Source organism: Taurulus bubalis (genome assembly GCF_910589615.1).
Source record: "Taurulus bubalis genome assembly, chromosome: 9".
Lineage (NCBI taxonomy): Eukaryota > Metazoa > Chordata > Actinopteri > Perciformes > Cottidae > Taurulus > Taurulus bubalis.
This window is the reverse complement of record NC_136597.1, coordinates 26,931,229-27,043,728: the sequence shown is the minus strand read 5'-3', so window position 1 is coordinate 27,043,728 and position 112,500 is coordinate 26,931,229. Positions and strand designations below refer to the sequence as shown.

At 42.6% G+C, this 112,500-nt stretch overlaps 2 protein-coding genes across 2 annotated transcripts in view; both read left to right on the top strand.

The window, feature by feature from the left end:
- Nucleotides 1-21,360: 21,360 nt before the first annotated feature.
- Nucleotides 21,361-66,875, top strand: LOC306741177 (solute carrier family 23 member 2; the record flags this gene model as incomplete). Its single annotated transcript, XM_079223430.1, has 12 exons — nucleotides 21,361-21,432; nucleotides 33,092-33,244; nucleotides 40,190-40,347; nucleotides 42,163-42,346; nucleotides 43,052-43,233; nucleotides 46,670-46,787; nucleotides 49,164-49,320; nucleotides 54,139-54,392; nucleotides 58,321-58,485; nucleotides 60,794-60,902; nucleotides 65,961-66,056; nucleotides 66,694-66,875. The coding sequence occupies 12 exons, from the start codon at nucleotides 21,361-21,363 to the stop codon at nucleotides 66,873-66,875; spliced, it is 1,830 nt and encodes a 609-aa protein (XP_079079556.1).
- Nucleotides 66,876-98,122: 31,247 nt separating this feature from the next.
- kitlga (kit ligand a) overlaps nucleotides 98,123-112,500 on the top strand; it is a 24,752-nt gene continuing 10,374 nt past the window's right edge. The window contains exon 1 of the mRNA XM_079223637.1: nucleotides 98,123-98,188. Within this exon, the coding sequence (XP_079079763.1) occupies nucleotides 98,174-98,188 (15 nt within the window). The 5' untranslated portion in view covers nucleotides 98,123-98,173. The remainder of the gene's footprint in view (nucleotides 98,189-112,500) is intronic.

The window sequence follows — 112,500 nt, the reverse complement described above, 5'->3', positions numbered from 1 at the left end:
AAGACATGTAAATATGACGTGTAAATATGACGTGTAAATATGACATGTAAATAAGACATGTAAATATGACGTGTAAATATGACGTGTAAATATTACGTGTAAATATGACGTGTAAATATTACGTGTAAATATGACATGTAAATAAGACATGTAAATATGACATGTAAATATGACGTGTAAATATGACATGTAAATAAGACATGTAAATAAGACATGTAAATATGACATGTAAATATGACGTGTAAATATGACATGTAAATAAGACATGTAAATATGACATGTAAATATGACGTGTAAATATGACGTGTAAATATGACGTGTAAATATTACGTGTAAATATGACATGTAAATATGACATGTAAATATGACGTGTAAATAAGACATGTAAATATGACATGTAAATATGACGTGTAAATATGACATGTAAATAAGACATGTAAATAAGACATGTAAATATGACATGTAAATATTACGTGTAAATATGACGTGTAAATATGACGTGTAAATATGACGTGTAAATATGACATGTAAATATGACATGTAAATATGACGTGTAAATATTACGTGTAAATATGACATGTAAATAAGACATGTAAATATGACGTGTAAATATGACGTGTAAATATTACGTGTAAATATGACGTGTAAATAAGACATGTAAATATGACATGTAAATATGACGTGTAAATATGACATGTAAATAAGACATGTAAATATGACGTGTAAATGTGACGTGTAAATATGACGTGTAAATATGACATGTAAATATTACGTGTAAATATGACATGTAAATATGACGTGTAAATATTACGTGTAAATATGACATGTAAATAAGACATGTAAATATGACATGTAAATATGACATGTAAATATTACGTGTAAATATGACGTGTAAATAAGACATGTAAATATGACATGTAAATATGACATGTAAATAAGACATGTAAATATGACGTGTAAATATTACGTGTAAATATGACATGTAAATAAGACATGTAAATATGACATGTAAATAAGACATGTAAATATGACATGTAAATATTACGTGTAAATATGACATGTAAATAAGACATGTAAATATGACGTGTAAATATGACGAGTAAATATGACGTGTAAATATTACGTGTAAATAAGACATGTAAATATGACGTGTAAATATTACGTGTAAATATGACATGTAAATATGACGTGTAAATATTACGTGTAAATATGACGTGTAAATATTACGTGTAAATATGACATGTAAATATGACGAGTAAATATGACGTGTAAATATTACGTGTAAATATGACATGTAAATATGACGTGTAAATATTACGTGTAAATATGACGTGTAAATATTACGTGTAAATAAGACATGTAAATATGACATGTAAATATTACGTGTAAATATGACATGTAAATATGACGTGTAAATAATACGTGTAAATATGACGTGTAAATATTACGTGTAAATAAGACATGTAAATATGACATGTATATATGACGTGTAAATATGACGTGTAAATATGACGTCCCGGGTGCCAAAACATTTTCGTAACTGGGTCGTCTGTCCAGTCCGAGAGCTTGGATTGAGTTCCGGGTCACGAGTCGGCGGAAAACTGACAAAAGGAGAAGGAAGTGGAGCCTCTCATTCTGCATTTCCTTTGCTGCTCGACCTCTGACAGCGGCAGCGTGAGGCGGCCGATGAGCTGAGAGCTCTGCATGTGACACCGTCAGTACATGGAGCCGGAGGTTTGATCCCTGCCTTCACACACATGGTGTGCTCTACTCATCTGAACCTGTGGTGACCCGGTGGAGCCTGTTTACTACGAAGAGGCCAGTGACCAGACAGGGGAGAGGACGTTATGACATTATGACATTAGGACATCATAACGTCTCACATTGTAATGCAAAGCCAGGCCTTCTTGACACCTGAAGTAAATGTGTTGTATCACAGGGTTCATACAGTCTGACCAGTGGATGTCATGACTTTTCCATGACTTTTCCATGACTTTAAACCAAATTTCCATGACTTTTAACCCAATTTCCATGACTTTTAACCAAATTTCCATGACTTTAAACCAAATTTGCATGACTTTTCTATGACTTTTAACCCAATTTCCATGACTTTAAACCAAATGTCCATGACTTTTAATCAAAGTTCCATGACTTTTAACCCAATTTCCATGACTTTAAACCAAATTTCCATGACTTTTAACCAAATTTCCATGACTTTTAACCCAATTTCCATGACTTTAAACCAAATTTGCATGACTTTTCTATGACTTTTAACCCAATTTCCATGACTTTAAACCAAATTTCCATGACTTTTAACCAAATGTCCATGACTTTTAATCAAAGTTCCATGACTTTTAACCAAATTTCCATGACTTTAAACCAAATGTCCATGACAAACATTTAGTGAAGTCTGGGTGTAAACAGTAAAAAGTGAGTAAATGTAGTATTTAAACTAACAATGAGAACACAAAGCATACAGTAAACCTTAAATGACACAAATGAATGAGACAATAGTTTGATTAAAAGAATAAACATGTATATAGATGCCTGTATGTATGCCTGCTTATATTTTGAGTCTTTCTTTTAAAAGCATATTCATTATTTCAAACTCAGTGTAAATGAATGTCATGAACACATGAATATAATACATTTAAATGACTTTTACTAAACTTTTGGGATTTTATTTTTTTCAAGGACTTTCTCCATGACCGTAAGAGCCCTGATATCAAACACAGTTTTGAGTTGATTTTAAGGTTTAAAGTTTGTGTTTTCATTTGATTACAAATCGAGTAATTAATGCAAAAAAAAGAATTCATACTCTTAGTAATTGTATGTGAAACTCAGCCGATAAAGAGTTTATTCTAAAAACTATATTTCAAAAACACTTCTTTAATGGACTGTATTAAAGAAGATAAATAAAAATACAACCACAAGAAAATAATATGAATAGATATTATTGATGTTATCTCTTTCCCCACAGACAATATTAATACAAGCCCAAAAAGACAAACAGAGAGGTCACCAGCGAACGCCTCATAATAACATAAAAGCCCGTAAAGCCGACGTTCTTCCTCTTCAGCTTTATTTACTTGACCTCTGAGCCGGCGGGTCGCATGCCGGGCCCCTTCTTTTAGGGCCGAGCGGCTCTCATTTGAAGTGGGCCACTTGTGGAATTCCCAGCAGGCCTTTCATGTTGTAAAAATTCCAGCGCATCCTGGTCAACAAACGAGGAGCGTGACCTCGTCCGAACAGGAAGTTGAAAAGGTCGGCGTGGATTGCGGGCGGCGGCGGGGGGGGGGGGCTTCTGACACACACCTGATAAGCAGCAGATTACCGGCTGACCCTACTGGGAATGTCCGGGGTGACCTTTGACCTCTTTGGAGGCTGATCAGCGACCACACAGAGACGAAGGAATGCGTGATAACGACGTCGGGGTAATAACAGATTAGTAATCCGGCCCCTTGAATGAATAATTTAAGCCATTCAGCTCATCATGTGAAGTAATTTGAGAGTATGAATTATTTATCAATGCATACAAATGATCGAGACTTTCACCCGCGGTAATGAAGATGAACCAGCAGGACCTTAAAGACCGGCTCTTCACACCTGGGCCGTGACTCTGGCTTCCTGCGGCCTTTAAACAGGACCGTCGTAAATCACAGACTATAGTGTTGACCCTCGATCCCACACTCAACCTTCACAGTCACATATTCTCACTTTGTGTGTGTGTGTGTGTGTGTGTGTGTAAAAGAACAGGTGTGAGGAAAAAGAGCATTGTGTGGTGATCTTTTTTTTCCGCGCTGCCTTCGATGACCTATTTTAACCCCGCCCCCCGGTTGCAGAATGATCTCAGACTACAAAAGTCAAACATCTGACTCGACGTCGCATCGCCGAGCAGAAGCAGAGTGCGGGACTGAAATATTGATGCTGTGAAAGGAGGCGCGAGAGATTTCCCCCGCTGCTCGGCTGCAGAGCGGCGACACGGCGCAGAGCAGGAAACACCGGCCTGTCAGGGGAACGCATTCAAATAGAAAACTTTATTCATTAGGGGGGAGGGGTTAGATAAATGATTAGCTTCTTCCGATCCTGCGACGAACCGCAGATACCAGAAATAGTGATTTGATGATTGCTGTCGGGACGTAAAGAGAATTTAAACAAGTATAAGAGAACAAAAGTTGTGTTTTAAGATTAGCATCCGTAGCCTAAAGGGTCCTTAAGTCCTTAAGATCTTGAAATAGAGGGATCGATTTGGGGGAAAACAAAAGAAGTATGTATAGCGCCGAAACAAAGCGACCTGATTGGTCAGCGAGGCGCGTTGTCATGTGACTCCACCTGTTCTAATCTTGGGTCTTTTTTTCTACTGCTGCACTCCTGCCTTCCTGTATTCCAGGAACAAACTGTGATTATATATATATATATATATATATATATATATATATATATATATATATATATATATATATATATATATAATAAAGTAAAACCAAGCTTGCCTCTGACAAAATTACATTCCCATACAACGAACCTGCGATCTCAATTACGTGTCACGAGGAAACTTATTCGCAGTTTTAAAATGTTTGAAACTTTTGGTTAATAGTGTAAATTGAAACAACAACGACAAAAAAACGCTACAAAACTAATTTAAGTTTTGGCAACAAAACTACATGGCTGGGATATTATGGTTAGAATAAAAATGGCTACACAATGTTAAAAAAAAAAGCAACCGTACTTGTTCACAGCCTTCTGGAGACTCATTGTAAAACATATTTGTGTTGCATCAAAAGCATGTAATCTGAGATGAAGCACGTTCCCCTCACAATGCGGTTGTACGTGCACATTATACAAATCGATCTTTGTATCGTCTTCTTTGTCGTTGTCATTTATTCATCCTGGTCTCCTGGAAATGACCTTCACATGCAAACTGCACCTTCAGCTACGTTTCGAGTAACCGGACGCAGAAATGGAGAAGTCTGCGTCGGGTGGAGGTTTGGGGTCAAACCAACACAGGACTTTCACTGATGCTGCATTCACAACAAAAGCGTTGCGAATTTGCGCGAGTAGATTACATGCAACGTCAATGCACAGACGCCAATGGTTGCGAAAAAGCGAGGCGGGCGGCGCACAAGTTGACATTTTCAAAGTCTGGCGAGAAATTTGCGTGGCGTCAGCCGTTGCTGAATCAAACTGCCGCTGAAGTAGCACTGGTAGCTTCATTCAGACGCTGTTGTGGGACTATGGATAATATTATGAACCCAGACACCATGGAGGTTGATGTTCCCACGTATGTGGAGTTTACACAACAAGTATAAAGCACAACTAGTGGTTATTTCCATGGTGGATGAAGGAAACGCTATCTGTTTTTACGGTGATAAGCCAGACGCAGTTCCTGGAAGAGTCGGTGAAATTCAGTTCCGACGTTTTTGGGACTTCCACAACAAGTATAACGCAGAAATAATGGTTGGATTCCATGGTGGATGAACTGTTTTACGGAGATAAGCCACGGAGATAAGCCACGCCCCCTTTCAGGCAGGAGTAACGCATCTCTTTTGGTGTGACCGCAGCATTAGGAGACGCTGCTCGTGTCCCGTGTGAAACCAAACGGCAACGTTGACTTATTTTAATTTAACTTGAATAACAAACAAAGTAGTTTGTTAGCGGGTTATTTTACTTACTGTCATGTCACAAAACATGTTTCTCTATTTCAAGATGCTTCTTGAATATGCGATGGTACCCGAGAGATGCATGGAAGCAGAAGCGACCAACATCACCAGTAGAGAGTTGGAGACGTACATGTAATGTTAGGGATTTATTTGCATCCTATGAAGCTGAATCATCATATCGGATTTCTCAAGAAGCACGATGGAAAAAAGCAACGATTTAACGACGGAAAAAACGGTGAATCACATCACACACTGTAAGCATGTAGGTGAGTCACGTCCTTTATAACATGCCCGTGATCACCATCATTATGAAGTTATGTTGTGCAAACACGTCCTGTGACCTCCAGGTCGTAACACGGCTGAGTCACAGTGGAGAAGTTACACCACTAGAACACTAGAACACACCGTGACTCATTACTACAACTAGAGGATGCTACTGCTCTCTGGCAGCAAGAAGGGAAACAAACTGCTTTGTTGTAAAGCAGCTTTCATCATTAATGTCTTTAAACATTTAAAATGAGAAGGTACAAGGCATTTCTGGACCTACATATATATATATATATATATATATATATATATATATATATATATATATATATATATACACATAAGTTAAAGTTATATACACAAGTTAAAGTTATGGGTTTGAACTTTTACTTTAAAGCTGTAACAAGGAACTTTTTTTATTTGGCGGCCCCTGTGGACAACAGCGGTAGTGTTTTCTACCACCAGGGTCCCTTTAGAAAACCAGGACTTTTACAGCACCAGCGGTCTGAGAGTCCACTGCGCTCACTCCTGGTTCTCCTGGTTCTGGTTCTCCTGGTTCTCACTACTGGTTCTGGTTCTCCTGGTTCTGGTTCTCACTCCTGGTTCTGGTTCTCCTGGTTCTCACTCCTGGTTCTGGTTCTCCTGGTTCTGGTTCTCCTGGTTCTCACTCCTGGTTCTCCTGGTTCTCACTCCTGGTTCTGGTTCTCCTGGTTCTCACTCCTGGTTCTGGTTCTCCTGGTTCTCACTCCTGGTTCTCCTGGTACTCACTGCTGGTTCTGGTTCTCCTGGTTCTTACTCATGGTTATGGTTCTCCTGGTTCTCACTCCTGGTTCTGGTTCTCCTGGTTCTCACTCCTGGTTCTCCTTGTTCTCACTCCTGGTTCTGGTACTCCTGGTTCTCAATCCTGATTTTGGTTCTCCTGGTACTCACTCCTGGTTCTCACTGCTGGTTCTGGTTCCCCTGGTTCTTACTCTTGGTTCTGGTTCTCCTGGTTCTTACTCATGGTTCTGGTTCTCCTGGTTCTCACTGCTGGTTCTGGTTCTCCTGGTTCTTACTCATAGTTCTGGTTCTCCTGGTTCTCACTGCTGGTTTTGGTTCTCCTGCTTCTCACTCTCATTCCCTCCGGAGGACGCTCTGGTGATGTCATGTCTTGTGCGTGTGTGTGTGTTGTGTGTGTGCGAGAGAGCGCGTGTCTGTGAGAGTGTGTGTGTGTGTGTGTGTGTGTGTGTGTGTGTGTGTGTGTGTGTGTGCTTGCATGCTGCTACCGTCCCTCTCTCCTCCACATCGTATCGTCTCCATCAGACTCCATAATCTTCTCCGTGTTCCTCGGGCGCCGCGTTCTCCTGCTGTCATCATGAGGTCACCGACGTGCAATTTAAGGACAATTAGTGGCCTCAAACTTCCTCCTGCCTCCTCCTGTCAGACAATGAACACACACTCCTCCTGTCAGACAATGAACACACACTCCTGTAATTAAACCAACGTGTCTCCTTTCACATGAGCTGCTGGTCTCAGAGGACGACAGGAGACCTTCTGTAATACTATGTTTACTCATTTTTAAAGGATTAGTCAATTATGTTTTCTTTGGCGTCGCCACCGACAGCATCCGGTTGAAATGAGGCAACAGCAACAACAGCGCAAACCACACAGGTTTACATGTAACATGTGTTTAAATGTTATTTATATATTATTATATAATACATCACATGCTCACAGCTGAAGCACAGCAGGATTATTCATTCGTTCACCTCCCAGTTAATAAACAAGAGGTTCATTAAGAGCCTTAAGACATCCGTCTAACATGCTGAGTGTACTGTACACATAGTACTATAGTGTGTACTCTATAGTGTGTACTCTTTTGTGTGTACTGTGTGTACAGAGAGAACTGCATTCCTCTCACCCCGCCTGTCACTTCACTCATACATGTGATATCTAATGAAAGGTCATGAAATTGAGTCGGCGGGTAAAGTGCAAGTGTGTGTGTGTGTGTGTGTGTGTGTGTGTGTGTGTGTGTGTGTGTGTGTGTGTGTGTGTGTGTGTGTGTGCGTGTGTGTGTGTGTGTGTTGAAATATTCAAATGTGTTTTGAAGGTTTGAGAACGTTTGCTTGTGATAATGGAACAAATTTACCAAAAGTAACAGTTATTATAAAACCATTAATAAATCTTTCACTTTTTGATCACTTTTCTGTACAATTTAGTCATTTAGTCATTTTACATTGCAAATATTTCCATTGAAAGACGCTTAATTGTAAAATTTTAATTCTTAAGAATTGTGAACACCTTCAACCATGTGCAGAAATATGAAAAATGATGCAGAGGGAGAAAGTTTGGTGGGGGAGGGGAGGCGTCTGATTCCTCCACTTCCTCGAGGCTTTTTACTTTTGGTTGGATGGAACGGCAAAATCCAGGAGGGAAGTTTGGACGTCACTGCAGGATGACGTCAAGGGGAAGTCTGCTTCTGTGTGGGAGAAACAAGTAGGCCAGCGCCTTCAAATAAAGGAGAAAGCCTCCAGGAAATACCCGCAGCCCAGCCAACCTCCATCCCGTCATCCCTCTGGTTGTATAGAAGTCTATGCTTCCTGTGTTAAAGCTGCATTCTCTCTCCTGACCACCAGGGGGTGACTCCTCTGGTTGTATAGAAGTCTATATAAATGACTCTACTTCTCTTGATGTATTCCCTCAGTAAACATTGTAAACATGAGTTTATGTCTCAATCTCTAGTTTCAAGTCTTCTTCAATACAGCATGATGTTCATTTAGTACATTATGATCCATTTATTGTTTTCTATAGGGGCGGGGCTTACTGTGATTGACAGCTCTGCTGCTACGTTACTCCAAAACTTCCGTTCATCGGTTGCTAAAAAAGCCAAGATGGTGAAACTCGAGGCTTCAGAACGGCGGTCCCCAAACCGACGGGTGACGTCACGGAGACCACGCCCACTTCTTAAGTCTGGCCTCATAACTCTTCAGCTGCAGGACGCTGCACACGGCGTCCTCGCTCGCCTGCAGCTGATGAAAGTGACCAGCGTGCACGCGCTCTTCTGCACCTCTTGTAACTTTCTTTTTGCACTTCATGCACTTTGCAGTCGTCACCAGGAGCCCTTGTGCTTTTTGTTTGGGGGGCGGGGGGGGAGTCAAATGACCTCACCTCCCTTTGCCCCGCCCCCTCTCCTGCTCACGTAAGAGGCCGACCTGAATGAGGAGGAAATGATGAATGAATGAGCAGCCATTCTTTAAGAAGTCTCTCTCTCTCTCTCTCTCTCTGTGATCTGTGCATCTCCTTGTGTTGTGTGTTTAGCTCCTCTGCCTTGTGCTCTCTCTCTCCTTGCATCTCCTCCTTCCCTTTTTAGTCTCTCTCTCTCTCTCCTCTCTTCTCTCGCCCAGCGTCGCAGCAGCAGAGGTCTGTTGCCGTGCAGATTAACTGCTGTAATCCTGCAGCACGTGCCGTTGTGTCTGCAGAGCACCGGATGTTTCTGGTAGCCTTCACACCCACGCATGGCCACTGCAGCGGTGTATGGCACCGCACACCGCCTTTCCATCATCATCATCATCCTCATCAGCAGCAGCAGCAGCAGCAGCAGCAGCAGCAGCAGCATCAGCATCAGCATCAGCACCGCCGTCCGTGTCATCATCGCTCCATCTCTCAGGTTTTGAGGGGGGGAGGGGCTGGTTTAGCACAGCTGAGCCAACGGTGAGGTCATGGGATGGATTTTAGTGCTCATTCAGGAAAACAGCAGCTGGGTGAAAGAGGGGGAAGGGAGAGAGGAGACACTCTGAGCGGGAGGGGAAAGCATGCCGTCATCGCAATGAAGCCCATTCAGAAAAAGTGGCTTTGACAGAGAGAGAAAGAGAGGAGAAGGCAACGACGGCTTTAGAGCAACACCTAGCTGTAACGACCAGAGGATGGAGGGGAAGAGTGAAATAAAGACAGTGGAGGCATTTTCAGCTAAAAAAGACACAAGCAGGATGAGAGGAGACGGCGATGCTCACAAAGGGAATTCTACTGTAGAATGAATTAACCCTTTAAAACAGTGTGTTTTAAAGGGTGTGTTTTCCCTGCACCTATTATCAGACAAAAAACAACAACATATTATCTCCGGAACCACATCGTTGTTTAACTTCATTTAAATTGCTACAATACCGTAACCCTTGTGAGAAGAGACATCTGGTGTGAAACATCATTCAAGTAACCGTTAAGTTTAGGTATTTACGTAAACTCCATTCTTTTACCGAACACAGTTTTTTGACTGAAACTCCTTTGTCATCATTGTAGTACAGTCGTCATCATTGTAGTACAGCCGTCATCATTGCAGTACAGTCATACTCATTAAGTACAGTCGTCATCATTGCAGTACAGTCGTCATCATTAAGTACAGTCGTCATCATTGCAGTACAGTCGTCATCATTAAGTACAGTTGTCATCATTGCAGTACAGCCGTCATCATTGCAGTACAGTCATACTCATTAAGTACAGTCGTCATCATTGCAGTACAGTCGTCATCATTAAGTACAGTCGTCATCATTGCAGTACAGTCGTCATCATTAAGTACAGTTGTCATCATTGCAGTACAGCCGTCATCATTGCAGTACAGTCATACTCATTAAGTACAGTCGTCATCATTGCAGTACAGCCGTCATCATTGCAGTACAGTCATACTCATTAAGTACAGTTGTCATCATTGCAGTACAGCCGTCATCATTGCAGTACAGTCATACTCATTAAGTACAGTCGTCATCATTGCAGTACAGCCGTCATCATTGCAGTACAGTCATACTCATTAAGTACAGTCGTCATCATTGCAGTACAGTCGTCATCATTAAGTACAGTCGTCATCATTGCAGTACAGTCGTCATCATTAAGTACAGTTGTCATCATTGCAGTACAGCCGTCATCATTGCAGTACAGTCATACTCATTAAGTACAGTCGTCATCATTGTAGTACAGTCGTCATCATTGCAGTACAGTCATACTCATTAAGTACAGTCGTCATCATTGCAGTACAGTCATACTCATTAAGTACAGTCGTCATCATTGTAGTACAGTCGTACTCATTAAGTACAGTCGTCATCATTAAGTACAGTCGTCATCATTGCAGTACAGTCGTCATCATTGTAGTACAGTCGTACTCATTAAGTGCAGTCGTCATCATTAAGTCCAGTCGTCATCATTGCAGTACAGTCGTCATCATTGTAGTACAGTCGTACTCATTAAGTACAGTCGTCATTATTAAGTGCAGTCGTCATCATTGCAGTACAGTCATCATCATTGTAGTACAGTCGTACTCATTAAGTACAGTCGTCATCATTAAGTACAGTCGTCATCATTGCAGTACAGTCGTCAACATTGCAGTACAGTCATCATCATTGTAGTACAGTCGTACTCATTAAGTACAGTCGTCATCATTAAGTACAGCCGTCATCATTGTAGTGCAGTCGTCATCATTAAGTACAGTCGTCATCATTGCAGTACAGTCGTCATCATTGTAGTACAGTCGTACTCATTAAGTGCAGTCGTCATCATTAAGTCCAGTCGTCATCATTGCAGTACAGTCGTCATCATTGTAGTACAGTCGTACTCATTAAGTACAGTCGTCATCATTGCAGTACAGTCGTCAACATTGCAGTACAGTCATCATCAATGTAGTACAGTCGTACTCATTAAGTACAGTCGTCATCATTGCAGTACAGTCGTACTCATTAAGTACAGTCGTCATCATTGTAGTACAGTCGTCATCATTAAGTACAGTCGTCATCATTGCAGTACAGTCGTCAACATTGCAGTACAGTCATCATCATTGTAGTACAGTCGTACTCATTAAGTATAGTCGTCATCATTAAGTACAGTCGTCATCATTGCATTACAGTCGTCATCATTGCAGTACAGTCGTACTCATTAAGTACAGTCGTCATCATTGCAGTACAGTCGTCATCATTGCAGTACAGTCGTCATCATTGTCCTTTTTACTTGTCATGCTTGCTGGAATTAAAACGGTTTACAATGTAGACGTCTAGGAATGTAAATGTTCTCTAAACGGATCCGTTCATGAAGTCCACAGCCAGCAAATGTTTAGTAAACGCCTCTAACAGCAGCGCAAACTGGGTCAGTGGAGGCCAGAGGCCTGTGTGTTGACCAGCGCTCAGTCACACACACACAAATACTGTGTGTGTGTGTGTGTGTGTGTGTGTGCCGAGGTTAAATGGATTGTTCCCTGTGATCCGTGTGTTTGCGTCGGTATTGAAGCGTTTTTGTAGTTCACACGTCATTTAAAACTGTCGTTCACACACAACTCAACAATATTACGCAGTACAAATGTGCACAATAGTGGACAACGACACGGAGTGGAACCAAGACAACACAGCTGTGTTACTCCTATCAGAGCAGATCCACTCCTTCCATTCGGACCTTTCAGAATAAAAGCCCCAAAACAAAAACACCGGAAATTCACAAAACTATGGCGGGTTACAGAAAAGGAGAACAAGATGGAGGCAACCGTTCAAGAGCGCTAATTGTGTGTGTGTGTGTGTGTGTGTGTCTGTGTGTGTGTGTGTGTGTGTGTGTGTGTGTGTGTGTGTGTGTGTGTGAGGGTTCGCCTCCCTCTGTTGGCTCTCCATTAGCACTGAGAACACCACTAGAGAGAGCAACCCGTTGACTAATGGCAGCGACAAAAGGAAACACACACACACACACACCCTCAGTACCAATAACCACACACACACACAGTGCACACACAGCTTTGTGCTCAAACAAACACGCCCTCATGTTTGCACACACAATTGACAACGTGACACACATATACTCTTACATAAACTGTGGGCTTCCTCTCACACACACACACACACACACACACTTTAGCCAGCTCACCTCTGTTAGCCACGCCCACTCCGGCCTCGGGGCTTCTAGCCGTTTCCTGTGAACATAAAGTGCTGAGTCGTCGCATGTTGGCATCAACTCATTGCCGTGTGATAAGTAAAGTCTCTAACAGATAACCACACGGTAACGCCTCTTTGTGCATTTTACAGGAGAGGTGGCCGACCTTTAAGGCCCGTAACAGTTTGCACGTAAAGCCTTTATGCTGAGGATCATACATTGGTTTACAGTGGTAAAGTGTAGAGGAATGTTTTATTGGACATGATGGCCGACGAGTTCAGACCGCTGGTTTTAACAGACGACATCATCATCATCATCATCATTACAATCATGGATTCTCTCCTTTGGCTCCATGTTTGGTTTTATAATTGATTTTATGATGTTACTGATTATTTCTATAGCACATCTGGGTCTGGCGTCAACATATAGAGGAAATATTGAGCCGGCTCGCTGCCTGAGAGCTTTGGAACGACTGCAGGATGAGATGAGTCTTGCAGAATCAGTGATATCTTTTACATCCGGTGGTGAAGCATTGTGCAATTCTTCACCTACTAAAGAAGACACATTTTATGCGGGAAACAATAATTGTGTGAGTCCATTTTGAAAGACATCTTGGTGAAAAGCTGCAGGTTGGTCAGCATGCAGTTCCCCCGATGTCCACTAGGTGCCGCTCCAAGATCACCGATACTCTGAACATCAGGTAAAGCCAGGTTCAGGATTCTTGTTTAGTTTAGTTGACATAACAAACATTTACATTTACATACAGAAGGGAGCTTTGGATATATCTTTGCATCACTTCATAAATCAGAAAATACAATCAACAGCCATAAATAACACATTTCCTCCATGTTTTCAGTCAAAAATAATTGTTGAATAAATCAGGCTATGAATGATAGATGAACAAACCCCTCAGTGAAAACCTTCAGAATATATTTAAGAATGAAAGTGTAAAGTTTTGTGGGTGTAAAAGCTGCTGAAGTGGAGCTTTCTGGACCATGTCATCAAATCATATGGACGTTTCTGATCAAATATGGAAACCTTAAATTGGATCAATGTGTCATACAGATGAGTGTTATGTCCTCAATAAGAGTCTGAAGTCACAGGTTACAACCCTGGCTGTGGATGTGCTGCCACCTAGTGTACAAAGGAGTCCACACTCTTTTGAAATGGGCCTTTTGCTCTCAGCTCTCTGGGAAACAGACATTCTGCAGAAAAACGGTTGTCAAGAAATGAGTTGAATCCCTAAATCCATTAAATTCAACAATGCACCGTGAAGGAAAATAGTTTTGGAGCAGAGACTGATTTCTGGAAACAATGTGAACACAACGACGCGCTTTGTGCGCCGGCTTCACGTCGCGGCCGAATAACCACAACTTTATGAGGACGGAAGTGAGATATTGCTTTTATAAAACGTCAAAGAATAATGACAAGTTATGAACACATTCCAATTTAATTCGTTTACAAATAAACAATAAATCTTCCAATAAAAAAGGACCTCCTGTGCTGCCGGCACACACCAAGCAGGGTTAATACAACCGAGGCAACTTTTTGCATAAATGTATTCCATAGAATAAGCAATGATGGTTTTGTATGAATTACTCCGTTTTGTACGTAACAAATTCTGCTTTTAAAGGAATATCGAACTTAATTTTTAGGTAATTCAACACATTTTGCAAGTAAAGTGTACCACATTTTTCAGATTAGTTACTTTACTTGTCAAGTAAAGTCAACTTGATGTTTTATGAAATTCAAGAGCAAAATAGAGTTAACTTTACCTAAAAAATTAAGGTTGACTTTACTTGGAAAAATGATTCGCTGCATACAAAAAATTAAGTAATTCATACAATAAACAGCATTTACTTATTCTATGTAATAAATGTATGCAAAAAGTAGATTCAGCAGGATTTTTTTGCAGTGTATGGATGAGGCGTTATGGACCGTGGACTAAACTAGTCAGCAATTTACCTGTCACCTGTTCCTCAGTGGTGGGAGTGACCCCACGGCGACCCTGTGGCTAGAAGCATAGAAGCAACTGTACACTTCTGCATAATTGACTAAATGAAGGATGAAGAATGCCTCTTCTTCCAACACAGGACCGACCCACGTGAAAGCCAAACAAAACCTGGTGACCGATTGCTTATCAAACCATTTCAAGACCGGATCAAAGTGTGTCGCATACAGGAAAGAGCTGATTTGATCAGTCTGGTCTCAAGTTCACGGGTCGATCTCGCGACATGGTAAAAAAAAAGGTTTACAAGTACGTCTAATTGTATATTCCTGCTGTTATCCAAAGATTAAATTCTGTTTTTCCTGGGGTTTTTTTAGAATAATGTGTTCTCAGTAGTGTTCAGACAGTGAACAATAGAAAGTAGAATACGTTCCATTGACGTCACGATAGCTCAGACGTGTTTCATCCTTTATTGACCCTTTAAACATTCATGAGCTAAGTGTCAATGGAAGAACGTAAATGGACATACATGTTTTTTATGTGGCATTTTAATGCCTATGACCAAATATGACGGAAAATACTAAAAACAAGCATGTTGCCATGTTACAGTCGGCTTCTTACCCCTGAGTGGATGCAAAGTTGAACGTTTTTGTCGAGACTCGACGATAAGACCTTCGGGTCAATTCACACATTTTTATAGAGCACATTTAGAAACAACAAACATTAACTGAAGTGCTTTACAACGCGATTAAATACAAATACAGGACTGATCAAATAAAAATGCAGACAGAAATAAGAGAGAATGAAGCACAGAGCGTCTCGATGACAAACAGCATTGACCAAGAACAAGATAAAACAAGTTCAAACCAAAGTGTTCTCAGGCTTCAAAGTATCAACAAGGATCACTTTAGTTGCTCTTAAATGATACTTACTTATAGCACTTTGTAGTTTGGCGTTCTTGAATAAATTCTACCGTCTAGTTTCTTGTTGTTCTGAGTTTGTCCTCAAGCGTCAGCCAAATGTAATGTGATGTGCTTCTTACAACTGAGGTGATTTGTTTATTTCAAGCAGAATCGAAGATAACACCAAGAGTTTTGTATTGCCGTGTGACTTGAGGGCGTTGATTGCAGTTTGCAGAGTTCTCTGCATGGGCCAAAGATTAGGACCTCAAATAAACATAAAAAACAATACACAAATTACATTTCTCTCATTTTTTTTATAAAATCAAGCTTCATTTGAAATCCTCAATTCGCCCTACTGGAGACAACATAAAGTAAATGTCGTGTTAATCGTATGCAGTTTGTCCCATAACACTGACTTCCTGTTGCCAGTAGGAGGCGCTATGACATGCATGAGATACTGTTCCTTGGAGTCACAACAACTTCCTCTTTCTTAGCAAACTGCACGACATGGGCGTGTTATGGCCGCCACGCCACGTTGATCAAGTTTCCTCACAAAAGTCTAAAGACCGTCCTGCGGAAATGTTTACTTGATCGCATGAATTCTGTAGGAGGAGTTTGCAAAAGTACAAATGCTCAAAACGGCAAAAATAGTTTTGAAGTTATGAGTATTGATATACAAGCCACGCCCCTAAGACGTTAATTGGTCCATATCTTCTAGACACAATGAGAAGTCAACAAGCTTTTGATGATAAAGGTTCAATGATGATGGACAGACAATTCTGGGCGTCTGGACGTCTTGATTATTTTTTATAACATCATAGTTCTGATATGGATTCAGTTTAAAATCGCTTTAATATTGACGCGGGAAAAAATGATCCCCCATCATCCCTTCAGTAGTCGATATACAATCCCAACAGAGCAATACTTATTCTCAAGGTCAGGCAGTGTCGTAGCAAAAAGTTATACTTTCGGTCCAAAAATGGCATGAAAATTTAAAAAAAGACTCGCAACTCGACTCAAACTTTAACACCAAGGATTGAGACTGTTGACCCCAAAATAAATAATTCCCCCGAGGCCAAAGATTTAAAAGTATATGTTCTTCCCGCCTCCAGACTTTGCTGGAGATGTTGAGTTTATTGACTTTGCCTTGCCAGTTGCTCTGAAGAGTTTTGACTCAAGCTCCGGGACTCGAGGACTTGACTCTTGCAAGAACTTGCGAGACAGCGACTCGGTACAACCTCTGCTTTGTGCCCACATCTTTCCCCCTGACCTTCTTCTCACGACTTAGTCGCGCTCTCGGAACATCGCGTTACTTCCGTTACTTCCTCACTATGTCCGTATAGGTTGTGTGTGTGTGTGTGTGTGTGTGTGTCTCCGCGGAGCACAGTAACCCTCATGCCGATCAGTTGCCTGCACTCGGGTCCACAGCTGCTCCTTCGGCGTCACACCGTCACAAGGGGCCACGCTTCATCAGAGCCTGGAAATGAGGCTCGGATCGATTACGCTGGACGGACATCTACTCACATGTTGTATTCGTCACCGTCCACCATGTCTGTCTGATTGTTTGAAGTGGTGGTAGCATAGTATGCCTGCTCCTTTTTTTGCATCAGAAAGATGTATTTAGTTTTGAATATCGTTGGCCAAAGTGCAAAACCTCCGATCTGCAAAATGATCCAGGAAAAGTGGGGGAAACCCTCCTGTCTGCATGTGCTTTGTCTTTTATCTTCTTTTTTTGTATGATGCATTGGGATTCCTTAACAAATAGCATTCTGCAAGAAAGGTTTTTTTTGGTATTCCCAAAAAGTAAATGTTCGCTCTTCATCAGCGATGTGCTGGAGGTACAGTATCTGGCATCTTTCAGTTATCACAAAGCTGCAAAACCAAAACCAGAGGCCTACTTTTCTCCAGGTGGAAGCATTCTCACCTCTCTGGTTTATTCATCACGTGGACGACTCGCCACAGCGTTGTTGTGAGCCGTGAGAGGCCAAAGGTACAAAGGATCTTTTCACTGCGAGGAGGTCCATGTCAAATCCCTTCAGGCGCTCCCTGCAAAGACTCTCAGCAGCAATGCATTGTGGGTGGGGGAGTTTCTGAGCTGCACATAAAAAGGCAAAGGGGATAAAATATCTTGAGTACAGAGATGTGTAAACGCCATGAATGAATACACGATCCCCTGACTGATGATGTTTATCGTGTCTTTTATCGGACATGAAGAACAACGTGAACGACGTCCTGTGAAACTTTATTTACAGCGACAACAAGGGCCTCTTTGTGCTGTGGTGTATAGGTAGCTACACAGAAGACAGGGTGAATAAGGAAATCAATGGGCGGCTCAGAGACTCGGGTTCTGAAGCGAACATTCATAAATTGTTGTTTCTGTCCAGCGCTACATGGAGCCAAACACAGTTGTGCTGTTTCTTTATCGGAGTCTCTTCCATCCAAGAAGCGGTTTCTTCTTCAAGTGCAGACTGTTGGGGGGTTTTGCATAAGACAAAAGGAGGATTATGTCTTCTTATAACCTTGAAATGATGGAGAGACAATTGTCCCATTGTCTGATATTTATCTCTTGCAATGTAGTGACATATTACCTTATGCAGACATTCATCACTGTGGCCTAAAATATTCAGAGTACAACATTGCAAAGGGTAACACCACCTTTCAACACATAACCATGTGGCCCTCATCGGAGCTAGCACAGCAGTTAAGGCAATGTATGGCGATGTAGAGTAAATTACGAATTTGTGAATATTTTAAACATTGATCATTTCATAAATGAACTAGATATCAACAAGGTGTTTGTTGTTTGTGAGTAATTTGTCCTAGAAAATTCGCTAAAATTACGGAAAAAAAGAGTATATCTCTGCAGCTATAAGGGCGATTTTAACTATGTTGGTGTTATAATAAAGGTGACACTCGTGAGATTTGGGCGGATGTGTAGATATCAGTATAAATCTTACTGGTTAAGAGTAAATGACTCCCGGGTTTAACAGTTGAGGCAAAGATCTTGGAGTTCACATTTCTTTTGTTTGTAATTAAAACTCAATTTATGTTTTTACAGCTTGTTTACAGTGATGATGCAGATTAAGTGTGCGCATGAAGTGCAACAGCTTGTCGACGCCTCTAGGGGCAGTAACCACCAAAGGTTGTATGTGGGTATGACGTATATATATATATTGTATTTGGACAAACCAAGCATCTATCGTTGCACCAGTGAGAAATTAGGAATATGCAAGTCTAGATGCTCACAACGACGTTCATGTACAGAACAGCAAATACTTATATACATATATATATATATATACATATATATATACATATATATATGTATATATATACCGCGTCTGGATGGTTGGGGCCAAACTCCACTTCCACTTCCGTAGTGTTGACGATGTTTGCTGTAAAAGGGCCTGTGAGACGTTTCAAATGAGTCAAAATGTTTAAGAACTAAACTACTTTCAGCTCCTGTTTCTTTGGGGAAAATCAACAGCTAAACAAATGGATATACTGAGACTTACCTTGAGGAGGTAAACCAGCCATTTCCCAGAGGTATTACAGTACATGAGACAGAATGCATGATCACAGGCTGTCTTATTCTTTTAATGTTTTCTCAGACATAAAACAAACGGCCATTAGATTCAATGGTAAAAGTCGGCTACAGTTGTCAGGACAGTGCACATTCAGACTCCATCATGTGGCTCAAAGGTGTACTGCAGGTATGAAGGTGAAATAAAAGACGTTTATCTGTGACAGTAGTAAAATCACCTGTAGGTCCCAACCCAGCTGTGTGGCGATGAGAGCTGCGGTGCAATCTGGTCTGGGTGAAGTTTGTTCCTCACATCGGGGACATGGGAGCTCTTCCACCAAATGCACATGTTCCAACTATACTGAGCTCAGAAACGCATCGGCGCCCAGCCGGGCCTTTTCTCAGACTGACTCAACACGGCATGACGGAAGGAGTGGATTGATTTCTAATTCCTTTAGCGGGAAAACAAGTATGCATTTGGCACGGTGGACATCCTAGTGTGTGTGTGTGTGTGTGTGTGTGTGTGTGTGTGTGCATAGTGTTTGTTTTCATACCCAGAGCTTGTCCGATTGCTCAGGATGCGTGGAAATAATAACAAGGGTGTGGGAGCGCTTTTCGGGTCAGACGAGGTTTCAATTGTGGACCAAAAAGGTTAAAGGATTAATATTAGCTGTAATTAACATTAGGAATATTATCTATATGTATTATTAGCTGCATGTAGCATTCTGAATATTATCTATATTTAATATCAGCTGTATTTAACATTCTGAATATTAGCTATATTTAATGTTAGCTGTATTTCACATTTTAAATAAGAATACAGCAGCAAACAGCTGTTAGCTATGCTAAATATTCTTGAACTTCTATAGCGACTAACAAGTCTTCCAACGACTCAACTCACTTTTACGCTGCGTCATCATTCATCCATTCATACGCTGAGGACATGTTGGGATGAGGTTCTTGCCCAAGGACACATCAAGGACACATCAAGGACACATCAAGGACACATCAAGGACACATTAAGGACACATCAAGGACACATCAAGGACACATCAATGACACATTAAGGACACATCAAGGACACATCAAGGACACATTAAGGACACATCAAGGACACATCAAGGACACATCAAGGACACATCAAAGACACATCGACATGGATTGGAAACACCGCAGCGCCCCGTGTGAAGAAATGTAAAGAAAGTTAAAGAAGTGTAAAGAAATATAAAGACACATAATGAATTCTCCTTTTTAATGCAAGTTTTTGGTTTTGCCATTGGCACAACTTGAAACAATGAACTTAAAGTTGTGATGACTTAAAAACAACAATATTAGTTTGAAATGAAGAAAAGGTCATAATTAACATAATGTTAAGCACTAATAACTTAAAAAGTTTGTCACTTTTAATAAGCCATATTGTCTGCAGCTATTAATAAGTTATTGATCAGATCCCCATGTTTCTCTCTTTGTAATAAGTCGTCAATACCGCATTGCATTGTGGGAAAGGAGACAAGGCTTCGGAAAAGACAACAAATTAAAGACATCTAAACCTACAGACAAAGAGCTGTGAATAAACAACAATACATTTGGTGGGAAGTGGAGATACAACTAAATATAAATTGAAAATGCATTTTTAAATGTGAAATGTAGGCTAAATGTATACATCCTACATTTCACATTTTAAAACCTTCACATCTACCTGAAAGTCAACTCTCCCAACGTGATGACATCACCATGTCCATCAGGATGCAGGTGAACTTCTACATCCTGATAAAAAAACACAAGAATCAGATGAAAACACCTGAGGATCGATGCGTTGAAAGACCTTATTCCCCCCCAAAAAAAGTCTTCACACCAAACCCCTGATGAGAGAAGACCTTCTTTAATGAGGGCGGCGAATCACAGATTCATGTGACAAACGTGCTGGTCTCTCCTCACAGGGCTCCTCGTCACACAGCAGCAGCACATGACCGTGTCCGCAGTAACTAAAGCCCACATTGGGCTCAGCAGGCAGGGCAGAAAATGTTTCTGAGCCGGCCGGAGGGGAGATTACGAAATAACTGAGCCGCTCACTTTCTGACTGTGACACTCGGCTTCAGCAGCGTGGCCAGTCAAGAGCTCCACCACCTGAGCGCGCGTTTGGTCGACTTGGGCCCAGAAGCAGCCGCTCGCCGCCTGGCTTTGTACATCAGGATGCGTCTCACCACGGAGGAGCAGATGGAGCTGGGGCTCAAGGAGCAGGGCACCGTCAACCCTGCTTTCGGGGTAAGTGAGTCATCTCTACTCTTTCCTCCGTCTGGCTTCGTGACGCCAAATAAATCAAAGTGTCAAACACTTGTGAGGGTTTGACATAGATCAGACCGCTGTAAATATTGTATTTATGATTATATATACCGATGGACAATGAGCAAAACCTCCTATCTGCACTTTGTCTATTTGTCTAAGAAAACAACAAGTTATTTGGATGCATTCTAAAAAAAAAAGGGATTTTTTCAGATAGGAGTTTTTGCTCTTCGGCCATCGGTATAAGAAATCTCTTTTTTATTGCCAGAGTTTTGCATTCTACTTGCTTGCAGTACAGTGTGAGCGCTAAACGTAAGCCACTGTGGAATGTGGAATGCTTTAGAGTGTGAAGACGCTCCACAAAAGACGGGTTATTTCAGTGGAATCGATTGCGCGGTTGTCAAAGTACGTGGCAGTAACCGCAGAAATGCTCTTTTGATCAAACGTCAACCACAAAACAGAAAGTGTATGAAGACTATTGTGTGTGTGTGTGTGTGTGTGTGTGTGTGTGTGTGTGAGTGTGTGTGCGGTGAAAGGGTCAGGCCGCGTGGGGCGTGCGAGTGTACACAGCTGAGCCCCTGAGCCTTATGTTGCCCTTGTTTTTCTCCCCCCCCAAATCTCAACAATAACACCGGCGATGGATCGGGTCTCCGTTTGTTATCATGTCCTCATGTTGAAGCCACCTGACTCACAAAGGCCGACCAGAGGCGTCTGCCATGAAGTCAAAGACGTCGAACTAGGAGTCATACGTTTAATAAATCAATGGAGCCGCGCCGACTTTTGACGTGCAGATTAAGTGTCCATAATTCATTTGTAGGCTTTGAGCTTGGAGATGTATTTCACAATAAGCCCCTTCAGTGTATTCTACATATGATTGATCTGAAACTAAGTCTACACTTCTTGAAGTTTGCCCGGATGTTTTTAGGTCATTTTGGGACAAAAGTGCCCGGAATTACAGAAATGTAGCAGAACATTAAAAGAGACGTTTCCCTGTATTGCAACAGTTGAAGAACAGGAAGGTGATGATGGAGGTGATGGAGTCTCTTCACTCTGTAGAAGACACATTAACTCTTTAAGCCCTCACCCTAACCCGAACAACTCTAACCCTAATAACTCTAACCCTAATAACTCTAACCCTAATAACTCTAACCCTAATAACCCTAACCCTAATAACCCTAACCCTAATAACTCTAACCCTAAAAACCCTAACCCTAATAACTCTAACCCTAATAACTCTAACCCTAATAACTCTAACCCTAATCACCCTAACCCTAATCACTCTAACCCTAATCACCCTAACCCTAATAACTCTAACCCTAATAACTCTAACCCTAATCACCCTAACCCTAATTACTCTAACCCTAATCACCCTAACCCTAATAACTCTAACCCTACCCCTAGCCCCTAATCCTATTTATTGTTTGAGTTGTGTTTAGAGGTTGTACATGGGTTTTTATGTTTAATTTGATACCTAACATGTTTTTTTGGGGGGGAGGGGGATTTATACCACGATTTGTTCTTGATTTTCCTGATATAAAAGGGTCCCCTGATCAGGGGACCCTTTTATATCCCTAGGGCTCGTTGCATCTCAAACGACTACAATGGCAGATACTCCCATCCTGTTGAAGATTCATTTAAACAACCTAATACCATATTTAATGCCTTTTAACAAAAGATTTCCTGGAGTGTGTAGAGCTTAAAACATCAATCACAAATATGTGAGAAATCCCTTAAGGCTCATAATAGTAGACAACCATGATACAATGGAAGCAGATACGCACACATCTTAAGATCAGCAAATGCAGCCGTTGTGTTGTTCTTGTATTTGAATGAACTAAAGACTTTATGAGCTGGTACACAATGTCTTTTCATGACCCATTAGGAAAGCACATGTGTGTTTTTAACATTCTTCTGGTCGTTTGTACAAGTGAGCTTTTGTTCGTCGGTGCAGCTTCGAGTCCAGTGGAAGACAGTTTATGGTTTCAGGTATCAGTGGAGGTTCAGCTCCCAAAAAACAAAGGCTGGTTTCAGGTGAAGCACAAAGTGCACTTTAGTATTCTCTTGGTACACCGTCATGGTACAGTAACTAGGATCCTTGAGCTCCTCACTGGTGGTTGATTCTGCAAATAATTGACACAATTTGAAAAGTGTGGAAATCAACACAACACAAAGTCCGTCACCTGCTCGTCTCTCAGAGGGAACTCGGCTCAGATCGCTTGTCTTGTCTCCTCGACAGGGTTAGGAAAAAATTCTAAATTCACCGTTTTAAAAGGAGAAGTTGGTCATGATGAGCGTTGTCTGTATCGTCGGTGTGCAGCACAGTTCATGCAGAAGATCGTTGGCTCCTTTTTATGGGTGAGAAACACACGTTTGATATTTTCTAATGGTGCGTCAATGCTGCTGCGTTTGCTCTCGGCTGAAGAGGCTCCACCTCACTGGAAGGTTAAATACTGACAAGTTGAGCGTGACCTTGGTTCCTGTTGTTGTTCCAGACAAAGTGCTCCTCCCGACTCAAGGAAAACCCCTTCAGGTGCAGGCTACTGGGAACCAGTCACATTAATAATCAACTGGTATGCTTAATAGTAAATCAGTTAATACGAGGGCCTGCAGAGACGCTGAGCACCAGGGTCCCTTCAGAAAACCTCTCATTCTACTGCAGCAAGTTCCACTGGCTGGCAGCCTGAACTTACAACATGTCAATAGCACAATGCAACTAAGATAGACAGACAGAAACGTATCGAGAAAACTAATTCACATCAAAGCAAATAGTGTACCTACAGGATGTGCACATATAAAACACTGGAGGAACATAAAATACATCAACACTAAACAAGACAAATGCACAAGTACACCAACTAAGCAGGGAGCACAGGCAGTACATTAACCCTTTAAGCCCACACCCTAACCCTAATAACCCTAACCCCTAATCCTATGTATTGTTTGAGTTGTGTTTAGAGGTTGTACATGGGGATTATATATTATTGTAGCCCTGATTTCTATGTTTAATTTGATACTAACATGTTTTTTTTTTTTGGGTGGGGGGGTGGGGGAGAGGGGGATTTATACCACGATTTTTTCTTGATTTTCCTGATATAAAAGGGTCCCCTGATCAAGGACTATAGAGCTCGTTGCATCTCAAACGACTACAATGGCAGATACTCCCATCCTGTTGAAGATTCATTTAAACAACCTAAAACCATATGTAATGCCTTTTAAAAAAAATATTTCCTGGAGTGTGTAGAGCTTAAAACATCCATCGCATATATGTGAGAAATCCCGTAAGGCTCATAATAGTAGACAACCATGATACAATGGAAGCAGATACGTACACATGTTAAGATGTCGTTCTTGTATTTGAATGAACTAAAGACGTTATGACACAGTGCAGCTGCTACACGATGTCTTTCTACCTGGAAGGTAGTCATGACCCATTAGGAAAGCACATGTGTGTTTTTAACATTCTTATGGTCGTTTGTACAAGTGAGCTTTTGTTCGTCGGTGCAGCTTCGAGTCCAGGGGAGGGGGGAGGGATTTACACCATGATTTTTTCTTGATTTTCCTGATATAAAAGGGTCCCCTGATCAGGGGACCTTAGGGCTCGCTTCACACCTGATGGCAACGAGCCGTTCCTTAAGGCTGTTTGAATGTTTTGTGCGTTTTTGTTGTGCGTCTGTGTGATGAAGAGCGTTCCACGAGTTTGCTGAATTCACAGAAAATGCAGATTTGCTAAAAGAGCCTGACCTGAAATGACACAATCACCTCTTGAAGCAGATCTAGTGTGTCTTCTCTTTGAGTGTGTTGTTTAATAACATCACTAATCAGTGAATTTAATGAGATTCTCCCAACTCAAGATATGGTGTTTGATGAGAATATTGCAGTGAAGGTGACTTTCTGTTTCTTTCTCCAGTGTCTTTAGAGCGTGTTTATGGAGAATATGAATATGTTGTAATGTTGTGCTGCTGGCTTGTGCCCAGCTGGTTAAGCAGGAGGTGAGATGGATAATCATTGCGGTAAAATACAGTTTCACAGTCAGCATTGTGAGACAGTCTAACAGTCTAGACATCTGAAATTCATGAGGTTACATTTTAAAACCTTTGTCACATGTTGTACCTGAAATTTACATAATTTCTGAAAAACTTGCATATGAGATATATACCGATGTGTTACATCAAAAATTGCAGAACAATATCAGCTCTCTGTATAATGAGGCACCATTGTCATAAGGCACTAGGGTAAAGTGATAATATGTCCCTAAAGCTGAAAAATTGAAGTTTGACTGAATGACTTCATCCTCCAGACCAAGCTTCAAGGGGAGGGGGGGTGCAAACATTCAGGTGAAGGCAGGAATCTGAAAGCCATTGAGTTACGTGTGTCATTGTTGACGTGAGCTTAACGTTTGCTCTTTGTTCTTTGCGTGCACATGAATCACTGTGTCATCAGCGTACATTTGAATATCACACCCATTGCAGACAACCGGCAAATCATGAATGTATAAACTGAATAATAAAAGTCCTAAAATAGAACCCTGGGGTACTCCAACATTAGCTCTGAGTAGATGATGAAACACCACTCTGACACACTGGCTTCTTCCTTCAAGGTAGGATTTCAGCACGGCAAGAGACTCTCGAGAAAAATTCAAATGTGACAGTTTATTAATCAGGACATTGTGATTAACCGTGTCAAACTGCTGCTACTACACCCCCTTTGTCCATTTTAAGCTTCAAATATGTGTTATATGTGCCTTGAAAAAATCCTTGTTTGTGTCAACATTCCTGGCTAATAAACGGTTTCTGATTCTGATTCAGAAATTCTCGAGGTGAAAGCAATTGCCTGTTTCAGTCCAATGATTATCCCTGTAACCAAACTGCATAGGATGTAGCTGAGATGGAGAGCTGTTGAGGTGTTTAATGAGTTGCTCTGCGACACATTTCTCAGCAATTTTGGAAACAGCAGCAGAAATCCTGATTGGCCGATATTTAGATTTATTTATTTATCGGTTCAATCTCCTCACTTAAAAACGTGTGTTATCGGAAACACAAGCTGCCTGAGAGATGTGTGGACAGTGCTGGTGATCGGGTGGGCGATGTCCCTTTGTGTTATTGTCAATGTCATGAACATCTTTGGTCCTAGAATTCTTGAGTGAGCCAAGAACTGTGGTGACAGTAGATTCAGAGACTTCCTGAATAGAGAAGCATGGTTGACCTTCATTTACTGGTGTACGATGAAGTTGAGTTAAAGCTTCCACTGAGTTGATAAATATGAATTGAAAGCTGTACAGATTACAACTTCATCGTGTGTTCACATTTACTTTTAGTTGCTTCATTGAATTGCTGTTATACTTCTTTAGATTATCCCATATCATGTTTGAAGTACCCCGTGCTTCATCAATGATGAAAAGCTTGACCATTATGCGCTTCATGATTGGGTTCTCGTACTTTATGAATGATGGATTCCCCATTTGTAAATTAAGTAATATATATTAACCAATAACCAATTAATAAGGACTTATAGGTGATGCACTGAGCCTAAAACAGGTTTATAAAGCACACGTTAACCATGTGCTTTATACTATTAGGGCCTCCAGATTAAAAGGTGAAAACATAGGAAGTAACTAAGTACAGTTTACCCTTTTTCTTTGTCTCTTTATTTGAAATATACATATGACATCGCTGTATTGCTTTGCAAAGACGTGACCCTCTAGCGCTTAGCGGTTCATAAAACACACCACGTGAACGAAGAGGGTTGAAGCTGGTTCAGGCTTTCAAATATCTCACCATTCGATTAAACAGTAATCCCATCGTGTCCCAGTTTGATCCCAGTTTGCTGCCAACGGAGACGATCACCAGCGACCTGGAAAGTAAAAGACTTCCAGCTGCTTCCCATTGTCACGGTTGTTACGGTTAAGGTGAGATTGTGGTCTTTTTACAGTGACATGTGACCTGAAGCAGAGGTCACCTCTAAGTGCTATCTTTGCATAACTCTCACCAAGTATCTGTGAGTCTATATCTCTAATTTACAACCTGTAGATTATCAAAGTGCAAAGGAAATATAATAATACATATCCACCTCCTTGTGGGGATCCGCCTTGAGACACAAGTAAAAAGGAAGAGACGGGGCTCTCCAACAGGTGGCGGTAATGCAACATTTCTGAACGAAAAAGCCCCACATATGAGTGATAACTAAATCTGCAACTGGATACGTACATGCAGCAGTTTATGAGCTTGTACCTTTGGGTCAGTATCACTATAAAGTGCCTTTGGTGTCCTCATCAGAATCACTCAGTTATTATGAAAATGTACCAGAATAATGAAACTGCTTTTATAAATGGCCAAACATTTACACACATATCAATACAATGATAAGTCTCTTGAAATGTGTTTTCATTATTTTATACTGTTTTGTTTCATTGGCTGTGTGTGGTTTTGGCATGTCCAGCACACTGCTCTGCTAACTACAGTGTGTGTAATAGATGGTTAAATGATATTAAATCAGTTATTTGATCAAATGAGTCATTTTGGTCATGTATATTCTATTTTTATAATCATATTGAACATGCTTCATTGCTGTCATTATGGGGTAACCTCCCCTTTAAGAACACCTCTGATGTTTTCAGTGACATTACTACCAGCAATATGAAGTTCAATGGAAAGTCTTAGTTTTTTTTGTGGAAATTGAAAGTCCCAAAGGCACCTTATTGCCTTATATTGACCCTTTTCATATTTAAAGTAAAGAGCTTACACATCTTAAACGTGTGTGGAATTACAGACGAGAAGTTTCTCAGCACAGAGCGTCTGTTTTAATGTTTTATTATTATTATTATTATGTTTCTGGTTATGTGTTGCATGCAGGTGGTTGCTGTAGTGTGGGTTGATAACCACTAGATGGAAGCACACCGCCACGTAACCGCCGGAGCAAGCGGCTGCAGCGCCACCTGCTGAGCGCCCAGTGACACGAGCAAACCAAAGAGGAGGCTGCAGTCTGCATGGAGAGCCTCCTGGGAGGTGCACTGCATGCAGTCCTCTCTTGGTGGAAGTGCTCATTGAATAACAGATTCATGCTCTGAGGCACAGACGGACCCGGCGGCTTCGTTTCCGGGCGTGGAACCCTGTTGTGTTATATATGTGTTGTAAGGATGAACATAACAAATACATGTTCTATTATAGTGACAGGTTGACCAATGTCAGACCGTGAGTTCCGGACAGCATCTTTGTACCGGTAAAGTCATTTTTTAAAGTTTCAGAAGGTCATTTATGCTTCTCCATGGGGAGTGCAGTGAGGCCCAACTCAGCGAGGCCCAACTCAGCGAGGCCCAACTCAGCGAGGCGCTGCCCGCGGCGTGACGTCCAAATTCCTAGTGAAATTGCCTCTGAACGCCGTGAGGTTGACCTCGTTGACCTTTCAGAGAGAAACCGATGACATAACATAACAGGGGAGGTGATGGAAGGGGAAAAAGAAAAATCCTCCTTTTTTTCAGAGTTTTCTGAACTTTAAACAACACGACATATTAAAACAAACATACCAGGAAAGGTCATGCATGGCTACCGGATTCAGGGATAGACTTAAAGTGTTCTGACAAACAATATTACTGGGGGCGGGTTTTTAAAAGCCTAGTTTTCTAATATATTTGCTGGTAACATGTTGGCTGGGGGGCCAAATGAGGATAGACAGTAGATGGGACAAAAACATAACCAATCAGTGGCTTTATGCCATTTCATCCGGGATTGAAATGAGTTAACGAGTTTGGGGAGAGAAACGTGGCTGTGGGTAAAAGAAAGAGGTTCAACATTTCCCATAGTGCGGTTTTAAAAAGTAGTTGGTCAAGGTTGAATCCAGGATGTAACTTTGTCTGATGTGCTGTGAATAAATACATGTGTTATGGTGTTTGTCAGCTTTCACCTGACTGCAGGCGACGTGACACAGGACAGCTTTGTTAAATAGAAGCTTTCCACCGCAAAGCATTTTATAATGTTTGTAAAGCAGCTGATTATTAGTGTCACTCTTCCGATGAAAAAGCTCCTCATTCTGAATGAAGTATTTATTTCTCCTCATCGTGGTTTGGGAGTAAATAACCAGACATGTGTTTTTTCCTCATTAAACCAAATTTGGGCTCTTTAGAGAACTTGATAAATGAAAGGAACAACAGATGTCTATCTACATAGAACTTCACGCCAATGATAAAAAATAGCCTCTAAACTATGGAGTAAAAATAGGTTTCAGTACTTTATATTAATTATCCACTATTATCTGTATGCCTGTCTGACCTCGGCCATCGAGGATAAGTGCCGTCGCCATGTTGTTTTACTCGCAACCAATTAACAGAAGTTTTCAGATCTGGAATGCGGAGGAGTGACGTAGAGACGACGTATACGGCTCTGATAGAGACCTGTCAATCACACAAAGCCCTGCCCCTAAAGCATCCCCTGCTTTATGGTCTGTTTGACTTTGTGGGAATAAATCAAGAGAGAAGTAGAGTCATTTATATAGACTTCTATGCAACCAGAGGAGTCGCCCCCTGGTGGTCAGCAGAGAGAATGCAGCTTTAACACATGAAGCATAGACTTCTATACAACCAGAGGAGTCGCCCCCTGGTGGTCAGCAGAGAGAATGCAGCTTTAAGACATGAAGCATTTACTTCTATGCAACCAGAGGAGTCGCCCCCTGGTGGTCAGCAGAGAGAATGCAGCTTTAAGACATGAAGCATTTACTTCTATGCAACCAGAGGAGTCGCCCCCTGGTGGTCAGGAGAGAGAATGCAGCTTTAAGACATGAAGCATTTACTTCTATACAACCAGAGGAGTCGCCCCCTGGTGGACATTAGATAGAATGCCGGTAATAAGACACAGCGGAGGGAAACAGCGTGTAGAGCCAGAATACGTTCACGTACAACCCTGTAAATTAAGGTTATTTTGACCAGACCTTGTTTGTTTAAATAACCCATTATGGTCGGACTAGGCTAGATGGTTTTGGTGACTTTTATTTTGTTGCTGTCAAGTTTGAATGAATCGTTTAGCGAGCGATAAACAGCTGTTTCTGCTCAGAAGAAGTGCTCACCAGTCATCATGGAGCGTTACACAGTGAACTGCAGTGCAGCTGCACAGCTCTGTACAGCTGCACGGATTAAAAAGTTAGAGCCAATCTGCGTCCGTAAAAAAAGCGTCTGGTACGCGTGCAGTCTAGACAGGGTGCCATATTCTGGTCTGTCTTGATTCAATCCAACGTTATGGCGGTGGTCGTTGCAGACGCACCTGGCGGAGAGTGACTCATTGTCGGCTGGTTCTGTGCGCACGAGTCACACGTGGACTTCGTTTAATGCCTTCGGTCCCTCAAATAAAAGGTTGTGTTAATGGATTGGTGGGAAACCTGTAACATCTGGCTTTCACACATCTGGCTTTTTTTTTCTTCCAAACGCCGTTGTACAAGTCTCCCCGAATATATTTGTGTCAGGGCTTTTATTTTGACAGCCTCATGGACAGTACTCCACCACTGAAACCTGCTGACCACCTCACCTCCATTGCGTCTTTCGGATAGTGTTGCATGCCTGAGGACCAGATGGCCACGCTTGATATACTTTTTTATTTCTTTCTCAGATTTCCATGTTTCCTCTCGTCCTCGATCCCACCGACATGATTTACATGGCAACATATGTCTTCCCTGTAACACGATTCTTTCAAGTAGAAGAAGTAGTTGAAGGAATATATACGATTTCAAGGGTTCCTTCAGTGTTTGTATGAGTACATTGAGGTGAATCCAGCAAAGATTGATGACATTGGCTTTGACTTCATAAACAGTGGATGAATTACACGTTATAATAATAAGTTGTTATTTAGTTGACACATGACGGAAAATACCGCATATTACACACATTTGCCACTCAAATGAAGCTGCGGCGCTGTTGGCGTCATAAATAAGGTCGCAGAGGTCAAGACGGCAGTAAAGTTTCCCTCCCTGTGAAACCTGAATGCAACTAAGTGGCGACACACACTCATCCCTTCCAGAAAAGGTTGACTGCGTAAGGGTTAGCAAACTGATAGCTGGCTTTTTATTAATCTGTGGAATCACGAGTTGCTTTTGGGGAAGAAGTTGACAACCAGTGCTGTTCCTGGTGAGGTCCAACATTACCTTACATTACATTTAGCTGACGCTTTTATCCAAAGCGACTTACATTAAGTGCATTCAACCATGAGGACAAAATCAGAACAACAAGAATCAAGAAAGTACAATTTCTTCAATTAAGTTAAACTACAAAGTGCTGTCAGTGAGAGACATCTAAGTGCTACTAAAGTGCTACGACGGCGCTACCTTCCTTATTCAAGGTGTAGTCGAAGAAGATGTGTTTTTAGTTTGCGACCGAAGATGTAGAGACTTCCTGCTGACCGGATGTCAGCCAACATACATGCACACGCGGTTTGGAGGGTTGCGTTAGCCCAATATTTTTCGCGTGATGGCGAAATCTTAAAAGGCGTCCGTCATGATGACGTATTGAAGGCCTGGGGAGGCGTCTGCCTGCAGGATCAGTATATCCCACGTTTAGTAGAGGTGTGAAGCTTCACTCTCCCTCATGAAGCGCTTAAGATTCACCCGTCAACGATGGTATTTTACAATGCACGAATTAGCCTGGCGGCTAGCAGACCTTTTTCTTTACTCTTAGCTCTACTCTCACAAGCGAGTACCCATTTAACAGAAAGATGTGACTTCTGGCAAGGCTGCAGCAGGTTTAAATTTGATCATTTATTGTAAATAGTAAAATGTAATTGTTAATAATTGCCTGTTTCAGCCGCAGTGTTCTTAGAGGCCTCTCCTGTCACTGGGGAGGGGATATATATATATATATATATATATATATATATATATATATATATATATATATATATATTTGATCTGCTTTGTGTGTGTTGACATTAGAAGTGACCGCACGGTCGTTGTTTCCTTGCCTTCATAAATGCTTGTTCTGTATATTAATGGTTAAAAAAAGACAAACGGTACTCATCTTTGTAATTGTCTCAGTCCAAAAATGTGTTGAAATCATTGCAAAAGTCACAATTATTTTGTGGATCTTCCACGTTTATATATTTAGCTCATAAATAAAGTCAACCCCTCTCAGTTAGAAGGACCTCATGGCCTCCATGTCAACACCATAACACGGATGGGGTGATCCGTTGACGCTGGCAGTGAGTTATGTTGCAATGACATTTCCTTCAACTTTCAAGAAACGCATTAAAGCTCCTCTTGAAAAACAAGAAATCGGCTGCAATTCAGCTTTCAGCACCTTTAACAATCCCCATGTTGATAGGATTTTGTGGTAATGGTATATGTAGTTCAGCCCACCTGCCTTCCACTGCCATTACCATACCAATCCACAGGCAATCACTCACATTTGGTCCATTGGGTGCTGAGCTGAAATACACCCACAGCTCCCAATACAAGTGAAGATGCAAGGATTTCCCTGAACTACCCTCAGCTTCAAAGGCAAAGAGAGAAAAAAGAAAAACATTATGGAGCGCTTGGCTCCGTGAGAGACTCAGCAGTGAGTGATCGGCCCAAAAGGTATGCTCCTGTTCCAGAGAAAATATACTTTGACGTGGCTCAGACGGACGAGCGTTGCTGAATCGTTTTTTTACCGTCGCTTTGCTTTCTCTCCAAGAACAAAGACGGCGAAGAACCCCCACAGCTGACCGTCGACATCGGAGAGCCGCACGCGGAGGCCCTGGAGGACGCCCGGGACAAGAGCGCAGATTTGGTTTACTCCCTCAACGACCGGCCGCCGTGGTACCTCTGCATTCTGCTCGGCTTCCAGGTAAACCCATCCCGTGGCTGGTTCGGAGTCCTCTGTAAACTGAACATAAAAACATAAAAGAGCTGCCAACTTTTCAAAAAACTTTGGAGTGAGATTTTGTCGGGGGTGACCAAAATTTTGCCGCGCACGCAGCAACACACGTTGGTGGCTCAAATATCAGGAAATTGGAATTAATTTGGCGTTGTCCCCATGTTGTACCCATGTTGTACCCATGTTGTCCCCATGTTGTCCCCATGTTGTACCCATGTTGTCCCCATGTTGTACCCATGTTGTACCCATGTTGTACCCATGTTGTCCCCATGTTGTCCCCATGTTGTACCCATGTTGTACCCATGTTGTCCCCATGTTGTACCCATGTTGTACCCATGTTGTCCCCATGTTGTACCCTGCATCCTGGTGGTTTGTGGGGCCCAAAGTCGTTGATAGGGGCGGCCTACTGGAGATGGACAACATTGGTTACATTCTGTGAAGCAAAGACATAGCTGATGGTCCACCCCCAGGACATTTTGGTTTAAGTAGATGTTTTTTCCTGCATTCTAGTGGATTTTTGGGTGGTATGCTAAAGATGTAGCCTGGTACCAGCCAAACGTAGCCCCGCCCACAACATTTGAGGTCTGGAAGTTTGGTCTGGCACTGCTCCGTTGGGGAGAAATGATCCAAAATCAAAAATTGTTCGGGCCAATCAAATTGTCAGGGCGGGCTTTATACGATGATGGACAGATGACAGTAACGTAATCAACCACGTCACCAAAGAGCGCTTGGGAACCACATGTCATTAACATACCTTAGTCCAGGGGTGGGCAATTAATTTTCCCAAGGGGCCACATGAGAAATTTGGACCGTTGTGGAGGGCGAACCAATGGTCTGAACTTAATTCAATGAACTCAATATGAATGTTATTACTTTATTAAAAAACTGTAAATTATATTGTTTTGAGCTGCTACTGGTAAGAAAACATGTTACAATAAGGCTATGAAAATAAGTTAACAAAAAATTAAACCGTACCTTAAATATGTATGTTAAAGACCAGCAATTTATTAACTTCAAACAAAAGCAATAAGTGCTTTTGATGTTTTCCAGTTCAGTTGTTCTTACTCGGTGAGAAAAGTTCAGTCTGTGTTGCTTAAACAAAAGCATGAAGTCTGGTTGAATGAGGTGGAGATGAAGGACAGCTGACAGGTATCAGAGAGAGAGGATCTGATCTGTTGAACTTCATCACTAGAAGGTTTGTTCTCATGTAGGTAGATCCAAAGAGAACCAACATCTTCTGAGTATCTTTCCTCATGTGAGGAACGTTCTCCTCTTTGAGAGAAGAGTGAAGATCCTGACTTAAAGTGCTCTGCCATAGTGGATCAGACCGCAGGTCAGATCCGCGGCGGCTTTGCGCGATTAATTTTCAATCTGGAGGCAGAGGCTGCAGCGCGAGGCTCCTTGGGAGGCGGGGTCTCGCGACAGAAACTGCATCACAATACGCTTTCACTTCAGTTTCCAAGTCGGCAACACTGCCCGTAGTGAGGCTGCATAAGCGCGCGCACACATACATAAATCGCCTTCAAAGTAAAAGCAGCGCCGTTTGTATTGCATTCATGGCGTGCACCTTATTTATTTATGTTTCATTTTTGATTGACCTCACGCGGGCCAGACTGGGAGAGCCGCGGGCCGTAAGATGCCCAGGTCTGCCTTAGTCTCTGCTCCTCCTGAGTTTCTCCCGCGGTTGTCTCTGTTTGAAAATCTTCTTCTGTTGCTAACTTGGGACTCTTTGGGGTAAATAGGATGTCTATGCAGCGAATAGGTTTACAGATGCGCTCCTTAGCGCCATCTATCGTCGGGGAGTTTGAAAAGGAACGAACGCGCCTCGGCCCAAATTCAGAATTTTTTTTTGCCGTGAGAAATTGGTTGTGTGGCGTGAGTGCGTGTGAAAACATGCAAAAGCTTGTGTCACACGGCGAAACCGTGAGAGTTGGTAGCTCTGCATAAAACATCAACTTTTAGCGTCACACGACGTTGTTTAATCCAATGCCAATATAAATAGCATTGATTGATGAAGCTTTATTACGCAATGGGGGGAAATGTGTAACTTGATTGATGAGTTTAGCTAACTCATTTTTTCTATGTTCTATGTCTAGTGTTGATTCTAGACAAATATGAGCAAGTATAGGGTTGTGAGTAATAAGGCTGTCAGTCTCAGTCCATTAGCCAAATAATCGGTCTTCGTCAACTGGCTCCTCGTGCCGAATGATTCGTTTCTCAGAATCTTACGAGCACATGTGTGGTGAACACAAGATTTGTTGTGTGTTTTCTTTTCTCAAGAAAAATGTCTTTTGGCGAGAACAGCCCCAATGAATGTGACGCACTTAATTTATATTATTTGAAATATTTTTTACGAAATAAATTATTCCGCTACCTTACAGGAAGCGGTTCCATGTGTTAAAAAGACAATGTATGTATTGCATCCCCAAACTAAAAAGGGTGTATCTCGACAACCACTAGGGCTATTTGAATATTTTTTGTTATAATAAAAGCTACACATGTAATATGTTGTTCAGATGTGTAAATATCAGTCTATATGTTACTGGTTAAGAGTAAATGAAGATGACACACAGAAAACAATGAAAAGGTTTCAGGTCCACCTATAAAAAAAATCACTTACAGGATGATTATTTATTTGAAATGATGCAGCTATAAGGTCCAACTCTAACCCAAATCATAGCTCAATATGTGAACACTCTCTAACCCAAATCATAACTCAATATGTGAACATTCTCTAACCCAAATCATAGCTCAATATGTGAACATTCAATATGTGAACATTCTCTAACCCAAATCATAACTCAATATGTGAACATTCTCTAACCCAAATCATATACAATATGTGAACATTCTCTAACCCAAATCATAGCTCAATATGTGAACATTCTCTAACCCAAATCATAGACAATATGTGAACATTCTCTAACCCAAATCATAGCTCAAAATGTGAACATTCTCTAACCCAAATCATATACAATATGTGAACATTCTCTAACCCAAATCATAGCTCAATATGTGAACATTCTCTAACCCAAATCATATACAATATGTGAACATTCTCTAACCCAAATCATAACACAATATGTGAACATTCTCTAACCCAAATCATAGCTCGATATGTGAACATTCTCTCTGCAAAGGTTGACTTTGATAAAGTGAAGCAGAACAAAGTTAGAGGGTTTAGAACAGAGAACATTCAGGCGACGACTCCAGAATTTGCATTAGAGCGCACATCTGTGAAATTTTTTCATAAAACAAGCTATGATTTACAGTTTTATATAACAATTGCTCAGTCTGCCCCCCTAGGGGTGGATTGGTTTTGGTGATACCTTCCTAATTGCAATCGTTATTTGTATTGACATTAAGTCAGTAATCTGCATGGATTTGATTTGGACGACCTCTGAATCATGAGTTTGAGCAGCCGTGACATTTGAATCATGCAATAAAATGTGTTACAAGGAAGCACTGCAACAAGCATAAGCTCTGAAGAGTTTGTCCTGATCGAGGGTATGCAGGTTTCCTTTCCACGTCGGTGGAGACGCAGACTAAGAGAAATTCGGAGCGTCGAACACTGAATCTGGTGTTTTTGTTTGCATCCGCTTACGGAGGAAATGTCTTTATTTATGTGAATGAAAGCACAAAGTTCAGGCGCCAGGTCACAACTCCAAATACTGAAATACATAATAAGCTCCAGTGAGTCGCTCGATGAAGTGATGTCTTTCTGGAACCAGACGCATGTCTGATGGAAGACCGCTGCGATAATTGCTCAGTTTCTTGTTTTGTTTTATTTCAAGTGTATTTATGTGAAGAAAGTGATGCGTCAGCTCACATTTTGGAACACATTAAAGATAAAAAATGATGGCCTCATACCCTTGAGGAAGAACTCTCTGCAGTGATTAATACATATTTTGCTGTAATTGCTGTACACAGTTGCCCTTTTTTTTTTACGGCTATATTTGTTTTGGAGCTTCCTGTGAGGAACACATGCAAGACTTTGCGTCGAAAGAAAATGAATAGCCGACCCCGAGGAAGGGTTCAAGACTAACCAAAAGATCCAAAACACAAGTGTAATTTCTCCCAATTTGACGCACTACTTTTACAGCTGCAAACCTCATTTCCCTCTCGTTTTTTTTTCAAGTTTAGAGCTCCTTGTACTAGTTTTTTGTATTAGTCACCTCACTGTTTTTACTTGCGCACACAAGCTCCATTTTCATGATGTGATACCCTGCAAACCGACGCTTGTGTAATTGTGTTATGTTGTTTATCAAAACATATATATATAATATATTCCATGTAGTATTTTAGGGAATTGGTGCTAAACCGATTTCTTTTAGAGCAGACATTTTAAGATAAAACTTTCTTTCTTTGGGGTTTGGACTCTTGGGGAAACACAACAAGAGATTGTTTTTTTTTGACAGCATCTTGGGACTTTGGATATTGTGATGGGCACAAACCCATAAACAAGTTTTGGGAATACTGTCATCAACTACTTGATTAATCCAATCATTGACCCTTATTTGCCGACCGATTTCGATTCAGAAACACGATGCCAACTCAACTGAATTTGGCTCATACTGATCTTTTTGGATTCAAGCCAAGTTAGCCAGCACCACATGTCTTTAAACTAGTTCAAGGCCTCGCCAACCAGTCCTTGTTTTATTGTGTTTATTGTTGGTTTCCTGTCTTGCCAAATGACAAAAACATCCATCTGGACCCCAGATTGATGACGGCCGAGTCCAGTTTAGGGTCCGGTTTGTTAACGTCTTTCATTGGGCACTTTAAAGACAGTCTCTTCTACACAGGAACAACACGAGAGGCAGAGTGGACGAGCTGTAAATCCCCAATGGTCACAACAAATCCCCCGGACGTTTGAGTTTCTCACATTCAAAGCCCTTGTGAGTTCAATCTGCAGGATTGTCCAGCGGCTCCATTCGCCATAGCCACCACACTGAGGGGTCATCAGGTTGTCCTCTCCTTCCATTTATCTTGATGTATAACCTGATTTAACCCTGATTCAAAGAGTTATTCCCTGCATCTGACCGGCCTTTAACCTCCAGCTTCAATGTCTCTTACCCACACTTTTACGCTTGACTTCTCCCTACCAACTTCCTCTGGTTGTTGTCACTACTTCACCAAGCTTCCCCACATAACAACAACAAAAACAGGTCAACACTATATAGTTTAGTTTTTGTTTAAAGCCCAACGTATTATCTGAAATATCTTGGCACTCTGGTTACTCAAACAGGAGTTAATAGTGTATTTGTCTGGTACTATTTTGAGTCATTTCCACCATGTAATCTGTGGTTTGCTCAAACTTAACAACAGCTGCCATGTTTATGGTTTTAAAAAACAACGAGGAAAGAATGAATTGATTAAGAATTACCATGTTTAAACTTTGTAAAGAGGAGCTTGTGTCTATTTGGGAATACATGATTGAATGATAGATGAATTGCAGCCTTTTAAGCAGCCTTCTTCCTGGAGGAATTCTCCTCCCAGTTTCCTGCCATGACATTGACCATAGGCATCTCCATCGGATTTATGGGAGCTGCAGGTTTGAAAATACCTCCATAAATCTGCTGAACTTATCGGCATCTGCCTTGAATTTATTTGTTTCCCCTTTATCCAAATTCTTTTTGCATCAATCTCCATCACCTTCTCCATAAAAACACACACAATTCAAATGATAAGGAAATAAAATATTGCATTTTTAAGGATTCAAATCTTGTCATCAGTAGATTTAATGATGTATTATACGCTGCTCAGAGGTTTTGTAATCAGGTCATAATTCATCTCTAAGATCTATGTGTGTTGCTGTGAAAACGTCTCTCACCAACGCTACATTTTACGAGATCACAATGCTAATTTTCCAAGCCTGAACGCATCATAATGTAACTTAACAGAACCTTCGTTTGTTGGCCGTTAGCGGTAATGCTAACACTAACCAGCTCTCCTCCTGTCAGTTTAAACACTCATTGGTTGTTTGCAATGTAACGTCTTTAGAGATCGCCGACTAGAAAAGCATAAATGCCGATGTCCTCAACGCATATTTTACAATATCATTTGTGATACCGAGTTCTGATAAGGCAGAATCCCCCCGGAGTCCAAACACTGGTGGTCGTGGTGAAGGGAGTACCTGCTATCCGATGATGAATGAAGGGAGCTTGACTGATGCTGACTGGAGGTGGAGGAGGTGGAGGTGGAGGAGGGTCACATCTGCTTTCAAGCTAAAACGACACATAACAGCAGCAGAGAGGGAAACCTATTTAAACGTTTGACAGCAACGATGCGATTGGCAAATTGCAGCATCTGGTTGGTTGATTTAAAGTCGGCTGATCACACAGAGATTTATGAATGAAACAGTGATACAGAGCGTATAGAGAACTAGCGCTTACGCTTAATTTGCTCCCTTTAAAGTAGTAACCTTTCACATAACATTCATATATCATTGTTGCGTGACATTGACAAACAATGTTGTGGTGACAGGCGGGGGCGCTGGATGGTTTTAGGTGTCAACACCACTTTGATTGAGGGGAAAGCTTCCACGGTGGTTTTCTGCAGTTCACTTCACATGCCAAACATGAACTCTGAAACGGCATTTCTATTACTATAAACTTCATTAAATGACTTTAGCTCATCTTGATAAATAACGGCTATCATAAAGGGCGATAAGTACTTATTTTCCATCATTTCTTGCGATGTTTGGTTTTGTAACGCCTTCTTTTGCAACAAAGAGTAGATAAGATACATGTCTTGGTTTTGAGAAACACACACTTCTTATTTACACGTCAAGATAAAGAGCAGAAGAATGACGAAGAAGAAGAAGAAGCCAGGATTAACCCGGTGTCAAAGGGAATGTTTTATTTATTTTTAGCCAATAAAAGAGACCCAAAATGGATCCATTTCCTGCCTCCACAGCATTACATCCTGGCGTTTGGGGGCATCATCGCAGTCCCGCTGATCCTGGCCGAGCCGCTGTGCATAAAGGACAACAACGCCGCCAAGAGCCAGCTCATCTCCACCATATTCTTTGTGTCGGGACTATGTACACTACTGCAGACGGCCGTCGGTACCAGGTAAGAGCCCAGCTGATCGTCTCACGGCAACAGTGAGGTACACCAGGCCTCCACGGAGATGTTAAGAAGTTTTACACATCCACATGAGTCTCACTCCCTGTGGGTTTAGGATTCACAGCAGGTACAAATTGAGGGAATGCCCTGGTTAAGAGACGAAGGGAACTCCAGTTTATTAAATTTTGACACACCTTTGCCCCGAAGGCTCTACCCTTCTGACAATGAGGGCGAGGAGGTATTTCAATCTTAATTCATTGAGGATTGCATGCCAGTATTTAACCCAGTCCTCTGACACTTGCAGCACATGCACAGCCTCCTTGCAGCGCATGCACGGCCTCCTCGCAGCACGGCCTCCTCGCAGCACGGCCTCCTCGCAGCACGGCCTCCTTGCAGCGCATGCACGGCCTCCTCGCAGCACGGCCTCCTCGCAGCTCAGCCTCCTTGCAGCACATGCCCGGCCTCCTCGCAGCACGGCCTCCTTGCAGCGCATGCCCGGCCTCCTCGCAGCGCATGCACGGCCTCCTTGCAGCACATGCCCGGCCTCCTCGCAGCGCATGCACGGCCTCCTCGCAGCACATGCACGGCCTCCTCGCAGCACTGCCTCCCTGCAGCGCATGCACGGCCTCCTCGCAGCACATGCCCGGCCTCCTCGCAGCACTGCCTCCCTGCAGCGCATGCACGGCCTCCTCGCAGCACATGCACGGCCTCCTCGCAGCACTGCCTCCCTGCAGCGCATGCACGGCCTCCTCGCAGCACGGCCTCCTTGCAGCACATGGACGGCCTCCTCGCAGCGCATGCACCTGATATCAATTCCTCGCAGCACATGCCCGGCCTCCTTCCAGCGGCTCTGTGGCGGTTTCTCAAACCTCCCTGTGCAGCCCAAGCGGCCCTGAGCTGCGTTCACACAGCTAATGCAGAGACTTTGGCGGTGGTTCACGAGGTCTTAAGCGGATGAGTCAGTCACTCGTCGAGGCTCGACGTAACGTGAACACTGGAAATGAGATTTATCCTTCAGGATAAGTTCGGAAATCGTTTTCCCCTGAAAGCCTTTTGATCTTCGGAGTTTACACGGCTTATTCCGTGGCTTTCCTTTCACAACAGAGATGTGAAATCCTGGGAGCCGTTTGGCACTTTGAGAGGAATCAATCCTTGACGCCTCACAGTGCGGCTGTCGCCCACACACACACACACACACACACACACACACACACACACTGATCGTTAGCCTGCGCGAATTGCAAATGCGTTTGTTGGAGTTTTCCACCTACACAGTTTGGCAACAGCTCAAAGGGCCAACAGAGGAATCCCAGCAAACGCTTTGACATAGAATGATAAGTAAGTTAATCTTTATTTGAAAAGAAAAACTGTGCTATGAAGGCCTTCTTGAAATGAGGGGATAAAAGGATAAAAACACAAAGACATATAGACAAAAAAAGTTTGTCGAAATATAAACGCTGCAACACAAGAACGCAAAAGAATATAATCCATACATGCACAGTCCAGATTATGTAATGCATTATTATTTATAAATTCCATTAGGGTGAGTCAATATTGAAATACCTTAACTCGGTCGCTATTTTCACAAAAGGACACACTGATGTCAATTCAGTTACATTTATTTTGTAAAGCCCAAAATCCCAAATGTGCCTCTGAGCAGACTCCAGGTCTGTGGGGAAAGCATCGCGCTCATTATTATTCTCAGCCCACCTTTCAAGTTTGCTCTGAACAGTCTCAGCTCATCCTCGTCGGCAGAGATCAGACACACTGTGGTCCGGTGACCTCTGACCTCTAACCTTCCTCCCCTTTACTCACTTGCAGGCTACCGATCCTTCAGGGCGGGACGTTCAGTTTCATCACCCCGACGCTGGCCATCCTCGCTCTCCCCAAGTGGCAGTGTCCCGACCCGGACGCGTCCGTGACGCCGTCCATGCAGCTGCAGAACAGCACCGGCCCGCCGCAGGCCGGGAACTCTGATGAGGTCTGGATGTCACGAATGCGTGAGGTATGTCAGATAGTCAGAAAGTCAGATAGTTAGAAAGTCAGAAAGTCAGATAGTCAGATAGTCAGAAAGTCAGATAGTCAGAAAGTCAGATAGTTATATATTCAGATAGTCAGATAGTCAGATAGTTATATATTCAGATAGTCAGATAGTCAGATAGTTATATATTCAGATAGTCAGATAGTCCCTCGATCCAGAAGATAGTTATCAATACTTTCTGTGCCCTTTACAATGGGTGGATTAATATGTTCAACAAAACACTGAAATGTGGGTAAATTATATACATTTGGGTCCAACAAACTGTGTTGAAAAGGCCAAATTTCTAAGAAAAGGTTTGGCACAGCCCAGCATTTCAAATACATGCCCCCAAAAAATACTCAAAATGTTAAGTATTTCAACAAAGTTAGGTACATTTTTATTAAACTTATAATATTTTACTGTATATAGATGAATAGCAAGATCTTGTCGTCATCATCTATTCTTATAATTTTTTCCCCAAATGCCCAACAAAAACAATGACATGCCTGTGACTAGAAAATAAAATTTCATATTTTTATGTTTCACATTTCTCCTAAAATCACACATTGTTGATGTTTTTTCTTCTTCTTGCATTCACAGTAGTACAAAGCATTAAATATGAGTTTAAATAAACCTTTGGCAGGCTACATGCTGCACATGGAGCATAATGCAGCTCTCCCCTGTGCTCAGATCCAGGGAGCCATCCTGGTGTCGTCTCTGCTGCAGATCTTCCTGGGCTTCTCCGGGCTGGTGGGTCTGGTGCTGAAGTACATCGGCCCGCTGGCCATCGCTCCCACCATCAACCTCATCGGCCTGTCGCTGTTCATCGAAGCCGGGAAGAAGTCTGGAGGCCACTGGGGAATAGCGGCTCTGTGAGTGGACGCTGCACAAAAGATAATGATATATAATAAAGATATCAACATATATATCGACAGAAAGGCCCGACGATATATCGTACCAGAAATAATTGCGACAAACAATATTATTGCCGTTTTTAAGGCCTCTTAAAGAATGTTCAGACATTTGAATGGGAACAGGGAAAAAAATATTAAAATATCCTAAATGAATAACGTTCTACCGTTAACAATAATGTGCAATGTCTGCGCAATGACCAAGTATAGAAAGGGTTGGGAAAACCATGACATAAAAATGATCAAGATAATACAAAATAAATATACAAATAAGCCGATATTGTAAAGTTATCAAGGTCATGTAAAATATATTTCACCACAAATCAATGCGTGATAACGTCAAAAGGTCACGTCCACATATTGTACGATAAGTCGGTATAGTAATAATTGCACTTTAATGCGTTTATACATATTAAAGGGTAAAAACAACGTAGCGTGTCTTATTAACTTATTAAAGCCTCCTGATCTTCCCTGACTGAACCCCACTCGGCCAAAAGACATCCCTCCCTCTGCGTCTGCGGCTCTGTGAGAGTAATAATAATAATAATAAAACGTGCGATACGCGACTGATACGATAACATTAATGTGGATAAATAGCAACGTTTCTTTGCCGTTTGCAAATATAGAACAGTAAGATGAGACGCGCACGGGAATCAGACGACATTTACCAGAAGCGGACGTCTAATCTAATTCATGTGTTTCAAGTGACTTATTGTCTGTTTTCCACTTTTGTTTCTTTCATCAAAGCAGTCACGGCCACAGTTTTAGATCCGCTTAATCTCCACAGCGGCTTCCACGTTAACGCGCCTTCTGATTTACCGTCGCTCCCGACCCGTCCAACCCCATAAAGTCTGTCTTCCTTCACCGACCGCCATCGCCAGATAATGCAGACTAAAGTCGTTACTCGTGGCTTTTAAAAGGTTCTGCACATCCACCTCCTGGTGCCGTGCATGGATGGTACTTAGTCATCCATCCTTTTATCCCCGGTGCCCTGACATCCATCACCGCCCATAACCAACAGTTTACAGGCGCAGACACACACACAGAAGAACACACACGCAACAAACACAACCTGTTCAGCGCGTTTTAACCGAACTCTCTGCAACCACTAGGGCTATTTGAATAATGCTGGTGTTATAATAAAAGGTACACATGTGAGATTCTGTTCAGATGTGTAAATATCAGTCTATATGTTACTGGTAAAGAGTAAATGAAGATGACACACAGAAACAAATGAAAACGTTTCAGGCCCGCCTAAAAAAAAATCACTTTCAGGATGATTATTTCTTTGAAATGATGCAGCTGTAAGGTCCAACTCTAACCCAAATCATAGCTCAATATGTAAACATTCTCTAACCCAAATCATAGCTCAATATGTGAACATTCTCTAACCCAAATCATAACTCAATATGTGAACATTCTCTAACCCAAATCATAGCTCAATATGTGAACATTCTCTAACCCAAATCATAGCTCAATATGTGAACATTCTCTAACCCAAATCATAGCTCAATATGTGAACATTCTCTAACCCAAATCATAACTCAATATGTGAACATTCTCTAACCCAAATCATAACACAATATGTGAACATTCTCTAACCCAAATCATAACACAATGTGAACATTCTCTAACCCAAATCATATACAATATGTGAACATTCTCTAACCCAAATCATAGCTCAATATGTGAACATTCTCTAACCCAAATCATAACACAATATGTGAACATTCTCTAACCCAAATCATATACAATATGTGAACATTCTCTAACCCAAATCATAGCTCAATATGTGAACATTCTCTAACCCAAATCATAGCTCAATATGTGAACATTCTCTAACCCAAATCATAGACAATATGTGAACATTCTCTAACCCAAATCATAGATAATATGTGAACATTCTCTAACCCAAATCATATACAATATGTGAACATTCTCTAACCTAAATCATAGACAATATGTGAACATTCTCTTACCCAAATCATAGATAATATGTGAACATTCTCTAACCCAAATCATAGATAATATGTGAACATTCTCTAACCCAAATCATAACTCAATATGTGAACATTCTCTCTGCAAAGGTTAACTTTGATAAAGTGAAGCAGAACAAAGTTAGAGAGGGTTTAGAACAGAGAACATTCAGGAGAGGACTCCAACATTTGCATTGGGGCACATTTGTGACATTTGAATTTTCTCATGTACCAAACCATATATTTCACTTATATATTACTTAAGGTGTTTAAAGGAGCTGAATACATTTCTGTCAGCCAGCTGCATTTTGGTCTTGGTTTGTTTGTAAAAAAGAACCTGAAATGCAACAAAGTAAAACATGTTTCCTTTTGTCTGCACCAGTTGAGCCCAACGTCAGGTGTGAAAGCACCTTCCGCCCCACTTTTCTAAAAGAATCATTTGCAACAAAAGTAAATGCTGATGTTCTTTCAACGCTTTTAAAGCGCGCAGACAACTCAGGCTTATAAAAAATGCATATCACAAATGCAATGAGATTTCAAGACTGACCCTCTATCTGTTGAATGCTAAACATTTAGTTCACCAAGTTTCTAAATCTTCAAAGAAAACTCCGCTGCACATCAAATCAAGCGCTTCCTAAATTAACAGACAGCCACCCGGGGCACATTCAGATGTTTCTGGCTTAAACTTCAAGGGACCCTACCTGCACAACAGTGCACCTGCAGACCGGGGTAGAAGTGCGCATTGTGCTGTATGTTGCTCGCTGTTGCACGTTTCAAAATGCACAGATCGCTTAAATAGCTGGAAGGTATCCCACCGTGAAAGTAAAAGCAGGGCTCTGTCAAAAGCTCTGTTTATAGAATTGAGTGCATGATGAATAATCAGGATCTTGGTCAAAAATGTACCACAGATATGCCGTGGTGCCAAGTGTTAATAATGCGGTAATAAGATAAGCACCGGAGGGTTTTGTGTTGAAACCCCTGCAGAAGCTCCACATTCTCATGAAGCAGCAACCCGGTATCGCATCACCGTCTCCCGCATCTCTCCTCCGCCGGGCGTCCTGCCGTCTTCCCGCTCTTTCCAACGAGATCCATTACGGTTTCTTGGAACTTTGTATTATTACATTTTTCCCAAGCTCGAACCGGTTCGGTGTTCCACTTGCAACATTTACATCGGATTAGAACCCCCCCGACACAAAAAATCTAACTTTTCAATAACTTTGCCCACAGGCTGCTGCAGACTTTCCCATAGAAACAACACGCGGCGCTGGCGGCGGCCCAGAACGGCATTTCATGCACAGCGTGCAGCGTTTTCTGTGATGCATGGACGCGTCCCATGTTTAAGCAGCTGTGAAGCAGAGCCTCTGTGGGGGAACTCCTGTGAGTGACGGATTTCTGTTGACCCGTCTCCTCTCTTCCCACAGCACGGTGTGTCTGATTCTGCTGTTCTCTCAGTACCTCAGCAAAGTCAACGTTCCCATGATCGCCTACAAGGATAAGAAGTGGAAGGTCTTCCAGTATCCTCTCTTCAAGCTTTTCTCTGTGAGTTGCCGACGCCCTCCGGGTCTCTCCGCTACTCTTTTATGAATACAATACAATTTCAGCACCATGTATATCCCATGAAGTAAAGTAAATAAAAGTTTTTATTGCCTGTGTAATGCTTCAAAACAATAAATTAAAATGGCGGTATAGTGTGAAGGATCATCCAGGACCAACGCCTGCCAATGACTTGCAGGGACAGCGTGGATCTTAAAAACCTGTTCATAGGAATCAAATTAAAACATTTCCAAATATATATATATAGATATATCTTTGGGTCGAGCTTATATATATATATATATATATATATATATATATATATATATATATATATATAAAGCTTGATCTTGAGCTAAAAGCAATTTTTCATCCGCAGTCAGATATATAAGTCTGTAAGAGTGCGAGATCATATATCTATATTCAAAACAAGTACATCTTGATCCCTACTTGCACATCTGTTTTAAAGAAAATATATTGCAAGTTATCTCCATTCCTGAAGCCTGAAATGAAATAGTGAGTCCATAAACTTCCTCTTGAGTCCACTTGACCCAAAAGATCAGCAAGAAATAAACTTATCATCAAGAGGTTTGAGAGGAAATGTTGTTATTTTTGTTTTCACATTCAGCAACAATGTGTCAAAGAGGCCTTGAACAGGAAGGCGGAGCTAAACATGCCAGCAAGAAATAACTTGTTTTTAGGGGTACATTAACAACTACTTTATAATATTAATAATATGTGTTATGATCCTATTATTAGGTGTTGTTTTTTTGTTTTTTCTTAACACAAAAATACCAGTCAATGTGGCCGAGATAATTACATTGAAATGAGTGAATAAGTTCAGGGGTCGCAGAGAAGAACACGGAGACGATCGGAGAAGATCCTGGAGCGCCTTTATTTTAAACGTGCATCGTACGAAATGCAAACGGCAGAAACAAAAACAGTCCTCTGGGCGGATAATAAGGCCGGTAAAAAATCTACATGAGGAACATGTTGCCTGTCAACGTTGTCTGATGCGTGTAAACACAGAGGCCCAGAGGAGCTCTGCTCTCTGATCCGTGATGAGCGACGGACGCTTCCCTGTGAACACAACCCAGACCAGTCTGTCAAGGCCCCTGAGCCCTCTGCAGTTGGTCATCTATCTCTCTTAATCTCCAGCGACCACAAACCAACTCACAGAATGTGTGCGTTCTTTTAAAAACCTGAATTCACAAAGTCTCTTTTCCCACTCGCCCTGCTTCACATCCACGCGGTTACAGACCTGCACAGCCGCCCGCTGGCTGTCAATCACAACTCTGCGGATACACTTTTGTGCAAAAGGTTGTTTACGCTGTGACAAGAGCTCCATTCATATATTACAGATTAATTACTTTAATAATACAGATGAATCCTTTCCCATCGTTCATCGGGACTTGTTTAGATGCTGTTTGACAACAGCCAAGATAAATATTGCCAGCACGCCTGCAGGTCTGTCGGCCGGCTTTGAAGCTCCCAGGTGCGAAGCAGGGAGCCGAGAGAGAGAAGGTGCCACGAACATGCACACACCAAATCATATCGGGTGAAATATAAAGATTAACGAGAACATAAAGCTGAATGCAGAAGCTCCTCCAGAAAACAGTAAAGGTCTCTGAGTCAGTTTGGCTTCAGGGTTGAAACGCTTTATGTAAAACAAAGCAACTAAGAACAAAAACCCTGAAGGTCTCCTGATCTCACAGCAAACAAAGTTACGTTTTTTTTGTTTTTTAAAGCGATTGATCCGTATTTATTTCCCATCATCAAATAAATAAAATGCGGTGCGTTCTAGTGTGAAGAGTGAAGCAGGGATTATATAAAACCACAGAAAGAGCCTCTGCTGGACGAGGTCCGTCTACTCCTGCAGTGTCTTGCCAAACTATATTCATAATAAAGTCATGTGATGCCAGACATACTCTGGCACCTTGACTGTATATTTTGTAGGTTTTAATATGAAGCTTTTATGGATATCACTCAATAAATCTACCTATGGATCCTGTAGGTTCAGGTGTAAAGATGTCAGAAACCAAAAGCAAATGGGATCACGTACTTTTTGTGTGTTCCTCTGCCCTGCAGCTGAGATAAGTTGGAGAGATAAAAAGCATAAAAGCATTCTCTGGCGCCAACGTAATCCCTGCAGAAATGCAATCTCAAGTCCACGTCCGGTGCCCAAAGGCTGAATGAGAAACTCGAAATTAGACTGTGAATGATGCATTGGAGCAGTTTGTTGGTTGCAGTTGGGTTTGGGGTTGATTTACCGGCTTTGAGACAGACCAACGCTGAATATTGGATATTCCAAAATGTCTTGATGTTGGTGGACGTTCCTTGTCGATGTACTGAGATGCTCTGCGTCGGATGACGAACCCCCAGGCTTTGTTCGGGATGTGCGGCGCCTGGCTGGTCTGCTTCCTGCTGACCGTCTTCGACGTCTTCCCCGCCAAGCCCGACGAGTACGGCTACTCCGCCCGGACCGACATCAGCCTGGACGCCGTGACCAACTCCCCCTGGTTCCACGTGCCGTACCCGGGTGAGTGCACACACGTGTCACGTATTCAATCACATGCAACAACAAAAAACGCAAACAATTTGGTGATTTCCCATATAATCCAAGAAAGGTTGCCATATCTTGGAAATTGTTTTACTCTTACTCTTTATTTTCTCTAAAGGTATGCCACTATTAATTCCAGAGAGACACATTTAAGGTTGGATGTAGTGAAGGTACCCAATGACCTGACGGCCGCCACTGGCTAAATGTAGCACCATTTCTGCACAATGCACCCCATAGTTCCCCATCCAGATTCATTTCTTATCCTGGATCTATCCTAAACCGGTCCTAATAAAGACTTCACCACTCTAGAGGTTGTTTTAAACATTGGTTGATCGGCATGACACAATTTTTGGCGTTGGAGGTAAATTCCACCGACAGAGAGAGGAGAGTTTCCTTCTATTCTGAACAGTTCATGAGGTTTATATCACATCTGAACTGACAGGATGACAAAGGGATCAGTTTCAATTTTAATTTCTTCTTGTACAATTATACAATGTACATTATACAATTAATGTGAGTACATCAGGTTCTGCCAACACCAAACAATCTGCCAGTCATCATGGTCGTAAATTTCTGTGTTGTCTCGACAGTCGTTTTTAAAATGGCGATTCCTGCAGTTTATTGAACTCGCTTGCCAACCTCTCCTTAATTTTGACAAATTTCCCACAAAAAAAACGGAGAACGCGCTGCAGCCTCACTGAGGGTTGCGCAACGGCCCTTTAATGAGCCGCCAAAATGTCGCAGAGCCTCTCGGAGCAATTGAAAATGATCATCGTGTTCCTTCGCTTTATTTGTCTCTCGATAATTTAGTGTTTAAATGACATGATGATGAAGGATATATTAATATTCTTTTTACCGCAGTAGGACTAGAAATCTCCTGCCAGAGAGATTCTGTGAATTCAAACTGGCAGCAACTTCTGCAAAACTGCGAGTGTTTACATGTGTCTCTTAGTTTCAGTGAACTCATAGAGTTTTAAGAGAATTCTGCAACCTTTTGGACTGGTCTTCAAAACCGAGCAGCCCTTGCTTGTTCAACTCGTGACAGCGATAACGTGATTACGTTTCCCTCCATCATCTTTGTTCTGGCACATATCGACCACACAAAATCTGGTCCAGGGTCAGTTGGGTGCCAGCCTCCTTCATTAGGCTCGTTCGTTAGAGCTGCGCCGGTCAAGTCGGACCGTTTTCAGCTGCCTTCAAAGTAGACACAGGAAGTCACAGAAAAAAGTACTTCCTGTTAGTTCCGAACTTTTGTCTGCTTGTAGTTTGCAGATCACGTTTGGATTCATTCATATGTTTGTAAATATATATTTATGTAGAAATGTGTGTGTAGCTGCATCCTTTGGTCTTTTTATGTCTGCCTGTGAAATACATTACTACTCATTTAGATATGTGCTAGATAAATACAATCACACGAGATATGTTTTTAGATTAAACATGAGACGAATAGTCAACAATCCAGCGTTAAGTATTACAACTACTAAAATAAGGATTTTCTACAACACGTGGTGTTTGCTGTCAGATCTAAGAGCCAATCAGCTCTCTGATGTGGCGTTTCCCATCATGCACTGGGCCACGCAGTCGGTGGAGAGCTACTGCGGCGGCTGACTCTGAAATCGACATACGCCTTGATCTCGTGAGATTATTGTGCACCGATCGCCCAACGATCGATTCTGCGCAGAACTGGCTCATCTCGAACGAGCCTATAATAAATGTGTTTTATGACCTTTTTTTAATATTCTTTCCTGCTGTTTGTTCACTCGGACCCCGTAACGTCCAGGTTTCAGCCAGAGAACAACCCACCGTGCCAATTACATGAACACACAACTGTTTGCAGGCTCTATGTGCTCCCTGTTATCAAAATTGGTAAAAAAGTAAAACAAATGTCTGCTCATGTTTTTTCCATGACGATATTATTCATTGTTCATAAACGGATGTGGAGCAAGTACATTTAAAACAGCACAATCAAATAAAACCCGAACACCTGCTGTTTTCACTCCCATGTGAACCCAAACCCCTTGGAGCGACGCCTCACATTAATGTGTGTGTGTAAGTGTGAGTGCATGTCCCTGCATGCCTTCCAGAGGTCCCGTATTTAATCTGTCAATCAGAAAAAAAAAGATAAAAGCGTTCGCGTCATCAGCCGAAAGATAATGACTCAGCGCATGAGCTTTAACGTTGAGCGCCATCCCTCCCTTGACGAGTCCGCGTGTCGGCGCCTGCCTGAAAGAACGTACAGGGAGAACTTTAGGCAGGAACACCATATTCCTCGGGGAATAATGTTCCTGCATTGACATGCATCGGGGGGAAAAGCATCACCATGTCAGTGTTACGCAATACACGTCCTTCAACATGTCACAAACAAAGAGGTATGGAAAGTTTCTTCGTAATACGTGTTGGTACAATTAATCAGAATCAGCTTTATTGGCCATGTGTGTTTACACATACGTGGAATTTGACTCCGGTTTCACGTAGCTCTCATCGTCCATGTATACATGTTAAATACAATAAACAAGATGAATATAAAAAAGACATTAAAGACAAGAGAGACAAAAAGACAATTACCGACAACAGAGTTAAAGACAACAGTCCAATCAACTGTTAAATTATAATCAATAGCCGAATCCAAGTATCACAATATTAAAGTAAGATACAGTATGTAATAATTAATTACTCCTCTCTCTCTGTGTGTCTTTGCATGAGGGGGCGGAGTCGTGCTTTCCTTTGATTGGTTCATTGTTTATCGCCGCAAATTTATGTTCAAGATTTTGGAATCTTTGTATTTCTGCTCAGGAAAATATTATTTGTTAACATACAAGAATGATCATTTCTTAATTGTGTTTCTCTCTCGACGTTGTCAAAAAGAACCGATGAGCAGACTTGATGAGAGTTCTGGTGTCGATCAGACAAAGACAAAAGATTAAAGCTGATATTTCGCCATTATTTTGCATGTAAAGCAGAACAAGGCGAGTTTTCTCCTCCGTCGTAATCCAGGGACTCGAATCCTTTTGCAAATTAGTCTTGCTGGATGCAGCAGTAATACCTTTATGAATCACATCAAATTACCCTCCATGCAAATTCCCCGGTTTATCTTCGCTGCACCAGAAATTTGAGGCGGTTTCGCTCACATCCAACAAACAAACCGTCTTCCGGCGCTGGGATGTCTCTCGTCTTTCCCTCGCCACTTGTGCTCGACCTCGATGGAAAATGTCACCAGGTCAAGGAAAGATGTGAAGGAGAGTTCACAAGGACTTAGGAAAAGTTCACAAGGACTTAGGAAAAGATAAGCGAGGTGCTCAGAGAACTTGCCTGCACTTACTCTATGCTACTGATTTTTTAGGGAACTTTATTTATGTATATCCTGGGACGTCATGAGAACAGATGCTTGGGTACCAAGTCGGTGGGGAGGGGAGAGCAATGGCGCTTGAATTCCTAAATACCCGTCATTGCATGTGCATGATGGCTATCTGGCTGACTGGTGTCCTGAAGCCTTGTAATGTGCACCGTTTGTTGTTATTTATGCTAAAATACATTGTAAAATTGTAATCCTGCAAAAAATGACAACTTAAAAAAAAAAGAATCCGGAAACAGAACATAGTTGCCTTTTTTTTTTGCATCCTAATTCCATAACCATGTATTATTTTACTCCCCAAGCCTGCAGACACAACACATACATGTGATCAGGACAATGGAGAAAACGCACAGCATAGAACCAACACCGCAATATACTGGATTTTAGGATATAGAAAAGAAAAGACATCTGTGTTTATCAAGGCTTTGCCACAACACATGGGTGGTGAGTTTCAGGTAACATTTGGGCATTCAAGACTGCAATAACAGTTCACACCCAGAAGGAGATGTTGGGTTGAAAGAACCTGTTTAGCCGAGAGGCAATCGTTCATCAGACCACACAGAGCATGCGGAGCATTTAAGACTCCTATTGGAACGGGTACTGAGCTTGTTTTAATTTGCATTTGAAGTTTAAAACTTCACTTATTGAAATAATTCATATTCCCACTCAGGATTTTTCTCCGGGTAGAAAGGTAATAACAACCACTGATGAAGATGCTGCAGTACCCGTTTGATCATATCGCAACAATGTTGCTTCAAACTTTGCTACAAACTTTACCAAAGAGACCGAAAACTACGATATAAAGACTGAATGGAGTCCAGATGGAGAACCTTGGTAGATCTCGCCTTGATGTATCGCAGACGCATGCTCAATAAATCATGAAATCATGTCGTGTCTTGAATCAAATATGTTTAAATGTGAAATGGCATCCAGCCAGAAGCTGTCAATCAGTCTTTGTTGCGTTAACGTCACCCTGGGGGGGGGGGGTCCACGGCCCGAAATCCCACCTTCACCTGTTGAATATTTCAATTCTATAATCGCTAAAGTGTGTTTCATTTGGCTGGGACTGCGGGCATGACCTAAATTACAAAATGTTATAGGGATCGTCTCTTGGCATGGTATTTGGACCCCGTCCAGCTGTCGGGGTTGGAGGAAGGCGCATGTGGCGTCATGTAGGCGGCCTTTGGTCTGCCAGATGTTTTCTGCCGCCGCTCATCTATAAATCAATGGTTTAGGAGGCGGGGTTTATCTTTCATCATGCGGTATGAGCCCTCTCACCTAGTAGCAATCTGCTAGCCGTCAAACCTAAATACGGATCACCCTTAATGTTGTCACCCGGAGCTGGAGCCTCTAAACTGTTGAAGGGTTGTGGCAGGAATCCAGTTGTTATGTGTAAAGTTGTGTGTGAATATGTGTGGAAGCTAAAGTCTGCTGTCCACACACAGGTCAATGGGGCGTGCCCACGGTGAGCGTGTCTTCGGTGTTGGGCATGACGGCGGGCGTCTTGGCGTCCACCATGGAGTCCATCGGCGACTACTACGCTTGCGCTCGCCTGTCCGGCGCCCCGCCGCCGCCGACTCACGCCATCAACCGAGGCATCGCCGTGGAGGGCATCGGCTGCATCCTGGCGGCGCTGTGGGGAACCGGCAACGGCACCACCTCCTACAGCCAGAACATCGCCGCGCTCGGCATCACCAAGGTACCGCGTCGCACTCGTGCTTTTAAACACCTCAGCCAACAGGTGGGAACTTCATTTAGATAAATGGATGTTTCCGAAATCCGAAAGAACGCAAAAAAAACTCAATAGCCTTGTTTTAATTTTTTACTGTGGCATCGAATTGGATTAAAAATCAAGGAATTTCGCTGGTATTCGTAATGGACCTGGACCTTTAACACTACATGACAATATTCACCCATTCATATACTGATGGGAGGAGCCACCTGGATGGGAGGAGCCACCTGCCCATCAGGACTAACTAACATTTAACATACCCCAATGTTGGGGTTGTGTGTCTTGTCCAAGGACACATCGACATAGGCTAGCGGAGCCGGGGATCGAACCGCCGAACGACGACCCTGCTCACCACTGAGTCACAGTCGCCCCATAATAGTAGTGGACTACTAAACTTCTTATATCTTTTATTAGAAAGAATTCCTCTTCAAAACAGAATCACGTTCCTGCTCAGAAGCGGCAGATGTTAATAACGAGGCCTGAATTGTGCGTCGCTTTAAATGTTGCTGCAGCAAGGAATTGTGGGACGGCTTTATCTCCCTTGCTTTTCGTGAGGCATGAGCCAGTGTCTTTTAATAATACAGATGAGGAAAGAAGCATCGCAGCGCTTTTCAAAAAGTCCAGCTAGCACAATCACAAACTCTAAAAAACGTATTATATTTTTTGATGACGTAGATTCGGATTAAAGGAATACTTCACCCACAAAATGACCATTTGTACATCAGTAACTCACACCTTGAAGTCAAATGCTCAGTATTGAGTCGTGACTGAGTGAGACTTGTCCCGCTCAGAGGGTGAGTAATGTTACCCAAATGTCCCTTTAGTGGTTGAAGTTTTCCTGTAAACCCGCCACACGCTTCCTGCTGACAGACCTCAGAGCCTCCAGCTCGTGGTTACTTGACAGCGGGGGCGATGTACTGGTGACGGCCACGTAAAGCCTCTCTGGTTCCCGGAGCGTGTTTTTTATGGCTAACTGCCACTCAGCACTTCCATCTCGGAAGGATCCCCGCCGCTGCCTTTACTCCAGAAACATTACAGTAAAAACTCAAGTTGACTTTAGAGAGCGCAGCCTTCCAGGAAATCCTCTGCTATCGGTTCCTTTGCTCTCTGCTAAACGGAAAAGAACAAGCGGTGAGGGATTTCGCCTTGTTTTCTGAGCAGCAGTGCATTCATTATCATAAATAAATGCAAATTTTTGGAGCGGACCTGTGTTCGTCTAGACTTTACTCACACTCACTCACTGTGATCCAGCTTTATTTCATGTATAACCTCTGCACATCATGCACTCAGTGTTACGCGACTCAGGGCCAAGTGGAGGCGACGGAAGGGTCGGCTGGAAAGGACTTGTGGAAGTCTTAAATAATGTTGAGTTATGGGGTGGGACGTGGGTCTGGCTGAGAGCTTTGCAAGCCAGGGGGCGCTTCTCTGACTTTATCCACGTTGTAAAATCCACTCATGATCCATTTCCTGTGGGCGTCGCCCAGGCGTACGGCGGTACTCAGACATAAGAAACCAGTAGCTATTGTAACATTTACTCAAGCACTCAAGTAACATTTTGAAGTACTCGAGAAGATCAATTGTATGCTACTTTATACTATGTATATATATATATATATATATATATATATATATATATATATATATATATATATATATATATATATATATTGAAAATCCAATATTGTACTTTTTACTTCAGAACATTTACTTTACACAATCAATTATTTCATCGATTCAAATGATGAATACTAAAACAAATTAATCATGTTTTAATATGATGGATAAAGCTATATATACACAGTGTGTGTATATATACAGTAAATATATACAATTATATATATATTATATATACATATACATACATACAGTATATATAATATATATAAATATAGACATATACAATATATATATATATATATATATATATATATATATATATATATACTATTATATATACATACATACAGTATATATAATATAGTATATATAGTAAATGATATAGATACATATATGTATATACATATTATATATTTGATATAGTATATGATATATATACACACAGCATATACATAATATCAAATATATATGTTATATATATATATATAAATATTAGCTCCAACTTTACCAGCTGGAACATTAGTAATTAGTAATGCTTAACATAATTATTAGTGATATAATATTAGTCTGAAATGGGCCATTCTTTTGGTAGACAAAATGTTTTCATATATATATATATATATATATATATATATATATATATATATATATATATATATATATATATATATATATATATTGCCACATGAAAGTCAAATGTAAGTGGAAAAAAATATACACGCAATGGTGAGATGACATCATCTTGAAAGGTCCTGGAGCCCCTCCTGAGGGTCACAGGGGTCAAATGGGATTCAACTCGACCTTTTAATTATTATATGGAAGCCTATTCATTTGTGGATGATTTATTCATGTGCGCTGCCGTCTCCTGGCCCAAGCTGCTGGCCAGACTGACACTTTAAACAACGCTCATATAATTGCAGGAGGAGACACTTAAAGGTTTTTACAGGGATCTTTGCTCTTTTTGGCATTTGGCCCAGTATAAACTTCTGTTTTCCTGAGCTGCTGTCGACGATGAAATTTGATCCCGTTTCTGTGTGATCTCGTTATCTTTTTATTTTTTTGTTGGAAAAATTCAGCTATATTCTAAAATAATAATCTGTGCTCTTCACGTTCTGAGAAAAAAGAAGAAGAAACCCTCTCCATACAGAAGAATCAATTATAGCTGAACGAGCAACATGGAGGCACATATCGTAAAAGCCGGGTTACGAGCCGCTCCTACGTTCGATGGGTGTCCCCGCGGTAGCAAGCTAGCAGCAGCGCTAGCTAGCAGCAGCGCAAGTTAGCAGTAGCGCAATCTACCAGCAGCGCAAGCTAGCAGCAGCGCAAGTTAGCAGCAGTGCTATCTAGCAGCGCAAGCTAGCAGCAGCGCAAGCTAGCAGCAGCGCTAGCTAGCGTTGCTGCTAGCTCCCCGCTGCTGCTGCTACTGCCCGCGTCCCCTCTGCCCGAGTCAGGTGTCGAGCCGGTCCCTCTACCTTCGGTGGTTGTCGGGGAGCTAGTGGGGAGCTTGCGGAGAGCTAGCAGGAGCGCTAGCTCGCTACAGCGGGGAGCTAACTGGGACACTGACCAATGGTTGTAGCGGCTTGTAACCTGACTTTTACGGCAGATTTGTTTCCTCCATATTGCTGTGTAACACGTGCAGACCAAGCCGTGTCAATTATATGTAAATATGATTTATGTCTCATGAAGCCGCCTTCCTGTTGTCAGTCGGCAAACGTGTGTTCACAAAACATGAAAATGAACGCACAAAATCCAAAATGGATGACTTTCAATTTCAGTCAAAAACATTTCAAATTACCTTTGAAGATGTTTTTGAATATTGAGAGCAATGATCTCACCAAAAAAGGAACCGAATCCCCACACTGGTTGCTCAAAAACAACCTTTAGAGCAACCGCCAGCATCACACAAGAGAGCCTCCACAAAAGTTGACTGTTTTGAGTATTAAATTGCATTTTCATGGAGTTCTTTATGGACTGTACGTAAAAAAGCCCATAACAGTGAGCCCCAGAGTGTTAGTTCGATGGACCGTCAGATAAAAACAATCTACAGCTTCAGGTTTTACGGCCTCTGCAGACTTGACCTGAGCGTTTTACGTCTCACTCGGCTTTCTCGCTTCCGTCCGACCCCAAAAACACGTTTTAGAGGAGATTGATCCCTCGTGCTCATCCTACACGGCGTCCCGGTAAAGTGTTTGGTAAAAATGAAGCTGGCATGATGAGAACGATGCATTAACCCTTTCCTTGCAGGATAACTGAGGCCCCTGTGCTCATTTTCTGCCAGGTGGGCAGCAGACTGGTCCTCCAAACGGCCGGCGCTCTGATGATCGTCCTGGGGATCTTTGGGAAATTCGGAGCGGTTTTTATCACCATCCCAGACCCGGTCATCGGAGGCATGTTCCTCGTTATGTTCGGAATGATCGCAGCGGTGGGAATATCCAACCTCCAGGTAAACTCACTTCAACACTACGACGTGTCATATTTCATTCTGCTGGACACTTTTATCCAAATCTCCTCCCGTTGCAGTATTGAGACGCCCCCCTTCTTCCTCTGGACATCAAGAGACACAAAACATCCACCCTGATAAAAGCCACTGGATCTAGAGGCAGAGTCTAATGGTGCCAGTGGTGCTGACCCCGTGACCTGTGACTGACCCTGTGACCTGTGACTGACCCTGTGACCTGTGACTGACCCCGTGACCTGTGACTGACCCCGTGACCTGTGACTGACCCTGAAATACAAGCAAAAACAACGGACAGTTCTATGGGCATGACCAATTAATAAAGATAGCATTTATTTTGGGTAGCTTAAATAGCTAATAATATATTCAGACTAATATTATAATAATGTAAATAATAATAATATAATTAAAAAATACAAATAATAATAAAATAATAATATTATTATAATAATATTATAATAATACAATAATGCAGACAAACAAATACAAATATAAAAAATAAATAATTGAAGTTATTTGTAAAAAAAAAACTATATTAAACTATATTTAAAATTGAGACCAAAGGGTGATACACTATCCATAATGCACCCATGGGTGTCCTTTCTGGGTGGTGATGCAATTATCGGTCGGCAGTGAAGTTTGTGTTGCCCAGGCAACCAATGGAGCTCAGGTGATCTGTGATCCCGTTTCCTGGCAGGAGGACGCCTCCATGTGATTAAAGCAGCAGGTCTTCAGCAATAAAACAACCCGGAAAGATATTAGTTTTTACATTTTTACATTATGTATTTTCACATGCATATTCTCTTATGGGGACGTCCGTGAAGTTTCCCCACGAAGAGCATGAGCAGCGTTCCTTTTTTTATCATAAGAAGGCGTAACGAGGGATTTGATGACCTTCAACATCAAGCAGTTAGAATATTGGAATCCAAATTCCTGCACAAACACACTGGGGAGTTATTTGGAGCTGGGAAAATCCCACAGAAACATTTAATGAAATGTCAAATTTGCTAAATCCTTCACACTATTTCAGCTCTTTCATGTGTTTTGGCTTGTTGGCAGATCTGTCTCAGCCTCTCCTTTAAAGAGCAATACAGGTATTTAGATAGTGGTGGTCTTCAGTTTCATGGCGTATTTGCTAAAGAAAATTACAAAGAAAATTAAGAAGTATCCCGTTTGTGCTTCATAACATCGTAATCACTGAATTATTATATTGAGAGCCAAAGTCCCACCCAGACAGTGTACTTTACCCAAAATGTTTTTCTTTGTAAAAAGATTAAACAGCATGCTCGTATTCTGTGTCCATAGACCGATGATTCATTTTAGTCTCAAGGCTTTTACATACGGAGGGCGTGAGGAATAAAATACACAAAAATGTAAAACACTCGCAAGCAAATATTATTTTCAAAGGGCTTTTCAGCTCATGGAAAACCTGGAAAAGTCATGGAGTTTTAAAATGGTTATTTCATGGGCTTGAAAAAGTTCTTGAAAAAAATAAAATCCCCAAAGTTTAGTAAAAGTCATGTAAATGTGTTATATTCATGTGTTCATGTCGTTCATTTACGCTGAGTTTGAAATAATGAATATGCTTTTAAAAGAGACTCAAAATATAAGCAGGCATACATACAGGCATCTATATAAATGTTTATTCTTTTAATCAAACTATTGACTCATTCATTTGAGTCATTTAAGGTTTACTGTATGCTTTGTATTCTCATTGTTAGTTTAAATACTACATTTACTCACTTTTTACTGTTTACACCCAGATTTCACTAAATGTTTGCTCATGGACATTTGGTTAAAAGTCATGAAAATTGGGTTTAAAGTCATAAAAATTTGGTTAAAAGTCATGGAAATTTGGTTAAAAGTCATGGAAAAGTCATGGAAACCCATTGGTCAAGATGTGAACCGGACAGAAAATCTCTGTATTTTATATTTACAGAACGTCAAAAGAGATAAATCCTCCTTGGGAAATGACACCAAGAGCTCAAAGCTACTGGATCCGGCCGCGTGACGCCTCCTCAGATATGATCCTTCTTTGTACTCCACTGAATCAGTCAGGACTCATTTATGGACCGGGTCCCTGATCCGACCCGTCACGACCAAATAAACCTGGAGCGAAACAGGAATGTCATTTGAGGTTCCAGACTATTTCTAATCACATTTTAGGGTGGTTCCAAAACAGAGATGGCGGCCAGCTGAAGCAGAACAACAACGTAAAGTCTCTCTCTCTCTCTCTCTCTCTCTCTCTCTCTCTCTCTCTCTCTCTCTCTCTCTCTCTCTCTCTCTCTCTCTCCAGTATGTGGACCTGAACTCGTCCCGTAACCTGCTCATCCTCGGCTTCTCCACCTTCAGCGGTCTGGTTTTACCCACCTGGTTCCACTCCAATCCCGGCATCATTGACACAGGTGATGGAGATTATTAAATAAGTCTGCACACAGAATATAATGAGTTAGTTTATATAGATAAATATAAATATAGACCCCATCAGATCAGTCGGGAATGCTTAAATAATATTCATAATGGCCCCAACATCCCAGATAATGTGTGTCCCCCAACCCACCCTGACTTTACATATTATTACACTATTCAGTGATCCTGCGGCCTCAACATCTCCTTGGAGAAAAAAAACTCAAAGTAAAGATTGAAATCGGCAAACAAATGCCAGAAATCGACTGGTCCCGAGCTCTAAATCCTCACGGAGGAGCGGCGTGGTCGGCTGGCCGTGTGCTCCCACTGCTCCACTTACAGATTACCCTTAAAAAAGGTGGCAGTGGTGCTGCCAGCCTAAGCTCCTAAAGCCAAGGTTCCCAAATCCAACGCGCCCAGCTGGTAAACCCTCGGTGATCTGGAGGTGCATCACTGATGGGGAAGAGGAGAAACTCTTTTCATGGTCTCACCTGATTGAACTCTTCAATGTTTGTTTGACCCCCACATGATCAGGGACAGGACCGTGTGTCGGTTTATCCACAAGGCTGACCTCTTCTTATTTCATGGGTTTAGTTTGTCGGGTAGCTTAAGGAGATAAACGCTCCACTGGACCCTTTCCCCAGTCGGAGCTCAGCTTTTACACTTTTTAACTCTCGATCTCGATGCGTTCCACACGGCTGGGTGCTTGTTACCGGCTGAGGGTGTCATATCCATGCAGAGTCATAATGTGGGTGTCGTCCCCTTTGAGAGCCTTTGACTGTGAGGGTGGGACCAAACCGGATCGCTGGTTTCCCAAGAATGTGCCAATGCCATGTACAAATAAAATAATGACAAATGCAATGAACTCTTAAGTAAAGAGGTAGACATGAAACACCAGACTCAGTTACATGTTGGACTACCTTGTCGTTTGCAAAAGGCCTTCATCATTTCAAGTGTCAACAAAATACAAAGGCAACATCAACTCTCATATTTTTCTTAATCATATGCCAACTTGTTTTTTCCCAACGTTTCACGTGAGATGAAGTTTTTCTACTTGACTTTCATGATTCTTTATCAGGTCACAGTCAGTTTTGCAAATTATTTCTACTTCATGCAGAAAATGCTTTTTCTATCCGGCAGTGGAAAACTCTGCTGCATCACATCAACTGTGAAACGTTCTACTTATCATTTGTGAAATCAATGAACCTGAATTTAGTCCCGGCGTAACCCGGTTTAATCTGGGTTTTTGTCTCGGGTTGGTTGTGAGTTCCAGTGGACACGAGTGGGGAAAAGATGGTGGATTCTGTCACGCTCGGCTGGGTAGAGAGCAGGAAACCAGTAGAACACTGGGGAACCCAAACCAAACATGGAGAACCACCAATGACGCCTGACATCACAGCACAAGCTCCCGTATACGTACAAACATACGCAACAGCAGAACCCTCTTACGCTAATCCAGCAGATTAAAGTAGACCGCGCGGAGCTTCTACAAGCGCAGGTCTGATCAATCGGGAGAACCAATCAGGGATCAATGATGGTTCCCGTGCGTTCGATGACGCATCGATCGTCCCGCGGAGACGTCGCCTCCCTAAGAAGCGCCATCAAAAGAGCAATCCTGGAGATTAAACGGCTCTCTCCTGCAGACATAAAACCTTTAAATCCCACGAGTCGTGTGACGCGACCGTCTCCCAGGAAAGTGCTAATCCAGAGTCGAACACTGGGCTGAGGGTTTGTCTGGGCCTCTCTGGTCTAGGCTGCTTACCTTCCAATCCTCTTGGCTAACTCAGTGTCACTGTCTGTAATCTGCCCGGCTCAGATAAAGCGCTCTTATTCCCCAGCCTCGGCGCTCAGCCGATAGCGCCGCACAAGAGGAGGCTCTTTGTAAACACGCTGCTGCTCCTCCAGGGACTTAAAACCAACTCAGCGGGCGCCTTGAACTTTTGACTGATTCCTCTCTGGGCGTGTGTGTGTGTGTGTGTGTGTGTGTGTGTGTGTCAAAGTTAAAGTCAGTTTTATTATCAATTTTCCTCTCGCAACGCTTGCGGCGCCTCCTTTCTGGGGGAGGAGTGGCAGTCGAGTCCGGTGTTGTCGGAGGCCGGCGGCGTCGTCCCTGCTCCTTGATTGCCTCTGTTTGTGCAGCATCCAGAGTGTTGTGTTGCTTGGTCCTGCCGATGATTAACAGAAGCTGGCGACTGTATTTGTATTCCGACGTAGACAGACGAGGTGAAGACGAACAACTTTTTGACGAACTATTTGACAAACATTTAGTAACTGGACAAAACACCGTTTGCTGTTTCTCGATAAAATCGCTTCGATTTCACACGACTTTAAAATAAAAATAAAGTCAAATTAGAAGACATGAAGTGTTTGTTTGGAGCCTCTGTGCAGTGTTCACATAAACCACATGAAAGGCCAGCTCTGGCTTTAAACCAGTGGCTCTCAAACTTTTTTCTGACACGCCCCACTTTGGAGGAAGAAAAATGTTCGCGCCCCACCGCCCCAACAACATTGTCACAAAATGGTCCAACTTTTTGTGACTCCTCCATTCGTGCTTTTTCAAATAAGAGAATGAAGAAAATTGAAATCACTTTGTTAGAACAATGCAAATAAAGTTATATCTGTGCAAAAACTAACTAATATTTGGCAGAAAAAAAGTACCTATTGTGGCTGCAAATAACCTGTGTTGCACTAAATATATTTTCAAGATAAAAACAATAACGTTCAACCTGTGCAAAACAAAATGAGTGCAGATGTGTGAGCATCACGTTGGATCAGTTGTAGTGGCTGCAGGTTTTTTTTTTAAGAATCTGGATCTCCCCCCCGCGCCCCACCTGTAATACCTCTGCGTCCCACTAGAGGGTCGCGCCCCACAGTTTGAGAACCACTGCTTTAAACCAAGCAACTTTTTCTTTTTTTTGAAGTCCACATGATCTGGATGAGCGTTGACCTGCAGTGCTCAACGCTCTCCATTTTCACAGCTCCGTAACTCTGGCAAAGAGGTCGTTGAGGAGAGTCCCTTCTCATTGGCTGTCAGTCTAATCTATTTCTCATCATTCACTTCAAGAGTGGCGGATAAGTAACCACGTAATAGTGGATAGTTTTAACTTCACGAGCTCGAGGTTCTCCGTCTCTGAGACATACAGAAAATAGCGTTTAGATTTAAACAGCTCACTGTAATCCAGAGTGACGGGTGATTAGAAGAGGGCTGTGCTGGCGGGTTGTTTCCGTCACCGGTGAGATAATAAAATACGATCCAGGAAGTCCAGAGTGAGTTGACCTCTGAGTTTGTCTGAATTTAAGGGCTGCAGGTTTCCCTTCTCACGGCGTGTTGAGGTCCGTTGCTCTTTCATTTGTCCGTTTGTGCCGCACAGCAGACCTGCAATTAACGTTCGCCTTTTTATTAACGGAAATATTCCGTCTCAATCATCATTTATGACCCACTAAAAGTGTGTGACGCTGTCTGTATCTACAACAATAATACACATAATAATGCATTGCATCTGTGTAGCGCTTTAAAAAGGTGATCAAAGGCACTAAATACAGAAAGAATAAAAGCAGCCAGAGGGATGACGTAGCGGTAAGAAGCAAAACCAAACACAGAGAATAGCATCTCTGGTTAAAAGCTGGAGAGTCTTTGGCCCCTTCAGCGCCCGCGATGCGGAGCACGGCGGCACACATGGCGCTGGGTTTTACGAGCGTCAGTGGGTCCCCTTTGCTCTCTGTCTCTCTTGTGTGCTGCTAGTAGATATGTTAGTCAGTTTGACTGAGTAGAGACGCACACACACACACACACACACACACACGGATAATGAGACAAGTCCTATAGCGACAGGGTGGTGCATGCGCTTCGGCTGCAATCATTCAAAATCCAGCAATTGCACCTCCCGTTTGGTTGTGTGTGTGTGTGTGTGTGTGTGTGTGTGTGTGTGTGTGTGTGTGTGTGTGTGTGTGTGTGTGTGTGTGTGTGTGTTTTTGAGCTCGTCGTCGCTGCTCCTCATTCCCTTTCCAGCTAGTCAGAAAAGTCATGGAGTTTTAAAATGGTTATTTCCAGGCCTGGAAAAGTCCGTGAAAAACAATAAATCCCCAAAGTGTAGTAAAAGTCATGTAAATGTGTTATATTCATGTGTTCATGACGTTCATTTACGCTGAGTTTGAAATAATGAATATGCTTTTAAAAGAAAGACTCAAAATATAAGCAGGCATACATACAGGCATCTATATAAATGTTTATTCTTTTAATCAAACTATTGTCTCATTCATTTGAGTCATTTAAGGTTTACTGTATGCTTTGTGTTCTCATTGTTAGTTTAAATTCTACATTTACTCACTTTATACTGTTTACACCCAGATTTCACTAAATGTTTGCTCATGGACATTTGGCTTAAAGTCATGGAAATTGGGTTAAAAGTCATAGAAAAGTAATGGAAATTTGGTTTAAAGTCATGGAATCCATTGGTCAGAATGTGTATGAACCCTGCTACAGGAACTTCCGTTCATTGGTTGCAAAAACCTAAGATGGCAAAGGCTGCAATCCAAAATGGCGACGGCCAAATCTGCGAATTCAAGGCTTCAAAACGTCGGTCCACAAACCACTGGTTGACGTCCCCGTGACTACGTCCACTTCTCACATGCAGTCTGCAGTACTCGTGATGCACATCTCACTGTTTCAGTCTTCACACAGTTCCATCGACTTTGGGTAATCAACCAACCCGATACCATCATGAGATTGAGCTGCATGTGTGGAAGATACTTGGATCATCGTTTTATCTGAGAGGATCAATTTCAACGCAGAAAGCAAGTTTGAGGTCCGTCCAACAGAAGTATCAGAGCCTGACTTCTCTGGAGGATCTGATCCGGTCCTGCAGGATTTACTGTCAGACCCCAGTTGCTGTTTGCTTTAGAGAGCTTGTATTTCTTTCGGTTTTAGTGGGCTGAACTGTAACCCGACCTCTGACCTCCCCCCGTGTGGAGGAGGAGAACTCCAAGATTAATAGTTGTTATTTCACAAGCCGCTGACTGGGTAACGAATGTCTCTGCTCCTCTTCTCCACTTTGAAGGAATAAAAGAGCTGGACCAGGTGATCGTGGTTCTCTTCACCACGCACATGTTCATCGGAGGCTTCTTCGGGTTCATCCTGGACAACACGATTCCAGGTATTATTCACTGTGGACACTTTTAACCTGTTGAGCCCTGATCAGGGGACCCTTTTATATCAGGAAAATCAAGAAAGAAATCATGGTATAAATCCCCCCGCCACCCAAAGAAAACATGTTAGGTATCAAATTAAACATAAAAATCCGAGCTATAATAATATATAATCCCCATGTACAACCTCTAAACACAACTCAAACAATAAATAGGATTAGGGGCTAGGGTTAGGGTTATTAGGGTTAGGGTTAGGGTTATTAGGGTTAATTGCGCTCACCTGGTGCAATATAAATAAATGCAAGTACTTTTATATGCTCTTATTCCGTCTGTATATTTAATTTAAAAGTACTACTGTATTCTTCTCTTTTTACTACTGTTTTTTACTACTGTTTTACTACTGTTTATTGTTATTCTATTTATATTACTTGATTGTTTTACTATGTGTCTCTTGTGTGCAAGGCTGCTGTAATCCTTAAATTTCCCCACTGCGGGACTAATAAAGGATTATCTTATTTTATCTTATCTTATGTCGAAAAAGACTTTCGCTAGAAAATATTCCCACAAGCCACCATATCGCTATCGGCTAACGCCGCCTTTCTTCTTCTTATTCTTCTTCTTCTTCTTCTTCTTCTTCTTCTTCAGGCACTGACAAAGAGCGGGGCATCAAAAGCTGGCGAGACGAGGTGCAGAAAGGAAGCAAAAACCTGTGCGACGAGTCGTGCTACGACATCCCTTACCTAAACAGCGTCTTCAAGCGGTTCCGATGTTTCCAGTACCTGCCCTTCCTCCCTTCTTACAAGACCACCCAACCGGGGACCTCTTAGTAACGACCACCTTACAGGGTCGCATTGATGCTGGCACCATAAGCCCCGTGAAATCAGATAAATACCTAAATCTAAACCATTTATATCCTTTCTTAGGACTCCCAAGTGCAACACGTTTGTCCTTGTATAGACGTAAACATTGTTAAACACTCTGTTGAGTTCCTACAACCGAGTCCAGGCCTCGTGTCTGGAATTCAAAACAGAAACCTTGAAGTCCAGGTTATTCCAACACCGGTAGTGCCTGAACAAGCAAAGAGCAGCATGGCGTCTCCTTTTAGAGTGTTAAGATAAGATTTTGTTAACTTAAGAAAATGTGTTGTTTTTTTAAACATCTCTTTGGTGTGCAGAGTTCAGGAGCCACTGTTCAGGTTTTCAGTAGGATCATTGCTACCTCATCAAGAACAGTAACTTGCAGAAACAGAGCATTAATAGAAGCCTTCTGAAATAATATATAATTCATAATTATTATTATATTAGACATACATATATGTATATATATGTCTGTTCTGTTTTCATTAACATAAATGATAGAGATGATAGATAAAAACAAAAACAAGCTGGATAATAACTGGCCAATGATAACATCATTAACATTATTAAGGTTACTGCTTTATACGATTCATGTTGTGTTTTGTCACTGTATAGAAGAACATCTTTTTTTAATTATTTCTACATGTGACATTTTACAATTTATTATATATGTATATGCAATTTAACACATTTTTGTACCATAATAAAAAAAAAAGTCCTAAACTGCGATGGATTGTTGTTAAATATATTCTGATGACTTTCATGTTTAACATATTCAACTGGAGGTTTTAAGAGTATTACCTTTTGAGATTTGAGAAATAAAAACCACACCACGAATCCATGAAGTTCAAAAGTACAGGTTTTAATCTTATAACATTCAAAAGAGCTCTTTGGGGATGAAAGTAAGGGAATTGTTCACAATATAAAGGCAAAAGGTGCACACACACTTATTGTTTTCAGACAAGACTAAAAGTCCACGAGTCCCTGAGGGAATTGTGATTGTACCAAAATGTCAGGATCTACCCAGTAATTTTCAAGACTTTTGAATCCAAAATTGGAAAAATGTGACGAGAAAACGTCAGGGAAAGACATTGTGTATCTCTAGAGAGAATGCAGCTTTAACACATGAAGCATATACTTCTATACAACCAGAGGAGTCACCCCCTGGTGGTCAGGAGAGAGAATGCAGCTTTAACACATGAAGCATAGACTTCTATACAACCAGAGGAGTCACCCCCTGGTGGTCAGGAGAGAGAATGCAGCTTTAACACATGAAGCATATACTTCTATACAACCAGAGGAGTCACCCCCTGGTGGTCAGGAGAGAGAATGCAGCTTTAACACATGAAGCATAGACTTCTATACAACCAGAGGAGTCGCCCCCTGGTGGTCAGGAGAGAGAATGCAGCTTTAGCCCACAGCATTGATTAAGGTGCATTGTCTTTGAATGGTTATGAATAAGAGACAAAATGTATGTGATGTGAATGTGTGCGGCTCTGAAACCAAAGTTGTTTTAATGTATTGGCTGCCGGCAGCGGACATAAGATAATCACATAGATGTTCTCTCTGCCAACCACCGACACATACCTGAACCCCTAAAACATCTGACACACCTTGATGCACAGCACCCGACACACCCGGTGAATTAGTTCATCTGCCCCTCCGAGCGACACGCGAAGGGCCCCTCAAATACACACTGCAAATTTACGACGTACCATCTAACCATCATAAATATAAAGGCCGAGATAGAAGCAGGGATATAAACTCAGCTCTCTCATTCTTCTCTGATAAGCAGAAGGAGCTGATATTGATCGGATATCGTCCATAAAAACACACAACGTTTTGGGATCACGCTCCATATAGTCGGAGCGATTTTCACGCCCACTCCCAGCTGGACCCAGTGGAGGAGCCCCAGGAACTGGATATTCAGACGTTTAATTGACCCTATTTGTGGTGAAGACCATTGCTTTGCCGTCAGGATCAAGACCCACCACTGGGGCGGTGGAACTATCAGATAACTGTTATGTAATGCGAGGGGTCTTCATGCCATCAGTGACTGTGAATGGGGGCTTTAATGCTTTGAATGAGGATTGGTACAATTTAATTTAGGATCAATTATACTAAAGGTGGATTGTTTTAAGTCGCTACATCTGCTCAGTGAACTTGTGAGAGCATGTGAAGAGCTTACAAGCTAACGAATTGCCAAAAACCTTTAAAAACAGGCTTCAGAGGATATTTCTGTAAATTCATTTTATAATAACCGGTAGTAGAAATTAGATTTGTTTAAGTTGCAACACAGCTGTTTCACAGTGTGTGTGTGTGTGTGTGTGTGTGTGTGTGTGTGTGCGTGTGTGTGTGTGTGTGTGTGTGTGTGTGTGCGTGTGTGCGTGTGTGTGTGTGTGTGTGTGGCTTTGGCTGTAGGTGTGTGCGTGGCTTTGGATGTGTGTGTGTGTGTGTGTGTGTGTGTGTGTGTGTGTGTGTGTGTGTGTGTGTGTGTGTGTGCGCGTGTGCATGTGTGTGTGCATGTGTGTGTGTGTGTGAGAGTCTGTGTATGTGTGTGTGGGTGTGTGTGTGTGTGTGTGTTACCTTAGATGCACAAGTACGTATGTCTCCACATGTTTTGGCATTTCCAAATTCTTTATCTTTTAAAAACAAGCTTTGAAGTTCATGTTCGACTTCATACTTCACTGATGTATGAAAATCTTGAAAATCTCTTTTTTTTTATGGAACATCCGACCGGACACATTTGCCTCTCGGCGCCTCTTCAGAGAGTTTTAGACATTCGGGGTGATTAAAAAGTTCTCTTCTTCCAACAAAGGTCTCAGACTTAATCCCCTGGTATGTATGTGCATCTGGAGGCCGATATAGTATGAAGACAACATCGATACCTCCAGAACCTTAAAGATAACGTTGGTGAACTGAAAAGAACAGACAATGAAAGGGTCGGCCCTTTGTTTATTTGATAAATAGGAACATTCACTTTTTAGTTGAAGTTATAGTGTCAAAATGCCAGTTTCACAATCCCTTCTAAAAACGTTTTCCCACATGATCTGACAAAGTTTTCTGAATAAATATTCCCTGTATGTACGTCCCTGTCGTCAGTGCAGTGGCGTGTGCAGAGGTCACGGAGTGGGCGGGGCCAAGAGAACATCAGGTGGGCCTCGCACGCCCAAGACCAACCACAGGCTCTGACATCAGTTCAATTTATTTATTTTGCACAGCTCAAAATCACAAATCACAAACTCTCCTCAGAGGCCTTTACAATCTGTACACGTCAACATCCTCTGACCTTTGACCCTCACAAAAAACTTGTTACAGGCAGAAAAAGGGAAGAAGCCTTCATACCAACAGAGGATCCCTCTATCAGGATAAAACAGATGTGAACAACAGTTACAACACATTCACTGCATATGACAGAAAGTATTCATATCATGAGCGTAGTAAGGTTGATAAAGAAGTTACTAAAACAACAGCAACAGTGGAATAATAATTATATTAAAAGCAGTAATGGTGTTGGCAATACTAATGGCAATGCAACTAGAAACAGCAATGGTAATAGCAGGATGTGTCGGGCAAGAACAGGACCAGGGTCCAGATTAAACCAGGACCAGGGTCCAGATTAAACCAGGACTAGGGTCCAGTTAAAACCAGGACAAGGATCCAGATAAAACCAGGACCAGGGTCCAGCTAAAACCAGGATCAGGGTCCAGATTAAACCAGGATCAGGGTCCAGCTAAAACCAGGATCAGGGTCCAGTTAAAACCAGGACAAGGATCCAGATAAAACCAGGACCAGGGTCCAGTTAAAACCGGACCAGAGTCCAGATTAAACCAGGACCAGGGTCCAGATTAAACCAGGATCAGGGTCCAGATTAAACCAGGATCAGGGTCCAGATAAAACCAGGACAAGGGTCCAGATAAAACCAGGACCAGGGTCCAGTTAAAACCAGGACCAAGGTCCCGATAAAACCAGGATCAGGGTCCAGATTAAACCAGGATCAGGGTCCAGTTAAAACCAGGACCAGGGTCCAGATAAAACCAGGATCAGGGTCCAGATAAAACCAGGATCAGGGTCCAGATTAAACCAGGACCAGGGTCCAGATAAAACCAGGATCAGGGTCCAGATTAAACCAGGACCAGGGTCCAGATAAAACCAGGATCAGGGTCCAGATTAAACCAGGATCAGGGTCCAGATTAAACCAGGATCAGGGTCCAGATAAAACCAGGACAAGGGTCCAGATTAAACCAGGATCAGGGTCCAGATAAAACCAGGATCAGGGTCCAGATAAAACCAGGACCAGGGTCCAGTTAAAACCAGGACCAGGGTCCAGTTAAAACCAGGACCAAGGTCCCGATAAAACCAGGATCAGGGTCCAGATAAAACCAGGATCAGGGTCCAGATTAAACCAGGACCAGGGTCCAGATAAAACCAGGATCAGGGTCCAGATTAAACCAGGACCAGGGTCCAGATAAAACCAGGATCAGGGTCCAGATTAAACCAGGATCAGGGTCCAGATTAAACCAGGACCAGGGTCCAGATTAAACCAGGACCAGGGTCTAGATCAGGGGTATTCAACTAAAATGTTAAGAGGTCCAGTTAGAGAAATTTTCTTGAAGCAAAGGTCCAGAAGAACATAATGTCTAACTATTTAGTGTGATATATATTTAAGAAGCCTGGTAGTTGTATCAACATCTGCATGTAATCAATACCTTTCAAATCAAATGAATTCAGTACGATTAAAACACTTTTCAACAATATTTATTATCACGTAACATAGAACTGGACTTATGTGTGACTGCAGATATGTATAATGTTCTCTCATGAACTAAATAAAAGTAGGGCTGCATTTTAAAATAAAATAATACAAAATGAAAATGGTGCATGTAATAATGAATAATAATAATCAAATAAAGTGCTTAACTTCAGAACAATTAAATAAAGGGAGGAAAAGCTTAAATGTCCCCGTTTCTGTTTCAGTCTCAAACTATTTTACAGATAATAAATCTCAACACATCTTAATAATTGAACAGTTGTAGAGCATCACTCTTGCATCCCACTCCCCCACTTTGTCGCTCAGTGGGAGAATTGAGCTCTAGCTTGTCCTGCCAGGACTTTAAACCTGGGCTTGAATGGAGTCAGGGCCATTCTCATGCACATGTGGAGGTGCTCATTGGTGAGCCTCGAACGATATTTATTTTTGATGATATTCATCGTGGAGAAAGCTGCCTCACAGTTGTAGGTGGAGCCAAACATGGTCCAGATGTATATGGCAACTTTCCTCAGACCTGGAAAAGCTGTCTCAGGGACCGTTTGGAGCCAGAAAGTGGAAGGGTCAGTTCTTAGAAACTGCTCTTTCAGGGACACATCTGCTTGGAGATCAACCAGTTGCATCTGGAGAGGCCCAGGATTTACCCATTTAAAGTGCTGTGTGACTTCCTTTGAGAACCCCCTGACATCAGTGATGATAAATGGGTTCTGAATGAACATGGTGATCTGCTGTCCAAAGCTGAAGCTGTCAAAACGGTAGGTTTACGATCAGCTCATCAATGAAGTCAACAAAAGAAGACACATCTCTCTGTCCCTGAACCTGTTCCTGCACTGCTGGGAAGTGTGCACAGTCTCCCTGCAGGTCTTCCTTGAACAACTCAAGTTTCTTTTGAAAGGAGCGGACAGCGGTCATCAGTTCACAAATTGAACTGTCCTTGCCCTGTAGCCTCAAATTCAGTTCATTCAGATGTGCAGTGATATCAACCAAAAAGGCCACATTATCCATCTGTTTCTCATTTTCTAAAAAGAGAGAAAACTGTGTTGCCTTCTGATGTCTTAGCTCTGCCCAAAAAGATGCTACTTCCCTCCTGATGGACTAAAAGCGCGCTAAGACCCTCCCTTTGCTGAGCCATCTCACATTATTGTGCAGCAAAAGATCATCAGCATTGGCATCAACTTCTCTGAGGAATTCCCTCAGCATGCGATGCTGGGTGGAAGAGGATGCCCTGAGAAAATTGATCATTTTCCTCATTGTATTCATCACTTCAGCATGCTCATATGACAGGGAGGCACAGAGGACAGATTGATGAATGATGCAATGGTAAGCTATGAGCTCTGGATTGTCCTCTTTCAGTCTTGATACAGCTCCTTTCTCTCTCCCTATCATAGCAGGGGCTCCATCTGTGGCCATTGAAACCACTTGTGTTGGCTCTATTCCTCTCTTCGTTAACATCTCCTTAATGGCCAGGTAGACATCTTCTCCTGTTGTACTGGTTTGAAGGGGAGTGACACCTAACAGGTCTTCACAGAATGCTTTCTGGTCCGTGTTGAAAAACCTGACGTACACTAACAGCTGAGCATTGTCACAGATGTCAGTGGACTCATCCAGGACCATGTAAACCTGTGAGTAGAGAAAGCACCAAGACAAAGAAGCAGAGCTAGTGATGTGCATTGGTGGGACATTAGTTCACACATACAGAAGCAAATAGAAGATGGAAAAAGAATAATGTGTTGGCCATTGCAACTATGCTTTCCTGGCTGCACCACGCTTTAATCATACGCTTTAATCATCATGAAACATCACGACCAGAGGCAACGCTACATGCACCAACAGGACTAACATAAAGAGCTTCGCACAACCTCACACAGAGGCCAAATATTCATAACGACGCATCAGCACCATGAATCAAAACGTATGGTTGTAGGTTCCCCAGCACCAACATGCCCGGGTAACCGTTAAAAAATGACACTTTGACATCGCCTTGGACGGCTGCCATGAACCATATACACACACACGCATGTGCGGTTGGCAAATGAAGCAACATCTGCATTAAACAACATCAGCCAGCGACTCCCGTTGAACACCCAACACTTCAATCCCCAAAAATATTATGAATTAGTTTCCTTTTGGTGATTACAGCCGGAGTCGGCGGCGCTTTGTGTTCGACACTGACATGATTTCATGATAATCTCTTTCAGAGGAGAGGCGGGACAAAGAGTGCATTCTGTGTGAAGCCCTGGAGCCAGTTTGACTCCAACTGTATATGCCGGTATGTCAGCGGTGAGGTGAGGACGGGGCCACATGCAGCACGGCTCGTTATTAGCTGCCACTCGTTGAGGAGGAACCGGCCCAGGAGGAGAGAGCAGTGGGAATGACGGCTGAACTTGCGTCTTTTTTTGAAACACACTTCAGCAAACCGCTTTGTTTCCCATTATATATCAGCGAACGCATCCATGTGATCCCAGTAACTTAATGGCCGGTAGATGATGAGCCCAGAGGAATATTTATTAGAAATTGATTAGGTAAAATGCAAGGCTTTCTGTTTGTGTTTTCAACGGCTGCCGTCTCGACGAGTTCACTTGCTCAAGCGAGTCACGCTGAGTTAAAAATGAAGGGTCTGCTCACAATCTGGCATTTGCCAAATGCACTGCCACTCAAAAACAATCTGCCGAAACAAGAACCAAAAAATGAACTGCTACTTCTCTTTACTGGATGATCCAGCGAATAAGTGATCCCTCTGACTGGGTGGGTCTGCGAGCCAAGTGGGCAAGGCAAGGCAAGTGTGATTGTGACGCACATTTCAACAACAAGGCGATACAAAGTGCTTCATATAAAACCATTAAAAGCTTAAAAATTTACTGCAGAAGAAAACAAGATTTAAAAACAATTAAGATCATTCATTTTAAAACATTAAAACAGCTGAAAAGAAAAAAATAGAATAAAAGTTGCAATGCAGTTTAAGAAATAAGATGCAGTTGATTAATATCCTTGAATCTGGTTCAATTAAAGGCAGCAGCAAACAGAAAAGTCTTCAATGTGGACTTAAAGGAGCTGAGGGTCTCAGCAGACCTGCAGCTTTCAGGACCTTGTTCCAGATGTGTGGAGCAGAAAAGCTGAACGCTGCTTCTCCATGTTTAGTTCTGACTCTTGGAACAGAAAGTAGACCCGTCCCAGACGACCTGAGGGGTCAGGATGGTTCATAAGGTAGCAGCAGATCACAAACATACTTAGGCCCTAAACCATTCAGTGCTTTATAAACCAGCAGCAGGATTTTAAAGTCAATTCTTTGTTTGACAGGGAGCCAGTGCAAAGACCTCAGAACTGGAGTGATGTGATCCACCTTCCTGGTCATAGTGAGGACTCCAGCTGCAGCGCTCTGAATACAGAGGCCTGTGAACACACCGTTACAGTAGTCAAGTCTACTGAAGATAAATGTATGGACAAGACATAAGTCCTCTAACCCTTGATAAATTCTTCAGGTTATTCAATTCAATTCAGTTTATTTTATATAGCCCAACATCACAAATACAAGTTTGCCTCGGAGGGCTTTACGATCTGTACACATGACATCCCTGTCCCGGGACCTCACATCGGATCAGGAAAAACTCCCCCAATAAAGATAGTAAAAACCCTTTCACAGGGAAAAAAAGGGGAAGAAACCTGAGGGAGAGCAACAGAGGAGGATCCCTCTCCCCGGATGGACAGAAGCAATAGATGTCATGTGACCAGAATGAATAACGTAACAGAGCTACAGCACATTCAATGAATATGACATTATCCATATAATGAGTAGTAGGCATGGTCCAGATAACCACGATCCATGAAGCAAAAGGAGGTAGGGGGGGCGGGGCATCAGCAGGGCCATGGCAGCAGGCAGGACCGGTTCCATCAGCAGGGCCATGACAGCAGGCAGGACCGGTTCCAGGCCGGTTCCATCAGCAGGGCCATGACAGCAGGCAGGACCGGTTCCAGGCCGGTTCCATCAGCAGGGCCATGGCAGCAGGCAGGACCGATTCCAGGCCGGTTCCATCAGCAGGGCCATGGCAGCAGGTTATAGTAGGCTAATTTTGTAATTGTCTTGATATGGCTGTTCAGGTTGAGGTCTAAATCCGTAACTACACCTAGATTTCAGGCTTGGTTTGTGGTTTTTAACATTAGTGATTGATAACACAGTTTGTTGTTTTTCATAATTTGAGCCAGTGGAAGTATGTAGGTGTTGAACAGAAGAGGCCCCAGTGTTGAACCTTGGGGAACACCAAATGTCATCCTCGTCAGCTCTGATGTGTAATTAGCTACCGACACAAAGTATTGTCGGTCCTTCAAGTTCACATACAGTAACCTAGAATGGAGTGGGCATGCACCCAGTGTTGAGAAACAGACACGAGTACCTGCAGGGAGGCGAAGCAATTTACTGGTTTCACAAAAGTACAATATTTCATGAATGTCACACAAAAACCCAAACAAACTCAGCCATCGAGGCTTCAGAGGTAAACCAGCAACTCCTGTGTTCTGGGAGGTAAAATGACATGTGTTGTCAATGGTGTGGTTTTCACTGACGGTTTACCTGCCCCAGGCAAGCGTTAATGTCACATCCGACTATACGCCGACAACTTGCTTCTTTATACACCCGAAACTAGATTCATAGCTGTCAACGATTCTTGTAAAAACATTTGGTTGAGGTGAATACAACACCTCATTATAACACCTTTTTATCAAGCCGTCAACTCCAAGCATTACGTTTGCCTCCAACCCAGTGCGTCCAACTGGTTATGCTTACTTGAATGTGTGTAAATTGAAGCCATATACATACCATATACATATATTTATATTTGTCACCTAGCCCACTCCCCTGGTCAAGGAACAGACCAGTTGCACAGATAACAATGTAAAATGGTTGCGTAGCCTTGCCAATCAGTTGGCGCAAATCTAACGGGATTACTAAATCCTAATAAGATTTTAGTTTTATCGACAGATGCAAGCATTCATTAAGTGAAGAGAAACCTTCAGCCACAATGTTCTGAGCTTGAGGTATTAGAGAAAGTCTTTTAAGAGTTTAATCATCTTCTGGAAACGTGACTCTTCTTGGACATGTGCCACCTCTGAGCTGAAGGGTTTTGGGGATTTCTAGATAGAGAAGTTAATTAAAGGTGAAAAATACTAAACTAAGCCTTTCAATTCGAGAAGAACATTAGCTCCAGTTTTTTCATTCGCTGTCATTAACACTAACCATTAAAACAAAAGCCTTACATTTTTACTTCCATGACATTTAATGTTCAAAAACCCATTATTTTTCTCACACTGTCTACATATATCAATATTCACCATCTGCCTGAAATGCTCAGTTGTAGCGCCAGCCTCTTTAAGACCCCTTCCATAAAAAGTCTGCTGAAAACATGAAATACATCCATCTTTTACAAAGTTCACAGTCGACTTTTAATACAGACTCGTTGACCTGGAATTCAATTGGATTATCCCGGCGCACCGTCCGGAGTTGCAAGAAGATCAGGTCGTAAAAAGGAATCCATCTCCAAATGTGACCGAGGCCATTAGATCGGGGATTAGAGCAAAAAGAGAGTGCGGGTGTGTTTGCGCTTGTTAAGCTACTTTACTCCCAGGTGCACCATATTGAATCCCTCCATGGGGTGCAGAAGTCTAAGCTGCCGTTTATAAGTCTTTATAGGGTCATGCTGATACTGGACAGTCTCCAAGCTGGTCACTAAGCGAAAGGTTATGGAAATGTTTGGGGAGAACGGCCCGCCGTGCAGGAACCTCTCGTACAGACCGTTCGTCTTTAAGTGGCTCATATGAATGATTTAGGAGAACTTCACGCTTTCCCCAATGTTCTCTTCCTTTGGAAATCTCTCTTCGCTGCAGTCTCAATTTAGGATCAGTTCAGATCTGTCGTGTCACATGGATTGTGTTTGTCATTCCTTTAAAGCAAGTTTGGGTGAGAACATCCTCTATAGATTACCTCCTGTTTGATTTTGCAGTTTGTGTTGAATTTAAAATTGTCAAATCAAATCAATATGAGCGTGTCGAGCTGCGAAACGACTTAAATGATGCACCGATTGAAGGTTTACAGCATTAACGGCACTCGATCATTTTAAATTCCTTGGTGCCTAAATTCTGCTGCTGACGCTGTTCAAATTGATAGATTTTCCTTCATGATCTAAAGCAATCTTCTTCTAGTCTTTATTAGACTTTTCATGAATTTACATTTCCAGACATATGGGGCAGGACACGTCTCCTTATATGGGACGTTGCTTATTCTCAATCATTCTCATCCATGGCCTTCAACACGATTCGAGGGATTACATTCATAGTTATCTGAAGTTGGCAGCGTTTGATGAATCTGCCTTTGGCACACAAGTAACAACAACAAGGAGCAATGGAAGATGTTTTTTCGTGAGGTCCATCCTGTTCTCTCCCTGAATTACTCTGGAAACTTGTGAGCGCTCCCTGTACCTCCCACGCACTTTGCTCCACTAATTCACTTCAATGCCTTCAGAGCAGACCGTCTTCTCTCCCACAAAGTTATAGTACACTCAAGAGTAGTTTTTGGGTGCGTATAAAGAATACTATTCTACCTGTATGTTAATAAAACTGCGTCATACAGAAAGGGCGGAAGCTGATGAACATTTTGGTACCCAGCATGCCCAAAATCGGCCAATGTTTTGCCATAAAATAAGTAACGTTTCCATTTTTGAACCGAACGACACAGTTTTTTGACTGAAACTCCTTCCTAACATGCCAATGATTTGTTGTATTGTGATTTTTGTTGCAGATTATTATTATTATGATTATTATTATGATTATTTAGGTCCTAATCTTTCCAAAAAGGTGTCTTATTAGTCAACGTGATTTTTTTTGCAGATATACATTTTTTTCCCAAGACTTTGCTGATACAATACAATAAACACAAGTATTGGAAATAATTTGGGGTTCCTGATGACCCAAACAGGGAAAAAGAGGTCTAGAGCCAATATTGGTTGCACAGTTTTCAAGGGGCTAAACACTAAGTGTGTGTATTGTCTTTAAAACAATGCACTGTTGTCGACACGCAGACTCTCAGCACCATGGACAGGGCCTTGTTGGGGCTTTGAATATGTTTCCTCTCTGTCATTTATACTACAAATACAATTTCAAGTACTTGTACTTTCCAATAATGTATTTTACTGTTTATGTTTTCCCTGCCTGCGTTAAAGTGTGTGTCATTAAAGGTGGTTGTGTTTAGTGATATTTCACCATAAAAGATGGCATTGGAAATTTAGTTTGTTTTTTTTATATGTATATTTATGGTCCATAATAATATATATATATATATATAACAAACAGCGAAAAAACTTGACAATGCAAAAAAACAATGTTGTACGGGAACATTATATTTAGGAGGCCAGGCTGCCTGAAAGTATATTAGGAGCTCAGCTTTTACCTGGAAATGTAAGCATCCACAAACCACACCTGTATACATTCAGAAAGTACTCAGATCCCTCAGATCCAACAAAGGGATCATTTTTATTTGTAAAAATGTCTCAAATCTTGTGTTTTCGTATTGTGATTATAGGGCATTGAGCGTAGATTGGTGGTGGGTGAGGGAACACATTGTAATATTAGCGTATGGCTGAGTTAGGTTGCTGTTGCAATGGTGGACAACTTTCTCTCAAAAATAATGAGTTCTAGAAAAGAGTGGAAATAATGCTTCTTGTTGTGAGTCGTCAACTTGTGCACAAAGTAGTTTTTTCTTTCCATCATTTACTTGACTACTAAAACCAATAGCGTGCAATGATCTGCTCTTATGCACGAGAACATACAATGAAAACAACTCAATAAAGAGAGAAGTAATGAGGATACTTTTATTTAATTAATGGCTACTGCAGAATCAATGGTACCAATCGTTGGATTTGAAACATGCTTTATTTATTACAACTAATTTCTACCCTTTTTATGGCAGTGGTAACAGCCATTGGTGTGTCTTTCCACTGTATAGCGTCATAGCTCTGCCATAATACATGTTACATGTTTGCTGTGCAGGGTGATGCTGTGGAGAAGACATAACCAATAACCAGCTAAATATAAGGAAACCCAACTGTTAGCAATCTTAAATCTGCTCCAGTGGAAACCACAGAAGCTCTGGGAGCTAACGGTAAACACAAAGAGATGAATGTCATGGAATCCACAGCAAAAAAAATAAAAAAATCCTTGTAAATATTTCCTGGAAGCGGATCCATATCTGCTGTCTGGCCGTCAGTCTGCCAGACGCATCAGCAGGTAGAACATTAAGCCATTATCACGGCGCTCTGGAGCCGGCGGTGATTAGATAAAAAGTGTCCAGGAAGGACTTTCTGTGGGAGAACACTGATCTAGTATTCAGGCTGTGATGCAACCACTTGATTATATTTCATGAGCTGTGATGCGATATGTGTGGCACGCCAGATCAATAGAAATAAGTTACAAGGCTCGTTTGCAGCGGCATTTAAAAAAGTGCCCTATTGCAGCATTAGGGTTCAAAGGTCAAATCATTCACGATACTCTGTCGGCTCTTTTATACCGGCTTTTATTGAAACAAATAATCCACCATTCCTTCAATGCCGTCATGCATTTTACCAACACTAGGGGACATAAACCTTTTATTTACTTTTTAAATCCCATGAGATATGTTCCCTCCAAATTGGCGCGACTAAGTGCTCCAGCTCGCAGACTAAGTCTTCAGATTCCTCCTCATTACGTCACGACGCACAGACAGTTATGGGGATGCAGAATGTGGACATTTAAACGTAGACGTGGACTCTAATCCAATTTGAACGATTCTGTGGGTTTTTATCGAGTACAAATAGAATTAGGGATGCAGACGTCCTTTAGTCCTTTTGTTCGCTTTGTAGTTCTGCCTGCACTTAAATGTACAAGGGGCTCACCAGCAGAATGCTTCTCATTACATATGCAGTATCATGAACACGATGACATCGTGCAACATAATGGGAAGGTGATGGGACATTTTTGTTCACACGTTTACGACCCACCGTTTGGAAAACAGAGCTTTAAAACCCTTTAAAACAGTGTGTGAAAATCCCCCTGCGCCAATTATCAGACAAAAAACAACAACATATTATCTCCAGAAGCACATCGTTGTTTAACTTCATGTAAATTGCTACAATACCGCAACCCTTGTGAGAAGATACATCTGATGTGAAACATCATTAAAGTAACCGTTAAGTTTAGGTATTCACGTAAACTCCATTCTTTAACCGAACGACACAGTTTTGTGACTGAAACTCCTTTGAACACCCAAATGCTGAGTTCTATTATGATTTTTTTTTTTATGATTCTTTAGGTCCTAATCTTTCCAAAAATGTGTGTTATTAGTATGTGGGCTGTTGTTAGGGCTCCATGATACAGGCTCCAGGAGACATTTTTGGGAAATCTTGCTCATATCGTGCTGGATGTTCATAGTTATGATCAAAATAGGTTTTAAAAGTGATTTTTTTGCAGATCCGCCGTGCAGGAACCTTTCATACGACCGGATTCGTCTTTAAGTGGCTCATATGAATGATTTAGGAGAACTTCACGCTTTCCCCAATGTTCTCTTCCTTTGGAAATCTCTCTTCGCTGCAGTCTCAATTTAGGATCAGTTCAGTTCTGTCGTGTCACATGGATTGTGTTTGTCATTCCTTTAAAGCAAGTTTGGGTGAGAACATCCTCTATAGATTACCTCCTGTTTGATTTTGCAGTTTGTGTTGAATTTAAAATTGTCAAATCAAATCAATATGAGCGTGTCGAGCTGCAAAACGACTTAAATGATGCACCGATTGAAGGTTTACAGCATTAACGGCACTCGATCATTTTAAATTCCTTGGTGCCTAATTTCTGCTGCTGACGCTGTTCAAATTGATAGATTTTCCTTTATGATCTAAAGCAATCTTCTTCTAGTCTTTAGTAGACTTTTCATGAATTTACATTTCCAGACATATGGGGCAGGACACGTCTCCTTATATGGGACGTTGCTTATTCTCAATCATTCTCATCCATGGCCTTCAACACGATTCGAGGGATTACATTCATAGTTATCTGAAGTTGGCAGCGTTTGATGAATCTGCCTTTGGCACACAAGTAACAACAACTAGGAGCAATGGAAGATGTTTTTTCGTGAGGTCCATCCTGTTCTCTCCCTGAATTACTCTGGAAACTTGTGAGCGCTCCCTGTACCTCCCACGCACTTTGCTCCACTAATTCACTTCAATGCCTTCAGAGCAGACCGTCTTCTCTCCCACAAAGTTATAGTACACTCAAGAGTAGTTTTTGGGTGCGTATAAAGAATACTATTCTACCTGTATGTTAATAAAACTGCGTCATACAGCAAGGGCGGAAGCTGATGAACATTTTGGTACCCAGCATGCCCAAAATCGGCCAATGTTTTGCCATAAAATAAGTAATGTTTCCATTTTTGAACCGAACAATACAGTTTTTTGACTGAAGCTCCTTCCTAACATGCCAATGATTTGCTGTATTGTGATTTTTGTTGCAGATTCCGATTCTTTAGGTCCTAATCGTTCCAAAAAGGTGTCTTATTAGTAAAAGTTTTTTTTGGGCAGATATCAATTTTTTCCCCAAGACTTTGCTGAACAAATACATACAATAAACACAAGTATTGGAATTAATTTGGGGTTCCTACGACGACTCAAACACAGGGGAAAAGAAACAAAAGTCTAGAACCAGAATTGGTTCCACAGTGTTTAAGGAGAGCGAATAGCGGCTGTGGATTAAATGCAAAGATTAAAAATGTGAACGTTGTTCCATGCATTATGTGTCTGTGAAGTCAAAACAATTACAAGATCAATGTAAGGTTGACCCAAACTATTCTATAAGGACATTTTGATTCAAAGTTATTTTTATGGTAAATCCTATCACATTTACTTTATTATTATTATTTATTATTATTATTATTATTATTATTTATTATTTATATTACTTGTTTTTTATTTGTTTTATTGTTTTATTTCCCGACTGCGGTTGCTATGTTTATCACACTCTAAATGTCTCCAGTGAATTAAAGATGCAGGAGATTTTGGCTCCTTCCCACCCTACCTTCAAACTAAGCAATGTAACATCATGTTTACATGACGTGTTATTCTTTACGTTATTACATTGCATTATTTATTCAGCCTTCGTCCAAACATTTACTCGTCTGGCAACGTTTTCCGTGTTAAATCCTGTTCTGTAAATCAGGAGAGGAGATCCAGAAACCTGATTCATACGTCAGAGGGAGAGGGATGGAAGAGCCGGCCACCCAGGTGAGGGGTCGAGCTCGGGGAAGTTGTGTTTGGTCCCATATCTTCCATAATGTTTGAGTTATAGAGCAAAAAAGATAATGACGGCATCATAACCGTAATCTGTTTGATTTAGTGGACAGCCTTGATAACATCATTGCATTCACAACCCAAATATCCAATTTACACTTAATACTGAAAGGTTTATCCATCCCGTTGACCGAGATGACCTCTGAGTTATGGCTTCATGTGAGATATGCACGGCTCAAAGGTCACACAGTGGTGTCGGTAATAGTTAGTGTTTAACTGCGGAGGCGGATTTCTGTCAAATCTGTCATGACTTTGGCCCATATTTGGAATATGCGAACAAAAAACTCCTCAAAGAAAAGAATCCTATACATGAAGCAGACCACAGCCACCTGTCAATCACACAGCAACCCTGTGTATAACAATTATATTCTTTTAAAGTTCTTTTGAAGTACTTAGTGAACAAATAAAGCATGAGTAAAACATAAAAATACATAAGAAGTAAAAGGTAAAATAATGCAGCTCTTCCTCCCAGGCTTTAAGAGATCTGTGTACTAACGCTGCACAGTAATACTACCTGTAGTAATACTACCTGTAGTAATACTACCTGTACTGTGTACTCAGGGTGGACATTTACATATTTTTTAGGGGGCATTTTTTGGCCCCACCGGCATTTTTTTAATAATTGGTGTCACTTTTTGAAACTTGTGAAATAACATTTAACCTTTGTTCAAAATAATAAATATATGTAGGCTTAAAGTATATGAGCAACTGTCATCAAATGGCAGTAATAAGACTATTAGGCAGTAGTCTACACATTCAAAGAGTTTTTTAACAAAAAAAAACCCTGTGATCAAAACAGACTAAACTGGTTAAAACTAAATATCTTGCACGCATGCTACATCTGGAACGGCTTCATATCTATATTTAAATACATTTTGGAATGCTTGGCCATTATCTTGGCCAGGCTCCTTGCATTGTTCAGTACTTTGCGTCTCGTCTGCTTCCAGGTCTCTCACCTCCAGGAATCTTTTCCTGGCTCCCTTTGCGCTGCGTGGCTTGAGGCCCATTCCAGTGCAGCTGCTCCTGTGTGCAGCCCTACAGACACAAAGCTCGCGAATCTCATGGTAATGTAAAAACCTCCTGCATTCCCTCCGCTGTCCATCAGGGGGCGACTCCTGCGGTTGCTAAATGTTCGATAGACCATCCGAATAAAAGGCCCCCACTTCTCTTTCTCGAACCAGTGCGACCTCAGAGGCAACTTGAGTCTGTTTCCCTCTTCGGATGAGTGAATAAAGCACCTTTTATTGCCTTTTTAATCACCAATATCTATTGTTACTGCTGCTTTAAAAGGGTCAAGTACTTCTAAAGCCATGCAGACCGGAGCACACTTACAAGCTGCTACTGAGCGTTTATTGTTTCCGGTTTTATTTTGAAGGCCCCGGCCTCTGGTGTCCCGTATTTGCTTGACTTCCTGTCTTTTTGCGGGTCTTCCCTCCTTTTCTTTCTGCTCCTCACCTGCGTTGTTTTAGTCTCGTCGGCCTTCTGCTCCTCGTGTTCGTCTGCATCCCCTCGCTGTCCGGCCACCAGACCCCATGCATTTCAACATCCTGCGTTGTGAGCGCTCACTAAAGGATTTTTTCAACGTGTGCACGTGTTGAAAAAAAACATCTGGCATGGAAGTAGAACATTGTGCATCGCTGCTGCCTTTGCATTAAACGGAGAGACTGGATGTAAAGGGTTTGAATGTGCAGAGTGACCTCAGACAAAAGCAGCGCCAGTAAAGCGTGTGAGAGTAAACAGCCTCCCTTCTCTAATAAAGCTCCCTTTTATTTCTCCCTTTTCATCCTGCCAGTGTCACAATTCCTCTTTTTGCTAAAGCCTCAATGTTACAACAAAGTAAATCTGCAAATCTGCGGTGAACCAGCTGCCGGTTACCAAACAGAAACAACAAGAAACTACTTCAAAACCGATTGACCCAGAACCGGGGCGTGATGGGTGAGAGGAACATGGTGTGTGACGCCCGCATTAGTGTTGCTCTACCTTTGAATAGAGGGCTTCTGAGGACAGGCGCTGACTTATGCTTTGCAGATTGAAAAGCCCTTGAAGCGAGTTTATTGGGCTACAGCGAGCACACTCTGGACCCTCACTCTGCAGAGTTAAAGTTCAACGCCATCGCTTCATATGAAGGGAGATTCTCTTCTTTTCCTCTGGCTTGCAGCCAAATACTGGCTGATACTAACACTGATTACACGCATCCAACGGCGAGGAACTTTGACTGGATTTTGGAGCACCAGGGTCTCATGGTTCTGAAACCTGCAGTCCTGGGTCGGGGCTGAAAGCTCCTGGAGGCCAGTTCATAGTCAACAGAGACGTGTGAGGCATGTCAGCGCCACACAGTTTGAGACTCACTAGCAGCTCGTTAAGCTTTAGCGGCACAACTTCAAACAAATGCAGATTTTCTTCAGTCATGTGAAAGGATTTTCCTCCACCTTGCAACCACATACCGGCTGAATATGTATTGCAGAGACTACGGCACAGATCATCACTCCATGTGACGGCGAGGAGCTTCACGTTTCTGTTAGACAACCTCTCGTTGGACTGCAGCAGCTTCTGGCTCACAGGGTTTCCTCTTGAATGAAGGGTTTCTTCTCCGCTAGAAGGTGTCTCATCCTTTGCAGATTGCAAAGCCCCTTTAGGAACGTGTATTTGTGTATTTGTGTGTTTATGTATATAAACAGAACTGCGACTGCAGGTCCAAGGCGCATCCGGGTCCGTCACGGCAGGCGGATCAAGCTGAGGAGGTTCTAGAGAACCTGCAGGAGTTTGTCTGGTTCTGCGAGGAATCCGACATAATGCAACTCAAATGAGATGGACTCAACACAGAATATTGCATTTCATAATACAATGTATATTTAATAATGGATGGAGACCTTTCACGCTCATGCATTTTACTTAATATGGTTCACAGATGGAACATTAAATAATATCACATGATCAAACTCAGACAGATTTGGCAGCACCGCCTGTTGGCTCCAGGACGCACAAAGGATACGTTTTCATTTTCTTGGGCGAAGATTAAGGTTTCAGAGTTTCTGTGTGTTGTTCTGGTTTATGTTGTTTATGTATCCGAGTAAGCAGAGTGGACGGGAGAAAGGAGGCAGTGATGTCCCATGTGTGTGTGTGTGTGTGTGTGTGTGTGTGTGTGTGTGTGTGTGTGTGTGTGTGTGTGTGTGTGTGTGTGTGTGTGTGTGTGTGTGTGTGTGTACTGCAGACCAATTGTGAAGTCAAATATCTTCTTTTTTGCTAGTTATCCAAAGTCAAATCCAACACTAATGTTGTATACACTGACTTGTACATTTTAACCACTAAGATTATACAGAGAGATAGAGAATGAAATACATAAACATGATGCTTTTTTATGTACAAAGAGCAACACAGCGTCACATGCTGTGCATATGTTGTAAAAGGACATGTATGTTTCATTCCACTGCCTTCATGACGGATGTGTGTTGCAACCTGCACGCACATGTGAGCGGAACAAGTGAGAATCCCTCCTCCCCCTGAGGGCTGCAGGAGCATCTTAAGACTGGTGTGGCGATGAGATGGGACCCCGCTGCATTGTGGGGGAATGGAGACCGGTCAGCTGCAAAGAAGATGAGACATAGAAGACTATAGAGGATTGTGATCAAAGGTCAAAGTGCAAAGCCTCCGATCTGCTAAATGATCAAGGATTGTGTATTTTATTATTTTTTCCTATATTTTTTTTCGTATTAAGTTTTGGGTATCCTTAACAAATAACATTCTGCAAGAAAACAACATGCTTTTTTTTTCATATTCTCAAAAACGGGGCATTTTTCAGAGGTTTTGCTCTTTGGCCATCGATTGGTGGCATTTGGAAGAAAAGATAAAACACTAGATGATCTTTTTTATGTATATATTATAATTAATAACTAGATACAACCAGCTGGTTGTTAAGATGGTTGTTCTCTGGACTACACAACATTACACACACTGTCCACTCATGCACTCACCTCCACACGTCACTGTTAGACTAGTTAAATAAACCCTGTTTGATATACTTACATTTTATGATATGGAACTAAACTCAGGATCAAGGAAGTGATAAGAAAAAAAATACAGCTGCAAACGACAAACAATCATTATGAAGCTGGGGAAGTCCCTTCACTGCTCCAGGAAGTGAGTCATGCATGGCGCGCCCTGCAGGATGTGCTTCTGATAGCAAAACACTGCTAACATGGGGAACCAAACATAACTAAATGTGTGTTCTCCAAGGTCAACCCAGGATAAACCAGAAAAAGCTGTGAAGAATATTGTTAGTAAACAACATTGCCTGGTTATAAAACTCAGAGTCAATTCATTTCAGCACAAAACAAACTCGTTTGCAGCTTTTTTAATGCTCTAAATAAAGAAACTTTGAGGTTATAAATAACGACCGAAGATTTTATTAAGTTGAAATCTCAGCCACGAGTCACCAGCTTGGCGAAAACCAAAATGTGTAACTAACTAATGCATTTTTTAATATTCTTTTCTTTCTTTTTGTTGGACAGCTTAGGGTACAAAATATACATTCACACCGGCATATTATGGCGTCCACACTTTTTCAAAATTAGTAAACTTTGTACATTTTAGGAGAGACAAAAAAAAGAAAAGCAAGCATCAGACTTGAGGGGAAATGGGATTGAGGTCAATTACAACGTCCTTCATTCATTATTCCACAAAATCCGTTCGTAAGGGTTTTATGTGTCTCCCACGTGTCCCCAATATAATATAATGTTCATGGAAAGTAAAACACCCTGTGAAATGGATATGATTCTGCGTATTTCTCTCCGTAAAAAGGATTGGTGTGAACATAAAACCTGCGGCGCTTTCCTCAAATCTGATCGTAAAAGTATTTTTTACTCTCGCCCCCTGCAGACCGCGTGTCTGTGACTGTTCCGCTCATGAGGAGACACACCTGTAGGTCATGCAGGACACCAGGTAAACGGCAGGCAGGTGAAAGAAACCAGGCAGACAACTAGAAGCAGCTCGTCGGCATCGTTAGAGCATTTGAGACATCCATCAAGATGCCGAGATGGATTTCACGGGAAGGAGGAAGGAAGGAAGGAAGGAAGGAAGGAAGGCTTCCTCTAACTTGACAAAGCATTTCACGCTAGAATTCATAATGTTTTATGTTAGTCGCAATACATCCGTATCAGACGAAGCTAAACTGAAGTAAAAAGTTTTAGTTAGCGTTCAAATATAGTCTTCCAATGTATTCATCACAAGATACTTTATGTACGATTGTGAGAAATGCCAAAGATGAAGCTGTTTCTTGCTTTCAAAGAGGTACGCTGTTCTTAATCCTATAATGTGACAGGTGTTGGACAGCAGGACTCGATGAGAACCACAATCAGGAAGTGCAAAAAGCTTTTCCAAAACCATTCAAGGAATTCCAAATATCCAACCTTTCAGCCACAAAGCGCCGCTCTCTCCTCCCTGGAGGTAGGGAGGTCAAGCAGGTATTCATTGCAGCCCTGAGTCGGCACTATTTAGTCACTTTGGCTTCGCAATAAATAGATAATTGCCACAATTGACTATTGTGACTATTTTAGTTTAAGTCGCTGTAATTCAAGCTAATCCTCTTGCACCAACGACGGCAGCGAGTCAGGCGCTGACGCACCAGACTGGTTCATTTGGCCACTTAGAGGATGAATCTATTTTGAGTTTGGGGGGGCGGGGAGTCGGTCCTGCACCGAAATGCAAAAACCCTGCAGGGGGCAATTACAGGTCTGACTTGGACATGTCTGGGCCTGAAGGTAGCGTGGTTTATTTCTGTGCAGCTAATCCTGCGGCTCGTCCAGTGTCGGCCACAGCGACGGCTCTACTTTCCTGTTGACGAGAGAAAGTAGCTTATAATCCGGTTTAATTATAGACATTTAATTGCAAGGCACCAACCTTCCACCTGAATCTGTGGCTTCTAGACAACGGGATCAACGCCGGCTTCCACCGCCGTCTGCTGAGTCTGCTCCGGTTTAGTCTGGTGACCCACATCAGGCAGTTTGCAGACGACACAACGGTATTAGTCCTTCAGGGATGACTCGGAGCCGTCTTTTTTCCGACAAGCTGTCGTTCAATTTCCACAAAAAAAGGAGAGAGATTATCTTCGGACCTTCAGCGACAAGATCAGTGGCGTCGGTCTGAGGTCCTGGGGGCGCACAGCGCGGACATGTCGAGCCACGAGAGCCCAGCGGCGGGTGCATTTCCTGAGATGAGGAGCGCACGTGTTGCCCCGCCCATCCTCACCACATTCTACAGAGAGTGTGAGGACGGGTTTCCTCTCTGATCTGGGATGGAAGCTGCAACGACGCATACCGGGAACGTGCCAGTTGATCATACATGTGCAATTTCATACGTTCACACTTTTATCCTATTTTTCTTTACTTAATTAACGTATTACTTTTACTCTTGTTGCTACTTTTTGTTTTATTTTTTTTGCCCTTTAAATAGTATGAATAAAGAAAAAAAAGAGTCTGACGGAGAAAATAAATATTCACTCCAAGCGTCACTCTCTGGTTCTGAAGTGCCTATTTCTAATTTCCATCGGAAATTTTGCAAAAAATAAGTATGGTTGTATAGAAGTCTACACTCCATGTGTTAAAGCTGCATTCTCTCTCCTGGCCACCTGGGGGCGACTCCTCTGGTTGTATAGAAGTATATGCTTCATGTGTTAAAGCTGCATTCTCTCTCCTGACCACCTGGGGGCGACTCCTCTGGTTGTATAGAAGTATATGCTTCATGTGTTAAAGCTGCATTCTCTCTCCTGACCACCAGGGGGCGACTCCTCTGGTTGTATAGAAGTCTATATAAATGACTTCTCTTGATGTATTCCCTCAGTAAACATTGTAAACATGAGTTTACGTCCCAGTCTCTAGTTTCAAGTCTTCAAGGATTCTGAGAGTGAGGCTTCAGCTTGCTGCACATACTCATCTGCCCCACAATGCATTGCGTCTGGGAGCCTCGAGACTAAATGAGACGTAACGATGGCCTCGCTGGTGAGAACCGGCGAGCTGTTAGCGCTTGAAGGCCTTTTGCACACCAAGTCAATTACCTTTCATTATAAAATGTTGAAGATTAAAACAGGAGAACGTTTGTCTATCAGGTTAACCTCCGACTCCTTTCATCAACTGTTTCCATTTAAGAGGTGAACTCTGTCTCCATGAATGAGCTTCAGTGTCGGAGAGATGTGAGCTTCTTCTTTTTTTCTTTTTCTGACTTGCCTAAACTAGCACTGTTTCATGTGTGTGTATAATGTTGCTCGAGGCTGCCAAGGATTGCCTGAGTCCTAATGGGAGATGACTGACAGTGACATGACATGACATAAAGGCTGCATTGCCATTTTTACAGAAATTGAAACCTTTTGCAAATAAACGAGGATATAAATAGATCCTAAAGCAACGTCACCGTGTGACTAGTGAGTCACAGGAAGTTGGTGTTCAGAAATGACTGAAGATGAGGAGTTGCAGTGTAACTTGAGAGAGATCATAACCGTGGAGCCGGTGGAGTCGTGTGAGCACTGGAGCTTTTTAATAATGCTGACATGTTAAATGTTGTGCTTTCAAGCCTTTTATTTGGAGGAATTTGCACACCTTGGGGGTTGTGTGTCACTCTGAGCTGAGACATGGCCTCAGTGTGTAAGTATAGAGTGTTGCAGGTAATGATGATGGAGCTCAATGGTGTGGATATGGTGAAAGTATTACTCAAACTTTATGTTAAATTACCTATGACACAATATGAAAATATGCTACATTCAAAATAAATCCAAAAGTATGCAAGTATTAAAGTTTTAGCAGCTTTAACACATGGAACATATACTTCTATACAACCAGAGGAGTCACACCCTGCTTTAACACATGGAACATATACTTCTATACAACCAGAGGAGTCACACCCTGCTTTAACACATGGAACATATACTTCTATACAACCAGAGGAGTCACACCCTGCTTTAACACATGGAACATATACTTCTATACAACCAGAGGAGTCACACTCTGCTTTAACACATGAAGTATAGACTTCTATACAACCAGAGGAGTCACACCCTGCTTTAACACATGACATGTATACTTCTATACAACCAGAGGAGTCTCCCCCTGGTGGTCAGGAGAGAGAATGCAGCTTTAACACATGAAGTATAGACTTCTATACAACCAGAGGAGTCACCCCCTGGTGGTCAGGAGAGAGAATGCAGCATTAACACATGAAGCATAGACTTCTATACAACCAGAGGAGTCACACCCTGCTTTAACACATGACATGTATACTTCTATACAACCAGAGGAGTCGCCCCCTGGTGGTCAGGAGAGAGAATGCAGCTTTAACACATGAAGTATAGACTTCTATACAACCAGAGGAGTCACCCCCTGGTGGTCAGGAGAGAGAATGCAGCGTTAACACATGAAGCATAGACTTCTATACAACCAGAGGAGTCACCCTCTGGTGGTCAGGAGAGAGAATGCAGCTTTAACACATGAAGCATATACTTCTATACAACCACAGGAGTCACCCCCTGGTGGTCAGGAGAGAGAATGCAGCTTAAACACATGAAGTATAGACTTATGTATAACACGTATCACAGGGCTGCACCAAATGATTAGTTCTTTAACAATCAATCTAATTTCCATGTATCCATTGGACAATTAATCTAATTACTAATTGGGGAATACAAAAACAGTTTTTCACAATTAATTAATTAATTAAATGTTCACAATTAATTCCTCCAAAATAAATATAAAAAATGAGATCGGGCGGGTGAACAAACTGGGCCTCTCATTGTAAATCCTATTATTTCCTCTGCAAAGCGCCACACACACACACACACACACACACACACACACACACACACACACACACACACACACACACACACACAGAAAAAGAAAGCCCAGCTGGAAATATGTGCTGATTAGCTGGCGCTCCACACGCCCCATTCTCTGCAGATAAGCCGTGACGAGCAGGTGGGGACAGGACGTCTGAATACCTGTCGGCTGCCACCCGAAGGCGCCGAGGGATCCTCCGCCAAATGTGTGTCAGGAATACCGGCATGAGGGGAATTTACGCCTCCGGCACGGCCCAGAGGGCCTACACCGTTTATCTACACCTTTAATGCTCCACGGAAACATATCATATAACATATATATATATATATCTATGTTCACAAGGGTTTTCTGTATGTTATAGCTTTTTTAATTATTTAAATAGACCTTGGGGTTTAATTTTCGCCGTTCAAATTGTCTGGGGTTAAACAGGTTTTAAGGTAATATTATATGTAACAAGTATGATGATGACAATCCATTCAAGCAGTAAAAAAAATAAAAATCTAATTCAATTTAATAAAAATTACATTTAATTAAAAAGAATACATATATATATATATATATATATATATATATAAAAAATATAATAAAGAACAAATAAGAAAAAATATAACAAGTAAAACAATAGATGCAAATAATGAAGATACAAGTTGTAACACTGCAATTGTAAATGTGATAAAGTCAAAATGAGTTCCTCAATGTTTTGTCTTATAAACCATCGTCCCATGCAGCACACGCGTGTTGCCGCGGGTTGACATGATCACAGAGAACTCCAACAGGAAATGCCCGTAAAAACAATTAGGCCAATTTGTTTTGGTTCAATGCAAGCGTCCCGCTGCACAAACCGCTCGTGCACCAGAACTGCATGAAGGCGTTGACTTTCTAATTTCTCACATTTTGTTGTTGTTGCTCACAATATGCAGTTTATTTTATTGTGAAACGATACCTTTGGTTGTCAAACTGTGACTCATCCAGTGACTGAGTCACGTTATTACACACAGAATGGAAAGGGCACAATCTCACGGTTACGTGTTTTTGAGGGGTTTTTAAACGGCAAGGTCTCAGTTCTCTGTAATCTTTCATATTCATTTTTATTTTATTTTTTTAAACCAGAAAAATACCAAAACAAAAGGCGGCAAAGTTACACAACGTGTGTGTATTGATTTCATACAAACAATAAAATACAAAACAAATGCACTACGGAGTAAAAATGCATGTCCATGCATCAACAGAAGAGGTTAAATATCCACATATATATATATATATATATATATATATATATATATATATATATATATATATATATATATATATATATATAATACCTGGAGCAACAACAAAGTGTTGCAGCAGCTGTTATAGTCATAACTTTGGTTAATAACCGGTCATAGACGAGGGGTTCTCGGCCTGCAGGTCATTCCAGGACTACTTATTTTTACACCGTTGTGACCTTCGACCCCACGCCCCTCCAGGTGTGTGCCATCGGAGTCGCCCTCTCTTCAAGGTGAAGGCTGTAAACGCGGTTAGCTATGCCTCGACCCAGTGTGTGTGTGTGTGTGTGTGTGTGCCAGCCTGGGTGCTCGGAGGGGAAAGATAAGTCCCGCGCTGGCACTCGGGGTCGCCTCACAGCAGCGGGGAGCACTTTTTTGAGTGTCTTGTCCAAGGACACATCGACATGGCTGGGGATCGAACCGCCGATCCTCTGATCGACCACTGTTTCCACTGCTCACCCGGATATTGTCGTCCTTTGATTCAGGACTCAAGTTGTTGTGCTGCCTTTCCCTCTATGAAGTGTAGTTTTCCTACTTCTTTCCCCGGGTTTTTGCATCAACTACCTTTCAGAGGAAAACATACTTAGTTTTCTAACTTTAACGTTTTCCATGTCCCACATAAAGTCTGCTATGAGTGTTGAGGTCTGCAGGAGGCCGCTGGTGTCCCGTGTGAACAAAGTAGATTTTTAACCCAAACATAATAAGTATATTGTTCCGTTTTTGTGATGTTAAAATTCCGCAGTCATCTTTAAGCCAAACCCTGATTATTTCAATTGAATTTAACCACGTTTTCCGGGAAAGCAACAAAAAAAAAAATCCTCCCCGAAAGCGTAATTGAGAGTGCAGTCTAGATGTAAAGGGAAGGGCACTTTGGGGGAGACGACGTCACTACAAAAAGAGATCCAGGCTCGGTGACCACAAACTGGCAACACAGAAAAAAACACAGGAGTTAATGGCAACCAGAGGACACTGTCCAACAGGTGAGGCTGGAACAGAAATGCACTCCCATCTCCAATAAATACATTCCTTTGACAAGTTCAACCCTGTAATTTAAAATAATAGCCTCTAATAATGTAAAAGGTACCATGAGACAGGGGCCCCCAATGCATCAAATACTTCTGCGCTCCAGGCGAGGACGCACTGAGCGTCCTCTGGGGGCGGGGCCACGTGTCTCCGGGTCAACACACGCCGTCTTTTTATGAAGCGTCTTCACGGAAACGTAACATTGAGGCAGCAAAACAATGGCGGTTTGTATTAACTATCAAAGTGTCCGAGGTGTGACGTGACTAAATGTGCATCTGTTGTTAATGTTGTTACAGCCTCTCCTACACAAACACACGGAGGAGTCCCGCCTCCTTTGTGTTGTCCCGCCTCCTTTGTGTTGTCCCGCCTCCTTTGTGTTGTCCCGCCTCTTTTGTGTTGTCCCTCCTCCTTTGTGTTGTCCCGCCTCCTTTGTGTTGTCCCGCTGCTCCTACATTGCTTTGGATGGGTTGAATGCACAGACCACATTTCATGTGTATGTAATGTAAAGTATGTGATATGACAAATAACGTTTCTTCTTCTTTTCTTCTTCTTCTTGTTGTTGATTTAGGTCGCTTTGTAATTGTTTTTTAATGGAAGTTGCTTTAACTCGGCCGTACATGATGGAATCTACTCCATATTTCTCATATGCCATGACCTCTTGACCCTGAAGACATCCATATGATCAATTTTCATCCTAGTCATAGCGCCACCTAGAGGCAACAGGAAGTTACATGTTTTCTACTTGTACACCGTGCTCCTCACAGATTATTCAGATCCCTCTCAAAATGCGTCGGAAGAGACTTAAGACATTGGTAATGCATCACCTTGAAGATTGTAAGGATCCGTTGAACGGCGTAGCGTCGGTCCATCGCAGAAGTTCGATCCTTCGCCGTGACCGAATAAACCGATGTAACTCGACTCCACATGATAAGATCCTTTCCAGGTTTCACATGTTTGATCAGCCTCCAGGCCTGAAGACATGTGCAGTCTAATTTCTAATTAGAGTCATAGCGCCACCTAATGGCAACAGGAAGTAAATATTTCTATACTTTGGCTTGCTTCTCTTAGTCGGTCAATCAGATCAACTTCCAATTCCTTCGAGACAAATATAAGACTTTCATGACGCCAACCCCCAAAGCTTTTGATGTTTCGTGAAACGCTGTTGCCGTGGCGACCCATCCTTCGCGGTCAACAATAAAGTCACTTTTGAGGTACTAGGCATGCTCGACACGTAACTAAACTTGGCAAACACATTTAAAGGCAAAGATGTAGTTACCTGATGTGATTTGAATGACTCAAAATGGCACTTTGGCTCGATAGCGCCCCCTACAAATATTCAATTAAGCAGCCCCAGCGCTACGGTTGACCTACATGTATGAAACCTGGTAGCCATATGTAACACATGTAAACTTAAAAATAACTCTCTTGGGACCATGCTCTAAACCGTACAGGAAGTCAGATAGCGCCCCCTAAAATGATTTTTTTTGACAACCTGTGAGTTGTGAAAGTCCACAGTTTTTGACCTGAAATTTGGCACACATGTCCGGTTGTGTCTGCTCTACAAAAAAGTACGTGGTCGTATTAAACTCCGCCGACTTAGAATTTCAACTATTTTTAATTTTGTGAAAAACTATTTTATTCCCAAATCTTCCTAAACGCTGGGTTCAATTTGTACAAAATTCTCTGTGGATAATTAATGGTTCAATTTCATGCAAATATATCAAAAGCTTGTTTGTATCTCATTGTGTTCAGAAGAAAAGGACCCATGGACTTCTCAGGAGAAAATTCAACTGAATTCAACAAAGCAGCCCTCGCAGTACGTTCAACATAGACATACATTTGATGGGCGTATATACCACATATACACTTACAAATAAGTCTCTTGGGACCATGCTCTAAACCGTACCAGAAGTCGGCAAATTGAATTTTCTTCGTTTATTTCTAGTTCAAATTGCCATAGTTTCCCAGTAGGTGGCGCTCTGACTGTGAGTTCATATTGGCATGCAGAAGTCTTCCAGCCATGCCTCTCATAAAGCATGTTAACTTTGGAACAGTTTTGACAAAGTACAGTGGAGTTACAACAGCTTGCTGCATGATCACGAACCATATGCAATAGTCGTCACACCACTTCCACGCCGTTCCATGAAACCTCAAGCTTTTGATCACTTTTAATACATATTTGTATCTTATTTATATACATATTTACATGTATAAAATATATATACATATATTCCATTTTCCAGAGGTCAACCTTTCTGCGAAAAAGAGGAAATATGTGTCTGTCATCACATCAAATGACAGAACTCAGTCTGCGCTTCCCAGATCTTTCTGCCATTGAGAACGAATTCAAGTTGTTCTCGACTCCTTTCCTGATGATGCAGAAGAAGTGAAGAGAGTCTGAACTAGAACTGATGGAGATGCAGTGATGAATCTCTGAAGAACCAGCTTCACTTTCTCTCCCTACCGACTTCTAATGGAGCTTGGAAAAGGCCAAATTTCCTCTGATGTGATTCTTTTATATATATATATATATATATATATAAATTAAAGCTGCTCGCAGCTGTGACTGGGCCCTCGCTTCCAGCACGTCGGGGTAAGCCGAAGGGTCGCCGGCTCGTCCGTCCGAGAACCTTCGCCTGCAGGCGGATGTTCGAGGCCGGAGAGCCGGCGACCCGCAGGCGTCGCATATGTCAGGGCTGTCAAAGCTTTTTTCACCGAGGGCCACAAACAGAAAAATATATGAAAGTCTGGGCTACTCAGGTGAGGTATATGGCCAAATGAATCAAATGAGGTCAATTATGCATCTGTTTGTAGTTTTGTGCCTGTTCATAATTGTTGTGTGTTTCTTTGTAGTTGTTTTGTGTCTCTTTGTAGTAGCTGTGTGTGCTGTAGCTCAGGGGGATGAGCGGTCATCCAGTAACCACAAGGTAGCCGGTTTGACCCCAGTTCACATGTCTCATGTCCCTGAGACACTTAACCCCTAGCTGCTCCCCGGGCGCCCCTCAGGACAGCCCACCGCCCCAACCAGGGATGGGTCAAAGCAGAGAAGAATTTCCCCAAGGGGATTAATAAAAGGATCATTTCTTTCTTTGTGGTTGTTTACTGTTTTTGTGTCTCTTTGTAATAGTTTTTTTTGTTTATCGTCATATTGTGTCTCTTTATGGTTGTTTGCAGTGTTGGTGTCTTCGTAGTTTTGTTGTGTCTCTGTGTTGCCGTCCTTTTTTTCTTCGTTGTCAATTGAAGTCGCTGTGAGTGACATTGTGTGAGTTCCAGACACAAGGAGCCCTGGGCCTGTGTCAGTAATGCATCCATGCTCGCTGTCCAAAATGCATCAACATGCCACAACCCAGGGGATATGGCACACACACACACACACACACACACATGATATGATGTGCTGAAATGTGTGATATCCAAATACATGCAGGGAATAAACTGAATGTCATCATAATAAATATGCACTAATCCTAATGTTGTGTTCATGTTCAAACTAATTAGATTCTGAACAAGAGCTCGTTCCCAGTTGGACAAGAAACAACCACAGAGCGTAATGAGCCTGAACTGGATGACTGACGGCTCAGCGTAGTGAACCCACCAGGTGTTGCGCAATGAAAGCGGCGCTGTGTTTGCGCCGTGTGCAGGCACAGCGGGTCCGGAGTGGAGCCTCTCCTCAGCCCGTCAGAGGGCGGCTCCGTGACTCTTTACGCATCGTTATAAAAGCTCAGCCCCCTCCCTGCGCGCGCGCTGTCCCGCTCCACCGCTGCGAGCCTCAGTCTGGATCTACGTTGTAGATAGATGGGCTAGATGCCACACGCCGTCAGCCTGCAGGTTGCAAAGGTTGAAAGTTTGATTTCACATTGTTTGCCGTCCTTCCTCCTCCTCCTCCTCCTCTTTGGGGCTCCTTTTCTCCTGTGCTTGGATACTGCGCTGCCCTCAGCATTGGATATGTGCACACAGGATGATGACAACCACTTTCCTCCCCGTAGAAGTAAAATAAAATAGGCTTTCGCACACACTGGATTTACTCCTGTCGTTCCATATGAAGAAGCCAAAAGTAAGTGACTGTTCCCGTGCCTTTGCTTTCTCCGCTACTTTGAGGAAACCCGCGCGCCGTGGACACGTTGCTGCCGTCAAACTTAAGCTGTCAGATGAGTAGTTCAACCTTTTTAATGATGAGTGTTAGTCGCTGTGAACGGGCTTTAGGGGAGGCGTGTTGTGCACGCGCTGTTTGTGTAAGAATGGACCGGCTGTTTGATCCAATCCGCCCGCCTTGCTCTCCCGTGGCGAGGCTTTATTTACCGAGCCGTCAGCCCTGCTTCCTCCACACCACTGTTTGCTTTCCCCAACAAACCAAAAAAACTGAACAAAGCTCCACCTGTCCGCAGTGTGTGCGGCGGGTCCACGTCCTCCTTATTCCGCTGGAGAGATCAATGCGCCATCACTCTCATGGCGCCGCCTCACACTTATTATGGAGGCAACTCTTCATCTGATTGCATTTGTAATTCAGGATGTGGTGCCGGATTAAAGACTCACGCTGCACCTTCCTTTCTTATTTTATTTTATTCATGCTTGTGGCTGTGTGGACGCACCTTTGCCGGCTGGCAGCGCTCCTCAGTGGGTACATTAAGCTGCGCTAAGCAGGTAAACTGCGAGGTCAGGGTGGCAGGCGGTGCTCCTGTCTGCTGGGCCTGATCACCGGCCATCTGGAGACTGTGTGCGCGTGCGTGCGTGCGTGCGCGTGCGTGCGTGTGTGTGTGTGCGTGTGTGTGTGTGTGTGTGTGTGTGCGCGGTTGCTTCATGACATGTGGCCTCTAACGAGGATGACCCCAACATGTACAATGTGACGACTACTGGCTTCCTTCAAGGCTGCTCTAATTATTAAAATATATATTTTATTTTATTGTAATTTTTAGCATCAAAGAAACAGAAAACATTTCTAAAATTCTAACAGCTGCTGTCTTTTTTATTATTATTATGTGCATCACTGTGATATAGTTAAACATGAAAGGTGAGACCTGATCAGCTTCATGCAACCAACTGTTAAAGAGAAGGAGCCTTTAAAATATATATATATATATATATATATATATATATATATATATATATATATATATATATATATATATATATATATATATATATATATATATATTTTAAGTGAAAACACGTTTTATTTTATTTAAGTGCACATGCATGTAGGTTTATGATCCAATGTGAAAACAGGCTCTGCTTCACTCTGAATGGCAACTGAAGCACTTTTTCCTGACTAAATCAGATAAGAAATGAATGAACATGAAATATAGCAATGATTTAACAGGGTGTGAGTCAGTGTGTGTGTGTGTGTGTGTGTGTGTGTGTGTGTGTGTGTGTGTGTGTGTGTGTGTGCGTCTGGGAATACAAGTCTTTGAAGCTTCCTGGAGGAAGGGTGATTCTGCATCCCCACGTCGCTGTTAATCATATTCACAGCAGAGAATGTTTTTTTAATGGAGTCACACCCACCGGCTGCAGCAGCCCAACACCTTTCATCTTTTATTCACCGGCCTCCGCCGACAGCTCCTGCACGGGGCTGTCGGTCGCTCCTCGAACCGATGAGCAGAGGGATGCCCTGATCGGTGCAGCTCATCCACCCGGAGGAGGGGGCTCGCTTTTATTCATGTTCACTGACGGTGGAACCGTGTCCCCTTTAAAGGTTTAGAGGAGAGACGACTAAAACCAGGTCTGACACAGGAGGTGAATGAGAGAGAGAGAGAGAGAGAGAGAGAGAGAATATATGTGTGTGTGTGAGAGAGAGGGAGAGAGATAATAGGTGTGTGTGTGTGTGTGTGTGTGTGTATGAGAGAGTGAGAGCGAGCGAGAGAGAGAGAGAAAGTGGGAGAGAGAGCATGCCTCCCCCTTCTCAGAACATGGCGTCACCAGTAGGGGCGCTCGTTGGGCCGGAGAGACCAGGTCTGTCGTCATGACCACAGACATCCTCACACTCAGATGTGTGGAAGCCGTGACGTGACTCACGCCGCTGATGTCCGTTACGCTCTCCGGCCGGCTGGCTGGAGGTGATGAGCAGCTGGAGGCGTTGACCTCTGACCTCTGACACTGGCCGCAAGCCTTCAGGCCAACTGCTCACATAACGGAGGCTCGACACACCTCCGCTCCCGCAGGTTTTTTCAAGACATCTTCATCGTTTAGTTTTCCTCCTCTGCATCATGAGATGGATTATGTCACGCGTCGTACAAGAGGAACTACACACTCAGTAATCACTGATGAATGAGGCTCGTTTAGGGCAAATTTGATTACCGTAAAAGTCGGGTTGCAAGCCGCTCCTACCTCCGGTCAGTGTCCCCGCTGTAGCATGCTAGGCGCTAGCGTTGCTGCTAGCTCCCCGCTGCTGCTGCTACTGCCCGCGTCCCCTCTGCCCGAGTCAGGTGTCGAGCCTGGTCCCGCTACCTTCGGTGGTTGTCGGGGCGCTAGCAGAAGTTAGCGGAGAGCTAGCGGAAGTTAGCGGGGAAGTAGCGGAGCGCCAGCAGCAGCCCCAGCTGGCTACAGTGGGGAGCTAACGGGGACACTGACCGAAGATAGTAGCGGCTCGTAACCCGACTTTTACGGTATAGCATTTTTTTTAAAAGCAAGTAAAGTGGACTTGAATCTGCTCATCAAGTTAAAGACGTGTTCTAATTGGTTAATGGCGGCATTAGTGATGACAGCGTCAGCTGCTGCTGCTGGCTGGTGACGACGGCGTTCCCGCTGCTGAGTACCAGACTTCCTGTTTTTAAAAAGTGAACCCTCTCATATTAGAAAGCCACAAATGATGCGTATGACATGGAGCCTGTGACTCACGCTTTGATCTCAGGGATCCGTCAACGCCACGTTGTTGTGCCTCATCTTGAGGATCAGTGTGTTCCCAACATTCCACTCCAAGACATCTAAAACATTTTCGGTATTAATATTTGTCTTTAACCAGCGTTAATGGGTTCTGCTGCTCTCTGTCAAAGGTTGTGGGAGATGTTCTGCAACGCTGATCTCCAGGGTCACACGCTGCTGCTGGAGCCACACTCTTCTGGTTTGAGTCAAACATGCCCTCCTGGGAAGTCTGAATACTTTTGTATTTCATATTCCTTTGTGGTATACTGGAAATATCGCACAGAGCCGCAGCAGTGTGGTTTTTTTCTTGACGACATTGAAGATGAATTGATTATGAAAGCCATAATAATAAACACTTCTCAAAAAACAAACATCCCACCTGAGTTAGACACAGTCAGGGATATTTGTCATCGATGTTCACATTGTGGAATCGTGGTTAAGGCGAAAAAAGAAAGCAACAACACACATGGTGGTCTGGTGATGCAGCGTTGTTTCTTAGAACCGTGTCTGAAGAAAAAATCGCACATGTTCCCAGGCCGTTTTTTTTACTGCTAATTAATAGCATGCCGAATCCGTGAAAGCAGCAAAGCGAACATCCTTTGGCTTACAGGAGTTTTGCTCTGTGACGGAGCTCAGGCCTCCTGCCCGGCGCTGACGTCAGGGCCGGAGAGAGGCAGGGACTCTCGTGCCGAGGCCATTGCAACTCAGACAGGAAGTCTTACGGATCTACCTGCCTGCGAGATCACCGAGAGCTTCCAGAACATACCCATAAAGCAGGAGACAAGGAATGCACACGGGGAGGGAACTCTGCACCTTTTAGAGCCGACGTTCAAAGAGCTCTGCGCCGCTAACCGCTACACGCTGGGAGTTCTGTCAGTTCCAAAGATTCCTGCAGGCCTCTTTTCTTCTTTTTCTTCTTCTTCAACCTGGCGTGCCAGCTTGATATGACCGGTTGGATCGGTTGAGTGATTCAATCGCCCTCGGCTCGGGCTTGTCTCCGGTTCAAAGGGTGCCGTGAGAGGGTGTCATGTGAATGGAAACATCAGCGGGGGAAATCGGTGTCACGTGGATCGACGGGGTCTCTGCTCAAGTGAAAGTCTTCTCCGACCAGCGCTTCACGTGGCAAACCTCTCATTGTGCAACGTGTACTTAGGTTGAGGAGCAGAAGTCATGCTTCTCCACTCGTGGCCTTTCGGGATTCCCGTTGTGCAGACAAACACATGAAGCATGCCAGCAAGTTGTTTAAGAAAATGTTTGCAAAGGTGTGCTTTTTAGGCGGTTTCTTGAAACCGAGGCGGCTGGGTGCATTCCTGAGCTCTTTGGACGGAGCGCTTCACAGTTGGAGAGGGGGAGGGGGTAATAGTTTAGCGATCGCAGCAGGTTGCTGGAGAATGAAAAGGCTACAAGTGTAAAGTGGGCGGGAGGGTGTGTTGGGGCAATAATGGGGCGCAGAACAGCTTCGTATCGTCGGCGTGAAGATTGGCAGCAAACAGGAAGCGAGGCCGGAGTCATGTGTTTACGTGTGAGAATACAGGCGGCGCACGATGGGCGAACGAAAAACATTACAGTGATCTGACCCCGAGGAAACCAAAGGAATAAACCAATTATTTCTGCATCAGGTGCTGACAAGAAAGGACTTAATTGTGCAGCAGTGTGAAGATGGAAGAATACTTTTTCTTTTGTAATGTTATTGATATTCGATCTCGATGCCTTAACTTGCCTATGGGCCGGTACAGAGTGCGGTAAAACCCTCCCGTTGTCTTGGGGTCAAAATGACCCATCAACACACATACATATACACGGGTCATTTTGACCCCAAGACAAAAACAACATGACGTATGGATCATGCAATTTAGCAACATCTCACCTGTAAAACTGCAGGAAGTATGGATCATGTAGAGACATGTAGCATAAATTAGTTACATTAAAACAATAATGTGAGATCCGTTTGGTGCATAGAATTGTGAACTCGCTGATACTCAAATTGAGCATTTTAGCCCGGAGGCATCTGTGGAATAACTGTAATTAAATTGTGTGTATTAACTGTGATACAAATTAGAGATGGCTGTCAATTTGCGTCCAAATTCTGATGGGAACAGGGAGGAGTCAGTCAAAGGCCTGGTCGATGTATGGATTAGAGCGTCGTTATGCCCATTTCTCCTTGATGTGTATTGGAGAGGGAGCAAGAAAATAACAAATTAAAAGTGGGCCCAACACAGAACCTTGTGGGACTCCATGCCTCACAGGCACTGAGTGGGTATCGACTCTCCGGGGAGGTAAAGAAGTCGTCCACATTATTTTTTGTGGCGCAGCAATAAAAGCATTTTTATGTTGGAAAGGGATTCGCACCGCTGATTTAAGGCCGTGACCAACATTTAATTTATTTACTTTAAAAAACAAACCAAAAAAGACAAACATTTGCTGGTTCTCAAATGTGATTTTCTGGGTTTTCAGTTCCATGTCATCGTAAACTCAGCAGCCTTGGCGTCCAGCGCTGTGCTCTGATTATTGTGTGCTCTGGGAAATTGTAATGGCTATTTTCCACTATTTTATTCAATTTAATGTAGACTAAACCATCAAATCCTTTCGCTGTATGTAAACAGAATGAAATAATTACCGTCGGTTGCTTCCCCGGCCAACACAACCGTAATTCAGATTTAAAATGTCTTGTTTTTGTTTTGGGGGTTTTGCAGAGTAACCGAATCCTCCCAAGCATGTTCAGGAAGCCGTGGCTTCAGCCGTCACTCCTTTTCTATTTATTTCAATTTAAAACATAAACATATATCTATATGTATGTATATAGCATAAGGGGAGTTGTTTTAGTTTCACTTCAGTGCAGCAGCCTGCTGTCACGGCACAAGTCGTCTGCTGACGTCGAAGGACATCTGGAGCGAATTCTCAGCGCTGCCTCCGTCCTTCTAGCGAAGCAACATCCAATCGGAGTATCACATTCGTCTTGTTGTGGTACGTGTGTGTGTCTGGCTCCTTCAAATGCCTCGGGTGCGTGTGAATGGATATCTTACACAAGCGTGAAGTCATCCCCGATACGCTATTCCCCTCGTGTGCATCTGACTCGGCCGCAGGGCTGCTAGACGGCTTTCCACATGACCGGCTCCGCCGATGAGAAGCCGCCGAAGACGCTCCACGCAGAGGCCGTTCTCGTGGCCGCTCGTGGCTTCTGGTCCAGACCGCACAGCTCTGAGCTGAACACTGCTTCCGTTAAGAGCTATTTCCGACACTTCTAGCATGACTGATCTTGTGAGTTGTGACATCTTTAACAGTGGCAGCCGTGAATGGGGAAACATTTATGTATTTATTTGTGCCAAACGGTAGCCTGTCGCTGCGAGAAGATACGCTCATCCTTCTTCCTTTACCCCTATCTCTCAGTCGGGGTTGCGTTCAATACCCAAGAAAAACCCCAAAAGATCTAAACCTTCTAGCATGTCGAGCACATGTTGCGGATCAGTGCAGATCAAAGTGGACCGTCAAATAGATGATGTTTTAGAATTACCACAGTGATGCTCGACCGCAGTCTTGCACATCCAAGTTCTTTTCTTTTCTAAACAGTTCAGTTCACTTTTGCAACGTAAACGAGGTGCAGGAGAAGTGAAGCTGAGCTGTGGGTGAGAAGTTGTGAAGCTGAAAAAGTTGGCAGGAGATCCGCAAAAGGAATCTGACTTTATTATAGTTGCACAACTCCGCTTTCTTCCTTGTTGTTCAAGCCAAATCATTCCCCTCAGTGCATGTTAACCCGATTAATGAACCCATTTATTTGTTGACATAGAGTGATGTGGCTATATAAAAAAGGACTATAAGCAGATCATAAAACATCTATTTTCCTTTCCAAAGAAACTCACGAGGAACATACAGTCGTCAAATGCACTTTAACTTCATCCGGCTCCTTTTTAAATGTTTCTTCAGTAGAAGATCAGATGTCCTGCTTCACACCAGCGGGGAGACCTCAGACCTGCAGACACACTCGCCTGCAGATAGTGTATGTCTGGGGCTTTTATTGTGAAAGGTAAGAGCAGACCTTTCTCAAGGTTGAAGAGGAGTAATAAAGTTTGCGATCTTTCGGACTACCGAGCCTCCGTGTTTGTTGGATAAATATAAATGTGCCTGACAACAGATGAACCTCCGGGTTGTATTTCTGGGGTTTCAGTGTATTCGGGGATATTCGGTGTCAAGACTTCCTGAAATTTTAAACCAAAAAATAAAGATTCAAGATATTTGTATTGTCATATGAAACAGACAGTTACTTAAATATCACTTTGCTAGGTCCTCCTTAAACTTAAGGTAAAATAAAAAAAATGTTAAATACTAAGAAAGGAGGTAAATGCTAAAAGTATAAAAAAAATATGTAGATTGCATTTTGGCCAAACTGCAAACGAACCTCACAATGCATAACATTCCCATGCCAACATATTTTCCCGTTGCTTTCATGTGAATCTGTTTACAGGCTGTGCACAACGTGAGCGGTTGATTCCTTTATCCACAGTTTGAAATAACAATAACAAAAACAGTTCATAAAACCATAATGACGACGTGCAAATTAATCGCACGAATAAAACAAGAACATCTAATTACAATCTGATTTATTTTGGGTAAAATTGTGACTGTCCTTTTTCGTATTCGTTGCAATAACTAACAATGAATGGAATAACACAGCAAGGAACGTTGACATGGACGTAACTCTTCAATTACACTCGAGTGTCCGAGAGCGGTAACCTGATTCAGCCTCAGACAACACGTCATGGGGACGTTTTCCTCCCAGGGAATGTGAAATAACAAGATCTGAAAGGACAATTACTGGTTCAAAGCTTAAAAATGGGAATCTCATGTGTCCTCGAACAAATAGCATCGCTCGACTGTTTCTCACCGTTTTTAATTTGCGTTCTCACCATTAAAACCTTCTCATCCTCTCCAGCTCTCTGCGTCACTTTGCTGTTGTTTGTTCCCCCCTTATATCTGGAACCCCTTGTTCAACACGAACAGGTGTTCCTTCTCGTTCCCACCGAAGACGTAACGTAGCCTGGTCTCATTAGCCCAACCGAAAAGGTTTGTTCTTTTCTCTGCGACTACATGCTGAGCCACAAAACGTCAAAAGAATCCTTCGATGTGCCTTCATTTCATGATTGTTCCATCAAGTTGCCGATGACCGTGACTGTCATGTCACTATGAAAGTTTCCACTAAAACCACACGCTCTGTTTTTGATTATTTTTGTTCGCTTTTTATGTCGCTCATCTGTCCTTCCAGCGTTTGCAAGTCAGGAAGCATCGATACCCATCTGGCCGATTCGGGGCTGAGGCCAAATATAGACTTGGAATCCACTCCTGCTTGAAAACAAACTCTTTCAGTTAATCAGGGTTATTCATTTTGGAGAAACAAGATCGGTACCGGGAGAGGAAAACTAAGACGTGGTTGGCTGTATGCCCTCTTTGAGACATTGTGCAATCATCATTACGACCGAAAACCACCACTTTTGTGTTTTGTCATTCGGCAGTTAAGAAAAAGCACAGTATCAATTTAGCAATGAGCTCTGCTTGTGAATGTATAATAAATGCTCATCCAGAGATAATAGCACAGTGCGCAGCAGTCATTACAACCATAACCACCCCGCATGTGTCAGACGAGTGCCTGTTTAAGCTGCCGCACAACCACTTTGATGCCATGCAATGCGTCTGGCTCCTCTGATTACCTGGAAGTGTCTCTGGTTGTCGGTACTTGCCTCTGCAGACGGCAGCGGCTGCAGCCTCAACGTTTCTCAGATGTTAATTTGATTTGCACGTGAAGAAAGTGAGATCCTGACGCTTGAAAAAAATCTACCCTAGGTCCAAAGGTTTTTTTATCTTAGCCTCATTAAACAAATCCTACTTTAATACGTTATGGAGGTGGGCATTGCCGGCCATGTCTGACTGGAGAATGGTTCCAAATGACATTTGAATGACTGAAGTCTTTATAGTCTTTCACGATGGACTTTACTTTATATTGAGGGATCTTTTGTGTGCAGTTTAACCATTAAGAGGTTAAATATTGACATGTGGATGGGACTAAGGTTCTTCCGGATGGCCTGTGGCCGAATGAGTCCTAACAGTGTGGTTATTTTCTTTTTCAGTAAACAGCGTGAAGCATTAGCTGTGGTTGTTGGCTCTGGGTACAAAGGACTATAAACAGCGTAATAATCATTACATATGGTAAATATTGCATTCATCAGGGGCTGGGAATGCTCAACACTGAAACTGTGTCCTTGCATGTGCAGTGCAGAGTGTTATTTTGGACCCCCAAAAATAAAAAATATGAAAAACAAACCTGAATTTGCAACCCTTGGTGAACATCTGGACGACACCAGTGTTCCATTCGCACGGCCGTTATCATCTGCCGTGTTTTAATCCTCACGTGGCAGCTGAGGTCGCATGGCAACACTCAAAACAATGATGGAGGCAAAAGATTAGGATGAAATACCCATCTCTGGCGGACTAATGTCATGCAAATGTCATGCACCTCTTTTCTGCTTTTATGAGATTATCCGGTTAAGAGGGCCACGAGGCCTGGAGAGCCTGCTCAGCTAATGATACCTCGGGCTCAAAGTGTGGAGGAAGATGAAGGAGGGTAATCATCTACAGCATCAATATGATGAAGGCCAGCAGGCTGTGATGCACCTGACGATGACGGATAAGAGGGCTTTTAGTTTGGAGAGGTCGCACCTGACGGCTACGCTTTTGCTTTGATGTCTGAGGAATAATGCTGTTTCCACATGCAATCAGGCAGACTGTCAGGCTAGATATCATGTCGGTGGGTCGGGAAACACATCGCCATTTGTTGGCGTTGTTGGCGGCTTTTTCTCCCTGTGCCGTCCAAAAGGTGCCGTCTGACTCCATGTGACCGCAGGGCATAATCATGTTCTGTTTTGCTTTATTTGACAACGCAAAGGCAGCATCGGTTCCCCGTGTTCCAGATAGGAATGAGGCCCATTTCTTTCTGCATGGAAAATTGATTTATGTCTCTGCCCGACAGTGTCTGGGAGGAAGCGCTCAAATGAGTGAGCCGAAGTCATCTCGCTGTTTATTAATATGTTTGGCCTAAACTGTGTGTTGGGAGTTCATGAGCATTTTTGGAACTTGTCGAGACAAGATCAGTTTGTTTTTGCACAGGCTTATTTTTCTCAGAGATATTTCCCTGTTGAGATAAAGCGGTGAGATAAGATAGGAATGATTGCTTTATTTTGCATATTAGTTTTCTCTGGGTTCTCGGATTTAGTACTGCATCATAGAACATTGTAATGATGCTGTGATGATGTGCATCGTGTGGATATGGTTTCACCTCAAGACATATTTACCACAATAATAACAGTCTTTGAGTTACATATGCATGTGAGAAACAACATGGATATTCTTAAGAAAGTGTCCATTTTCATTGCAGGAATTACTGCAGGAATTACGATGGATAAATCAAATCCTAACAGCTCACTGTGCTTCTATTTACTCCATAACGAAACATAAAAAAACATTTCCAGGTCTTGATCTAGACCAAACAAACACAGGACTTTCACCCAGGAGACCACTGTTTGTGTTATTTTACCTTAGTTTTGCTCCGTAATTTTTTAACTTATGCAAGATACATACAAGCAAATATTTATTTTAACCCAACCCCAACCTTTTCCTGGGAAACGTTTTTGTTGAACATGAGTTTATGTCTCAATCTCTAGTTTCATGTCTTCTTCAAGACAGCATGATGTTCATTTAGTAAATTATGGTCCAAGTAGGAGCCAAAAGCGTTTATAAAGCAGGGTGTGCTGTGGCCACCTTGTGATTGACAGCTTGTGTTTCCGTCTTAAAACATTGACTCTTTCACAGTGTGTGTTCACATCATGAAATGTGACGTTTTGGTTGGCTGTTCAAAGTTGGGGTTGTACTTAACTTCACCTTCTTGCAAAAAAAAGCCAAAATGGCGACGGCCAAAAACCCAAGATGGCTTCCAAACTGAAGTCCACAAACCAACGTGGGTGATGCGGCGGTGGCTGCATCCACTTCTCCAGAGGAGTGCAATGAGTGTAAATACAACTTGTTGAACCCAATAAGCAGTTCTATATTTCTGGGCCTCAACTCGTCTGTCAACATCTCAGAAACCGTTCAATGGTTTTCCACCAAATCTGGAGTACAAATCAGTCGAATTTGAAGTCAGGTCTTTCATAATAATCCTATGATTTAAAACTATAGCCCATCCTCCAACCACACCAATCTTTACAAGTTTCAGAAGGACACGTCACATCTTGTCAACACTAACTTGTTTCACCCCGACTCCTAACGTTAGCTAGCGTGTTTCATGGGCTGTAAATGTGTCTCATAAAGACCCGGGGAATGTGGGCCGGTATCGCTGTCATCATCACGCCCTGCTGTGTAATACTGCTGTGTTTACTTGGCCCTACTAAAAAAAAACACCCAGGAATGACCATAAGCTTTGAAAGAATAATGGCGGTCGAAATGGCAAGTATGATGCTCCGCCAGCTGCTAGCAGCTGCTCTGCTCTCAGCGTGACAAGCGCACATGTGTGCAGAACATGTCGGCGCCGTCACCGGCTCAACTCTACGTGCTCTCGGCACATGTCGAGAGGGACGTCATGGGGTTTCTCCAAGTCTTTGCATGTGTTTTTTGTTTGACTTGTGTTCGAGGAAAAATTGAAGAAAAAACAAACGTCTGACATTGTGGGACCGACTCGTTGTAAACGGGAACGCGCTGGAAGGGAGAGGCAGCGCTCTCCCAGGTTTCTTGAGTGACAGCTTTTACTTGTTGTTGTTTCAAGATGGCAGGAGTCGCTGGATTCTGTCCAAACCAAATTAGCATGGTTGTTATTATAACTCGTTTTTTTCTGATGTGATTTTGGAAAGGATATCAGTTCATTTGCTTTCTGTGGTAGCCACCACCTACTGAATCATCCTTGCTAAAGAAACTTTGCAGGGCTGAAACCAGGTGTTTGCAGTAGACACTGTTGATTGAAATTCCCATTTAGTGAAGCCCAATACTGCCTAGCCCAAGCGAAGGAGTTCAAGTATCTCGGGGTCTTGTTCACGAGTGAGGGTAAGGTGGAGCGGGAGATCGACAGACGGATCGGTGCGGCTGCAGCAATAAAACAGGCGCTGTACCGGTCCGTCCTGGTGAAGAGGAGCTGAGCCGGAAGGCGAAGCTCTCCATTTACTGGTCGGTCTATGTTCCAACCCTCACCTATGGTCACGAACTCTGGGTCGTGACCGAAAGAACGAGATCTCGGATACAAGCGGCCGAAATGAGCTTCCTCCGTAGGGTGGCCGGGCTCAGCCTTAGAGATAGGGTAAGGAGCTCGGACATCAGGAGGGAGCTTGGAGTCGAGTCGCTGTTCCTTCGTGTCGAAAGGAGTCAGCTGAGGTCATTCGGGCATCTAGTCAGGATGCCTCCTGGACGCCTCCCATTAGAGGTTTTCCAGGCACGTCCAACTGGTAGGAAGACCGAGGACACGCTGGAGGGATTATATCTCCCGGCTGGCCTTGGAACGCCTCGGGATCCCCCAGAATGAGCTGGAAAGTGTTGCAGGTGAGAGGGAAGCCTGGGTCGGCCTGCTGAACCTGCTGCCACCGCGACCCGACCCCGGATAAGCGGCTGATAATGGATGGATGGATGGATGAAGCCCAATACCGTAGCGATGAAACAAGCATTAGCTCTGGTGCTTTGGTTTCTGTCTGGTGACCTTTTTCTTAAAATGTAAACCGACTGAACACAACATACTTTGACAATTCAGGGTGTGAGAGCACGAGGAGAACCCGCATGGATTAGATCTGCCCGTAAGGCTTACATGCATCTGTAACAAGCTCCCTCTATGTTTGTGACTTGTTGCACAGCTTCTGGCTGCTGACGCGGTGAGGAAGCAGCGGTCGCGCCCGGCGCCTTTGAAGGACACAAAAACGGGTTAACTTTAGTGTCTGGAAGTCATAGAATTGCAAAAATAGTTCCCAACATGTTTGTTTTGGAGAAGACAAAGATTCTAACCCTTTTGAAAACAGGAGAAATACCGGAATCCGTTCATATTTGTTGAAGCTTCCGGGTGGTTTTGCTTTGCCTCACAACGTTTCCTTGTTAAATCATTGACCCCGAAGTAGAAGACTGTGCACCTGGAGCTTCTCTGATGTCGTCCACTGCGTCCCGTACACGTGATTCACGACATGCACGAGGCTGAGGCGTCGCTGATGGATTACAAGATACCTCCCACGCATTTGTCTTCTGCTAATCTGGTATCGTCCCTGTCTGCCGCTGAAAGACGATTGGTCTTGGCGAGCAGCGGAAGCTCGCTGGAATCGAATTATGTCCCATCTAAAAGCTGTTTTTGGGGCCTTTTTTTCCTGCCGTTGATGGATCGCCGCTCCGTTCTCTTCCTGTTGCGGCTCCGTTCAACCACAATGTGCAGTAGCAGGAGGAAGGTGGGTGGCTGGAAGATTTGACAGTGAGCGATCTGAACGACCGCACTGAAAGGGAAAGTGTCGACGGGCAAAAAGACAAAAGAAAAAGAAGCAACAAGCTGCTGCAAAAAAGCACGAGCATGGCCATAAAAGCCTTCTTGAATAAAGTACAGAATGAAATGCTGTTGTACTGGTTGAGGTGCCTCCAGATTAGACATGGCTCAGCTCACTATAATAATGTTATCCCTCTTTGTGTAACACTCTAAAGCTTTATTCACCAACGAGGAGGTTCATATTGAAGGTTGCTGAATTGTTTTTGGGTTAGGCCCCGGCTGGCCCTAATCTCTTTTAAGAGGAGAATTGCAGCCCCCTTGCATAACATGGTCAGACTGGCACACAAAGAGGAAGGAGGTCAGCCAACTGAATGGCAACCGTTAATGTACGGTAAGCCAATGCAGCAGCTCCATTAGGCAGTGAAATACCTCATCTTAAAGTTGCAGCTTTCTTCTCAACAAACACAAGTTTTGTGTACAACACATATTACTAGTGTGCTGGTTTGTATTGTCTTCCTCTTAGAACGATGGCAAAGCAGATTTTTTTGAAAACCACTTTTAAATCCCTGCATTGTTTACATCCAGCCTCGCTGCAGCTGTTGGCACTTTCCTACATTTGTATTATAATCACCATCGACTGTTACTATTTGCTCGTGCAATATTGTCACGATGCACGTGCCCGATACACACTAAACATTGCTTCATAGTGTTACTGGGGGTCAAAGGTCGCAGAGAATAACTTAAAGGCTTCATTCAGAGCTGCAACACCCATCTTGCACATTTCAGAAATAGACGGTTGTCAAAGACACGCTCAGATACATCAATTGGTTGCAACCTTTGTCAAGATCTGAATTTCTTTTTTATTACCAAATTAGCAGCGCTTTGTTAACGGCTTTTCTTCAATAAAACGAGTGCAGGCAGGAAGAGTGAGCAGCGAAAGTAACGGGAGACTTTTAATGTGAAGAAATAATAGAACGTTGTATTCCTCACCCAATTAACGGAGTTTTATTAGCAGCTATGTTTCTTCAATAAAA